The 144179-nt window shown below is 38.7% G+C and overlaps 2 protein-coding genes across 2 annotated transcripts; one reads left to right on the top strand and one right to left on the bottom strand.

Moving 5' to 3' along the window:
- Positions 1–54176: 54176 nt before the first annotated feature.
- On the bottom strand, positions 54177–123797 carry LOC131274890 (constitutive coactivator of peroxisome proliferator-activated receptor gamma-like). The gene is given in 9 exon segments (XM_071210880.1): positions 54177–54716; positions 87755–87847; positions 102836–102984; positions 103704–103707; positions 105059–105078; positions 117369–117549; positions 119115–119798; positions 119892–121034; positions 123783–123797. Coding segments are annotated over 9 exon segments (2829 nt in total).
- A 4986-nt stretch (positions 123798–128783) lies between these two features.
- LOC131274889 (olfactory receptor 14C36-like) lies at positions 128784–129731 on the top strand. The gene has a single exon (XM_058283266.1). It carries the CDS (start codon positions 128784–128786, stop codon positions 129729–129731), a length of 948 nt encoding a protein of 315 aa, XP_058139249.1.
- Positions 129732–144179: the final 14448 nt, after the last annotated feature.

Raw genomic sequence — 144179 nt, 5'->3', positions numbered from 1 at the left:
CTTGTTGGGAATCTTAAACCCATGAAAAAATCACTCAAAAACAGTTATGAAACCTATTCTAGCTAAACTTTATGTGTGTAAACCCATCAAATCATTTAATTTCACTGTCAACCATTAATGCCATTAAAGTTTAATGCTGAATGTATAATCTTATTATTCCATCTCCTCAGACTCCTGAAGGCAATAACCTCACAGCCCATCCTTAATTTCCTGATTAATCCCTATCCTTACCACAATTATAGCTCTCATTCTCCTCCTATCAGCAGGTCCTCACATCGTCCACGTAATAACTCAATTTATCCACACAGCCATCCAAGATGTCACCCATGATCATGTACATGATCTTCTGCTGCAAAAATATAGTGCCAGCTGCCAAACCAGAAGCCAAAATATCTCAACATCAAAAGAGGACCAAACAATTGAATCCTACAATGCCTTCCTGCTCTCCTTCTGCACTCAACCATATCAAAAAGAGATGAAAATTTTAAGTCTCCCCTGCACCAATAACAGATAACCCCAAACCCTCCACCCCTGTCCCTAATCCAGCAGGATGTACTAGGCACTTGTGCAATCATAAATGAAACTTGTTTTTACATTTACAGAACTGGTCAGGTAGAAGAAAATCTTAAAGTCTTGAAAGAAAACAGAAATTGTTCAGAGAGCCCAAAATAATAACTATTGAAATCAATCATGGCTATCTTCATTCCTTTCTTATTTTTCTTCATCCTTAAAATCAATTCTTTCACCCATTATAACACCATTACTAATAGTATTGCTGCTGCTTTTTGGTCCTTGTCTCTTACAGCTTCTTATCCAATTCATACACCGAATCATACAGTCAACAACCCAGGAATACATAAATGGCATCCTTCTGCTGTGTGAACAACAATATCAACCCCTGCAAGATCTGAAACCACAGCCCACTGTACAGGATGGAAGGGAACTTCTTTTCTCCACCCCTTGATAGCAAGAAGTAGCCAGATCAAGTCAACACCTAAAATTCCCTCACCCTCCTATCCTGCCCAGTACCATATTCCCCAATACCCAGGCCCCCCAATATATATACAAATAAAGAGTTAGGAATGTTAGAGGTTTGCAATAATTAACAAGCTATAGCTCAGTTCCCCGATATGCATTGAGGGCATTTCCCCAAAGATTGAACGAAGAAACCACATAGAGATGGAAATAAAGGGAGATAAAGTCCTTTACTAACTGCATGTCAATGGGAGGTAAAAATATTTCCTTCCTGCATATCAAAGGAACACCCACTCCTTCAGCGTTCCAAGAAACCTAACTCCCTAACCCACTACCCTCTAGCCATACAAGGCAAAATTTTCACCTCTAGGGCTTCCTATTGGCCCCCGTACCTCACTCAGACCCTTGACCTCCTCCCACCGACTATCATTTCCCCACCTTGGAAAGTTCTGTATAAATTCAAACCTCCCTTCTGGGCTGAAGTCTGTTCTTCAGACCCCCTCCATTGGGAGGGCTTCTCAATAAATTCTCTGTCTGTGATCATATCAGTCTCTGTGTCCCAGTGAGTATCATTTTTTTTCCCAACAATTATATCTTCCTCTCTATTTAAAAAAAAATTTATATAAGTTTTTGTATAATTTTACAAAATGTTCTAGGCATTACTGTTGCATGTATTTCTATTGATATGCTAAAAATATCACAAATTTAGTGATTTAAGCCAAAACAAATTATCACACTGTTGTCAGGTTTCAGGGTCAAAAGTCAAGGTACAATGACCCTGAATTTTCTGCTCATAATCACAGAAGGACAAAATCAGGGGGTCTTCAGGATTATGTTTCTTGCTGGAAATTCTCTGCAAAAATCTGCTTCCAATGTCATTCAAGTTTTTGTCAGAATTCACCTCCTTTCAGAGATGGTTTTGTCTGTTTTTTTGAAGGTTCTCAATTAGGGCCTCACTTGGCTCTTTGAAGCCACCTGCATTTCTTCTCAAGTGGCCACATATATCTTCAAAGCCAGCATCATTGTGCTGAGTCTTTCTCATATAGCATATATTTCTGACTTCCCCTTTGGCCACCAGCTACAGAAAGCTCTCTACTTTTGAGGGCCCATGCAGTAGATTGCAGCCAGTGGATAATTCCAGATGATATTCCTATTTTAAGGTCAACCGTACATTATGTAGCATAAACATAGGAGTGATCATTCACATTACCATGTTCTGTACATTAGAACATAAAATTTATGGTGTATCCCACAGTGTGGTGCATTGATAGAGGGCTATTTGCGAATTCTGCACATGTGCATGATTGTTTTATAACTTGTCATAAAACTATATTTAAAAAATAATAGGGTGGGTTGGGGAAAATACAACAAATGTAAGATAAGGACTATAATTAGTGGTAAGATTTTGACAATATTCTTTCATAATTTGTAACAAGCATCTCACAACAATGCAAGGTGCCAGCAGAGGGTTAATGTTTGAGACCCTGTATGATGTTAGGCATATTTGCTTTGTAAGTTCACAATTTTTTCTCTACACTTATTGTTTATGTATGTTCATATACAAATGATAAAAAGATAATAGGGTGGGTTGGGGAAAATACTTTGGTTAATAGTAATATTTTGACAATGCTCTTTAATCATTAGTTAAAAATGTTTAACAACAGTGAGTTCTGTATGATGTTATATATGTTTTGTAATTTCACAAGTATTACTGTACACTTATTGTTTATGTATATGTATGAGTGATATACTTCAATGAATTTTTAAAAAAATTTTTAAAAATTATGGTGGATTATTTTAAGATATTTTTCTTACCACAACTATATACTTTAATTTTCATTCATTTTAGAATCAATATTTTACCATTTAAAGTGGAATGTAGAAATTTTTCCAACATATTGATAGCTGCATTCTCATTTTTGGTTTTACTTGTCTTAGGTTTTAAGGTTTATATCCATTATCAACCTGATGAGACAATAGTATATTTTTTTGTGCTTCAACATCCAAAATATATTTAAGGACTCAAGGAAGAATAATATCTATTATACTCAGACAGATGTGGCATTTCTATTGCCTTTCTTTTTTTCAAAGATTTTCCAGTATTCTTTCTGGTATCATTTTCCTTCTGTTTTGATAACTTATTTAGGCATTATGTTACCAGTGTGCTAGCAATGAATTCCTCTGTTTTACTTGATCTGACAGTATCTTGATTTCACTTCATTCCTGTGTTGTAGAATTTGAGAGAGGTTCAATTATTTGCGTATAGAGAGGCCAGGACTCAGGAATGATTTTGAGAAGGAAAAATGGTTTATTGATGGCTGGCCGGACTCGGGAGCTTTCCGTTTGAATCCTGAGCCCTGAACAAGATTTTCAAATGTCTTTTATACAGAGAGGAAAAGGCCAAATGGTCCCTTTGTTTCAGTTCTCAATAGGCTTTAATTAGCATATATATCTTCCACATCTTAGGTAAGCTTTTAGCATGGACTCCAGACATTCTAGATAAGCTTTTAGCATATTTGGTTTGCATGTCCCCTAAATACTTAAAGTTTATAGCCCTTGCATTGTTAAACTGTTTCCTGGGACTGGAGTTGTTGCCATTGTCACTAAGGGCAGGACTGCAGCCTCTTACCGTTCCACACCCACAAGCTAAACAGCTTAGGTTATCTCTGAAGAGACAAAGAGCCTCCCACCCATAGCCCACATCACCTGTATTAGGATACTCCAGAAACAACAGGGAGGTTGGAAAGTCTAACCTCACAGAGCAAAGTCCTATCTGGATTCTCTAAAAAAGGTGATGTTGAAACCCTTAGTCTGAATACCCCAGGGGAAAATGCCTGGCTGGTAATTCCAGCAAAACCTGCATTGCTGTTGAGGCAGGGATAGAACCCACAATTCTCACTTGTAAAACCTCAAACAGATGGATGAGGAGATAACCCCAAATTGCTAAAGGCAATATTTTTTTGTTAATTATGCATGCAATTAACTAATTGTAATGCAAATCCCATCAACAATAAAACTTCAAAGTAACTAAGTAAGCCAGTGTTGGATTAAACAATTGGACACAATATCTTTGGCAACTTAACCCATGAAATTAACCCTCACATTCCTGAAGGATATTTTTGCTTACAAAAATTCTGGATTAACCATTATTTTCTTTCAGCTATTTAAATATTTGTTTCCAGTTCCTTTTGGCCTCCATGGATACTGATGAGAATCACATTCATTTGAAACATTGGTCCTACTTATATGTCATTTATCTTTGGTTGCTTTCAAAAGTTTTCCTTTTTCTTTAGAATATGGAGGATTTATTATGATGTGTTCGGTGTGTATATCTTCAGTTTCATCCTTGGTTAAAACTCCTTTAGCTCCTGGAAAGGATAATTGTTTTTCTTTCTCCTAAACTGGGGACATTAAAGCCATAGATCTTTCAATTTCCCCCTCACTGTACTCTTTCTCCTATCCTTTTGGGCTTCCTGTGATATGAATGTAAGACCTTTTATTATTGCCCCACAGGTCTTTAAGATTCTGTTCACTTAAATATTTTTTGGGTACTTTGCACCTCAGTTGTTAAGATTCAGTAATTTCCATTTATTTGTCTCCAATATTCTGACATTTCCCCTGTAATCTCCATATTATTTTGCAGCCTAATTGTATTTTTTTTAAACTTAGTTAATGTCTTTTTCCAGGTCCAAAATTCCACTTTGATTCCTCCTGTTTCTCCTCAGTTTTTCTAATTTCTATTAATTTAAAAAATGTTTGCCCTTATTTAAGCATTTTTTATAATTGCTGCTTTAAATTCTTAGTCATATAGTTCCAATATTTATGTCCCCTTAGTATCAATATTTTAAAAAATGTTCTTTTCCTTTACATGTTGAAGTTTGCCTTGTTTCTTTATATTTCAAGTAGTTTTGTGTGGTATCCTACATATTTCAAATATTTTATTGTGTGACTCTGGGCCTTTTTAAATACTATGGAGAATACTCAAATTTTTGAAGCCACAAGAAAGTTGTCAGTTCCATTTGGTGCAAGGCTGATCAACCTACATTTCAAGAATCTCAATAGAAAAGTTGGGTGATTTTTTAAGATTTTACTTAGGTATTCATCAGCCAGAGAGGTGTTGATACAAAGTACCAGAAATCTGTTGGCATTTATGAAGGATATTTATTTTGGTAGGATCTTACAGTTACAAGGCCCTAAAAAGTCCAGCTCAAGGTACCATAAGAAGTACTTTCTAACCCATAGTCTGTTGCCAGGTTTTGATGCAAGATGGCAAGCAATGTCTGCAAGGGTTCAGTCTTCCTCTTTCTCTTAAGTTTCTGTGGGCCCAGCTTCTTTTGATCTCAGCTGCAGGCTGGAGGTCTTGTCTCTCTTCCTGGGTCTCATTTCTTTCCCAGGTTCAGCTGCTCTGGTCTTTTCACAAGGTCAGCTGTAAACTGTCAAGTGAATGACTCATCTCTTTCCCAGTCTCCAGCATCAAAACTAAGTTCTCTGTCTTTTTCCCTCCTGTCTTTGTGTTGTCCTGTGAATCTACTTCCATGTGAGAGTCTGTTTTATCAGCTCACCAAGGGGGGTGGGAGTCAATGCTGTTACACTCCAATAACATGGTTAAATCAGAACTCTAATCTTTATTTAATAAAGTAAAAGTGACACTCTAAATTTAATACAAAGTTGAATCACTCCCAGAAGAATAGACTAGTTTAAAAACATGATCAGTATCTCTTCTTGGAATTCATAAATAATATTAAATGGCTACAACTTAATTTTATGTATTTCATTTAACAAATCCCATGAGGATTTCATAAAATTGGAATTTTACTTGATTCATTTCAGGTATAAATACAAATAGCAATATATATGCTTATTACTTTATTTCCTTCTTCAAGTGTGTATGGATTTATCCACTCTACCAAAATTTAAGTAACATTTATTTGAGGAATTATTTCTATGAATAACAATGGAAAGTTTTAGAAGACACATAGTGGGACTTTGCCAATTTTGGAAAATCTACATGAGCCTATATTATGTCATATCAAATTGCTTCTAGCTTCTAGATTTTGAGGAAATCCTCCATATGAAAATGATATTATTTGATAAAGCTTGGAAGATGGCTAAAAGATCAATGTCAATGCAGATGAATAAAGAGCAGTGAGCCTCTTAGCAATATAAGCACACTTACTAGTAATGCGATCACTTCACTTATTCATAAAGAATGGACAGAAGGTGGTTAATAGGAAGAGAGAAGATATTGAATGCTAGAGTATAAATAGTGAAGAAATGCAGAATAGGTATATAATACCTTTTACAGAAGAACACAATTAAATGTGATCACGAGCCTGGGGACATTTTTTGGAAAGTAATTATGCACAGAGTTGGGGTATACTGTGGAAAAGATTAAATATTTTTATTGATTTGAAATTGTGTATAACATATGTAGTGATCCATAGAGAAGATTTTGATTTCTAAGGTGACAGAATGAGAAAATCAGGAGAAAATGGTGAGTAACAAAGTCAGAAGTGACAGGTTCCTATTCATAATGAATGCAAGTGGTAATCTTCATGAAAAAGAAGAGCCTAATTTTGGCAATTTTAAACTGGGTAGCTAGGAAACAATGATAGTATTAAAAATATAGGGTAATCTATAAGAAGTTCTGTGCGTGTTTGCATGTGGTAGAAAATGGTAATTTCTGTGTTGAACATGCTGACATAAAAATAACATTCTCAAATAACTAAGGTTAGAGTTACAAATATGCAAATGATCTAATTAAAGGGACAGATGGAAATGAGAATGCATATGGTCACATGAAAAGGGATGACATGGAGAAATGTAGAGTTAATGGAAATCAAAGTTAAAGAAGAGGAAAAGTGAAATGATAATGTTAACAAGGCATAGGAGGATAAGAAGGGAGGCAATTAAGATAAAGAAGGTAAGAGGAATATCTACAGATGGTTTTATATAGCTATAGACATATTAATAAAAATATGTAGATGTAAAAATATAAAAATAAAAATTATATAGATACATTTAGATAAAGATAGATATAGATAGATGACATAGATATATAGATATAGACATTGACATAGACATAGACACAGACATAGATCAAAATACAGGTTTGCTGATGGCTGCCAATATGGATATAGGTAATGTGACCACAGACACTGTATCTACTTAAGACAGGTCCATTTATACCACTTCTTCCACTGCTATTAACAGTTCTGTTTTACTCTCAGAAATGCTATAAATGGATGATATATACATTTTTTTATATAAAACTTGGTACAAGGTTTACAAACATGCTTTAGGTATAGCAGAAATTTACATATAAGGGCATTGGAGATCTGTGTGTGCATATGCACATTTTTTGAATTCAGACAATTTCTATACATTTATTTAGCTACCCAAACTAATATTTAAAAATAAACTTTGCCTTCCCTAATTAACATTTGGTTGTAACAAGTTCCTTAGGTATGAAAATTTTTGCACCATATTAATTTCATCTAATTATTTCTTTTACTTTAGAAAATCCAGAATTTAGTTAAGTATTTTCTTGCTTTTTCAGTTTCAGAGATTTCATTACCAATATGAGGTTTCAACACAATGAAATAAAATGATCCAGCCAACAATGTTACAGAGTTCATATTGGAATTTGTACTGTAATTTATATCATTTCCACTTTCCCCTTTGGAAAAGCAACTGTTAGGACTCTTGAGGGAATATGCTTCTCTTCATGTATTTCTCATGCTGGGTGGGTCTCCTTGTGGGATGCATTCCTTACACATGGGCACCCCTATATGGAGATGCCCCTGTGTGGCACGGCACACTCCCTGCGTGCAGCAGCACTGTACATGGGCCAGCTCACCACATGGGTCAGGAGGCTCTTGGGGATCAAACCTAGATCCTGCATATGGTAGACAGATGCTCTACTAGCTGAGCAATGTCCACTTCTCAACAATTAAATATATGTTTTAAGAACTCAGAATGTCATCCTAATTCTTCTAATTCCAATAAAACATCAACAAAATACCTCAAAGTACACTTCCATATTTCTCCATTCTATTTTTATAATTCTTATTTCCCATAGTAAAAATCCTGGTTCCCAAAGATTTCACTACATTTAATCATTTTTCATAGGCTATACTAAAAGTTCCTTCATTTTGTATTTACTGCACTGGTGCTACTATCCCTAAGAAAAAAGTTCCAAATTACTTTGCAGCCCATTTTGTATTTATTATATATGTCACTGGATTTAAATCCTTAGCATACCATGTTCATAAGGTATTGAAATCATTATCTTTTTTATGTTCTTGGTTAGATAAATTATAATTTATTCAACTATAAAGGATTAGCAGAACATTAAGCATATTAATCATCATATTTCATAATATGTAGACAGGTATATGATATAGCATAATATGTAGTATTGTATATATGTGTACATGTAATAATTGGAGTATAGTAAGATTAAGGTTGACATTTTCCCTTGACCAAGAGAAGGATGTTATGATTTTGTTGGAGAACATCCTGATCTCATCAGATATGTTCTAATGTATTTAAGGAGGAAGTGTGAGTATTTCTGCAACATAGTTTCAAATGTTTAACTGGTATATTGAGAAAAATGTCTATATTTTAAGAGCATTATACATTTTATATATATATGCATAGAGGTATATATGATGATTGCATTTGAAAAAAGAATGTGCACTGGGAAGCAGATGTGGCTCAAGTGATAGAGCTTCTGCCTACCATATGGGAGGACCTGGGTTCAGTCCCTGGAGCCTCCTGGTGAAAAAGACAAAGAGAAATCATGCCTGCATGGCAAGCCAGTGCCCATGTGAGTGCCCATGTGGTGAGCCAGTGCCCACACGAGAAACATGATGATGCAACAAAAGAGAAATGAGGGGAGAGTCAAGGTGAAGCACAACAGGAACCAGGAACTGAGGTGGTGCAATTGACAGGAACCTGTCTCCACAAAAAAGAAGACAACACAGACAGCAAAAATAGCAGGATAGGAACAGGGGAAGGGGGAAAATAAATAAAATAAATCTTTAAAAAAAAGAATGTGCACTATTTATGAAACAATTGAAATAATCTGTATCTGTAAATTTCAAAAGATATATGTATAGGTAAAATAATGTTAGAAATTAATAAATTCAGTTAAAATATAATTAGATGTTCCTTACAGCATTTCAGTTATTCTATATCTCTGTAAATTTTTCAGTAAAATGTTGGATTAAAAAATGATGATAAAAACAAAGATCCTAGGAAAAACATGTCTCACATTCTATGTGCAAACTCTCATCTCTAGTCAATTTCGCTATTACTATGAAAAGTGTAGAAATGCTTAACCATGCATATTATTCTTTTTGGAAATAGTCTATTCACATTTAACTATAGTAATATGTCTTCATGTCTTTTATATGTTTATGCTTGTCCTTTGTTCTTTTTATTTGTCTGAGCTCCTTACAAGTTTTTTCTTTTCTTGTCCAGGCCTCCTTGACCCTTGTGGAGCTGGCCCATGTGCAGTGCTGATGTGCGCAAGGAGTGCCCTGACATACAGGAGTGTCCCCCACATAGGGGAGCCCCACACAAAAGGAGTGCACCCCATAAGGAGAGCCACCCAGCACGAAAGAAAGTGCAGCCTGCCCAAGAATGGCGCAGTACCCATGGAGAGCTGACACAAGATGATGCAACAAAAAGAAACACAGATTCCTGGTGCTGCTGATAAGGATAGAAGGAATCACAGAAGAACATGCAGTGAATGGACACAGAGAGCAGACAGCTGGGGGCGGGGGAATAAATAAAAAATAAATCTTAAAAAAAATCCTCTTCCTCCTCCTGTAAATTGTTAAGTCACTTTGCTTAAGTATATAAGTAGTTTAGCTCAAGTACTTTGTTCACAATTAAAATGGATATCATAGCATTTAATGGAAGAAATGGCTATAATTTCTCTGAAAAGAATGTCAGCACGACTTGGTATAGAGTTAAGATAATATCTGTTCTGAATATTTTATAATGTGGAAAGATCATTGAAATATTAAGGATTTTTAGTGATAATTGCATTTTCTGAATAAATGAATGATTTTGAATTTTATCTTTAAAAAAAAACTTGGTTGTCCCTGATTTATCCCTTTCTGAGTATTCCCCTCCTTTGTCATTCAAGTCCATCTTTGAAAAAGTAATCTGTAAAGTAAACTAATGAAGACAATGCACCCTGAAAATTTTGCTTTCTGTTGAGTTGTTAGCTATTTTTAATGTCCTAGAACTCCAGGCATCACATTTCCTCATCATACAGCTCACTGAAGAGTTAACTGGACATAGATCAAGGTAATTTTCTTGTTGGGGGGTTGGGGTGAGATTGGGTATTCAATTTTCTAAAGAGCAACATCATAGAAGTTGTTAAATTTTTGCCTTTGTACAGGGACCTTGCATTTAGGTTTCTTATCACTATGTCCAAGGTTATCTATAATCCCGTAGTCTCAGAGGTAGAATTGTTTCTTGACATTTGTTTGGTTTATAGGGGTTGGACACAATTGGTTGGCAGAGAGAGACAGAGCAGATACCAATGTACTCTTCTGGTATATTGTTCATGGAGTTGGTGTCAGAGAGTTGGTATATGCTTTACAATGGAGCATTTACTTTGTCATTAAGGAGATGCATAGTGAGAGGTTAGGCGGAACAATTACTGGATTTCCCCAGGTTTTATTATAACAACTGCCAGTATCTTACAGTTGCAGACTAACTATACAGTTCCACAGGTATGTCAAGCTTTGCACCATGAATGAAAAGCTGTCTTTGAGAATAAAGGTCTTTCCTTAACCATGCTGTATCCCAATACCTCTTCTGTTCACTTTCTTTCCGATGTGCTTGTTAGAAAAATTGCTTTCCCAATCTCACCCCCTTCCTACTGAATTGCACAAGATTTATTCAATATCCTGTGATGACAAAAATCTTCCTTAAAAATTTCCTAAAAGCTAAAGAATCACTGACAACAGGAAACAATAGGTGATAAGTTACAGAACTTCTGTACAGCTGTATATTAAGTGTGGCCAGCTGCCCAATCTGGAAACCTTCACATATTAGAGCATAAAATAACAATGTTAGATCCATAGCTTTTGGCATAACATTTACAGTGTATTTATATTAATAGCAAAAATCTGAATGGGGGACTACAAATAACAATTTCAAGACAGTCAGGAGGGGGAAAAGATTAGACTGATCCAGAGAAACCTGCAAGAGCTTTGGCAAGGAAAACCCAGGTCCTGTGGGGACTAGCACTCAAGTCAGCTTGCTGTTCTCTGCATTTCTCTGCTTATCAGCTACTTTCTTTCTGGGGAAAAGCACTTTCCAACCATAGGGAAAAACACAGGCAGTGATGGATCTGTCATCAGCCCCTTAAAATTGCAGCCAAAAAGAGAAACTAATTTTGATTATACATTCCACTTGGGAAAAGTACAGGGAAAGAACCTAGTAGGTCTTGCTCAGGTGCGCTGTCCTGCTCTGCATAAAATACCTACACCTAGAAAAGGTCCCCACTTAGAATCATATCAGGAAGCAGGTTTAGAGGTAAGGTGGAGACAGGCTTTTTCCGATCTGGGGCACTTCAGATAATGAAAGGGTGCATGGTTAGTTGCTTATCCATGAATAACAGATAAATGATGACTGTGGTTGTTGAAGGGTTTAAGATTTTAGAGCAAAACAGAGTATCCTATGTTTACCTTAATCCCCAAATAGAAAAAAAAAACAAACACTATACCTTAATTTCTCTGTTATTTAAAAGTCTTCCTTTACTCATTATCAATTTCTTCTATTTAAATTGAATTCAGTAAGCTTGCTTTTGTTTTATGATGCTCATTAATGAAATTCCAGGCACTAACATTAAAAATTTTACCTTTTTAACAAAAGGTAAAAAGTTTTCTATGATAACTCTTACTGTTATTCCATCTATGACAGTAGTTTCTGTCTACCCCATCCAATATGGTTCAGTGCCTTCTCTTCCATGTTTTATTCCCTGGTTGATAACCTATTTGAATATCACTTTTCATGGCCCCTTCCCTCTGGTTTCCCATTTGGTTTGGATCAGCAGATACTGACAGAGTAAATGCAATGAGAAGAGAGGGGATTTATTTATTTATTTTGTCTTAATTTTTTTAATATTACATTTAAAAAATGTGAGGTCCCCATATACCCCCTCACCCCACTCCTCCCCCCATAGCAACAATCTCCTCCATCATCTTGACACATTCATTGCATTTGGTGAGTACATCTCTGAGCACCGCTGCACATCATGGTCAATGGTCCACATCATAGCCCACACTATCCCATGTTCCACCCAGTGGGCCATGGGAGGACATACAATGTCCAGTAACTGTCCCTGTAGCATCACCCAGGACAACTCCAACCCCCGATAATGCCCCCACATCACATCTCTTCCTCCCACTCCCTAGTCCAGCAGCCACCATGGCCACTTTCTCCACATCAATGCCACATTTTCTTCAATTACTAATCACAATAGTTCATGAATAGAATATCAGTAAATCCACTCTAATCCATATTCTATTCCTCCATCCTGCAGACCTTGGAATGGTTGTGTCCACTCCACATCTATATCAAGAGGGGGCTTAGATTCCACATGGATGCTGGATGCAATAAGAGAGGGGATTTAGAGCATTATTCCCCCTTGTTCTATTTTTATTAGGGTGAGCTATGGCATTTCTATGCAAATTCTCAAATATCAAGTAGACAAAGTGACCAAAGCAGTGGATATTATCTAACTTCTCTTCACAGAAGCACTAGGCAATGAACCCACTGAAATGTAGCTACAGGATAGCGATAAAAGCCATGCATGTAATCAACAATACTTCATATCCCTAATATCAACTGAGTACTCAACCAGCCCATTGCAAAGACCAATGCTGAGTAACTGAAATGGCTCCATTCTCTGGATACCGGAGCCATCCTTAGAGAAAATTATTTGTCTTTATGGGACAATTAACCTCTATCATATTTTGAAAACTAAGAGGAAAGCATTGAACAAATTACCTTTGATAAAGGTACTAACTTTATAGTAATGAAAACATGTAAATGGGCTAACTTCCATTAAATTTGTAAGTATTGTCATTTCTTTTGGCAGCAATCAGGCTGATAGAATGGTGGAATCGCTAACTGAAGGCTTGACTATAACTCCAGATAGGGTAAATCACTCTGTCATGCTTTGGTGATATATAGGATGCACAAGATATTTTAAACCAGAGGTTAAGGCATGCAACCATTTCCCCAGAATCAGGTTGTATAAATCTAGAAAGCAATGGATGAGAGTGGATGGTGTATTAGTCAGGGTTCTCTAGGAAAACAGAATCAGTAGAGATATCTGTCAACAGTGTGAGATTTTATGAGTCTTTCACAAGTCTGTGGGGATGCACAAGTTCAGGTTCAACTGGTAGGCTGCAAACCAAAGTCTCCAATGAAAGTCCAATGAAAGTCCTTGATGAGTTTCCAGGAGATGTTGGCTGACCAAAGTTGAGCTGGGAAATTCCCTCTGAATTCTGGAATCACTCCACCTTTTAAGGCATTCTACTGACTGCTGAAGACAATCTCCCTGATTGATGTAGATGTAATCAACTATCTATGCAGTGAATTCACTGGTGTCTAAAATCCATAAATGTCCTCGTATTACAGTTAACCCAGTGCTTGCTTGACCAAACAACTGGGCACAAGTACCTGGCTGAGTTGACACATTAGCCTATCACAGATGGCTACTCTAAATATTACACGTACTTATTCACTTATAGAGAACAGGAGACTGTACTGGGCAGGGATCTTTATGCTGATTAATATGGGAAACTGGATGACTTCAATGCAATTAAAGGAAGGGAGAATAGTCTGGAACTAGAAGGTTGCTTGGACAACAACCAAATACTTAGTGTTTACATATATATATATATATATATATATATATATATAACTAGTTTGCTAGGGTGCTGAAAACTATATGGTAGACATTGGTTAACTTCTACAATGGAGATTTATTAGCTTACAAGCTTACAGTTCTGAGGCTGTGAAATATCCAAATCAAGGCATCATCAAAACATTCTTTCTGCAGACTGCTGCCACCAATTCTATACTTCCCTGTCACGTGGCAAAACAAATGGCATCAGCTAGTTTCCCCCTTCTCTTCCAGGTCTAGTTGCCACCAGCTTATTGCTTCTGTGGTTTTCTCACCTTTTGTCTCCTGTAATTTCATTCTCTTATAAAGGACTCCAGTAAGAGTAGCACTCACACTAAGTGAGATGGGTCACTTCTTAACTTAAGAGCCTATTCACAGGAAATGGACTTTGGCCCAGTGGTTAGGGCATCCGTCTACCATATGGGAGGTCTGCGGTTCAAACCCCGGGCCTCCTTGACCCGTGTGGAGCTGGCCATGCGCAGTGCTGATGTGCGCAAGGAGTGCTGTGCCACGCAAGGGCGTCCCCTGTGTGGGGGAGCCCCACACGCAAGGAGTGCGCCCGTGAGGAGAGCCGCCCAGCGTGAAAGGAAGGAGCCTGCCCAGGAATGGCGCCGCCCACACTTCCCGTGCCGCTGATGACAACAGAAGTGGACAAAGAAACAAGACGCAGCAAATAGACACCAAGAACAGACAACCGGGGGAGGGGGGGAAATTACATAAATAAATAAATCTAAAAAAAAAAAAAAAAGAGCCTATTCGCCAAAGATAATTACAACAGGTTCACACACATTAATGGAGTAAATTTTCTAAGGTACATGCAGCTTCAAACCATTGAAGATATCTGATAATGAAATGAACAAAATAAATTAAAGCAGAAAAATAAATAAAGAAACAAGCATAAGAATGAAAATTTGTTATACCATAATAGCCCAGAAACTAATATGATCCTAATGGACAAGGGAATAGGTGGCAAAAGAGTTTTATCTTTCAAGAACTCATATCCTATCTCAGAAGTGGGATTGTACCTGATATAGTGCAGCTTATTTTTTGCTACTTTTCCATCAAGGGTCATATTAAGCAAATGGATGGTAGCTAAAGGTACAGGTAAGCCTCTAGGAGCACATCTGACTAACGTGGTATTATTATTAATTTTTTATCTTTATTTTTTTAATATTACATTAAAAAAATATGAGGTCCCCACATACCCTCCACCCCCCACTCCACTCCTCCCCCCACAAAAACAATCCCCTCCATCATCATGAGACATTCACCACATCCGGTGAACACATCTCTGAGCACCACTGCACACCACAGTCAATGGTCCACATCATAGTCCACATTCTACCACGTTCCACCCATTGCGCCATGGGAAGACATACAATGTCCGGTAACTATATGCCCTATAGCATCACCAAGTCCTGAAAACGCCTCCACATCTCATCTCTTCCTCCCATTCCCCACCACTAACAGCCACCATGGCCACTTTCTTGACACCAAAGCCACATTTTCTTCAATTACTAATCACAATAGTTCATGAATAGATTATCAGTAAGTCCACTCTAATCCATAGTCTATTCCTCCATCCTGTGGACCTTGGAATGGTTGTGTCCATTCCACATCTGTAACAAGAGGGGGCTTAGATTCCACATGGATGCTGGATGCAATCCTCCTGCTTTCAGTTGTAGGCACTCTTGGCTCCATGGTGTGGTGGTTGACCTTCTTCAACTCCATGTTAGCTGAGTGGGGAAAGTCCATTAAACCAGAGTGTAGGAGCTGAAGTCTGTTGAGGCTCAGGGCCTGGCTATCACATGGTCAGTCCAGAGATTCAGGTCCCCTGGGTATATCCTAAACCCCAGCACCAACTACAGTTCTGGTAAAAGTAACAGGAGAGACTTGTGGACAAAGATCACGTATGAGTCCAGCTCCATCACACAGAAACACAAACTCCAAAGTATGGCCAACTGACATGACACTGAACTCTATCTGCCATGACCATAGAACCTGTGGGTCTCTGTAGCCCTCAGAAGAACCAATACCTGGGGTTTTATCTACTTTATCTGTCTCTGGGGCTCTGTTGAGGTGTGCATAAGGGCAACCCCTCTGATAACCTCCTGGCTCTTTTTGGAGACTCACAGCCATATAAACTCCTTTGTCCTTTCCATTTCCCCCTTGATTTAGGTCAAAAAGCATTTTTAACTCCTGGTATTATATGTAGATAGAGATATTCTGGTCTGAGTTGACCGTTTTATTCAAGGTCATTTTTAAGGTCATTTTCTAGTTACATCATCAACTGGTACTTGGTAGTAATCCCTTGGCACCAGGGAGGCTCATCCCTGGGAGTCAGGTCCCATGCTGGGGGGAAGGCAACAAATTTACATGTTGAGTTTGGCTTCGAGACTGGCCATATTTCAGCAACATGGAGGCTCTCAGGAGGGAACTCTTAGGCACCTTGCAGCTCTAGGCCTTGTTCTTATTTCAGGAGCATAGGCTCACAAGCATAGTCACTAGTATCAGGGGCTCATTGTTGGACCTTTCTTCTTTTTTGGTCTTTGCCATTGGACTTGGGTGATTGTTGCTGTTCCTTTAGGGACTGTGATAGAACTCCCCTGGATAGGAACTCAGCACTCCCTCAGTTGTTTTTAATTGTATCCACTATGAAAATATCCAAAATTTTTATGTACCCTGGATATATGCCCTGGAGAATTCCCTGCCAACCATGTGTCCCCTGCCAATAACATTCCACACCAGTATTCCTCCCCTGCCATTGTTGAACCTCTCTGTGATCCAAAACTTCCTGAAAAGTGAAGCCCAATATATTGCCAGGTTCCATTAATAGTAAAATGGAATATAGCAATGAATTTAAAGGTTAGATATAGAATACATATTAATTTGGAAAAATTAAGGCAAGAATAAATTGGGGTATCAAAAAATTTAAAAATGCAAAAGCTTAGTTTTTTATGTTTTGCCTTCCATCACTGCAATAAGTGTTGCCCTGTATGCAAATTGGCAAGGCAACTACTTATGTCTTTTCCTCAGTGTCTACGTCCTATATTTTTCTTCTCTTTTTTCTAATTATTAAGCTTATCTTAACAAGAGTTTAGATCACAGTAGTTTATATATACAATATACAGTACTCCCACATGTCCAACATAAAATGTTTTCCCTTCAACAGCAATAATCTTTTTACATATTCACACTACATTTACTCAAACTGATGTACAGATATTGAGAGAAGAGCTTTCAAACAAGGTAACATTTGGGTTTACATTGTGGTTTATATTTTAGTCTACATGATTTTCTAAATTTTTAGTTATCTTATGTTTTACATTATGATTTACAATTTAGCCTATCAGACCCTATATATTTTTGTTGTAATTTAACATGTCTTATATCCATCCTTGCGTACTCTTGTGAAACACTTCTATTGCCCACACAGTTACATTGGTTCCATCTATTCAATACCTCTTTCCCCCTCCCCTTAGGGCCCACAGTGACTGTCAATCTTCATTGCTTGAAGGGCCATGTTCAGAGATACTTGCAACAGTGTTGAGGGCTTGACATGCTCAACTGCCTAATACCCTGGGAGCCACCATTTCTCTTGAGAGATATATTCCCTCTATTTGAGGGCATCAGTCCTCCCCAGGATGTGGGTATACCTTCACTCTCATTATATGGGTCTCTATCCAATGATACAACCCACTTTGGCAAAATGAGCATTCACATAATCCCTAGGAGCCTGTCTTGCATCAGATTATCCCCTTTAAGCATCTTAAACAGGTAACCTTCCTTATTATATTTTTGAAAAAGTTTTCTCAGCATTATACTCTCAACCAAATACATGACAATCTCCTATGTTCGTATGTTGCCCCACCCTCCTCCCAGTTTCTTGGGCAATATTACCCATCCTCCCATCCCTAGCCCCCCTCAAGCCCACAAAACCCCACCCAAAGGTAACCCTATGCCCCCATTTTGTCCCTTCCTTGTACAAATACTTACCTCCAGTTTATCATAGATTCCACCCATGTAGATGTCAGCTTACATCCTTCCTCTACCCCCCAATTTCCTGTGAGCCTATCATCCAGTCTCTAGCTCTCTGAGGCAGCTTGGTTTACTTATTTCATATCATTGAGGTCATGTAGTATTTGTCCTTCAATGCATGGGTTGCTTCACTCAACATAAAGTTCTCAAGATTCATCCATGTTATCACGTGTGTTTGTAGTGTATTTGTTCTTAAAGCCGAGTAGTATTTCTTCGTATGTATATACCGCATTTTATTTATCCATTCATCTGTTGATGGGCATTTGGGTTGATTCCAACTTTTAGCAAGTGTGAGCAATGCTGCTATGAACATTGGTGTGCATATATCGATATGTATCCTTGTTTTCAGTTCTACTGGGTATATACCCAGCAGTGGAATTACTGGGTCATATGGCAAATCTATGGGTAGTTTTTTGAGAAACTGCCAAACTGTCCTCCAGAATGGCCGGGTCCTTCTGCATTCCCACCAGCAGTGGATGAGTGTTCCCATTTCTCATTTCTCCACATCCTCTCCAGCATTTGTAGTCTTCTATTTTTTTCATAGCTGCCAATCTTATGGGAGTAAGATGGTATCTCATTGTAGTTTTGATTTGCATTTCCCTGATAGCTAGAGATCTGGAGCATTTTTTCATGTGCTTTTTAGCCATTTGTACATCTTCTTTGGAGAAGTGCCTGCTTAAATCTTTTTCCCATTTTTAAAATGTGTTGTCTGATATATGGTTACCAAATATTTTCTCCCATTGTGTAGGCTCCATTTTCACTTTCTTGACAAACTCCTTTGAGGTGCAGAAGGCTTTAATTTTGAGGAAGTCCCATTTTTCTGTTTGTTCTTTTGCTGCTCGTGCTTTTGGTGTGAAGTTCATGAAGCCATTTCGTATTACAAGGTCTTGTAGATGTTTCCCTACACTGCTTTCCAAAGTCTTTATGGTCTTGGGTCTTGTATTTAGGTCTTTGATCCATCTTGAGTTGATCTTTGTATAGGATGTGAAATGGTAATCCTCTTTCATTCTTCTACATATGGCTATCCAGTTCTCCAGGCACCATTTGTTGAATAGGCCATTCTCTCCCAGTTCAGAGGGTTTGGTGGTTTTATCAAATATTATATGGCTATATATATGAGGATCTATATCAGAACTCTCAATTCGGTTCCTTTGGTCTGTGTCTCTCCTTATGCCAATACCATGCTGTTTTTACTACTGTAGCTTTGTAGTATGTTTTGAAGTCAGGTAGTGTGATTCCTCCAGTTTCATTTTTCTTTTTCAATATGTCTTTGGCTATTCAGGGCCTCTTTCCTTTCCAAATAAATTTCATAGCTACTTTTTCTAGTTCCTTAAAGAATGCTGTGTTGATTTTTATTGGGCTTGCATTGAATGTGTAGATCAGTTTTGGAAGGATAGACATCTTAATAATATTTAGTCTTCCTATCCATGAACAGGGAATATTCTTCCATTTATTTAGATTTTCTTTGATTTCTTTGAACAGTGTTGTATAGTTCTCTGTGTATAAGTTTTTTACATATTTAGTTAAATTTATTCCTAGGTATTTGATTTTTTTATTGACTATTGTAAATGATATTTGTTTCTTGATATCCTCCTGATCTTGCTCATTATTGGTGTATAGAAATGCTACTGATTTTTGCTCATTGATCTTATAACCTGCGACTTTACTAGACTCATTTATGAGTTCTAGAAGCTTTGTTGTAGACCTCTCAGGGTTTTCTATGTATAAGATCATGTCATCTGCAAATAATGAAATTTTGACTTCTTCCTTTCCAATTTGCATGCCTTTTATATCTGGTTCTTGCCTCAGTGCTCAAGCCAAGTACTTCTAAGAGAATGTTAAATAGAAGAGATGAGAGTGGGAAGGATTTTAGGATTTCACCATTGTAAATTATCTTGGCTGTGGGTTTTTCATATATACTCTTTATCATATTCAGAAAATTTCCTTGTAATCCGATCTTTTGCAGTGTTTTTATCAAGAAAGGGTGCTGTATTTTGTCAAATGCTTTTTCTGCATGTATAGATATAATCATATCATGTGATTTTTTCCCTTCAATCTGTTTATATGGTGTACTACATTGACTGATTTTCTTATGTTGAAACATTCTTGCATACCCGGAATGAATCCCACTTGGTCATGGTGTATAATTTGCTTAATGTATTGTTGAATATGGTTAGCAAGTATTTTGTTGAGGATTTTTGTGTCTAGGTTCATTAGAGAAATTGGTCTGTAATTTTCCTTTCCTGTGGTGTCTTTGTTTGGCTTTGGTACTAGGGTGATGTTGGCATCATAGAATGAGTTAGGTAATGTTCCTTCTGTTTCAATTTTTTGGAAGACTTTCAGCAGGATTGGTGTTTGTTCTCTCTGGAATGTTTTGTAGAATTCATCTGTAAAGCCATCTGGCCCTGGGCTCTTCTTAGTTGGGAGGTTTTTAATGACTGATTCTAATGACTGGTTTATTGAGATCATCAATTTCTTCTTTCATCAATACAGACTGCTTATGTGTTTCTAGGAATTTGTCCATTTCCTCTGAATTGTCATTTTTGATGGAATATAGTTTTTCAAAGTATCCTCTTATGATAGTCTTTATTTCTGTGGGGTCAGTGTTGATATCTCCTTTCTCATTTCTTATTTTGTGTATTTGCATCTTCTCTCTTTTTTTCTTTGTTAGTCTCACTAAAGGTTTGTCAATTTTATTGATCTTCTCAAAGAACCAGCTCTTGGTTTTGTTTATCTTTTCAAGTGCTTTCTTATTTTCTATTTCATTTAGTTCTGCTCTTATCTTTGTTATTTCTTTCTTTCTTCTTCCTGTGGGGTTACTTTGTTGTTTTTTTACTAATTCCTCCAAATGTGCAGTTAGTTCTTCAATTTTTGCACTTCCTTCTTTTTTGATGTATGAATTTATGGCTATGAATTTATAGCTTTCCCTCTCAGTACTGCTTTTGCTGCATCCCGTAAGTTTTGGTATGTTGTGTAATCATTTTCATTAGTTTCAAGGTAGTTATTAGTTTCTTTTGAGATTTCCTCTTTGACCCACTGTTTTTCTAAGAGTGTGCTGTTTAATTTCCATATCTTGGTGTGAAATCTGTCCCTCTGGCAGTTGCAAATTTCCAGCTTCACTCCACTGTGGTCACAGATGTTATTTTGTATGATTTTGATCTTTCTGAATTCATTGAACCTTTCTTTGTGACCTAACATAAGGTCTATGTTGGAGAATGATCCATGTGAACTTGAGAAAAAAATGTATATCCTGCTGTATTTGGGTGTAATGATCTGCATATGTCTATTAGATCCAGCTCCTCTAAAATACTGTTCAAAGTTTTTGTTTCTTTATTGATTCTCTTTTGAGATGTTCTGTCCAAAATTGATAGTGGTGTATTAAAATCTCCCACTATAATTGTAGAGGCATCTATTCTTTCACTTAGGTTTTCCAGTGTTTGCCTCATGTATTTGGATGTGCCCTTGTTAGGAGCATAAATATTTATGATTGTTCATTCTTCTTTGAAGATTGTCCCTTTCACTAATATGTAGTATCCTTCTTTGTCTCTCACAATTGTTTTGCATTTAAAGTCTATTTTGTCTGATATTAATATAGCTACTCCTGCCTTTTTTAGATTATTGTGTGCTTGTAAGATTGTTTTCCAGTCATTCACTTTCAACCTCCATGAATCCCTGGGTCTAAGTTGTGTTTCTTGTAGACACCATATAGATGGGTCATATTTCCTTATCCAATGTCCCAGTCTTTTGATAGGTGAGTTTAACCCATTGACATTCAGTGTTATTACTTTCAAGGAATTATTTATGTTAGCCATATTTTGTTTGGACTTGTGTTTGTCGTATTTTCTGTTTTTTTTTCCTTCTCTTTTTGTCTTTTTTGTGCTCTTACACTCTCCTCCAACTCTGCCTCTCCTGTTTTTTCCTTTCTTCTTGTGGAACTCCCTTTAGTATTTCTTGAAGGGCAAGGTTCTTGTTGGTATACTCTTTCAATTTCTGTTTATCTGTGAATATTTTGAACTCTCCATCATTTTTGAATGCTAGTTTAGGTGAGTAGAGTATTCTTGGTTGGAAATTTTTTTCTTTTAGTACTTTGGCTATATCATACCACTGCCTTCTTGCCTCCATGGTTTCAGATGAGAAATCAGCACTTAGTCTTATGGAGCCTCCCTTATGTGTGATGGTTTTTTCTCTTGCTGCTTTTAGAATTTTCTCTTTGTCTTGAGTATTGGATAATTTGACAAGTATATGTCTTGGGGTGGGCATGTTGGGATTTATGGTGTTTGGGGTGCGTTGTGCTTCCTGGACATGTACATCCATCTCAGTAGATTTGGGAAGTTTTCAGCCATTGTTTCCTCCAACACACCTTCTGTCCTCTTTCCCTTCTCTTCTTCTTCTGGGATGTCTATAATACATATGTTTGTGCATTTTCCATTGTCATTCAGGTCCCTAAATCCTAGCTGGATTTTTTTCTATCTTTTTATCAATCTGTTCTACTATCTGATTTCAGATGTACTGTCTTCCACATTGCTAATTCTTTCCTCTGCCTCTACTAATCTGCTGCTATTTGCTGAGAGTGTATTTTTGATTTCTTGAACTGTGGTGTTCATCCCCATATCTGTTATCTTTTTGCATATGTCTGCAATTTCCTCTCCAAGTGTTTTCTTCATATTGTTAATCTCTTCCTTTACTTCATTAAGTTGGTCTCTAATATATGTTTTGAGATCTTTAATTACTTGTCTAATGTTCTGCTCCCCTTTCTGGTTTTTAGTTTGTTTACCTGATTACTGGTTTGGTTTGTAATTTTTTGTTGCTGTCTGGTCATCATTTTATCTTGATGGGTTTAATCAGTTCCTTAGCTTCTTTGTCTATTCTTGGGGATTAATTAGTTGTTCATGAGTAAGTGTTATGTCTTCTCTGTCACTTTGTTCTTCTTACTCTATTTTCTTGTTCCTGGCTAATTTCACTTTGAAGGAAAATATTAGGGCCAGGGAAAGCAAAATGAGTAAGAAAAGAAAATGTATAAAGTACTATTGGTAATAAAGTTAACAGAGCAACAATGTGAGATCCGGGAGAATGGGTACTAGACTCATTTAAGTTGTGTAGGGTTATAGCAGTAAGTAGAGTACTTATAATGAGACAGTCAACTGAACACAGGGATGAATATAGTATGAATTAAAAAGCCAGTGTTTTCATGAGAGAGGGAAAGAGAAAAGAAAGACAATAATATCAAGAGTGGATAAAAGACAGAAAACAGAACAAAGGTATTAGAAATTAAAAGTCAGACAATTTGGGGGCCAAAGAAAGGGAGGTGGAATGTAAGAGAAACAGTAGATGACAGATGATGGCAAGATGTGGGGGAAAGGGGATAGTTTAGGTGGCCAAAATCAATTCACACAGAAAAGAGGAAATGGAGGATGAGGAAATATAGCAAGTGTGAAGCTCTCCCTGCAGCAATTTTTTTAAATTACAATTTTAATTCACAGTTTATCTCATGACTTGTAGTATTTTTTTAAAAGATTTATTTATTCATTTATTTCTCTACCCTTCCCCCTCCCACCCCAGTTGTCTGTTCTTTGTGTCTATTTTGCTGTGTCTTCTTTGTCCGCTTCTGTTGTTGTCAGTGGCACAGGACTCTGTGTTTTTCTTTTTGTTGCATCATCTTGTTGTGTCAGCTCTCTGTGTGTGTGGCACCATTCCTGGGCAAGCTGCACTTTCTTTTGCACTGGGCGGCTCTCCTTATGGGGCACACTCCTTGTGCATGGAGCTCCCCTATGCAGGGGCCACCCCTACACAGGGGACACCCCTGCATGGCACGGCACTCCTTGTGCACATCAGCATTGTGCATGGGCCAGCTCCACAGGGCTCAAGGAGGCCTGGGGTTTGAACTGCAGACCTCCCATGTGGTAGACAGACACCCTAACCACTGGGCCAAGTCTGCGACCACGGCAGCTATTATATAAAGAAAATAAAATAAGAAAAAGAGAGAAAAGGAAAAAAAAAGAGAAGAGAAAAAGGGGGTGGGCAAAGAAAAGGGGGAGAAACAAGCAAGAAAAAGAAAGGATAAAAAAATCAAGGACCTTGGGGGATAAAACGGCAGAAAAACCAGGAGACAATGCAATATTAGCAACCAAGACAAGAGGAAAAAAAAGAGAAAAAAAAAAAACCACAAATGCTGAGGGCTACAGTAATCAAGGACCTCAGATGGACCTCACGGCATGGTGGATTCAGGGATGGGAAGTCTGTGATATTGCAGACTGAAGATGTGTGAGTCTCCGGAGTGTGAGCCACCAGGGTTTAGGGGACACAGTCCTGGGAATCACACATCCAGTTAAAAGGGGTCTGGGAGCACTGCAGCTCAACACAGCCTTCAGGGATCCCTGCAGCTGGACGCCAGCCCTAGGGGGAGGGGTCCCACCTACAGCCTCTGACCTCTGTGTCAGAAACCCAAAATTCCACCTCTCACAAGAGTCTCTTCTGTCACTGTCTCACCAAATCGACCTCCCTTGCAAGCCCCCGAAACAACCTGCTGGGGGCGCTGCTGCACTACAAAGATTGCAGGGACCACCATGGATGGGCCACCAGCCCTAGGGGGAGGGGTTCCACCTAGAACTTCTGACCTCTGTGTCAGAAAGTGAGTGTTCCACCTCTTGCAAGAATCTCTTCTGTCACTGTCTCACCAAAGTGACATCCAGACACTTCCTGCCCTGCAAGCCCCTGAAACAGCCCGCTCAGAGTTTGGGAACACCCCACACAACAAAGATCCCAGGGATCGCCATGGCCTGGCCACCAGACCTAGGGTGAGGGGCTCCAGCCAGAACCTCTGACCTCCATGTCAGAAACCCAAAATTCCACCTCTTGCAAGAATCTCCTCTGTCACTGTCTCACCAAATCAACTTCCAGACACCACCTGCTCTGCAAGTCCCCCAAAACAGCCCACTCAGGGTTTGGAACTCCCCACACAACCTAACATGGTATTATTAAGAAGAGTATTTATTTGCCACAGGGCTGATGACGCAAAGTACTATGAATGTATTGGCTTTTATATTGGGAATTTAATAGAGGAAAATCTTACCGTTCTAAGGCCATGAAATGTCAAGACACCATGTCAAGGCACCATCAAAGACACTTTCTCACTAAAGTCAGCTACGGGTGATCCCGGCATCCCTCCATGTGGCCAAAGCAAGATGGCTGGTCTACCGGTTTCTATTTTCTTCTTGAGCTTAGCTGTGACATTCAGGCATCTCTCTGTGTGTCTCATATAATTGAGCCTCTCAAGCCTTCTTTCCCTGATCTCAGCTTGGATGATCAGCCATTGCTCTCTGAACTTCTCTCCTTGAACCACTCATGGCTTCCCTGTCTTCCTGCAGCTGTGGGTTAACCTGGATTCCTCTCTCTCTTTCTGCTTTCTCCTTTCTCTCACATGGTAGGATCAAAACAGCAGCTTCATTTCTCCATGTGTCTTCTTTGTTTCTACTTTCTGTTTTCCGATTATGTAAGATCCAGCAAATGCAACTGGAAAATGACCTTGAAACAAAGGCAGAAAAGTTAAAGACAAATGAGTTTATAAGGCTAAGAGAATTTAAAGTGAGTCAGGAGGTCATCCAAGAGGTAATGCTTATACATGTCTCAGCAGGATCTCATAGACTGCCAAAGTAGATGCTACCCCAAATAGTGGGGCTCCTGAGGGATCTGGAGACATCTAGGTCGTATGGTCAGGGCAGATAGCTCCAGAGTTTGATGCCTTGCCAGCGGATCCCACTTTGGAGTTTGTGCTCTTGAGTGTGACAGAGGTGTACTCAGTTGTGACTTCTCTACACATGCCTGTTCTGTTCCTTCTGTTTGAACCTATAGTTGATGCTGGAGTTGGTAAGTGTACATCCAAGACTTGAAACTTTGTGCTGTCCATGTGCCACCTGGGCCCTGAGCCTCAGTGGAGTTGCAACACCTACTCTCCAGTTCATTGGACTCACCCAGGACAACTAACAAGGAGGTAAGGATGGACAACCACCACATAATAAACCAAGAGAGTCTACAACTGCAAGCAAAAGAGTCCCATCCATCAACCATATGGGATTGAGTCCTCAGGATTGGGGAATAAAATATGGACTAGAGTGGACTTACTGGTATTATAGACTTATTGTGATTCTAGCACTGGAAGAAGTTATATCATTGATATGGAGACACTGGCCACTGGAAGTGCTGAGGTCGAGAAGAGGGAAAAAGAAGTGTAATATGGGGCATTTTTGGGACTTGGAATTGTCCTGAATGACATTGCAATGACAGATACAGGCCATTAGATATCCTGCCATAACCTAAAGAATTGAGTGGGAAAGAGTGTAAACTACAATGTAAACTATAATCCATGCTTAGTGGCAATGCTCCAAATCTGTTCATCAATTGCAATGAATGTACCACACTAATGAAAGAAGTTGTTAATATGGGGACGGTTGGGAGGAGTGGGGAATGAGGTATGTGGGAATCCCCTATATTTTTTTGCATAGGATTTTGTGTAATCTAAGTATATTTAATATAAATATATTTTTAAAAAACCATCAAGAGTATGAAAACCCAACCTGAGTCATACCTGATGGACAGTCTAATCAAAAGTCATCTAATTCCATAGAGGAGAGTATGGGCCATGATGTGAACCAATGTATATGAGGTGCAGAGGTGCCCAAAGATGTACTTACCAAATCCAATGGATGTGTCAGGATGATGGGAACGAGTGTTGTTGGGGGGGGGGGGAGAGGGGGGGTGGGGGGGTGGGGTTGAATGGGACCTCACATATATATTTTTAATGTAATATTATTACAAAGTCAATAAAAAAAAAAAAAATTAAAAAAAAAAAAAAAAAAAGTCATCTAATTCCAAGTAAGCTAATCAAGGCTCCATAACTGAATTTAAACAAAAGGCCCTGTTTACAAGTACAGGAGTGACTTAGTTTAACAACATAATTTGCTGGCATCAACAAAAAAGAGAGTAGAACATGCCCCAAAATGTATGTTCTTTCCATATGCAAATATATTCTCTTCATCACAATATTTCAAAAAGCTTTAAAAACTTCAGTAGCAATGCTAAGTACAAAATCTCATACAAATAAGTTTTAGGTATGAGGTCTCTCTTGGGTCAAAATTCTTCTTTGGCTGTAGACCTATGAAACTTAGAAAACAAGTTATCTGCTTCCAGCATACAAAGGAGGAAAATCATAGGATAAACATTTGTATTAACATAAGGAGAAATTGGAAGGAAAACAGGTGTCATGATTCCAAAACAGTTCCAGAATCTTGCAGGGTATATGCCATTAGATTTCAAAGTCTGAGAATCATCTAAAGAAAGATGGTTTCTTCTCCTCAGGCCTTCTGGGGGCCTACCCCATCCATGACTTTCCCAATGGCTATCTACTCTTTTCTACCCTCATTCAGTACCTGAGTGGGATCTGAGCTTCGGACCTCACTCTCCACAAACATTGGGTTGACAACCACACATTTGTCAATATCTGCGGCACAGTCCCAGCCCCTTTAGTACAGAGGAGTGGTGACCAAATTGTCCCTCATCTCTGGCATACAGGTCCAGCCATCTCAGAACACTGGGGTGTCTATCTAACTGTTTCTAATATTCAGGTACATAGCCTGGGGTGGTCAAACTCTCCTTGAACAATGGAGTTTTGGAAGGTCTACCCTCTTCAAATGCCAGGGCAAATACATTCTTTATGCATACATGGGTGGGGTCCTACTCTTGGCCTGAGAATATGTCTTAGGTCCAGACCCCAGCTTCAGTGATTTCCTCTTAAAGCCATTTTTCCTTTAACCTCTTCTCCCTGTTCCTTTTAGTTCAAGCTGACAGGTGTTTTTTCTTTCATACAGATCTTGAAAATAGCTCATTGGTTTTCCATGAATTTCCACAGGGAAAGACCGTACAAGGTCCAGCAACACCAAAGGCTGAATTGCTGCTCTAAGCTGCCTCCCTTTTGGAATATTGGGCAATTGAGTCAGGGCTCAGCTCCTGTCCTGGGAAAGTCAAGGGGACAATTATGGGAGATGGCAAGAACCCTCCTAAATGAGAGGAGCAGTATGGTGTGGAGCAGTTGTGGAAGGACAGTCATAAAGACTGCTGCCTGGAGACCTGCAGTTAGAGAGTGGAAACAGAAATACTGCAGTAAAATGCACACATATCTGAAATGAGCCCACCCTTCAGCCTACCCTGAAGTGAAATCCATGGAAGAGATCCTCCTGCTATTCCTTTAAACATTTGAAGTGACCTGCCCCCTGGTCTATGGAATGGCTGTGTGGTGGGTGATTGGTGGAGACCCAGGTTCATCAGGAAGAGGGATATTGGGCCACTCTGGCAATAAAGACCTGGGTAAGGGAGTGGGGGAGTATCCAGGTTGGGATACAGGCCTCAAGATGCTCCTCTACTGTTTCAAGACCTCTATTGGCACCTGCTCCCACCTGGAACCAGCATAGGCTCTGGCTGGGGCCATGATGGACCTGCACCTTCTTCAGAGAGATGGTGTAGATGAGACCATCCTCCAGCTCCTTGTTGACCACCTGCAAGGAGCTCTGTGAAGACAGTGCCTGCCAATCAGGGAAGCTGCAACTCACTTGGGCTAGGATTCAGCACCTAGCCCAAAAGGTGAGTGACAGCTAAGTGGAGAGGAGGTGACAGCTAAGGGCTCAGGATTAACACTGGTACACGTGGGTGCCACACCAAGTAGCACCTTCCCACCCTTCCAGCCAAGACTGGGAAGGTGACAAGGAAGGATCTACTGGGTTCCATCCCTGACACCTGCTCCTTTCCAGGTGGTCCCAGTACTCATGACTCCCATTCCCTGGGAGGCAGAGGGGATGTGGGGCTGCCCAGGCAGGAACACAGTAGGGGCAAGTGCTGACTTGGCTGTCCCTGGGCCACCCCACGTTACCTTTGGGTACCTCTTGGTTGAAGACCAGGGGCCTCATGACTGAGGCCTGAGCCAATGTTGAAAGCAATGAAAAGGGAACTCATTCCTGCTTGGTTGAAGCTGGAGCCTCATGAACTAGGAATACAGCAGGAGAACATTATTCCCTCTTGGGTATTCCTGCCAAGTGAACTGGGAAGGGGCTGCCTGTGGAATCTGGGTACTTGGTTACCAGAGTTTCACATTCTGTTGGGGCCTCTCACCAAGGAAGTGAGGTCACATCCTTAGGTCCCCGTACTTGGTTATCCTCAACTGTAAGAACTCCACAAAAGTTCCTCTGCATGTTTGTCTGTCTATTCTCCTCACCTAGATCACTTTATTAATTGGACACAGTTCTGCCAATATGTCCCTCCTCATAGCAACCTGGGAAGGCCTGTGTGCAGCTCAGGCCCCAGCTATGAGGAGACCAAGCCTGGTTCAGACCTGGCTACTCATTCTTTTAAGTTTTGTGACAGTAGCCTAGTCAAGGAGGCCTCCCCTGTCTCCTCACCCACACAGTGGGACACATTTCTAGGGTCTGGTTCCTGGGGATATCATCAAGTCTGTGGGGAGAACACTGCAAATCCCATAGTCTTGTTTCCCATGTAACTAATACACAGACAAGTATAGAATAAACAGGAATGGGATGGAAGTAATATCCAATAAAATTCAAAACAGGGCTAAGTAAGTCTGTGTGATATTAGGAAACTCACTTTCATTTCTGGATTGCTGCCTCAGTCTGTTCCATAATGAGGTTGAAATGAGATGAAATTCAGCCATTGTTGCTGTGCCACAAATCTTTGAGAGGCTTCCCATTGTATTTAGAGTCAGAGGCAAGTGCCTCCTCTCAATCACTGTGGTGGGCTGCCTGTGCCCTGAGTCCCTGCCATCTCTGCTTCTGCTTCCAGGTATGAGCAGGCTCATATAATCCCACTTGGACTGATTCCCAGCTTAGTGACTTGCTGCTAAACAAAATAATATGGCTAAATGTCAGGACTCCCTTCCTAAGACATTCACTAAATGCTTTTCTGTCTTTGCTCTTTCTTGTGGGTGAACTGTCACTCACAAGAGTGAACTGTCTTTCTTGTGAGTGAACTGCAGATCAAAAGAACAGAGCTGGGAAGCAGCTTTCCCCCAGTTGAGCCTCAGTTGAGGCTCTGCACACAGCAGCTGCCTTCCTAGCCTCCTTTCTGGCCAAACTCCCTCTGGCTCTGACTCTCATCCTGCTGTGCTTTTTCCCAGGTTCCCTCTTCCCACACTGTGGACAGGGTTGTCTTCCTCTTGTCATTCTGGTTGCAATGTAAGTGTCACCTCATTATGCTATTCCAGGCCCTCCAAACAGGTGGTCCCATAGCCCTCCTCACAGTACACTGCTTAGCTTTCTCTATAGCTTTCTTGGGATATGGGGGCAAGGTGAATACACTTTTGGGAACATGTCATTTTAGAACCAGGGACAGACAGTCAGAATTGAATCATGTCTCACACATCCAAGTCTTCATCTGTTTTCCTGGAGTGGTGAATCCATTTGGAAATAGTTCTTTTGAAAGTATTATCATTATATAAGGTATGAACTCATTTTTCAATAGGATCTTGTAAAATCACATTTAGAACAGGCTGATTAGTCATGGTGAGACTTAATCCATATCACTGGAGTCCTTATAAGTAGAAAAAAGCCAGTCAAAGTCAACAGAAAGCAGAATTCAGTGAAAAGTCAAAAAGCATACACAAGGAGGGAGAATTCACCACGTGAGAGAAGCAGAGATACAAGACCCTTGATTTTGGTCTTCTAGCTTCCAAAATTTGAGGTGATAAATTATGGTTGTAAGTTAAACAGTGTGTGGAGTTTCTCATAGCAGTCCTGGAAAATGGGGTTCTTATCAATGAAAGCAATTTATGTACTTAAAAATTAAAAATGAAATCTAAAGAAATGATAATCTAAACCAGTGATAGAAAAAAACTAAATTGTAATTCGCTTGAAAGTGAGAAAGAAAAAATAAACATGTTTACAAAAATGAGAACTGAGAAAGTAATAATGGAAACCTACTTATTTGCATGGTAAAGGAATTTTCTATTCCTTGGGAGGAACCATCTTGTAACTCCTTTGACATTTATTGTTATTTTAAAAATTACAGGTTGAATGATCCATTTTGAGAAACTGAAGTCTTGATGCTGGGTAGTTATATTTCTCATTATTTCCTTCTCACACCTGTTATTTCTCACACATTTTTAAGAAATAAATGGTTATGTATGACATGAAGATCTGGTCCTTTAATTATGGGCCTAAATTTCAATCCACATCAATATTTAATTTTATTTTAATATAATATAACTTACATCTGTACATGTGACATAAAGACTTGTATAAATATATTTCCCTGCATTGAATTGAAAAGGTCACTCTTCATAAAATTTTTGTTTTTCAACTTGAATACACTTTTACCTAATTAGTTCATAACAATTTTCATAAAGATATGATCAATATCCAGTTACTATGCTTATGAGTCTTTGTGCCTGAAATTTCAACTAGGCCTAGAGCTGCAGGGTGCCTAAGAGTTACTCCTGAAAGCTTCCTTGTTGCTCAAATGTGGCCAATCAAATGTTGCTCAAATCAGCATGTTAATGAATTACCTGCCCCCAGCATGGGATATGACTCCTGAGGATCTGCCTACCTGGCACCAAGGGATTATTACCAATCATAATCTGGTGATGCAATTAGAAAAAGACCTTGAATAAAAGGGGGAAATTGTAAAGACAAATGAGTTTATATGGCTAAGAGTCTTCAAAAAAGAGTTGGGAGGTCATCAGAGGGGTCACACCTATGCATGCCTCAGCAGGATCCCAGAGACAGCCAAAGTAGATCCAATCCCAGGTACTGGTGCTCCTGAGGGCAACAGAGACAAGCAGATTCTATGGTCATGGCAGATGGCTCTGGAATTCTGTGCCTTGTTAGTGGGCCCACTTTGTAACTTGTGTTCCCAAGTGTGATGGAGTTGGACTTAGTTGTGACTTTTCTACACGTTTCTTCTGTCACTTTTGCTGAACCTATGATTGGTGCTGGGGTTGGTGTATACTCGGGAAACTTGACTCTTTGAATTGGCCATGTGCCAGCTGGGACCTGAGCCTCAGCAGAGTTTCAACATCTACTCTCCGGTTTGTTGGACTTACCCAGGTCAGCTAACAGGGAGGTGAAGATGGTCAACCACCACACCAGGGAACTGAGAGTGCCTACAACTCCAAGCAGGAGAATCACAGCCATCAACCTTGTGGGATCTAAGCCCCATCTTGATATAGAGGTGGAGTGGACATCACCATCCCAGGGTCCACAGGATGGAGGAATAAAATATGGATTAGAGTGGATTTACTGATATTCTACTATAGAACTATTATGACTAGTAACGGAAGAAATTGTAGCATTGATGTGGAGAAAATGGCCATGGTAGTTGCTGAGGGCAGGGAGACAGAAGGAGAGATGTGATATGGGGGCATTTTTGGGACTTGGAGTTGTCCTACATGCAGGGACAGATACTGGGCATTATATATCCTGGCAGTAAACTACAATGTGATCTATAATCCATGTGGTGCAGCAGTGCTCCAAAATGTATTCACCAAATGCAATGAATGTGCCACAATGATGATGAAAGGGGTTGCTGATGTGGGAGGAGTGGGGGGAAGGGGGTGGTGTATATGAGAAACTCATATTTTGTAATGTAACATTTTTTGTGATCTATGTATCTTCATAAAAAAACAAGAAAAAATAAAACAACTTAAGAAGGTTTAAAGAGAGAAGGAAGAAACTCAGACCTTACATTTTCATGCTATTCCATTGCAGATTAATGGAGTACTTTAAATCTCCCTGTCCCACTTTCCATCTATTACACTTTTGCTTTTCTTCTGGTCTTTCCTTCCCTCTTTTCCTCCTGGCTTTCTAGTATAATCTTTTGGTGAAAACCAATTTTCACATCCAATATGGCAGTGCAAATAGGAAGTATGAGGAGAACTCCCCACTCCCAACTGGCTTAAGAACAATATATTCATGTGGGTTTTCATTTCTCTTGAGGAGGACAAAGAACTTGTTCCACCTGGAAAATAATTACTTCCCTCAGCTATGTTGGGGGAGTATAAAATAGAGAATTATGCAACAAGAGAAAGTATTGACAAAACTACGAAGGATTTTAAAACTCTAAGGAAGTTGTAGCATTCCCATTTTCATATCCATTTTTCAGATTTGTTAAGTCAGAACAAATCCTCTTCCTATTATTCTGATCCTTGGTAGGGTAAAAAAATTGGAAAGGGTACAAGTGTTATTTAATTGCTTTTCATCAGGCTAAAAGAACCCAAAGGTTTCTGTGAATCTTAAAAGATTTTTAATGGATTGTACAAAGCGTGGGACTATATAATAATGGGAATTTACTGGTGGAAGATGGGCTGTGGTTAACAGAACAATTATGAGAAATTCTCTCATGAAATATACCAAATATATATTAATACAAGTTGTTAATCATTAGGTAGATTGGGAGAAAAAAATACCAAATGCAAAGTATGGGCTATAGTAAGTATCAATATTTTGACAACAGTCTTTCATAGTTTTTAAAAAATGTGTAAAAACAAATCAAAGTGTTGATGGTAAGGTGGTATATGGGAATCCTGTATGATGATATGCATATTTGTTTAGTAAGCTCACAACATTTAGTATACACTTATTGTTTATGGATGTACAGGTATGAATGATATACATCAATAAAATTTTATTTAAAAATATATATTTCTAGACTTATCAGGCAAGAAAACACTTGCCAGTGGAGAAATTTACTGAATGATGGTTAATGGGAGAAAAATTTCTGAGATATTTGAGTTATATATGGCGATCATGCTAATTAACACCTTCCTTGATAAAATGGATTGATTTCAGAGATTAATCCACAGTGGGTTAAAACATGTCCTATTGCTTTTGTTCAGCAAAGGAGCTTTCAGTTAGGTCTTTCAATGATTTTGGATCCTGGCATTAAACAAATTCTATTTGCTTCTGCTGGTTAGGACTTTTGATAAAAAGTAATGGTCTGATTTTACAATTTTTAGGAAAGTGCTTAAATATATGGATTTTTTTTCTTTTTAAATACTTTCTTGATTTTCCCTTTTCAGGTGGTGACAGGATGAACTCACAGAGGAAATGCAAATTATTAGATATTCAGTCTATACTACCATCTTGGCTTCAAGTGGCATTTTCAAGGGATTCCATTATGCTTTTTTCAAGACTTTCAGTCTGCTTCTGATACATGAACTGCCATCTGGTGGTTGTGCAGAAGCTTTCAAGGTTCTATGAATAGTAAATCTGACAGCAATGATTACAATCAAGCAACCTAACTAATGTTTGTGGATGACTTCTTACCCCATCCATTTCCAATTATCTGAAAGATTCTATGTGCTCTTTTCACAAAATGGGCAATCAATTAGCATTCTCTTTAGACAATTGTATAGGGAACGTAAATAAAAAGAGATGTTACTGCAGCACATTGCTATGCCTCATTTTGTTCATGAATGTCTCAAATTGTATATACAGAGGAGGTTCAAAGTAGAGAACTGTTTTTGATTGGATAATATTGACAACATAATTTGCTGATATTGAAGGACAAAGGAGTCAAATGTTTTGAAATCAGCACTTAAAACCAGTACCCTGAGAATGGAAAGTCTTAATGAGCAAACTCTTTTCTTCATAAAAATGTCTGTTTATTCAGATGAACCTAATGAGTGTACAGATATAATGAGTTATAAGAATTTCCTGAAGCAAACAATGAAGTTATTTATTGGTTTGCAGTCTTAACTTCCTGATCAAGATTTGCAGGAGCACATAGTTTTGCAGAAGACTCAGTTTTCAGTGTAGCCAGCCTCAACTGAAATATAGATACTCTCAGTCTAGGAAAGTGATTAATTCAGATCTGCACCACTGTTTTCTAAGTCTTCATTGAGCATCAAGTTTTCCATTGTGAGTTAAACCACTCTAAGAATCAGGTTTTTATCTGTTTTTTGTTGGATAATTAATTGAATGGGATAGTGGCTATGCAATAACATTGCAAAATTGAGTATCACACTTTAGGCTACAGAGTAAAATTAAATAAGTATTAGTATTATTATTCCATATAACCCATGAGTTAAACATGTTCGTACCAGATTAGGGGGAGGACAGATCCTACTTTCAATGCAAAAAAAACCAGCAGATTTGGATGTGCCGTTATTAGGTAAATTATCTATTTTTATTCTGAAACCTTATTTCTTAGGTTACTTAGCAATATAGATGGAACAAAAGAAATTCTGCAGACTATAATAAGGCAGAAACATATGTACTACTCAACTGAAATATTTTTCCCACAAGTGATCCTGCCCCCTTTCTTCAAAGCAAAAATGTTAACGATACAGATAATGCTAACCCAATTCCCTCTCTGTCTCCACTTCCAGAGGCAACAATTATCTTTTGGTTGGTGTGTCTCATTCCCAAGCAAGGATTTTTTCTCAAATTTTAATTGTGGCATGCTCTGCATGCAGGAAAATATACAAATCTTAATTGTAGATTCTGATGAATTGTAACTTATAAATACACCTGGATGATGAATGTTTTTGTAAATGTATACATCAAAATAAGATACAAATCAAGATATAGAATACATCTAGAGAATAAGAAGTATGTTGGCCTCACAGCATTTTAAAATTAAATTGAATTAACAACACATAAACATTTCAAAATTGAGAAATGTAATATAAATACAAATTTCTGGCTTCCTTTAAAATTCTAAAATCCAAACCACACTAAACTCACAGTAGCTGCTACCCAATGCAGACAAGCTGTAAGCTCCCTGGTTGTCCCACATTGTGCCTGTTGTTATGTGAAGTCCATTTCATTCTTGTCATAACTTGCAACTCATTCCCTAAAGAAGACATCTGTGTAACACTTCAAAAATGTGGCGAATGTAAAAAGGCTGAGAACAATTGCCTAGCCAACTTAGGCAGGCAGAGTTTGAGAAGCAGTGTCCCAATCCCCCACTAGCTAGGTGACTTTGGAGGCTGATGTCAATGCCATGAACCAGAAAAATCAACCAGCTTCTATAGGTATTTGCTGCCCTAAGGGTGGTCCTTGGTCAGAAGCATGGGCATCATCCATGAGCTTATTGGAAATGCAGTCTCATTCCCCATCCAGATTTTCTAAAGCAGCATTTACATCACTTGTTTCTTTTTAAATTTACAATAATAAACTTTCTTTTTAGAGAAGTTTTAGGTTCACAGAAAAATTACACTGAAAATATAGGGGTCCCATATAGCAATCCCCTAACACAAATATATGTTTAACAATATCCCCGTGTCTTCTGAGAACATCAGTGTTGGAGATGCAGTACCCAGTGCCCTGTGCCTTAGTGGAAAAACCACCCAACAGATCTTACTGCTGGGCTGCAGAGTATCTTAGTTCACCAGGGTTGCTATGAAAATACCACTTACTGGTTTGCCATAAATAGCTCATATATTGATTGAGTCACAGTTTTGAAAGCTAGAAGTCTAAAATCAAGGTGTCCACAAGGCCGCATTTTCTCCAAAGTTTGTAGATTTCTGTTGGTGGCAGTCTTCCATCATGTGGAGATTGCTCTCTCTGTAGTTTCCTTTATTTCAGGCCTCTTCTGCTATCTTACTTCCCTGTCTAATTTACTTTGTAAAGAACTTAAGTCAATTTGGATCAAGGACTGTCCTCCTGCAGTTTGGCCACATCTTAAGTGATAATATTTTTCAAATGTCTTATTTATGAATAGGTACATACCCACAGGAAACAGGATTAATTCTTGAACATATCGTTTGTGGAGAACATGATTCACAATTGATTCATATGATTCACATGATTAAATTCCTAAGTTACCATTTTTCTAGATCCTTGACCAACTTGCTATATTCTGTTTTTAAATTAATAAGCCATCCTAGGATGTGTGAAGCAGTATCTGAAGTGGCTTTGATTTGCATTTCAATTTATGACTAGTAATTTTGAAGAAGTTTTCATATGCCATTTGATTATTAGTCATTTGTATATCTTCTTTGAAGAAATTTTTTTCAATATCTTTGCCCATTTTGCAAAAGGATTGTTTTTCTTTTCATTGAGTTTTGCTATTTCTTTGTATATTCTGGCTGTTAAACTCTTATCAGATATAGGTTTTGTAAATATTTTGTCCCATTCTGTAGGTGCTTTTAACTGTCTTGATAATGTCTTTTGCCTTGCAAAAGTTTTTAATTTTGAAGAGGTCCACTTTACCTGTGATTTTCTTTTGTTGCTTGTGCTTTTTCTGTCATATCTAAGTAAGTACTTCTACATCCATGGTCATGAAGATTTCACTCTAAGTTTTAGCATCACTCTTTTTGATCCAGGGAAATAAAAACTTGTAGTGCCCCACACAGCCTAGTATCACCCACAGAATGGGTGCTCAAGACATGCTAAATGATGGAAAATAGACTCATATGGTTATAACATTAAAAGATTAAAAAGGTTGATAAGTAATGCTTATTGTAGAGATTTAACAAAAAGTAAACCACTTTACAAATGTAAAAACTCTATTCAACCTCCAGAAATGTCAAGCATGTTTAAATGAAAATAATTTGAATTTGAAATTAGATATATTCAGATCAATCCTCTTATTTTTCAGGAAGATATTTTAAAATCTTAACTTTCTAAAAAGTGTTGTATACTCTGTTAAAAATTGTTTTCAAGAAAAACCAGCAAGATGGCGGCAGAATAAGGTGCTCCTAGAGTCAGATCTTGCTATAGGGCAGTTATTAAATACCCAGAGATCTCTGGAGCTAGCTGAAGAACCTGCTTGGGAGTTCCAGGAGGCCAGAAGAGCATACTGCAACATCCTGAGGAGAATGGAAGGAGGAGACTGCCTGTCTACAAGAAAACTCATAAGTAGAGTGCTCCACACCAAGGAGGCCAGTGCCCATCCTCCACTGGAGGCACAAGCCACCACAAGAGCTGTTCTGTGGCTGGAATTGAAAGCTCCACTTTCTCAAAACAGGAGAGGAAGAGATGGTTGGGCACCAATTTCAGCTACGATGAGGAAACTCAGTGGGCAACAGTATAATGCTGAAAACAGCTAAAGTTTGAGCCTGTACAGGTCAGAAAGTGGCCAGGAGCTACCATCTTAACTCCATGCCTGGCATGAGGTGAAGCAAGGAGGACTGAGGATCCAGTGCGGGGGGAGGGACAGGCTTCTTCCCATCCAGATCATATTGCAGGTCTAGCCTAGGCCCCAGTGCCACCTCCAGCAGGGAGAAAGATATGGGGACCTGTGCCAGCCTCTCTGGGAAATTACCTGCCAAGCCATGGAAACTGGTGATAATCCTAGTCTGGGGGCATGAGTCGCCCCAGGAGCTGCTCTGTGATGGGAATTGGAAACTCCATTTCCCAGGAACAGGGGAGGAGGAGATGGTTTGCTGCTGCTTTCAGCTATGCATTGGGATGCTTGGCTGGCTAAGAGATAACCCTGGGAACGGCTGAGGTGAGAACCAGTCCAAGTCAGAAAGAAGCCAGTAGCCACCATTCTGACTCTGCCCCCAGCCTGAGGGGAAGCTGGGCTGACTGAAACTCTCAGTATAGGCAGGAACCATTTTCTTTCATGCAGATCAGCCTGCAGCCCTAGCCTAGGCTTCAGCCCCACCTCTGGTGGGGAGGAGGCTGGAGAGCCCTGCACCTGCCTATACAGAAAACTGCAGAGAACTTGGGCTGGTATTTACTGAAAATCAGAAGTCTACTAGGGCAACTGCAGTCATCTTAGGACCCGCACTGCATAGATTGCTGTCCACACTTCCAGCTCCATCCCTGCCCCAGGCAGAGGAGAAAGGGATGTGAAGTCTCTCAGGGCAACTACAGTCTAGGCCTGCATGTGGATTTTTCCACACAGCTGTGATTCTGTCCCTACCCCTTGCAAAGGAGAAAGTTGGAAGAAGCTTCATTGGTCCCTCATGCAATGAGGGCAGCTTGAGCCTCCACAGCTTACAGGACCAACTACCTGCTTGGCTCCTACTGCACAACCAACAAAGGAGAAACTATAGGAAGCCCTAAACTAAAGAGAAAAACTGTACCCAGAATAAATACTCTAGTAAGCCAGATATGAAGACGCCAACAAAAAATTACAATCCACACCAAGAAACAAGAAGCCATGGCCCGGTTAAAGGAACAAGATAAGCCTCCAGATGACATAAAGGAGTTGAGACAACTAATTATAGATGTTCAAACAAATCTCCTTAATAAATTCAATGAGATGGCTAAAGTGATTAAGGATATTAAGAAGACATTGGATGAGCACAAAGAACAACTTGAACACATGCATAGAAAAATAGCTGATCTTATGGGAATGAAATTAAAAAAACATTGGAATCATATAATGGCAGATTTGAGGAGGCAGAAGAAAGGATTGGTGAGCCTGAAGAAATAGCCTCTGAAAGGGAACATACAAAAGAACAGATGAAGAAAAGAATAGAAACATTGAACAAGGTCTCAGAGAAATAAATGACAGCAAAAGGCATGCAAACATATGTGTCATGGGTGTCCCAGAAGGAGAAAAGAAGAGAAATGTCAGTTGTCCATACTTTGGAGTTTGTGTTTCTGTGTGATGGAGCTGGACTTAGATGTGATCTTTGTCCACAAGTCTCTCCTGTTACTTTTACCAGAACTGTAGTTGTTGCTGGAGATTAATGTATACCCAGGGGACCTGAATCTCTGGACTGGCCATGTGATAGCCAGGCCCTGAGCCTCAATAGACTTGCAACTCCTACACTCTGGTTTATCGGACTTACCCCACTCAGCTAACATGGAGGTGAAGAAGGTCAACTACCACACCAGGGAGTCAAGAGTGCCTACAACTGAAAACAGAACGATTGCATCCAGCATCCATGTGGAATTTAGGGCCCCTCTTGATATAGATGTGGAGTGGACACAACCATTCTAAGGTCCACAGGATGGAGGAATAGAGTATGGAAAGAGAAAAGGGGCAGAAGGAATATTTAAAGAAATAATTGTAGAAAATTTCCCAACCCTATTGAGAAACTTAAATTATCCCTATCCAAGAAGCACAATGTTCTCCCATCCAAAAAAATCCAAATAGACCAACTCCAAGGCACATACTCACCAGAATGTCAAATGCCAAAGACAAAAAGAGAATTTTGAAAGCAGTAAGAGAAAAGCCATGCATAGCATATAAAGGATATCCAACAAGATTAAGTGCTGATTTCTCACCAGAAACCATGGAGGCAAGAAGACAGTAGTCTGATATATTTAAAATACTACAAGAGAAAAACTTGCAGCCAAGAGTATGGATTAGAGTGGACTTACTGATATTCTATTCATGAACTATTGTGATTAGTAATCAAAGAAAATGTGGCATTGGTGTGGAGAAAGTGGCCATGGTGACTGCTGGGGGTAGGGAGTGGGAGGAAGAGATGTGATGTGGGGGCATTTTTGGGACTTGGAGTTGTCCTGGGTGGTGCTGCAGGGACAGTTATCGGACATTGTACGTCCTCCCATGGCCCACTGGGTGGACTGTGGGAGAGTGTGGGCTATGATGTGGACCATTGACTATGAAGTGCAGCAGTGCTCAGAGATGTATTCACCAAATGCAATGAATGTCTCATGATGATGGAGGAGGTTGTTGTTATGAGGGGAGGAGTGGGGTGAGGGGTGTGTGGGGTATATGGGGACCTCATATTTTTTTAATGTAACATTAAAAAAATAAAGACAAAAAATTTGGAAAAAAAAAAAATGAAAGGAAGATTATTGGTAAGAATAACTACAAGGATAAAAAGATAAAAAAATAAAATATGACATATATAAGCTAAAAAATGGCTAATATAAGTGCTACCTTTACAATAGTAATATTGAACTTTAATGGATTAAACTCTCCAATCAAAAGACACAATGTTGTCAGAAAGGATAAGGAAATATGACCCATATATGCTGTCAACAAGAAAATCAGGGATAAAAAGAGGTTGCAGGTGAAAGGTTGGAAAATCATTGTACATGCAACATTAACCAAAAATGCAGGATTAGCTATAATAATATGAGGTAAAATACATTAAATGCAGAAATGTTGTAAGAGACAAAGAAGGATAGTATATAAAACAGTTCATCTACCAAGGAGAAAGAACAATCATAAATATGCATCTAACTAGGGAGCCCCAAATTACATGAGGCAACTACTAGCAAAACTGAGAGAAGATATAGACATCTCTACAATTATAGTGGGGGAATTTAGTATACCTTTATCACCATTAGAACAAACAGTTCAACATAGGTTAAATAAAGAAACAGAGATGTTGAATAATAAAGGAAGTAGAACTAATGAACTTTTACAGAAAATTACAACAACAAAAAATCAGGTGGATATACATTCTTCTTGAGTGCTTGATGGATCTTTCTCCCAGATAAATCACATGCTAGGTCATAGAACAAGTTTAATGATTTTAGTAAGATTGAAATTATACAAAGAACTTTCTCTGACCACAACAAAATAAAGCTGGAAGTAAATACAGTACAGAGAACCAGAATAGGCACAAATATATGGAAATTAAACACTCTTAATCAATGAGTCAAGGAGGAAATTGCCAAAGAAATCAGTAACTATTAATACACAGAATTCAACAAATCTCTTAAAAAGATTAATCACTGTGACCAAGAAGAATTTATCCCAGGAATGCATGCTTGTTTTAATAAAGAAATTCCATCAATATATACACCCTATTCATAGAATGAAGAAAACAAACAAATGAATATCTCATTTGACAAGGAAAAAGCATTTGAGGAAATCCTCAACTCTTTCAAGATAAAGACTCAAGCAAAACTAGGAAAAGAGGAGAAATTACTCAACTTGATTAAGGGCATTTATGAAAAATCCATTGTTAACATAAAGATGAAGTAGATATGCTTTCCCTCTTAAACAGAACAGGACAAGGAAGCATGTTTTCACCACTACTCTTCAGTATTGTACTAGGAGTTCTAGTATGAGAATTTCAGCAAGAAGAATAAATAAAATACATCTAAATTTGAAAACGTCAAAATTAACTTAAAAAATATATGTATATATATCTCATATATAAATCATAAAGGTACCACAAAAAAGCTATTCTTTTTAGAAAATATGAGAATACTCATAACTAAAATGGTTGAAAAATTAAAAGAGGAAATAGGGCCAAAGCAACAAAAGAGGTGAAACAGGGATATGGGGGCAGAAAATGTATATGCTATTGCAGCTAATTTGGTATCTATTCAAATTAGTAGGTTACAGAGATAAGTTTTGTAATACAAACCCCGTGGTAACCACAAAGAAAGTATTTTAAAAATATACAGAAACATTCCTGAGGACTATAGAGACACCCAGGTCCTACAGTCATGGCAGATGGCTCTGGAGTTCAGTGCCTTGTCAGAGGGCCCTACTTTGGAATTTGTGCTCCTGAGTGAGATGGAGTTAGACTCAGATGTGACCTCTCTACACATGTCTCTTCTGTCACTTTTATTGAACTTGGGGTTGGTGCTGGGGTAGGTGTATGCTCAGGAGATTTGAGTCTCTGAACTGTCCATGTACCAGCTGGGCCCTGAGTCTCAGCAGAGTTGCAACACCTACTCTCCGGTTCATTGTACCCAGGTCAGCTAACAGGAAGGTGAGGTTGGTCAACCACCACATCAGGGAACCGAGAGAGTCTACAACTGCAAGGGAGGAGAATCACATCCCTCCGCCATGTCTGATCTAAGCCCTCGATCGATTTAGAGGTGGAGTCGACATCACCATCCCAGGATCCACAGGATGGAGGAATAAAGTATGAATTAGAACTATTGTGACTCTAGCAATGGAAGAAATTATATGTGGAGACAGTGGCCATGGTAGTTCCTGAGGGCAAGGAGAGTGAAGAAGAGGTGTGATACAGGGGCATTTTTGGGACTTGGAGTTGTCCTGAATGATATTCCAAGGACAGGTGCAGGACATTATATATCCTGCCATAACCCACTGAATGGACTGGGGGAGAGTGAAGACTGCAATTTAAACTCTAATCCCTGTGTGTAGCAGTGTTCCAAAATGTATTGATCAAATGCAATGAATGTGCCACACTGATGAAAGAGTTGTTGATGTGGGAGGAGTGGGGGGTGTGGGGAGTGGGGTATGTGGGAGGCTTTTATATTTTTTAATGTAATATTTTGTGTGACCTATGTATCTTTTAAAAAAAGACAATAAAAATTTTCATTTTCAAAAAAATTATAGATGGAAACAGAAATCAGAATAGGGGTCATTTAGATACATCACAAAAGATCAAGTATACAGAAGAGTAGGGAGAAATATAGAAAAAGAGTGACAAATAAAAAACAAAGGATGAAATGGCTTAAGTACTGCCTTTGGGAATATATATATAGCTGGATTCTACTGCTAGCATTTTATTAAAGATTCTTGCTTCAATATTCATGTGAGAAATTGGACTGTAATTTTCATGTGTTATCTTTTTTATTAGTTTTTAAATTTTTTTCTTTATTTTTAAAGGAACATTAGATTATATAAATGTTACCTCAAAAATGTATGGATTCTTCTATATTCTACCCCCTCCACCTCCCACACTTTCTCCCATTAACAACATATTTCATTTGTGTAGGCCATTCACTACAATTGGCAAACATATATTGAAGCATTGCTACTAAGCAAGGTCTATAGTTTAGATTATGTTTTACACTTTGCACCATGCAATTTTATTGCTTTTGACAAGATGTATAATGGCTTATATCTGTCATTGCAATCTGGTTTGGTATCAGGTTAATTTTTTCCCCCATTCTAACCACTTCAGGGTAATTTTTGGCATCATAGAATGAAGTGTACCCTCTTATTCAATTTTTAAAATATTTTCATAAGAATTGGAAATTCTTCTCCAAATGGTCAGTACACCACATCAGTGAAACCATCTGGTCCTAGACTTTTCCATTTAGGACAACTTTGATCATTGACTTAATCTCTTTACATGTTTACATGTGTTTAGATTTTCTATTTCTTCTTAGGTTATTTTTATGCATTTAGAAATGTCAGTTTCATCTTGATCATCTCGTTGCTTGGCCTTTAATTCTTTATAGTATTATTTTATAATGCTCTTTATTTCTTTATGATCAGTAATGATGCCCACATTTTTATTTCTCAGATTAGTTATTTGTGTCTTCTCTTTTTTCTTCATAAGTCTAGTTTATTTTGTTAATTTTATTGATCTTTTCAAGGAGCCAATATTTGGTTTCATTTATTTATTTATTTATTTTTAAAGATTTATTTATTTCCCCTCCCCCAACCCCCAACCCGGCTGTCTGTTCTCTGTTCTATTTGCTGCATCTTTTTTTTTTTTGGTCCACTTCTGTTGTTGTCAGTAGCACGGGAATCTGTGTCTCTTTTTGTTGCGTCATCTTGCTTTGTCAGCTCTCTGTGTTCGAGACACCATTCCTGGGCAGGCTGCACTTTCTTTCGCACCGGGCGGCTCTCCTTACTGGGCGCTCTCCTTGCACGTGGGGCTCCCCTCTGCGGGGACACCCCTGCGTGGCAGGGCACTCCTTGCACGCATTAGCACTGTGCATGGGCCAGCTCCACATGGGTCAAGGAGGCCCAGGGTTTGAACCATGGACCTCCCATGTGGTAGATGGATGCCCTAACCACTGGGCCAAGTCTGCCGCCCATATTTGGTTTTATTAATTCAATTACTTTTTTCTCTTTTTTAATCCATTTATGTCCACTTAAATCCTTAGTATTTCCTGCTTTCCAATCACTTTAGTTATTTTTTGGCTCTTCCTTTTCTTTTTCCTCAAAATACAAAATTAGATCTTTAATATCTTTCTTCTTTCCTAATGTAGACTGTTTTTGCTGTTGACATTTTTATCAAAATCAAAATGTGGAAACAACATAAATATCAATCCATTATTTGATAAGAAAAAATGGCATATATATCCACTGGAATATTTTTTGGCCATATAAATACAGAAAGTAGTGATAAATCCTAAAGCACAGATGAACCTTGCAAACAACATGTTGCATGAAATAAGGCAGATATAAAATATAAATATTATTCCATTTATATGATATGGTTTCTGCCTCTGTCTTCACAAGACATTCTCCCTTGTGCGTGTTGTCTCTTCTCAAGTTGGAGAGATTCTCACCCTACCAGATATCAAGTCTTATTACTCAGCAGAAAGGCCTTGAACCAGGGAAAGACAAAAAATCCATTGAAACTATCAAAAACCCCTGCATGAATTGAAACTTGATATATGACTTAATTTTTATTATCAACAATTAAAATGATGGGCTAATAAATAAATGGTCTTGAGAATATTAACTATTCTTGAAGGGAAAATAGTAATAGTCTTACTTTACAATATGCACCAACAAAAACTATATAGAGGATTAAAAGCTTACAAACAAAAAGTGTAACTTCAGAATATTGAAAAATAGCTATTACTTTAGATTTTCAAGGGAGGAGTGGGGGGGTGAGGTGGGGGTATGTGGGAACTTCATATTTTTTAATGTAACATTTTTTGTGATCTATGTATCTTTAAAAAAAGACAATTTAATAAAAAAATAAAAATAATTGAAATATTTTAAAAAAAACTATAAATGTATAAAAGGCCTCATTTGATTTTTTTTTAACCAGTTAGGTAGATATGACAAATTAATTAAAAAGATAAGCTACCGATTTGGGCTATTTTTTTAATGTAACAGGTAAAAGTTTAATTTCTGAACTATATAAGGTGTTTGTAAAAACCAATTAGTTAAAGAACCCTGTCACTACCATGGGCAAAAAAAATATGAACAGGCAATTACAGAAGTAGAAAGTAAAATAACCAACAAAAATTGAAAAAGTTCCTAATTTTCACTTGTTATCAGTTAAAAAATAATGTATACCATTGAACTGGCAGAAAACTTTCAAAGGCTGACAAAACTTTTGATTTTTAAGTGTTGGTGAGGTTGTAGAAGGGCAATTCTCAAACAGTTCTCCATTTAGTCATAAAGTAATCAAGGTTGATAGAGGTTCTAGTGTTTTCTAATATGTCCATTTCAATACTCGGCACCAAGAGTTACCACAGAGAGAGAAGAGAGTACAGATAATTCACTTATTTTTCTATGATAGAGCCAGGAAGTGAGATGTACCATATCTGCTTTCTCCCAATTAGCAGAACTTACCTCATAGTACCAACTGAAAGTGTTTAATTTTGAGGAGGTCCCATTTAACTATTTTTATTTTATTTTATTTTTAAAAAAATATTACATTAAAAAAATATGAGGTCCCCATTCACCCCCGCCGCCGCCACACCACCACTCCCCACACAGTAACACTCTCCCCATCATCATGAAACATCCATTGCATCTGGTGAGTACATCTCTGGGCATCGCTGCACCCCATGGCCTGTGGTCCACACCATAGCCCACACTCTCCCACGTTCCATCCAGTGGGCCATGGGAGGACATACAATGTCCAGCAATTGTCCCTGCAGCACCACCCAGGACAACTCCAAGTCCCGAAAATGCCTCCACATCTCATCTCTTCCTCCCATTCCCCGCACCCAGCAGCCACCATGGCAACTTTTTCCACACCAATGCCACATTTTCTCGATTATTAACCACAATAGTTCATGAACAGAATATCATTAAGTCCACTCTAATCCTTACTGTATTCCTCCTTCCTGTGGACGTTGGATTGATTGTGTTCATTGCACATCTATGTCAAGAGGGGGCTTAGATTCCACATGGATACTGGATGCAATCCTCCTGCTTTCAGTTGTAGGCACTCTAGGCTCCATGGTGTGGTGGTTGACATTCTTCAACTCCATGTTAGCTGAGTGGGGTAAGTCCAACAAATTAGAGTGTAGGAGCTGAAGTCTGTTGAGGCTCAGGGCCTGGCTATCATATTGTCAGTCCAGAGATTCAAATCCCCTAGATATATCTTAAACCCCAGCACCAACTACAATTCCAGTAAAGTAGCATGAAAGTCTTGTGAAAAGAGATCACATCTGAGTCCAACTCCATCATGCAGAAACACCAACTCCAAAGAAGGGCCAACTGACATGGCAGTGTTCTATGGTCATCTGCCATGACCATAGTACCTGTTGGTCTCTTAAGCCCTCAAAAGGACCAATACCTGGGGTTGTATCTACTTTATCTGTCTCTGGGACTCTGCTCAGGTGTGCATAAGGGCAATCCTTCTGACAACCTCCAGACTCTTTTTTAGAGACTCATAGCCATATAAACTCATTTGTCCTTTCCATTTCCCCCTTAATTTAGGTCAAACAGCATTTTTAACTCCTGTTATTATACGTAGACAGGGATATTCTACTGGTCCACATTGAACCTTTACTTCAAGGTCATTTTCTAGTTACGTCATCAGCTGGTACTTGGTAGTGATCCTTCGGTGCAGGGAGGCTCATCCCCGGGTGTCATGTCCCACGCTGAGGGGAAGGCAGTGCATTTACATGCTGAATTTGGCTTCGAGACTGGCCACATTTGAGTAACATGGAGGCTGTCAGGAGGGAACTCCTAGGCACAGTGCTGCTCTAGGCCTTGTTCTTATTTCAGGTGTATATGCTCACAAGCATAGTCATTAATATCAGGGGCTCACTGTTGGACCCTCATTCCTTTCTGGTCCTTGTTGTTGCACCTGGGGGACTGCCGCTGCTCCCCTAGGGACCATGACAGAGCCCCCCAGCCAGGAACCCAGTACCCCCACAGCTGTTGTTTTTAATTGTTTCCACTATGAGTATATCCAAACATTTCCTTGCACCCTGGACACATGCCCTGCATAACTCCCTGTCAACCATCTGTCCCCTGTCAATAACATCCCATACCGGTATTCCTCCGCTGCCATTGTTGAACCACTCTGTGATTCAATTAACTTTTTTTTGTTGTTGCTAATGCCTTGGCTGTAAGGTACAAGAAAGCACCACCTACCACAAGATCTTTAAGAAATTTCCTTTCATTTTCTTCTTGTAATTTTATGGTCCTGGATTTTATATTTAGGTCTTTGATCCATTTTGAGTTTGTTTTTATATAGGGAGTGTGATTCAATTTATTTCTTGCTGGGTCATTACTTCTTGTTTCTTAATATGGCTTATTTTTTTGCTTATGTCTAGGCATCTGATTATCCTGATGAGTTTATTCTGAAGGTCAGCTTCTCTCTCTTATCTAGGGTTTAGTTGCTGGTTGGCTTTGTGTTAGTCTTCTTCTCTGGTACTTGATTCAACTTATTCCAAGCCTTTGGAATTACCCTTGTTTAACTGTTGAGATTTATTCACCTCTTTTACATCTTATTCTTTCTCTGTGTATTCAGTTCGATTTTATTATTGCTCTGTTTGTGCATTTGTTTCAACCTCAGGAGAAATTTTCCTTTACTCTCTTCTTTTTGTGGGTATCTTAATCAGTTCTGTTTTTTTCTCTTTTGCTACTTTAAAAAAACTCCTCTTTCATTGTCTGTAGATGGTTTTGTGTGGAGGGCAAATTCTGTGAAAAGTCCCCCAGAGAGGACTTTCCCTGTCAGTAATTCTCAGCCAAAACAGGGCTAAGACACCAGAAAGAAAGGTACAGAACAGTTCTAATGAGCCCTTGGACAAGGGTCAGGAAAGAAGGCCCAGAACACTATTGCTGGCACACTGAGACTGGATTTTCCAGCATGCTCAGTTGAATGTGCTCTTTGCCAAGTTCTTCCCACAGCTCTAAGAAGGAGTGCCTCTTTAAACTCCTTTGGCTCTGCCCGTTGTCATTGGTGGGCTTGAAGTTGATGCAATGACTGTAGCTCCCACTCCACGGCAGGCTAAAACAGAGGTTCACAGCTGGGACCCAGAAGTTTAAATTTGCCCACTGAGAACCAGGATCAGTCCTCAGCTGTGCCCCACCCCTTCTTGGGGAGGTGTTCTTCCAAATCCCTTTGTCTGCAGCAGTCATCCGGGAACCAGATCTGAGGCTGCTCTACTTGAGGATGGGGGGCCAGCCATGGTAGAGTGAGTTACTTACATTTTTGTTTTACCACAGTTTCTCAGTCTCTTCATCCAGCTCTTCCCTGGATGCTGTAGAGAACACCCCTGGCCCACAGAGCTCCAGGACAGCTGTTTCATACAATTTCTGCCTATGAACTGGCTGTTTTTGGAGGGGGTGTGAGTCCTGTAGCTCCCTACTCTACCATCTTCCCCAGAAGTCTGACTTGAGTTTTCACATTTTATTACATAATTTCTTCTTGTAATAAACAGAGGCATGTAACAAAATTATTGCTCTGGAGCTTTTGAAATTTTTACCCACTGTGGTAGAGGAATTTATTTGCTTTAGGTTTCTGTAAAGAATTATTTCAGTCAATGTTTGTATTTGTTAGAAAATCATCAAGGCAGATATTTGATTAAAGGAATTTTATTTATCCATTTGTAATTATTCTTTGTAATATCTTATCAAAGAAAAACATGGAAATAATAATTTAGCATAGATTACTTTAATTTTTATCATTTTAATGAGGTTTAGATGTGCCTAAGATCAGCTTATGGTTGCAAAAGGAAGCAACTCATCAATACGTTTGGATTTGGTGCAAGTGTCCCTTCCCTGGTATAAGTGGAAGGAGAGTCAGCATCCCCCAGAGACAGTGGAATGACATGTGTAAGGCAGTTTCTCTGTGGATGATGGGTAAATACAGTCAGAGATGGTAGGGCAGCAGAGGTCATGCCATTGAGTTTCATTTTACATGTGGGAAAATAAACCAATGAATTTCTAGCTTCCCTCATTTCATTTTTTAGAATTTTAAATTGACATTTTATTTATTGATAATCTTAACTTTCATTTCAAATAGTAAGGCTGTATAAAGAGAACGACCAGGACCCAAGTCTCCTTCATCCCCTTGCACATCATTCCAGAGGGTATACTTTGATTTTTTCAGTTTTATGATCTTAATTTACAATTCATTTGAGTGAAATAATGAAGTATATGGAGGGTGTGGATTTGGAACTAGGATACTCTTCTGAAGAGTGAAAGGGTGAAAATGCACCCAATTTAGTAGAAAAGGCCTAGAGTTCCATTCTGCCCAGGTCATTTTGCAGGAACACCCTGGCTAAGTTGTTACCTCTTAAAGATTATTGCAATCACAAATGAAATGGGTTCTGGTGGTGTTAGATGAATGACCTAACACCCCTCCAGTCAAGTGAATAGGAATTCTTTTGGCATTGGGAAATCTTAAGAACAAAGCAAGGCCAAGCTGGAGTGAGAATGCCCTTTCCCCTCTCTCTGTGCACCTTCATGTCCTGCTCAGCATTCCGGCCCTGAACTTAACACTTTCCTGTCAAGTCTAGAGTGAGCGACTGAAGAACAATTAACCAAGAAGCTCCCTGGCTACATCAACTGACCTAGGTTCAGGAAGGGGGAGTGATAAAATACTTTTTAATTCAATAAGTATGACAGGTAAAAGCAATTCATTCAAAATGGCAAGTTATATTGTTGCCAGAAAAGTGAGTTCATAGACCAGTGAGTGTGAGAGGCCCATTCCATGACGCTGTTTTTTTTTTCAAAAAGAGAAAGAATTTATGCAAGGTGCCAAGTATGGAGGCAGGTCTGTCTCCCAAATCTAAAGAGTTTAGGACTTTCATGGATTTACACAAAAGGAGGGGGGGGTAGTGTTGCTGGTCAATATTGTTGGGTTATATTAGAGTGCTGGTCAATAGGGAGTGTGTAAGCAACTGCCCCCAGAGCCCCTGAAGACTGACGAAAGCCTGCTGGGAGCAAGCATTTGGCTATGCACCACAACAGTTGTAAATTGCTCAGTTAACATAAGATAACAAGTAAATGAGTGGAAATAAGCTAATATGACATTTACAGTTACAGTATAACTGCTGTAGTCAGCAGCTACAATCTAATAGGAAGTGGAGGCCCTTTGCAAGGACACAAGGGAGGGATCCTAAGAGGTAATGGGTTAACTAGACATATACATCTAGACATATATATTTTATCTAGACACATATATTTGAGTGGAAGGGAATTGTGCCATTTTTATAGATGTAACTACTAATCATTTGTTGATTAATGAAGCAATCAGTGTTTGATTAACCATTAAGGAATTCCACAATATATATGTGTTATAGATTGGTAGATAGATTAGTATATATAAATAGACATAGAGATATATATATTGATATTGCATGCATTTCTTTTTATATGTCAATAAATAGATATTATATGCCTTCAGTTCTAAATTACTAGCAATTGAAAGAAAATTTTTGATTTACTAAAAGCTTTTCAGTAAAAATACAAATGATATATCTATATGATATTTTTCCCTTTTAAAAACATAAAAATGTGACAATTCAGTTAGTGGAAGATGAGCATAATTTTATCATTCTCTAGACAATTGATTAGTGCAGTTAGGTAGAATTTTATATCTACTGCAAGCAAGCTAACCTGGGGTACACTTGCCCTATAGCTAATTTGGCCAGGGAGGGTGTGTGACCTGCTTATAGCTTTAGAGAGGTGTTACAAGCACTGGCTGGTTGGTTGGGATGCTTTGAAATCATATCATGAAAACATGCATTTTACTGCTTATTTTATTATTCTATTAAATAATAAAAAGGCAACATAAAAATTCACTTTGTTTAAACATTTTATAACGAATATCAATGATGTGCAGCAAGCAATAACAGATATTATAAAAACACCTGAATACCTAGGACCTTTTTGTATTAAATCCAAATAATTTAATTACTTTCTAAGATTCTTAATGGTTTTAATAAGTGATAGTGATGTAGGCTATGGGTGGGAGGCTCTTTGTCTCTTCAGAGATAACCTAAACTATCTGTGACTTGTGGGTGTGGGATGATAAAAGGCTGCAGTCCTGCCCTTGGTGAGCAGGAAACAGTTTAACAATGCAAGGTCTATAAACTTTAAGTATTCAGGGGAAATGCAAACCAAATATGCTAAAAGCTTATCGAATGTCTGAGGTCCATGCTAAAAGCTTACCTAAGATGTAGAAATATATGCTAATTCAAGCCTATTGACAACTGAAACAAAAGGACCATTTGGCCTTTCCTCTCTGTATAAAAGGAACTAAAAAATCTTGTTCGGGGCTCGGGATTGAAACAAAAAGTTCCCGAGTCTGGCCGGCCGTCAATAAACCATTTTTCCTTCTCAAAATCATTCCTGAGTCCGGGCCTCTCTATACTTAAACCTCTCTCAAATTCTACAACAATAGGACTTATTGGATACATAAAACCAAAGACTGTTCTTCCTACTGAACATTAAAGGTAATTCAAAAAGTAGGATTCAATTCATAACACACAAACGTATTCCAATATTGTCTTTGACATTCAAGATAGGCAATATTGACAATATTAAAACAAATATGAAATATCATAAGCCCACAGAAATTTAGATAAAATAATTTTTTATAACTAGTATTGAATTTTATCACTTATTTTCCCTTTCCTTGTAAATTTCCTGATAGACATGGTAAGAAATAAATATTTTCTTCTCTGTGCAAAAAAATGCATTTTATGAAATTTACTTTCTGATTCCCTTATTTGATTTGGTCCAAGATTTCTGAACGAATTCCAGGAAGTTCTAAAACACAAATTTTCAGAGCAGTTTATAAACTGCTCTTTCTTTATTAATTTATGTTTTAAGTGAACCCCCTTATAATTCTGAAATTTTGATTTACAGTTTAGCCTACATTAGTCCGGCCCCAAGTGAATTAATTGTGGCCGTCGCTGCAGTACCATGGGTGGGTCGCTGCCGCGCGGGCAGATCGCTGCCGGGAGTCAGGCCGAGCCCACAGCTGGACTGGGGCAGCAGCGGGCGGCTCAAGGCTTGGTGGGGACGCGCGGTTCGATGGAAGAAGAACCACGGAGACGAGGTCTATGAGCAGGTCTGATTTTATTCGGGAAGTACATAGGGTTTTATAGTCTCATGGAGGCGGGGAGGTTGTGGGAGGGCCTGTCCACGGGGCAGCTGGGGATTGGCTGCAGAGGCAAGGGCGGACCTGCGGTTTATGACGTAAGCCATTGATGGCAGAGGGGGTTGTTTCGGAGGTTGTGCCGGGGCGGATACGGGATGAGGGCGGTTGGAATGAGGCGGGGAGAACAGCGATCGGCTGGGAGGGGGAAGATAACAGTGGCTGGGAGGAGGGGCGGAGGGAGGCAGCAGCGTAAGCTGCTGCTGAGAAGGGCCATAATACAGCGAAAAGCAGGGTGGGAGCAGGGGACAATTGCTCCCTCTTTCGAAAATAAGAACCATTGGCGGCTTTGAAGAAAGCGCAGATTTTGCAGGATTGACATTTTTATGGGGAGGAAAGATGAGGGGGGTGAGAGGAGAGGAAATAGGAGAGAAAGGAACGAGGAGGGGTTACCGGCAGGGGGCATGGGGGCACGAGGGGGGCGTGAGCAGAGGGGAGAGCGGCTGAAATGCCCGATTCCCCATGCGGAGGGCAGAGAACCCGTACCCGCAGCTCGAGGTGACCATGATGGGCCCTATCGATGGCCGCCTCCTGCCACCTCCGTGAGCCACACCTGGGCGTGCCAGGCCTCCTCGGGAAGGGGATGGCTTTGGGAGAGGACTAGGACAGCTGTGGCCAAGAGCCTTTGCTGCTCTCGGTGCTGGCGAACAGACTTGCGGATACAGCAGGTGAGGCCTAGGAGGAGGAGGAGAAGGAGGAAAAGGAAGGTGTAGAGGAGGAGGCTGGAGGGTTGGAAAAGGGAGAGGAATTTTTGGAGCACGTCTCTAAGGAGGGAAGCTGAGAGGGTTGGGGGCTTGACGGATTCGAGGGTGAGGATGTGTTGCTGGAGGGAGTGGGTGTAGTTGAGGAAGGAGGTGTTGTAAGAGGAAAACATCCATTGGCGTAGTGCAAGGCGGGCGGTCACCGATGAGTTGATGGGGTGGGGGGTTAAGCAGAAGCTAGAGAGGGGCCAACGGGCATCACAGGTGGTGGTGGCTATGTCGTAGAGGGCGGCAACGTCAGCGGCAAGCAGGTCTATTTGCTGCTGTAGGTTGAATAAGGCTTGGTGGTGAAGGTAGTTGATGTTGCTTTGGTCGCCGAGGGCAAGGGCTGCTGCTGTGGATACACTGATGACGGCGGAGGCAGCGCCAGAAGAGACGGCAAGGGCCGCCGCCGTGGTGGTGGCGGCTGCAAGGGATGTGAGGACGGCAGCAGTAATGGCGGCTGTGATGCCAAAATTTCGGGGGTGGCGAGAAAGGGGGAGATCTACCAGCTGGGGGGCAACCCAGTCGGGGGAGTCAACGGGGAGCCACATAACGCGGGGCTGCATCACCAGGAAGGCGGAAGGGAAGGAAGAGTTCCAGTGGTTTGCGAGGCTGCAGTTGGTGAGGGTGGATTCGGAAGGAGGGGGGCATAAAAGGAAATAGTAAGGGTGTCGAACGAACGGGGTGGAGGTGAAGGTGATGTTGGGGGGAGGGGTTGTAGGCGAGGAGACAGTATGGGTGATAACCGAGACGTTGGCGTGGGAGACAAGGCAATTGGGGTGGCAGGTAAGGGCGCGGAGATCGAAGCAGGTGTGGGGGTAGACTCGCTGTCGCTGAGGGCCGGGTTAGGTTCACGGATGGGCTGGGACAGCGAAGAGGAAGGGAACAGCGCCGGAGAGTCCCTACCTTGAGCGGCGGCATGGGAGGACGGCGATGGGTCCCGTGCGGGAGATCGAGCGGCTGGCCGGCCAAACAGGAACGTGAAGATGTCGCTCCACCGCATACAGAAGGGAGCGGTGGTCCCTGTGCGGGTGTCCCTGTTCAGGCGCCACCTGTGGCCGCCGCTGTGGTACCGCGGGCGGGTCGCTGCCGCGCGGGCAGATCCCTGCCGGGAGTCAGGCCAAGCCCACGGCCGGACTGGGGCGGCAGCGGGCGGCTCAAGGCTTGGTGGGGATGCGCGGTTCGATGGAAGAAGAACCACGGAGACGAGGTCTATGAGCAGGTCTGATTTTATTCGGGAAGTACATAGGGTTTTATAGTCTCATGGAGGCGGGGAGGTTGTGGGAGGGCCATGTCCACGGGGCAGCTGGGGATTGGCTGCAGAGGCAAGGGCGGACCTGCGGTTTATGACTTAAGCCATTGATGGCAGAGGGGGTTGTTTCGGAGGTTGTGCCGGGGCGGATACGGGATGAGGGCGGTTGGAATGAGGCGGGGAGAACAGCGATCGGCTGGGAGGGGGAAGATAACAGTGGCTGGGAGGAGGGGCGGAGGGAGGCAGCAGCGTAAGCTGCTGCCGAGAAGGGCCATAATACAGCGAAAAGCAGGGTGGGAGCAGGGGACAATTAATATCTAGCAAGTGCCTAAGTGATTTTGTCAGTGACTGGGTCATTCATTGTCTGGCTTATCTATGTTGCTCAAATTAACAAGGGGTTGTTTTAAGTGCCATTACATATTTAGTATTTATATTTTAAAACAGAAATAAATTAGGGAAAAAAGTGATAAATTAGGGAAAAGGTGTTTTACACCTTTAGAGTTTGATAATCATTTTAGGAAAACAGGAACCTACCATGAACTGAGATTAGCCAAGAGTTAATTTAAGGTTTAATCAAAATGCCTTTGGTGCACAGGACTATTTTAGAAACTATCCTAAAAAAAAAAACACTCATTCTTGAGAAACAGCAACCACTAAGCAGGCATGCAGGATCGAGCTTATTCTGACTGGAAGGATAGGTTAATTACAAGCATATTTGCTACTCCCCTTTCTCTACAGGAACATCCAGGTAAGGGGCCCTCTATTGCTTGCTATTCCTCACCACAGTACTTACTGATCAATGTCACTGAACATCTTGAGTAACTATGAGGGTGGAAAGAATATTGTTGGACAAAATTTAGAAATATCATTCAATTGTCTTACTACTTCTTTAGAATGGTCAAACATGTTTGCTTTACTAGCTAGCTCCTCATACGGGTCTCTTGTGATTGTGAAAGGATACTACCATGATCTCAAACCCAATCTCTGCATGGTTCTTAGAGTCCTGGTCACCAAGTCAGGCAATCCAAAAAGCTGGAGGAAGTGAATCTGCAGAGTGAGAGGACAGTGTACTCTTCCTCAGGATGAAAGGACTCAGGCCAAGAGGAAGTGGTGAGCAGAGAAGGCAATACTGAGAGGGCGAGGGTATCTAGGGTACCTGCTGGTGGGGGTTTAAAATTACCCCTTAGAAATGGAGATAAAGGAGCTGTCAGATTGCTGAAACTGAGATTCACCTCAAAGCTCCTTTCATTTTTATCCTATGTTAGGTTCTTGGCTGGTTGTGAAGCTGTCCTGTCAAGTCTGTTGATAGTTCCTCAATTTGGATCCTTTTACCCTCTGTCTACACACTATTTCCTGTACTTATCTGAGAAGAATACAATTTCATTTCTAACATTATTAAACAAAACTTCACATTACAGTACACCCAACCAACTTCTATCACTCTTAAAACATACAATTCACTCTGAAATAACAAGATAGTAAGTACTTTGGTGTTAATTCATCTTCACTCTGTTAAATTTACTTGTCTTCAAATCAGTTAAGCCCATGTTTAACAATATTCAAAGCCGATGTACCCAATTACAGGTACACTTTGCTCAACACCCTAGATATAGGCTCCTCAGGCAAGTTGCCCAGATAAGTGGCTCTAGTCACAAAACACTGACTAGAGAGTCAACTTCCTTATTCTCTTTTCTCCACTGAGCCATCCTGGGAAGTGGCTCTCCATCATCGGAGTGTTCCTTACCATGTTATTTACTCTTTGTTGTCATTAGGCATCTATCATTTTACTCTTCACTAAAGCAAGCCCTTGAGCTTCTGCATCTTTGTTATGTGTCATATTGTCTGTCTAGAACTGCATCGTCCCATCTGGCAGCTAGGAGTCACATGAGGGCATTTGAACTGAAATCTTAATCAAAATGGGATAAAATGTAAAATTCAGCTCCTCAGATGCACTAGCTTCTCAGATGCACAAGTGTTCAACAGCCACATGTGGCTAGTGGCCACCAGATGAGCACAGACACAGACCATTCCCATCATTTTGGAGAGTTCTATTCAACAGCTCTAGTCAGCTCCAATGTATCCTACTCCACCCAGCCCCAGCCTCAGCCCACGAGGCCTTCTTCCACCCAGAGGCACCCTCTCTGCAGGGCACCCACAGCACACTGTACATAGCTCATGTACAGCACCACTTCTACAGGCTCCGTGAGGGGTGGCGGTGCCTTGTTTGTATTTGAACCCTAGTCCCCACCTCAGTGCATCATGCAGCAACTGCCCAAAAGATGTCAAAGGGGTTAATGCATAGCTGCTCTGAGCATTGTGGGGTGGGGCAGGGGGCGGCAGATCTCTGACTTGGCAGATTCTTCTGGAATGGAATCAACTTCTGTTCTCCCTTTCCATACTTGTTTAAAATAATTTTTAAGTAAACCATCCCAAAATGCATAAATCAAAAGTGTGCACTTGGATTTTCACAACATGAACCAACACCTACATAAAAAAAAAAAATTATTAGCATCATAGAAGGTTCCCTTGTGCCTTCCCTGTCACTATCCTTTCCCAAAAGTAACCACTACCCTAACTTGTAAAACTATAGTTTTACTTATTTTTGAACCTTATTTAAAAACAAATGGTATAAATACTTTTGTCTCTGGCTTCTTTTGGGAAACACGGTTAGATTTATCCATGTTGTTATGTGAACAAGTTCCTTCACTCTCATTGCTATTATTATATGCCACTGTATGCTGGAACATTGACAGGGATTGCATTGATTCTATTAATCAATCTGGGGAAAACAGACACCTGTAAAATATTGAGTCTTCATACAATCCATGAATATATTTTTTCTCTTCATTTCCTTAGGGCTCCTTTAATTTTTTTTCAGGAAGATCTTGTGGTTGTCAATGTAGAGATTTTGCACATTTTTGTTTTTTCCTAAGTACTTTGTATTTTTTTCTTCAATGTTGGTGTAAATGATACCACTTTTTAAAAATGTGGGTTTTTTTTTGTTACTGCTTTATAGAATACAATTGGTTTTTATATATTGGCCTGGTATCCAGCAACCTGTCAAATCTGCTTATTAATTGTAATTGCTGTCTGTAGATTCTTTTCTGGATTTTCTACATACACATTCATGTCATCTGCCAATAATGATAGTTTTCTTTCTTTCTTTAAAACCTATCTCTTGATTTCTTTCTTTCTGGTGATTATACCAGCTAGGACCTCTAGTTTAACAGAAGTAGTAAATGAAGGCATCCTTCAATCACTCTCCTTGCAGAGCAAAATCTTTCAATATTTCACAATTAAGTTTTCTTGCTATAAATTTTTGTAGGTACTCTTTTTCAGATTAAAGAAGTTCCCTTCTAACCCTAGTTTGTTGAAGGTTTTTACCTTCAACCTTTTACCTCAATTTGTGCTTTTTCTTCTTGCTTAATCTTGTTAGAAGTTTATCAATTTTATTAATCTTTTCAGTCTTTAGATTTGAACAAATATCAAATCTAAACAAATACTTTTCTGCACCTATTGATATATCATTTTTTTTCTCTTTTATGGTGTTAATGAAGTGAATTACACTGGTCTTTGAATGTTAAATCAACTTTGTATTCCAAAAATAAATCCACTTGGCATCAAGGATTATCAGTTTTATATATTGTTGGATTCAATTTTTAAAAGTTTTGTTCAGGAGTTTTGAATTCATTTTCATGAAACAGAATGGCATAATTTCTTGCAATATCTGTTAGATTTTAGTATCAAGGCTTTGCCGGACTCAAAAAAATCCAAAAGCATTCTAAATTCCTCTCTGGAAGAATTAGTATAATATTGATGTTATTTCTTCCTTATTAACTGTTTGGAAAATTCATCAGGGAATCCATTTGGTCTGGAGATTATCTTGTGAGAAGGTTTTTTCTTCATTTCAGATTCAATGTCTTTAGTAAATACAGAAAAAAACTATTCAGATTTCCTGTTTCTTCTTGTTTCAGTTACATTAGGTTGTGTTTTTCAAAGAAGATGGTCATTTTACCTAAATTTTCCAATTTATTGGTATAATATTGTCTCATAATATCCTCTTATTTTTTAAATGTCTATATTCTCTATAATGATGCCCTTTTTATATTTCTTGGGTTAGTAATTTGTGCTTTCTCTTCTTGCTTAATCTTGTTAGAAGTTTATCAATTTTATTAATCTTTTTAAAGAATTACCTTAAAATTTTTTTTCTGTAGTTTATACTTGTTTTCTATTACATTAGTTCTTGCTCTTTCTTTCTTTCCTACCTAGTATACTTTCTGGGTTTGATTTGTTCTTTTTTTAATTTATAGAGATGCATATTTAGATCACTGATTTTCAGGTTTTATTCAAATATATTTATTTAATGCTACAAATTTCCAAGCAGGTTATAGTTTTATCCCACAAATTTTGATATGTAGCAGTTTCACCATCATTCAAAATATTTTATAATGTCTACAGTGATTTCTCCCTTAATCTATAAGTTATTTAGAAGTACACTACCTAATTTTTAAATAATTGGGAATTTTTTATTTTTCTTGCTTTAATTATTGATTTCTAGTTTATCTCTACTGTGGTCAGAAAAAAAGATGAATCAGATTTCAATACTTCAAAACCAAGTAAATATCTAAAATAACTGCAAATTATACTTATAAAAGAACACATTTTTGCCCTGCTATTTCAGTTGTTTTGTATTTCAACTTCAGAATTTCAAGTTACATTTATTTTTTGTGCCTCCTATCACTTTTTAGACTGATTATAGCTTTATCATTCCCTCTTCTTCCCAAAGGGATGATGGCTAGAAGTACTCAGAGTTACATATCCTACTAAGTAAGATATGTAACTTACTTTGTAAGTGAACAAAGATATTTCTGATGGGTTTTCGGAGGTCAAGTCCAAGGCCTTGAGATCTGTGAGGTTTTGAGCATATTGTAATGACTGAAGTCTGAAATTCCCCTTAGAACTAGTTCTGGTGTTAAAGAGTCTTCAAAATTATACTACAACAATTCTAGATATGGCAAAAAAAAAAAAAATCAACTGGGGCAGAACAGTTCTTTAAACATATGGATCATAGTCCTGAGACTTGCATTTGCTTTCCTTATATTAAAATAATCTTTGCTGGAGGAGTCATAGATTGTATTAGCTGAGGATAATTCTACAGACAGACATGGGGCACTTTTCGGAAACTTATGAGGATACTAATCATTGGGCATTAAAAATGAAATCTAAACCCAGAAAAATACATTAAATTAGGAAAAAAGGCATAGTATTGAAGGGCTGGATGTGTTAATAATTTCATTTCTCAACATGTAATCATTTCCTTTTTGATTCTAAATTCCTCACTTAACTGTTTTATGCCAAGGGTTTCTCTGCTATCCAAAGGGGACATCTGGGGATTAGGAAATGCCAGCGGAAACAAGAGCACAAAGATAGCTTGTTACATGCTAAAGCATGACTATTTTTTCTCTTTTTTAGAGGGTCACCCAAACCTCTTGTTTCAAACATCCATATTTACAATCCTTACCAAACAGCCATATCACCACACACCTCCTCAGGTTCCCACCTAACAACTGTCCACTCGTTCACTTAACCTTGTCACTATCTCTACTTCCTTGTTCCCCATTCATGTACCAAACCAGCTTCCATTCATAACACTTTTGGAACTGTTCTCAACAAGGTCAGCAATGACCAAAGTTTCAAATCCAATAAACATTTTTTCAGTATTTTTCTTAAATATTCTTGTTATATTTGATCATTCCTTTCATTTTGGAATTATTTCCTATTCTGACTATGTAGTGGAGAAATCGGGTGTGCGCGGTATCGAAGGCCAGGACACGAGAATACCGAGAAGGAAGTTGGTTTATTTTGACCGGCCGGGCTTGGCAGACTCTTGTCCTAATAAAAACCGAGCCCCGAACAGCCTTTTCCAGACCCTTTTATACAGAGGATATAGGATTAGGAAGACTAACAGTGATGGTAAACAGACCTTTGGTTAGGTTCTTCAGTGTTTGATCTTAGTATCAGATAGGTTATTTCCTCCAGGTGAGTTACATATTCTCCACATCCAAGCCAGTTTGGATTAGCATATCTTCCACAGGCAGCCCTGAATACACACTCAGTCTCACATCCCTTCTGAACATTCAAAGACTGTAGGGCCTATATTACTTATTTGGCCATCTTGGAGACTAGGTACTCTTGGAAATAATTTTGATTTAATGCACAGGCTATATCAACTATAATCTGTCTTCAAAACTCTGTGACCTTAGACACTCTGTGCTCTTCATAAGCTCTTCTCTCTCTGTTGGTTCTTAAATGATAGTGTGTTCTCAGGATCCCATCCTTGGCTTACGCTCCTTACCACCATATAGGTGGTTCGTCTTCTTATTGTTTTGACAGATACATTTGTGCTTACACTTTCCAAATCTATCCTTTGTGCTAATCTCTCCTCCAAGTTTCCAACTGGTACATCCAACTCTTTGGATATACCTACCTCAAATGTGACATTCCCCAGAAGGAATTCATTGTCATTTCCTCTACTTGCTTGTTCACCTACCTCAAACACCCTGATCAGAAAAAATGTCCTTCCTGCAATCTCTCTCTACTCCACACCATCTTCTTTCACTAACCTTTGCCAATTTAACCCCCTAATTATTTCTTGCCCTCCATTTCTTCAAATCAACCTTCATTCAGCCCCCCTGCCCTAGTGCCCCACTTGCCACAGCAACCCTGCATCGCTGCACCCTCTTTGAGCTGACCCACTACCCAGCCCTCTGGCCTAAATACATACCTCTTCTACAGGCACCAGAGTGGTCTCATGTCATGGTGCTGCCCCCGACCCCTCAGTGGCTCCCCGCCAGCTGGGATAATCTAAGCTCCTTTATATAATCTACACTGCCCTGTATGCCTTGGACTCATCTCTTCACACTACTAATTTTATAATTTACTCTTCGGGATCATCCCGTGGAGTTTCTTAGCTCAGCTCCTTTGCAAATAATTTTCCCTCTTCTGAAATGCTTCCACTTCTTTTTCCAGCACTTTCCTCTGACTCATTAAGTCTGCCCACCCTTTGAAAGCTCCCATCTAGGAGGTGCCTCCTCCTTAGATTTTCTAAGACACAGATACCCTTCTTGCTCAGGATAAGTGTCAGACCTCTGCTCCGTGATCTCATAATCACCTTTTCATATCTACCATTGTAATTATCTTCCAGAGGTGACTACAAGTTCTTTGAAGGCCTTATTGCCTTATCTTCTTAACACTCCCAATACCAGTATGGCACATAGCTGGCATTCAAATTTCTAGTGAATGATTCAGTTTGCTGAATAAGTATCAGAACCTCATATATATTCATATTTATTCTCTATCAATTGAGGCTTCTCAGTAAATATATTAATTCCATCTTATAATGCAGTGTTGATTTACAAGGACACAATTACTATACAAGTCTGTCACCGGGTTCTTGCTTAACACAGGCCAAAACTTTTGACTCAACATAACACCAGAGACCTCTCTCTGTAAGCAAAAGCAGGCAACGATAGTGTTTGACTTAAGTGGCTTGCTGTAAAAAACAATAAATAATACTGATAGTTCAATGTATTGCCAACAGTAGCCTTCCATTCCAGAAGGAATGGAATTCATAAAACCTTGGATTCCTGAGCCCATTGGCCTATAGGCTGTATATGCTGTAAACATTCTGAAGTGAGTTCCGATTTGGTATGATGCTGGAACTGTAGAATTCTCTGCACTGCAACATTGATGAAAGTAACAACCTACTTCACATTAGTGCTTCCTCACTCAAGCAGAGTCAGCACGCTACTGCGGAAGGAGTCCCACCTCTTCCTCCACCTAGCCAGCTGACTGTGAGCAAGTCATTTAACTTCTTTGGGTCTTGGGTATTTAACCCATCTGTAAAATGAGGGACTGGATTTGAGTCAATTCAGTTACCAATACTTAATAAGTTCTAACTATCCATCTGACAAGACATTGTGCCAAGTGCTAAGGGATAATTTTCTATCCTCAAGAAACTAAAATATAATGGGAAATAAAGATAGGCATGAAACTATAATCTACTGATGTCCTCTAAAGTCCCAGTGAATACAAAGTTCTTGGATTGAAATCCCATGTTGTTACATGCTACACGAGGTGAGGGTAAAATTCTTTAGGAAAGGTAAAATGATAATGATGTATCCAGAGGTCATCTGATAATATCCTGGGTTAAAAACTAGACCAACAATATCCTTTTCTACATACTTTTATGTTACTAAGTACTGAGGGGAAAGGGAAAGGAAAGACTACTAATTTTTAAACTGGAAAGCTGGCTCTTGAAAAATAACTAAACCTAAATGATAAAGCATGCGTTCTTGGTGATTAGAATATGCTCTGAACTGAGAGCTACTTAATAATTTTTTAGTGAAAGAAAATCCTTCACAATCCAACAAACATTACACTAAGTGGTTCTGTTACAAAGCAGAACTTGTCAACCCCTCACGATTTAATCAAAGTAAGAGCAGTAATGAAAAGAAAAGCAATCTTATCTAGGGCGAGTAAATGGCTGGAACTGAAGCAGCGACCACACTCAGTTTACCCCTGCCCTTCCTAAAGAAACTGCTTCCTTACAGGTTACTTTGAGCTAAAAGTAAACTGAACTTATCATGCTCCCCTTCCACAATTTATAAATCATTTTATATGACATTTGATTCTACCTCTTGATCTCTCCACCCCAGAGAATTAAGCATGTAGCATATCCAAAATAGGTAAAAACAACAAATGCAGGGATCTGAACCTGTCTTAAGGGCCAACCATTTGAGGGAGGTGGGGGGGGCAGTACAACTCAACTATGCTCTCTTTAGGGGTAATAAGACTTAGGGACTAAAAATGGAGCTAACGGATACTTACGTGAAATTGTTAACTTAAGAAATTTTTATAAACACCTACCTACTTTCCTAAACAGGATTTTATTTCCCCCACTACTCTAGATATAAGTTAGGACAAAAGCACAGATTTAGCTGAGAGGGAAACTGGCATGCTAAAGACATGCATGTTAGTGGTGGCACTAGACTTGGAGACACTTGGCTTTAGCAATTTAGCAATTGCCACAAATAATTCTCAGAGATGTATTTTATATTTAGAAGCAACTAGGGTATCTTTTTCTTGTGTGTCTTGAGGTCAGGGAGATAGAATATATTAGTTGTAAAGCATCATGGCTACAAAATTTTCATTTCTCAGAGTATGTTTTAGAAGTGATTCTCAGACATGTTTTCCTCACGATTTAATTTTTCTAATTATAATGTAAGGTTTTAGAATATAAATTATACTTTTCCTCTGTTAAGGAATAAGGTCATACTAAATGGGCTGCAGAAATATTAAAAATAGCGTTGAGAGAATCAGAGGCTTATGAAAAGTTTGGCAACCAAGACTGATTTCTAAATTACTCATCAAACAGAGAACACTAATTTATTTAACTGAAGTTATATGGAAAACAGAACATTTTCATAGGCTACAGGAGGAAAATCTGAAGATTTCAGTTATATTTTCAGCAAGAGAGGACATCACAGAGCAACTCTTCTCCTTTCCCCTCTAAACTTCTGGAATTTAAGGGAAAACTTGGGAACCCAAGTCAGCATGACAGAGGGGGTCCCCCTCCCCACCCAGATCTAAGGTTCAGGATCACAAGTGAGCATCAGGCAATCTGATGTGGCTAAAAGGTATGGCCTTTTGCTTGTCTGGCTCAACAAATAAAATTAATAAATAAGAGCAGGCAATATTTTGGAAACAGGATTTAAGGTGCTTTGGAATAAAAGACAAGGTAAAGCTGTGCTCTTCCTGCAGAGGTAATGGAGCGGACAGCAAAGAGGTGGCCTAATGGTGGTCTGCTGGGAACATGGAAACTAGAAGAACCAGTTCTTAATGTTCCTAATGCCTCACAGTAAATATTTAACAGTAAACAGCTCAACTGTTTGGTGCTTATATGCTAAGGAAGGTTCATTTACTGAGATTTGTTGGTAGATATGTAAAATGATACTGGCGAGGAAGAAAATGGCTATTCTCCACAAGCCTAAACATCTAAGCCAACCCAAACAAAGCTTCAAATATTGCTTCACCAGATAGTTGTCTAACTAGATGGAAATGCAAACAGAGGAGAACACTATAAACACATCACTATTTATTGGTAAACAAAACAATAAAAGTAAGATTTGAGGTTTTTTGGTCTCAAAAGGACTAGTTTGATTCTAGAGGTTCTTCACTACAATTCTTCCTCTGCATAAGAAGTCTGATTAAAAGTTTGGCATAAACAAAATAGCCATAAAGGAAACTTTTTTAAACATTGGTGGTGGGAGGGGCAGGTGTTCTGATGATAGAGAATACTGGAAACAGTTAACATTATGTAGGCTGAGGCAGATGTAAAATGAAATAAGATGTAACTTTTATTTACATCCAAGCTGTTATTCAACCCTTACTAAGCCAGGATGAAAGGAGTCCAAAGTTTTACATGAAACTTCATTTAAAAAATGATTCATGAGGGCAGAGACCATTTTACCTTAGGCTAACCATCTGCTTACTTGCACTAAACTGTTGTAGAATTTGAGAGAAGTTCAATTATTTGAGTATAGAGAGGAAAGGCCAAATGGTCCTTTTGTTTCAGTTCTCAATAGGCTTGAATTAGCATATATTTCCACATCTTAGGTAAGCTTTTAGCATGGACCTCAGGCATTCGATAAGCTTTTAGCATATTTGGTTTGCATTTCTCCTGAATACTTAAAGTTTATAGACCTTGCATTGTTAAACAGTTTCCTGCTCACCAAGGGCAGGACTGCAGCCTTTTATCAAAACAACTGAACCATTTGAAATTTTTCATTTTGTATTTAATATCTCACTTATGATTTTTCTTGATCATCTCCATGGTTTTCATATTTTTCGCTCTAAAAAAACTTACATTTGGTAAAGAGCTTGGCTAGTAAATGACTACCTACATGAGTTATCCTTCGGACCCTCCCAGAACTCTCACTGACTTCAGCAGGGGGAGCAATGTACCAAGACCTAGAAAAAAGCCATGGATTTGAAACAAAATGCCAATATTATTCCATAGCCTAACAGCACTCTCCAACTTTAAACTTCTAAACTTTCCATTTTACTTACTTTACACATCTAAGAACTTGTCCAATGGTTTATCCTTGGGAGGAAATGTGATGTGATAGTTCAGCATCTAGAAGACAGAATTCTGCTTATCCTAAGGTAGAACTTTGTCATACTGATGTGGGCTATGGGTGGAAGGCTCTTTGTCTCTTCAGAGATTACCTAAGCTGAAGGCTGTGGGTGTGGAACGGTAAGAGGCTGCAGTCCTGCCCTTAGGGACAATGGCAACAGGCTCCAGTCCCAGGAAACAGTTTAACAATGCAAAGGCTATAAACTTTAAGTATTTAGGGGAAATGCAAAAAGTAAATATGCAAAAAGCTTATCTAGAATATCTGGAGTCCATGCTAAAAGCTTACCTAAGATGTGGAAGATATATATGCTAATTGAAGCCTATTGAGAACTGAAACAAAGGAACCATTTGGCCTTTCCTCTCTGTATAAAAGACGTTTGAAAATCTTATTCCAGGCTCGGGATTCAAACAGAAAGTTCCCTAGCCGGCCGGCCGTCAATAAACCATTTTTCCTTCTCAAAATCATTCCTGAGTCCTGGCCTCTCTATACTCAAATAATTGAACTTCTCTCAAATTCTACAACAATAGAACTGTCCAAAGAGAAAGGGCTCCCTGGGGGAGAGGGGGTGACAAAAGATGTCAAACATCAAGTGCATGACCACAGACAAGATATTTTAAGTCAGTTCAAAGACTTGAGAAGGGGGATAGAAATGACCAAACAGGCAGGAGTGTGAAAATGCAGTATGTGTTGAGGAAAGAGGGAGTAAATCTTAAACTTTTGACACAATGTGTGGAGGGGAGAGAGGGGAGCCTCGGGGCAGAGGGCTTTGCAGACCACAGCATCAGGACTCTGGAAGTTATCTGGTGGGCCCTGGAAAACCATTTAATATTTTTAAGCAGAACTATGACACGACAGATTTGTCTGACACTCAGGTAAGCCTCTGAAAACACTGTGGAAGCAGAAATGCAGGAAAAGTACAATTAGACTTTAAATATAAGGCAAGTCGCTGAGGGCCGGTGATCCCTAACACCTTGCCCAATGCCTTGAACAGAGTGGGTGCTTTAAATATGTGTGTTGTATTTATAAGTAAGTAAATGACTATACTTGAAGGGTGCATGGGGGAACCTACTATTTTCTGGTCTTCTCTTCAAGGGACAATAATTATATGGGGGGTATGGGTTAACAAGGAACCAGCCACCTTGTGTTCTGAAGTCTTGTCTTTCTCTTATAATGCAAAGGGGGCAGGGGTGGGTACTGGCCAGAGAGTAAAGATACCTGGCTCCTAGGAAAGGCAGCAGATGCTGTAACCACAGAACACCAAGGCCTCCATCGAAGCAACACTCAACCCTTAGATTAGTCCCATCTTCAGCAAGCTAAACAAAAACTCCATTTCTTTTGTACATGTTCTTATCCAATGCTGTTTCTTTTTACTTCACGTCATTAAACCAGGGATAAAGTGAATTGTGCTGAAATGCCTTCCTAGGATCTGAGTTGACCCTTCCAAAGAACAGATGGGTAGGAGGTGGAAGGGAATAATTGATAAACGAGTGAGTGTTGCTTGGAGTACAACAGGAACTCCTGTACAACAGACTTAGGGTGGGCTGTGGCACCTTATTATCCATCAGTGAAATATGCGTGATATCAAGTGGAAGCAACAGCAAGTTTTCTAAACCTAATGTGCAAAGAAATAAGATCTCCACCTGGCTAAAGTCAGTGTGTTGTCTCAGGCATCCTAGATAGGTCTAACAATTAGGTCTAACAATTAGCTCTATCTGGCATCCCCACAAGGTGTAACCTTCTTTATTTGCAACCCATGGTACTGAAAAAGAGGAAGGGTCCCAAGGAGGCAAATGAGGCAGTCTTTCTACTCTCTGAAAACAATAATTTCCAGTCTTAATAAGTATCAATAAAATTGATTTGTTAAAAAAAAAATTCAAAGGCCTTACTACTGCCTAAAAAAATATATTTTTTTCAAACTGATCCTTGCTACCTAATGTCTAGTGGGAATGGCTCTAAGAGTCTATGGTTTTATTAAATTTACTGGGAAACTAAAGTTCAGACTTGAAGACCACAGACAATAACCAGGAAAAACAAATTCTCTTCTACTTTTTTTTCAGATGGCTTATAGGAAGGAACCAAGAATGGGGGAAGGAAAAATGAAGTTTAGTATAAAGACATGAAAATGTAGAAAGATTTTATGGGAAAAGAGGCAATAACTATGAAAGCAGAACATACAAAGTAGATGCACTGTAGAGTGTAGACAGTTTTACCCCAGACAGAGAATATGTGGGGATTGAGGGAGATAATGGAGATAAAGTTATGAAATCATCAATACAAAGGCTAACCCCCTTCCACTCCAGGGCCACCTCTAGCTTCTGACAAAGGCATCTTTGTTATTCAGAGCCAAGCTTCCTGAAAGAACTGCCTCACCTGATGTCTACTTCCTCACTTTTCTATTCTTCACCATATAGCACCAAGCAGACTGCTCCTGCCACAGCTGCAAAACTATTCTGGAAAAAGGTGCCAATGAACTTGAGAGCTCCAGAGGCCAAGTGTCAGCCCTCATTATCTTAATCCCTTGATGGAAGGAATTTTTTTTTTTTTTTTTTTGCTTACGGGACACCAGATTCTCTCAGTTCTCTCCCTTCTCTGAGTAATGCTTTTCAGTCTTCCTTTCTGCCTGTTGCTTCCCCACTCTAAGTCCACTGGGCGACATCACCACGTCTCACAGCGTCAACTAACACCCATATGCTAATGGCTCCAGATCTGGATCTTTATTTCAGACTTCTCTCTAGATGCATATACCATATATTTCTACCTGGACATCCCATATATTCTACAGCTCCAAAAAAGAGCTCATTCAAGTTTCCACCTGTTCCTCCCTTAGACGCTCTCATGTAATGGCGGTGCTACCCTCCTTCTAGGGCTGTCTTAGCTCAAGATCTTATCTCTTACCTGGTCTACAGCAGAGACCTCTTAATTGGCATTTCTATGACATAAAGAAAACATCATCTACTTTGATTTTAGAAAGTCAAGGACTGGAATCCTGGCTCTAGCATTTCTAGCTTCAGGCAAATTACTTCTGAACCGCAGTTTCCTGTTGAGCTGTGTTTTATTAAGAACTGGTTGAGATACCTACAAAAAAGCTTGACTGGGAACAGATTCTTAATAATATATACTACATACCCACATTGTGTATGTTTGGGTTTTTTTTGCCTAGCACTTTATCCTTTATTATTTTTAACTCTATTATATGCCTGGTACAAGTGCATTATTATAAAACAGAAAATGCAAACAAGCAACAGAAAGAAAACAAAATTCATCCATAATTCTATTTAGACACGGACAAATTAGCTACTATTACTGATCAAATATCTTCTTAGGAAAGCCTAGGTAGATCTCCCAGCACTTCCTAACATCTCATATATAAATTTTTTTTCCTATAGTAATGGTAAGGGACATTATTTCTTCCTGCCAGTCATTTCTTTGGGAAATCATTCAACCCCTAATGGATTGTAATCCTGTTCAACTCACATAGGGGCCTATCTTCTACCCCTTCCACTAGAGCTGGTCAGAGTACTATTCGGTCCAGGAATGGACATGCAACTTAGTCTTGGCAAATAAGCACTTTTCTTGAAAACTTTGCCAGAGCCATCAAAGAGTTCCAAGCTCTTTTTCTCTGGAGTTGCCAAAGAAGGAGCTGCACAAGACTGACATAGGTCTGGGGCTGTGCTTGGAGAGAGCCTATCCAAGAATGAGGGGAGTAGAACAGAGAGAAGAGAAGGGTGGGAGGAGGAGAGGGAGAGAGAGACACACATCCGTCTGCACCCCTGGACTGGGCCCTCGGCCCTCACTTCCACCTACTCCCCCACATGCAGCCAGAGCTTCAGGCCATCTCCCTGTAACTGCCAACCTCTGCCGTTACCTGGGGCTGTGAACATGCTCTTCCTTCTAACTAGAAAGCACTACCCCCACCCACCTGCCCCATCCTCACTGCCTTTAAAACTACAATTTCCTTTTTAAGATTCAACTAAAGGATACAGGCCTGTAATAATCCTTATCTGACTTCTCCCTGGCATCAATATGCTGGTTATAAAAAGCAAGCCAAGTGAGAACAAAAATTAGACTTGCAAAAAGCAGCACCATGCAGTTGTTAAGGAGGAGTACTTCAGACTGCGTGTGTGCCACAACTAAAAGCGGCCTAAACCATAAAGCTATTGGCTATTTACCTAATAAGGATAACCAGCGGCAGGCAGTCTCACAGTTAGGTCAGCCGCTCACCAGGATCATCTAGACCCAAGCTCTTTCTAGCTTTCTTTAGAGTGTTAGAATTTTCTCCTCATGGTAATAAAATGGCTGCTATAGCTTGAGACGTCATGTCTACATTCAAGGCAAGAAGGAAGATCTTTCCCAAATGTTCCCAACCTCTCTTCATGTCTTATTGGCTAGGATTGGGCCACATGGTCAACCCAGCTTCTAGAGGGATGGAAAAGGGAATCTGAGGCTCTAGTCTCTACAGAGAAAGGCAACAAGGGAAAAGATGGATTGGGAATGGCATGTCTCTTTCTCCACACACATGCACACACACAATTTATATAGATAAGTTGGGAAGAAAGTTCAAAATATTATTCTGAGTTATAATTATCAGTTAATATAATTACACCATTTCCCCTTCTAAGAACTCTTATAATTCAAGGAATCACAGAACTGGGAAGACATTTTGGCAGACACTTCCAGGCAAAGCTGAATTTAAATACCCTGCCCCGCCACTACTACTTTTGAAAATAAAATAGTCAAATTGCTTTTACTGGGTGACTGTGAGATACTATTCTCACTCTAGTAAAGGTTTCATTATTTTTTTTGTAATATTAAAGTAATTAAATAATTTGTAAAAGCAGTATCTGAATTGAGGCTTTCTTAGCATTTTTGACAAATCTGGTACAAAGAAATTCCAATCTTAAAAAAAAAAATCATAGGAGAGCAGATGTGACTCAGTGGTTAAGTGCCTGCTTTCCCTGTAGGATGTCCTGGGTTCAATCCCCAGTACCTCCTTAAAAAAAAAAAAAGTTTAGTTAATCTGAGGACAAACAATAAATTACAAAGAGCTCATTGCTATATTTTTACCAAGTGGCAGGAATATAAATTCTTGTTATGTCTAAACAAAAAATAAACTATCGGTATTTCTAATAAAAACCTTATTTCACTTGCTTCAAGTAGAGCAAACTCCTAAATAATTATTGAATAAATCTGAGAAATAATTATCTAATTTAATGTTAATTTTCTCTACTTTTAAAAAATTTCTTGGCTCACTTAACATGGGAAAAAGCATGAAAAGCTGAATTTCTTCAAGTGAACACCTGAAAACCAGAAATGTCTTGAAGAAAGATAGCAAAGTTTATACGTAGCTCATCTTGCTTTGGTTTTCCCTCTTCCATGCTTCAACTCCCCCCCCAAGTAATCTTTCTCCTTTTTCAAACATTTTGTAGAGTTTCAGCATCCTGTACTGCTCCTACAAAAGTCACAGTAGGCACCAGCTTCAATTTTTATCTTAACCTTTTAAGTAGCTAGCAGCATCTTGTACTCCCCAATATTCCATATTCTTTGGCCACAGTCTTTTGAAGGCCTGATGTGTAAAGAGTTTTGATCTATATAGGGGGTTCAAACCTATAATTTATTCCAGAAAGTTCTTGTCACTGAGATCCATTTGATGAATGCTATCAAATGATTCTTTTCATTCCTCATTTTTTATTTCTGGAGAATTGCCCCTATTTCCTTATGCATCTTGAGGTAGAGATTTTTCTTCAAAATATTTTAAGGAATTCTTGAAACTTCTGAGGAGAGATGGTTCTGATTGTGGAAAAGGTACTTTTTAAAAAGGAGAAAGCCTTCAGTTACTCAACACTTGAGAGCTGACTTCTATTACATTCATATATTAAGGAAATTCCTTCAGCATGTCGACACAAAAACATGCACATGAATGTTCATAGAAGTGTTCTTCATATTTGCCAAAAAGTGGAAACAACCCATATGTCCATCAACTGATAAAAAGATGGACATAAATATGGTATATGCCTATGATGACACACTATTTAGCTGTAAAAAGCAATGAAGAACTGATGCTACAACATGGATGAAGCTCAGAAACATGCTAAGTGAAAGAAGCCAGTCACAAATGACCAGCTATTGTAGAGTTCAATGCAATGGGGCCCTCTGGTGCATTTGGAGTGACTGTTAATGGGTTTGGAAGTCTTTCTGGGGTCATGAAAATGTTCTAATATTAACTGTGGTGATGGCTGTACAACCCTGTGACTATGCTAAAACACACTGACTTGTCCACTTCCAGTGGTGAACTGTATGGTCTATGTAAGTTATTTCTCAGTAACAAATGAAAAAAATGTATGTTAAAAAAAAAAGTATACCACTTTTCTTGATTGACTACATAACCCAGAATTCTGGAGGCTCTGTGGTAGTAGTTCAGTGCTCTAATCCCAAGAAGGAAAAACCTCACCATGACATTCTGGTGTGGGCTTTTTCACCATTTAGTGGACCATAGTAATTCTGTGATGATATAATTTAATAAGGATAAAGATACAGGAAGAATCCTAGTCAAAAAGTATATTAAGGAAAACAAATCCTTCAAAGAGCTTAAAGGCTAATCATTAAAGGAAATGTAGTGAGATCATAATCTGGATTATTAACCAGAATTCCACTCTTCTTCCCCCTTATCTCCCGCCTCTAACCCCTTTACTCATCTAAGATATTTCACAATCTGTTGGTGAGCTTGCTGGCAAACAACATGTAGCCAAAATGGCCACTAAGCATACACAATGGCTATCACAAAAGGCACTTCCCTTCTTCCTAGCCAGCTTCCCGCCAGAGAAGCCCGCCCATGCCAACTTCAAAACTACCTCATCCAATCAAGTAGCTGCTTCATATTATCCCAATCCCCTTAGCCTATCTATAATTAACACGTCACCTCAAGCCCCCACCCCTGCCTATATAAGCTGTAACACTTCCCCAGTAAACCAGACCTGCGCCACGAGCCTGCGTCTCCGGTGTGGTTACTGTGTGTTTAACCTGGCTGTGTGATACCGGGGCCCCGTCGTCACTCACAAGCCCTTCGAGAAGTTCGCCTCACTGAGGCAAAAGCCGTCTAGCTAACCGCCAGGCCAGCAGTATAGCTAACGGCCCCAGGGGCACGCCCACAACAATCAATCTATAGGTGTAGTATAAATGAGCAAACCAGAAGAGGAGAATATTATCAATTTTTGGCTTCTGGGTTTCAAAAGCCAAACCTTAGCTGGAGAACTTTAAAGAACTCAGCATAGATGATTGATCTACAATAACATATCATGACTCAGAGCAAGAATCCTCATTCTCAAGACTAGATGCAGATTCTCTGGCTAGAAAGAGGATGAGGGAAATCCAGGTGTGCAGGAAAAGTGCAAGACCTACAGAAAATGGGGTCCTCGGTCTTGTCCCTCCTGGAAGAGATGGAACCCTCGGACATAGGTGGGGGGTGTGGGGAGTGGGCATGGATCTGAGAGCAGAAAGGAGCTGCAACCACCTTCCCAGGTAAAGCCCCACAAGGTGGCCAAATCCCCGAGAAGAGATGGTTACAGGGGCTGTCTCGGCAGACAGGGTCTCCCAAAGGCTCACTGGCCCAGTCTGTGTGGGAGCAGCATAATGACTCTGGGCGGCTGAGAGGGGCAGAAGTTGCTGGCAGAGCTGGATCTGAAGAGACCTTAGATTAGGATATTTAAAAATCCTCAATAGTAAAACCATTGAAGCACTGAAAAAAGGAATATGAACTTTTTCAGTAAAGAGCCAGAAAATAAGTAATCTTAGGCTTTGCGGGCCACATGGTTTATATTGCAGCTATTCAATCTGGTTGTAGTGTAAAAGCAGTTGTAGAAAATAAATGAATGTGGTTGTGTTTCAAAAATACTTTATTTACAAAAACAGGCAGTAGGTGGGCTTTGGTCCACAGGCTGTTGTTGGCTAATCCCTGCTTTAAATCTCTTACTTTGTGTGTTATTTAAACTGCACATTAGTTGTCTGGAGAGATTGAATATTGTTGTAAATGAGCCTATCAATATATCAATTTTTGGTCTCTCCCTCCAATTAGTATGGATCATTAGAACAGTTCCACTACAAATTAGGCTTTGGATAATTAGGTGAGTCCCTGGAAAAAAACCCTGATTAAGGAAATAGATGATTTATACAGTATCTCTTCAAAGGATTTGCCTCTAGTGATGGTTGGCTTTCTAATAATAAATTATGATAGAGGGTTTATGTTTGGGATGATGGAAAATTAGTGGTAATGGATGGTGGTAAGAAGAGCACAACACTGTGACTATGATTAATCTCACTGAATGGTGTGCTTGGGAGTGGTTGAGATGGGAAAGTTTATATTGTATATATGTTTCCACAGTTTTAAAAAAAGAGCAACTAAAGAGGCAATGACAATTAAATGCAATGCATGATCTTAGACCATATCTAATTGTTGAGGATAAAAGTCCCAAAAGGATACTATTGACATGTATGGAAAAACTGTAATATAGACTGTAGACTTTATATTAATGTTAAATTTCTTGAACTTGATAAATCTACTTACTATGGTTACATAAGTCAATACCCTTGCCCTTAGGAAATGTACAAGGAAGCACCGTGTTCAAGGAACCTGACATATACAACCTACTCTCAAATGTTAGAAAACAGACAAATAGATGGGCTGGATAGAAAGACGGAAGGATGGATAGACAGATACAGTGAATGTGGCAAAATGTTAAGAGTAGTAGATCTCGGTATCCAGGTAGACTTTTCTGTATGGGTTTTGTGTTATTTTGTAACTGTTCTGTAAGTTTGAAATATTTCAAAATGAAAAGATTAAAGAAGAAATTAAATGATAAAAACTTCAATTACATAAGTTGTACTTTAAAAAGATAAACATTCAAAGTTTAAAAAAAAAAGGAACAAGTTATGGAACGGGTAAGGTTTTGAGCGTTTGGAAACGGCAGCTAATGGATCTCTCCTCAGGAACTCTTCAGTGAAGTTTCTCACGTACTTCCCTCCTTCAAAGACTCACTGACAAAGGCAGTGCCAGCCCACTCCTAAGACGATGTGCCAAAACAAATTTCCTGAGTCTCAGCTACCGGCGCCTGCCCCAGCTCTCTTCTGATTACCAAAAACATCTATTTTTCTTAAGGCTCACTGGGCCAAGAGAAAGTTCATATTTAACAACTAGATATGGAAGCAGGAAGTAGAAGAGCACAGTAATTAGGTTGGAGCAAAGGTTATTTAAGCAATACCCACACGGCTAAGGTTCTGAGAAGAGAGGCTGGAGCTCAGCCCATTAGCTGTTCAGGTCTCCCTGACACTGCTGTCCTCAAAATCTGACTTATCTTTATCACTACAGCTCTTTACAGTTTACCTCTTTATTCTCTTCGAACTATAATCTAAATTTTCTACTTTTTCATTATGTCCCTTCATGTACTTTCTTGCCTACCCCAAAAGATCATATTTTCTGAATCAAATATTAGGATTATGGGGCATCAGGCAAAATCCAAACCCAGAAGGTGTGCAGTTGGTTCCAATGTGGCATGGGGCCTCAAATAAAGTCCTTTTCTAGGATAAAATGTTGCCACAAATTTGTTTTCATGAAGGCAAATCAATGATACTCTACCTGTGGAGCTTTTTGATAAATATTTGAAAGTCATATGTGCACAGAAGAAAAAAATGAGGAAAATATGAAAGACAGTTTCCTTATTTTTCTTCTTTGCCATAGTGATTATCTAACTTAAGCTGTCTAGAAGTCATTCTGTTTTTACATATCAATTTTTAAAGTCCAGAAAAACTTTTAAAAGCTTCTATTTCTACTGTCCATTCATTTCTCACGTATTTATTGACAGCATTTTTCTAGGATGCAATTGTAAATATTCCCCTGAATATTTATATAATCCTGTATTGTTGTGGTTGTTTTAGGGATTTAAACAAATCAATAAAGCACCAATCTAAGGACTTGATTTTGATATATTACAAAAATGTGATTTCCATATATCCTCAGCATTTTGATGTTTATCTATGGAATTTAAACTTTTGATTTGGAAAGTGAGGATTCAACAGCAAGGGTGATACCTGGATAATGGAAGATTTGCTTTTTACACATGGCACATTTGCTCATAACTTTAAAGGAGCTTAGTTGTTTGTTTGGGAAGATGATACGAAATAATGAGAATGCTTGACTAGAACTTGGCAACCTGGGCTCTCAGTCTGGCTCTGACCCTTGCAAGTACCTTAACCTTGGGCAGATCATTGTACTAAAGACACTAATAATCTCTAAAAACAAGAAGTTTGACTAACTTGTTGCTCAGGCTCCATTCTGCTCTGGTTCTAATGAGCAATAGTAGACTTCATTTTGAAAAACCTGCTACGTACTTGGTATTTGTAAAGCCTCTCATCAGGTGACACAGAGGGCCCAAAGATGAATATGCGACAATCCTTGACCCCGAGAGTCTCCCAAACCCTGGATGCAGGTTTTATGATAGGGCTGGTAGACTCAAGGGTCAAGAAATACACATCCTCCTTTCAGCTCCTTCATGGTGACCTCTGCCAAGAACCTACCCCTTCATGTTTGCATTTTTCTTACAGTAAAACAGATGATATGATTTTTACTTATCTCAAAGAGATATGAAAACTATACAATATTTCTGAAGCCCTCAAAATTTCTATAAAACTGCAATATCTATGTAAGAATTCTTACTGTCGCACTGCCCGTGAGCTCTAGGTCAGGCACGGTGCTGAGGGCAGCATAAAGACCAGTGAAAGGGTCCCTGCTGAGGGGGCTCATCCTCCAGTGATTATCTTGTTGGCCTAGGAGCCGTTGACTTGAAGTCAGGGGCTGGCAAACTTTTTCAGTCAGTCAGTGTTTTTGGTTTTGTAGGCCATACTAGTTTCTATCACAACCACTTGACTGCCTTGTAGTGCAAAAGTGGCCATAGACAAGAGGTAAATGAATGCATATGGTTGTGTTCAAAATACATAGATAAATAAATAACCTTATTTGGAATTGTAATTTCAAATAATTTTCACATGTCATGAAATATTATTTGACTCCCCCGCCAACTATTTAAAAACGTAAAAACCATTCTTAACTTGAAGACCCTAGAAAAATAGGTACAAGCAGTACCGATTTGGCCTATGGGCTGTCACTTGCCAATGACAATGTGAGACTATCATTTAAAGTTTCACTAACTTTAATTTGCAGCAAGATAAAGATATAATCTGGAGATTCAATGTCCTAGAATTATTTCCTTTAAAATTTCTATTGATGAGTTTTACAGCTTTCCTACAATGCAAAAAGAAAAACATTTGTTTGAAGTCAGAATTGCCAAAATTTATAATAAGTTTAAAAGTAACTCAATCCAGCATTATGGAATTGTTTCTGGATACTGTTCTAAGAAAGTCAAGAAGGATAATGTAGTACAGGCACAACAGGAAGACAACAGGAAGAAACATCTAGTATCTTGTTTGTTTGTCAAAGTCCTGAATATAAATATGGTAAAAAGAAGAAGGAAAAACAATTTAAAAACCCAATTACCTCAAGCTTACCCTCATCAAATGGGGAAGCAGGAAAATGATCTGTATGAAACTCCACATTCTGATATATCAATAGTCACAAAACTAAGAGAAGCAATACTATTCATTTCATGTACTCATTTCAGCAAAATACCCTATATGTGACAACACATTTTTTCAAAAGCTTGCAACTAGAGGCTATCCCTTGCCAGGGTCTTTTATTGTTCAGCAAGATCTACAACTTCACCAAGTCATTGTGATTGCGAGGGTATGGCGGAACCATCAGTGCTCCCTTCAGTCCCACTCCGGAGGACCACTCTGTGTGGGAGGCTCCTAGAGCACTCCGACTTTCTTTGGGCTTCAGCTCGCCCCACCATCTGCCTCATCTGGTGAAAGCTTAGTCAGATGTGAAACTCATGCTCCTGTCAGGGTAACAAGGGGCTCACTGACAGGTGCAGGCGGCCAGCAGAGCACATGATGGGCAGGTACGCGTGCCACTGTTTACTGCTGTCTCCTCTCCAGGCCCGCCTTGCCCCACCCTCTGGGCAGCACCTGCTACGTAGGAACACAGGTCAACCCTAAACACTTGATGAAGTGAAGCCCCACCCCAGCCAAGCAAACTCTATTTCCTAACCTTGCCCATTTTTCATTCCTGTTCACAATCATCCCTTTCAAGTCCATATAAAAAAGCTCTTTTATGTATGGGCAAGTAGAAACTATGGGAAGACAACTGGGAGGTGACTAATCAATCCATTAGAAATTATGGTCCCTTTTCTGTCAGAATGGAACCAACTTCTACATATCCATAGCCAAGCTTATCTCTTAACTGCTCTTCCATACCTGGTCTTACCCTACTCTACCCCAAGGTCTTATTTCATCAGTTTATTTTAAAGAAATCTTTGCTGACCTTTTAGCCCTCAGACAATAAGAATCTAATTCCCAGTAAGTAACCTGCACCACTTCCTAAGAGTTGCAGAGAGGTTCTTATGTATGCTGAAAATCTGGGCTCTCAACATATGACATATATCACCAAATCTGTTTTGCTTATTTATTTAATTTACTCAATGGATTTAGGTTCTAAGCATTTTCCTCCAGAGATCAAGAAGCACATCAGTGCTGCCATCATAGCAAGGAGCTTACTTTTTTTCCTCTGCTATTTTATGTTTATGTTATTTTATTCAGTAGGCACCCATTTTATTTCTAATCATGTAGTTAATTGCCAACAAATGTTAGAATCTGTCATGGGATATATTTTCAAGTACCAAACAATCACAGGACTTTGCAGTTCTGGTAGGCTCCAAACGGCCTGCATGATTTCTTTCCACAATTCTAGCTGGAGAGAAAATGGGAAATTCTGGCCAAGAATAAAGCATCCTGTATCCAGAGGTTGCTCTAGAAGATATTTTAAGGCATGCCCTAGTCTTATACCATTCTGGTACCAGTTTTTTCTTAACAATTCTTTGATTTGAATTCTCTCCTGAAGTGGGATATATTTAATGAATGGAAAATATCTGGAGCCTTTTTCCTTGACAATTCATTCCTCCATGGTTTCATGGTCTAGCACTTGTTATCATTTAAAGCATTGTTTGTGACCTACTTTTTTCCAATGGACATATTTGAAAACAATTCACAAAATCAAAGGGTCAAGTCCAAACCCAACCTTAAATCATAAAACTAACCATATGGTAAAATGCCTCATGTCTTTAGCCATATTCTACTGGTATAACATCAGACAGTGCTCTAGCAGGACAATTTAGCCCTATATTAAATAAAGACAGCAACGCTGGTAAAACTAAATGTTGTAGATTCATTCCATAAAAATCTTAAATGACTGTTACTATGCACTTCGACAAGCATTTATTGAGTATCTATTTTATGCTAGGTACTGAGTACTTACAAAAAAAGATAAGATATAGTGCCAGCCCTTAGGAGCTTACCATTTAGTTGTAGAAACAAGTCTTTCACATGATTATAAAACAGTATTTAAAATTTTCTAAATAAAACCAATCTAAATAAACCAATAAAAAATGCATGATATAGACCATAAATACTATCTCTGATAAGGCAAGAAAGGCTGTCTAGAAGACCAAAAAGAAAATGGACACGGATATTTCCTCTGTCTGCTATCCTAAACCATTTAGATATAAGTTTCCCATTAGCTTTAGTTTACACTATTTTGGTCTCAGAAAATCCAAATGGCTGCAAAAGTGTGAATAGCTTCACAAAAACAAATCCATGTTTCCAATTTAACACACATAAGGGCATTGGGCTGGGAGCTGCTAGAGACAGGGTAGGACTCTAGTTTCTGACCTAACCAACAGAAATATAATGCCACAGATGCAGTAGATTCTATACTATTCCCTCCTTCTCCCTGCCACTTCTGCTTCCATCTTCTGCCCTCCCTTATTCTGTACTGCCAACTTTAGAGCCCTAGCTTTGCTTTGCAACCCAGGAGGTCAGTCAAGTGAATCCCCAAATCATTCTTCAGCCACCTGAGTCCACGTTTACAAAGGGGATTTTGCCTTCACCAGTTGTAGATTTGAACATTGTAACAGAGTCTACAAGCCAGTAGCATTTTTGCAGGGCACAGTGGTAACACATAAAGTGTTGTCAGTTATCTGGAGAAGAAAGAAGAATGTATCAATGGGTGGTTTCCACATTTCTGTTTCTGCAGTACCAGCCAGAAACCCCTGAGCCTTTGGAGGATCCACTGGCATTTCCTAATCCCCAGAATCAACTCCAAGTTGCACAATCAACTCTTCAGGCAGCTGAAGTCCTCACCGATTCTATAGAACTGGTATAGCTGGGTACTCCATGTAGAAGCATCAGTGAGGCAAAGGGAACTTTGCAAAAGTAGAATTTCTTCCAGATGTTTAGCTTTATATTCATATGGTACATATTTTTTTCTTTTTTTAAAAAACATTTATATTTTTATTTCTCTCCCCTTCCCCCCCTCTCCCCCCCAGCTGTCTGTTCTCTGTGTCCATTCGCTGTGTGTTCTTCTGTGTCTGCTTGTATTCTTGTCAGTCTCATCTGGAATCTGTGTGTCTCTTTTGTTGCATCATCTTGCTGTGTCATCTCTCCGTCTGTGCGGCACGAGTTCTGGCAGGCTGCACTTTTTTTGTGCTGGGCAGCTCTCCTTACAGGGTGCACTCCTTGTGCATGGGGTTCCCTATGCGGGGGACACCCCTGTGTGGCACAGCACTCCTTGCGTGCATCAGCACTGTGCATGGGCCAGCTCATCACACGGGTCAGGAGGCCCTGCGTTTGAACCTTGGACCTCCCATGTGGTAGGCGGATGCCCTATCCATTGGGCCAAATCCGCTTCCCCATATGATGCATATTAATACCATCCATCTCAGAGCATGATGTTTACAGTTAATTTTAGGCACTAGAAAAAGATACGTGAAAACACTGCCCTTTCTCCTAGTCTAGTAGAGGAAGGGAACCATGGAAACACATAAATGGAATACCAAAGGTTTCTTAAACAAAGGTACAGATCAAAACAACATGCCCTGGACGCTGCTTCAGACCTACCAACCCAGGACTCTGCAGGGCGAGGCTTCAACATGTGTATTTAGAAAAAGGTCTAAAATGTGAAAGGTATCATTTAACAAAGATAAACAAAAGATACACTGCAGGCTCAAAGGAGCGAGAGGTTAGAGAAAGTTATAGAAGGCTGGATTATAACCTTTGCTTCAGCAGTTTCATGCTGTGAACTCCCGTTGTAATGGGCTGAATGAGAGGAAATGAAGTAGAGACAGTAAATGTCCAGTTATGTCCTCAAGCTTGGCTCTGAAAAGGAAAGAAGGGCAAGAGCTTGAATGTAAAACATTGCTACAGGAGAATTATTTTTTTTCCAGTTGGGAGACTCTTGAGTTTTTCAACAAGTGACCAGAGTCAGGAGAAAAGATGAAATTAAAGATAAAGAGAAGGGGATACTTTATACTGCAAACTCCCCATGGAGGTATGGGAAATGGGCAGTAGAGTCAAGGTAGAGAGACCAGCTTCGATCAGAGGCCCTGGGAGTCACAAGCAGTGCATCGTAAATTGTAGTGAACAGGAAAATTGACCCATTTTAAGTGAACTGCTGAATTATTTCCGTGATTTTTAAAACAAATTATTAAAGAGTGAAAGCTTAAAAGGTACATGCTATACAAGGGGTTCTTGAAGACTTACAAACTATTAAGAATCGTGAAGTTAAAACTAACTCACCTAAATAGATAACCCAGCAAGAAAAGTATTTAAAAAATTCAAGTTTAATAAATGCTTTTTTGACATAATCTCATGGTGGGAAGGCAGCGTTCAGTTAGTGTGCACAACTGTGACAGTTTTAAATAAAATGAAAAGTAAATTTGTTGCTTGGGCAATTGAGGACCCAGAATAAATAGGATCATAATAAAGTAAAAACTGGGGCATAAGGCTTTGCCTGAGTCTGCCATAAAATATTTTAACCAAAATCTGCTGCTAGAATGGACAATAACCATCAATTATAATGACTGTAACAAAAATAGTGCACACACAGTTTGTCCCTTTCTGAAGTCCTACTGTGTTCCTTCTCATGTGATGTTGCTGCTGTGAGTAGAATTTAGTATGCAGTCCTATTAACATCAAGAGTCCTTTCCAATGTTAAGGCCATGTGCTCCACCAAAAATTTAAAAAAGTCCTCTCAGCAGCAATAAAATAGAAGGCTAATTACAACAGATTACTTTCTAATGTGGGATGACTTGAATTTTATAACAGAATTTTTCCTTTCATTAACTATTTCTTTTCTTTTTTATTCCCAAACCAAAAGAAAAAAAAAAAGACAAAGAACTTTCGAATGAGGTTATGAGGGACAAGAAAAATGTGACTGGAATTTCCTCAAAGCCCAGTGTCTGGAATAGAGGAGGCACATTCTTTAGGACCTTGGTTTGGAAGATATGACCCCCTCCGTGCTCTTTCTGAACCCTGACTCTTAAAACAGTCAAGGGCTGTTCACCTGGAAGGAGGCTGGAGACCAGGCCAGCAGGAGGAGGGGTGGATTGTTTTGTTGGTTTCAGGGACCCACAGCAGCAGAGATAAAGTGATGGGCAAAAAAAGCAAGAGCAGTTGTTTTGGCTCCCCCCACCAAAAAAAAAAAAAAAAAAAAAGAGAGCAAGAGCAAATTTAAAAGTCCCATTGTGCAGTAGGAGAGGAACAAACAGACTTTTGAGAGTATATTACACGCAGAATCCAGGTTCTGGTCCCATATGAATACACAGAGTATACACTATATTTGGCTCGGTGGTAAGAATAATGACAATCATAGTATGTTTTAAAGAGGACTTTATGGTTGACAAAATACTCTCAGCATGTATATGATTCTTAAGAAATATTTTAAGATAAGTGAGGTAGATATTTCGACCTCTTTTACATACTTGACAGGTAAACCGTCTGCCCTTGTTAGCAGCTACTAAGCATAGGACCTTGAACAAGGATGCTCAACTCCAAGTTCAGGGTCTATCATATCGCAGCTGGTACCAGCTGTGAAAGAGCTGGGTAATAATTGGGAAAGGGATAAAGAGTTACGAGTATCTATAGGAGGACACATATCATGGCATAAATAAAAGAGGTACTAGCCAGAGCAGCAGAGTTCAAGGTCAGAGCTCAGAGAGATTATTCTTCTGCCCTAGGCAAACTTATTTTAAATCATCCAGAGATAAGCATCTGTGTCCGGCCCTTTAAAGTTATTTAAAGGAGAGCTCTCAGTTATTTATTTGCTAACTAATTCAGTGGATTAATTTACTTTACTTCACTTTAACAAACTCTAACTTAAATCCCATATGGGTGTGTATATAAGTGTGTGTGTGTGTATATATATTTTAATATGGGCTCTAGAAGTAGTTATTAAAGAATCATGTATACTGTTAAAAGTACGATAAATAGACCATGATCTCTGAAAGTACAGAGAAGACAAATCCATAACTTTAAAAACTATAGCAATTTAATTTTAACATACGTATACGCAGTTTCTCATATCCTCAGTATCAATAAAAGGTGTAGCCTATTATCATCTTCTCTGTGTTAAGCTTTTATACAATATCAAAGATAGCTCTTTCCTTTTGTTTTTTATATAATTATTGCAGATTGAGTTTGTATATTCCCTTATTTCATAGAGATTTTATGTCTGTTAACAAATGTGCAATATATATATACATATATAAATACATATCTTTATGTATGTAAGTCAATCATCTGAGTTTTTAATAAAGAAATATATAAATACATGCATAGCTGTAAAGAATGTATTTGAGCTGTTGGGACAAGAAAAATAATGATGGGCAAAGATCTAACAGGGCATTTAAACAATTTTGCAGAGAGCAGCAGGCACTGACGACAGGCCCACTAGACATTAAGTGGCTCAGTTATCTCCTTATCAAGATAGGGGGTTTTGAAACCAATGCCAAGGCTAACTCAACCTACAATGTGTTCCTCAGCAACCAGAATCAAGTCAAAACGTGAAATGAGACTCTGCCCGTACCTGATACTCCTTTCCCCTCTCCAGCCTCCATTTTCATCTTTTACTCTATTTCCACAAAGTCAATCTGGGGAGCCAAAAAGGGAGGGCTAATGATAAGCATTCATTGTATGTCTATAACAGCAAATCTTAGGCTCAAGAATGAGGAACTAAAAGTCATACTTGGGAAACGGACTTTGGCCCAGTGGTTAGGGCGTCCGTCTACCATATGGGAGGTTCGCGGTTCAAACCCCGGGCCTCCTTGACCCGTGTGGAGCTGGCCATGCGCAGTGCTGATGCGCACAAGGAGTGCCACGCCACGCAAGGGTGTCCCCCGCGTAGGGGAGCCCCACGTGCAAGGAGTGCACCCGTGAGGAAAAGCCGCCCAGCGTGAAAAGAAAGAGCAGCCTGCCCAGGAATGGCGCCGCCCACACTTCCCGCACCGCTGACGACAACAGAAGCGGACAAAGAAACAAGACGCAGCAAATAGACACCAAGAACAGACAACCAGGGGAGGGGGGGAAATTAAATAAATAAATAAATCTTTAAAAAAAAAAAAAAAAGTCATACTCTGTTGTTAGTACCATGGCTTGGTCAAACCGCCATCCTCTTTAAAACACTTTCCTGAATGGCTCTGACGATCACTGGGAGCATTACTTTAAACTCAAAGGACACATTCTACCCATTTACGGTACCAGAATAAACCAATGATGATACGAGTTGGCCTAGGTCCATATTTTGAAGGAAAAAAAATTAGAACCATGAAAAGAAGCCCTGTTGTTTGTGTATATCAAAAGTCAGCAAATGAAGATCTAAGAGTAATGGAATTCTGCATTATGGGGGGATAAACTTGTAAGAGTCTGTTTCTAAAGTGGATTTTTTCTATTATATCTTTACTCTTATAATCTTTCTCATGGAAAATGGTGAGGTGGCAAGAACACTGGATTGCATGTCAAAAGACCAGGATTTTACCTCAGCTCTACCAATAATGAGCTGGTAAACATAGTCAGGTCACAAACCAGTGTAGGACTGGGAATAACATTTAATAAATGCCTAGGAAGACAAAGAACATTACATATTTTATTGCAGGTAGGCTTGGCCACAAGTACATGAGGTTATTACCTTCATTTTAGAAGAGGAAACTGAGGCTCAGAGCAGTAGAGCAGTTTGGTATCATTTATGAATTCCAAAAAAAGATATTTGGTTATGTTTGCAAACTGGTCTGTTCCTCTGGGCATCATACCTTTTGATTTTAATAAATTTTAATAAATTTAATGTTTATTTGATTAAATCAAGATGAGGGCTTTGATTTGCCCACATTATTAGGGTGACTCAGGGTTGAATCCCTGCCCCCTCGGTGGGCAATATAACTTGGCAATCAATCAAGAAGACACACAGAGGACCCAAGGAAGAAAGAGAGAGCTCCACAGACACCCAGAGGAGAGAACCTTGATCCAGGGGCTCCAAAGAGAACTGAGCCATTTGCAGCTGAAGAGAACAGAGCCCTGAGCAGCTGAGAAGAGCCTGGAGAGAAATGAGCTCTCCAGCCTTGAGCCAATGAATTGGAAGAAGCTGGGCCTATGAAACCTTAAGAGGAAGGAGAGACCAGGAGAGACCACCTGCCATCTTGCGTCAACACATGCCAATTGAGTTTGGTGAGGAAGTAACCTTGAGTTGGACTCCTTAGGGCCTTGTAACTTTAAGCTTCTACCCCAAATAAACACCTTCTATCAGATTTCTGGTACTTTGCCTCAGCACCCCTTTGGCTGACTAATACAGAGCAGTTGCTAGATTCAAGTTTTTAAGAATTTGTTCAACATCACACAGCTAGTAAGGGACATAATCCAGGATTAACCCTTATCTGTATGGTTCCAAATCTCCAGCTTTTTCTGCTACCTATGTGCCTTAGGAGCTTGTGTCTCCTCATTTATAACACAAAGGATTAGACTAAATGATCTCATAGTTCATTTCTACTTTCATTGAGTTGTTTGATTTTATTGACGGGGACCAGGACAGGCAGTGAGAGGGCCTCAGGTTATAATGGAAGAGCTTAACAGGTTTCAGGAATTAATGGGCTGGTGGTAGGTAGGAAATGTTCTGAAAGGGAGGTCTTGAGCATTAGAACTACAATCTAGTATCAAAAAGACCTCATATGAACTCAGAATTCACATTTTAAAATTTTGTTTTGCCTGAGGAAAAAAGCACTTTAAAATAGCTTTTTTGAAAGTGATGTGATAAAATGGCTAACACAAAAGAAAAAAAATCTGGCAGTTAAAAAAAAAAATTGGACTGCTATGAGAATTAGTTTATGAGTTAAACCCAGTATGCAAATCTCAAAGTTAGATTAAAAAGTAATTTATAAATGGTATTAGTTTTTTTTCCATTAGAAAGACATGAAAAACTAATTCAGTAAAATAGAAGCTATAGATAAAACTAATAATCAAATGGCATTTACAAAGCAAAGTTTTAAGATTCCAACTACCTGGCCTTGGAATTTCCCATCAGTAAATATCAGTCAGATCAAAAAGGATGAAGCTCTGGAGAAGAGCTACCAAGTTTATCCTGGGATTGGACCATTTTGTGAATGAAATGAAACTTGAATAAAAACAATGGCGGGTATGAATCCCCGAAATGAAGTGCCTTATTTCCTCTATGTAAACATGATTTACTTAACCCCTAGTGTCTAAGCACAACACTGGGAGAGGATATAAGAGAGATGTGATATGGATCCAAGACTCCTGTATTAAACAGTGTAGTCTGGAGGCAAGACTCACAGACAAAATAGGCAGAACAACTCATTTATGGCCAGAATTACCAAAACCAGAGCAAAGTATCATATTATGCTAAGGTCAGTAAAGCTTATAAAGGATCTAAGTAAACTATTCCCTCCCAATTATTGGAATATCAAGGTAGTATTGAGAACTACAAGCTTCTCAAAAATAGAATTTGGCCAGTACTTGTAAGCATTTGATTTCAGTTGCTCATGAAGAAATCTCAAATGGCCTCATTCTAGAGGGATGCAGAAGTTTTATATATATATAGTTACTTTGACTAATCTTACAGGAATCTCAGCTTAGTTATTACAAAATTACTGTTTAAGAAATGAAGCTAATCATTGCACTATGGAAAGATCTTGACCAGGAATCAGATATGGCTCAACTGATAAGAGCGTATGCCTATCATATGGGAGGGTCCAGGGTTCAAAACCCAGGGACTCATGACCTGTGTGGTAAGGTGGCCCACGTGCAGAACTGCTGCAAGCAAGGAGTGCTGTGCCACGCAGGGGTGCCCTGTGTAGGGGTGCCCCACACACAAGGAGTGTGCCCTTGCAAGGAGAGTCACCCTGCATGAAAAAAAGAGCAGCCCACCCAGGAGTGGCGCCACACACACAGCTGATGCAGCAAGATGACGTAACACAAAAGAGATGCAGTTTCCTGGTGCCACCAAGGGTGCAAGCGGACAGAGAAGAACACAGAGCAAGTGGACACAGAAAGCAGACAAGGGGGTGGGGGGGAAGAGGAGAGAAAGAAATAAATCTTAAAAAAAGAAAAAAAGATAAAAAGACCTTGACTTAAAGATCTTGAGCTTTTCTGTGAAATACCAACTATAATGAAGGAAAAAACTACTTAGAACATTGAATGAACCTTCGATCTGGGGTTATCACTGGAAATGTGGTAATTAATCAGTCATGTCTGTACCTGAATGCCTGCAAGTTGACTAGTTGATTTTCCTTGGAGACAAACAGCCTGAGCAATGAAAGCATGTAAATCCTCCAGGCAAAGAGAGTCCACCTGAAAGGCGAGAGAGAAAAAAACAAGACAAGTGAGAAAAATGCAGATAAAAGGGAGTACAATCTCTTCTTTCACAGTCCAAAATCAGTGGTTGTAAAATCAAATCTTCTCCACTGTGCCCAAGGCCTTCTACCTAACTCACAGGGGCAAAAGCTCTCGTTCTTGGAATTCTAATATCCCTTCTCTCTAGCAATACAGAAAGCCCCAGAATGTCTAGAAGTAATCATGAGGTACTGACCAAATCTAATTCATAGAGTAGTACAGCTGATCACTTTTTTTTCTGGGGGGGTGGGGGGGAACAAATTGCCAGAGTTGACCTAAAATGAAAAAAAGTGTTTCTGAGGTTTCCAGACAGAGGCCACTGTCTTAGTTTCCATGCTGATCTGACAAACACCAACAATGGGTTGGTCTGGGAGGCTTGAGGTGTGCTTCCTCCAGGATTAGGAGTGTTCTGACTAGCTGGCAATCCTTGGGCTCCTTGGCTTTCCTATCCCAGAGCAATGTCCTCTCCTTCCTCTTGCGGGTTCCTCCTGACTCCTGGCTTCTCCCTGAGGCCTCCTCCAACTGTGCTGCAATTTTTTTCTGCTAAAAAAGGACTCCAGTCATTCAGTGGAGCCACACCTTAAGCATGGCTCTTCAAGAGGTCCTCTTGACAGTTGGGTCATACCCACACGAATGCACACTGAGAACATGCATTTTTTTGGGGGAAGCACACAATTCAACTTACTACTATCATCCACAGTGAGGCTGAGCTGGGAGGTGAACAGAGCTTCACCAATCCCTGATGAAACATATGTCCTTGGATCCCGGTTGAAAATGAACCAGGGACCTAAAACATGAGGGCCCTCAAATCCTCTGTGAAATCAAAAGGCATAACAAAAGTGAGAAACCAGGAGAGACAGAGAAATGCACAGAAAGAAAGAGACCTTGTGGCAATAGCTGGGTCTCAAATAATGAATGGTCACAACAGAGAGGACCTGAGGAGCAGAGACGATGGGGCAGGGGCAGCACAGCCATCTGTCTAATGCACTTTCTCCTCTCTCATATGGTGATGAGGCTGCACCTTTTCTAGCATAGCAATCAAATATTGCTAACCACATAAAAACAATATGGTGGAGCTGATGTGGCTCAGTGATTGAGGACCTGCTTCCCATATACAAGGTCCCACGTTTGTTCACTGGTACCTCCTAAAAATAAACAACCGAGAAAACCAACTCTCACTGGGGAGTGGATGTAGCTCAGTGGTTGAGCACCTGCTTACCATGCATGAGGTCTTGGGTTCAATCCCTGGCACCTCCTAAAAAACAAAAAACAAACAAAAGAACCCACCAAAAAACCCAACAAGAAACAAAAAACACTATGGTGCCCTCTCCCTAAATAATTCTGTTATCCTATATGAACATGAGAATTACTCTTGAGAATTTTATAGAGGCGCACACTCTGTAGCAAGTATGGGCTGGAGGGAAAACAAAGATGGAAAACAACAAATCTTCTGCTAACAATTTCATTGATTCTTCCTGGATAAGAAAAATGGCTAAGGTGCCTCTCAAGGATCAAAATGATCCCACCATAAATAAGAAATATCAGAAATACTTTTCTTTAGGGGCTCCTGCTGCTTCTCACCATGAAACTTCTCCTCCCTTTTGAGAGATGTGCTAAATCTCTCATGAAGAAGATGGGGGGATGCTGATTAAGAGGAGTGTAAGGCTGGACGGTATGTTTGCCACTCACCATCTCCACCCGAGCGGAAGGTATTGACTGGCTGCTAAGACCTAAGAATGTTCTTACTGAACCTACCCCCCACCATCCTATTCCATTTTATTTGAAAGCAGGTGTCACCTTTGTATAAATGATAGCAATTGCAATTATTTTAGGGAAAGCCAGAGTTATCTGTAAATGTACAGTACATTAGACGGATCCCCATCTAGAGAAGCGAGATCAAACACAGGAGTTATTTTTTTAAATCCATCAACTCCCATCTCTTTCTGCTTAGGCTGAGGTTTGCTGGAATTTAATTTACTTCTTGCCATTAGTAACTTTTAAAGAAGGCTGATTTAAAAATATCAATCTATAAGAAAAGAACACCTATCTGCTATGTCATGATTTATAGTTAAGCAATTTCACACTCTGCCATCATCTTTACAGCTAACAAATCTAAAACATGTCACAGGTCCAAAGTTTCTTAATAATATATTTTATTAGAATTTCACATAATGGGGATCATTATTTTAAAGTGCTTGCTGTACTATAGATTTCATACTTTCTATGATATAAACTTCCCTTTCCAGAAGACTTTCTCAGGCAAGTCATTGAAAAATTACTTATTTTTTGTTTTTTATAATTTTTTTTTAATGTGGAGGTTGGACCAAATGAGTATTTAGCTTCTCTGTAGGTTTTCTACACTGATAAGAAAGCAATTTTATCCCACATTGCAAATCAATCTTCTAATTTAGGCTTAACTACATAAAATTAGAATATGTTAATAAATTTATCATTTTAGTCTCATTTATTGTAAGAGAAAGTTATCCCTGTGTATAATAATAGAGTACCTCTTAATCTAACAGACTACAGCTTTATTGATTTACCAAGTATGGTTTTGATGTTTTCTAATTTTTTAAAGTTATAATTTAAATATGTCCTTTAAAGCCAAATCATCAAGTCTATTTTATGCTGAATTACACATTTTTATTTAAAAGCAAATTGTAGAGAGGAAAAAGGCGCAAGGAAAACTTTTCCTTCTGTTGTTTTTCTTGCTTCAGGCTTATATAAATACAGATATAAAACTATCGTTCTGGGATTTTGGGTCTTTTCTCCTTGAAGTGAACTGTAATATCTGTAGATCAACTGCCTAACTGGACAGAAAACAGAGCTAGGTGGAATTAGTGAGAATGGGTTCACATAACCCACTTCTACTGCTGGAAAAAATCATTCAAAATGTATGTCTTATAAGTGCTAATACAAAGGCATTCTTATCTATCTCTATATATACCAATCCTGTACAGAGAACAGCATATTTACTTTTATGGGTGAGATAACTCAGCTTATTGGTTTTCCTCCACTTTCCAGTTCTATTTTGACTCAATTTCAACCATAGCCACCTGTGGATTAATAAACAATGGATATAAAATATTAATCCATATAGTCATGTATATTTAATATAGAATAAAAAAAGAAATGTGTGCTTACATTTAAATACAAAACAATTCCTGTCATCCTCTATGGTTTTATACTTTGCTAAGTTTTATACAAATAAACAAAATGTAAAAAAAAATAAAAGTTTCTATTGGTGCATGTGAAACCAATAATAAAGCAATAACATTTCTAAGAGTTGTTTAGGGGAAGCAGATGTGGCTCAGGCAGTTGGGCACTTGCTTACCACATGGGAGGTCCCAGGTTCAGTTCCAAGTACCTCCTAAAGAAGACAAGCAAGAGAGCAAGCTGGCGCGGGGAGCTAATACAATGAGCTGACACAATGAAATGATGCAACAAAGAATAACCATGAGCAAACACAATGAGAGACACCAAAAGAAGAGAGCAGAGGTGGCTCAAGCCATTGGGTGCTTCCTTCCCACATGGGAGGTCCCAGGTTGGTTCCCAGTGCCTCCTGAAAAGAAGATGAGCATACACTGAACAGACACAGAGAAGATAGCAATCACAAAACAAATGAGTAGGAATGGTGGAGGAAAAAAGAATCTTAAAAAAAAAAAAGTTGTTTAATCCATACCGCATTTGTCTGATATTTAAAATGAAGAGGGAGCAGGTATAGCTCAGTGGTTGAATGCCTGCTTTGCATGGTTCAATCCCCCACACCTCCATAAACAAACAAATAAAGAGACTAAGTTTGGGGAACAGGTGCAGCTCAGTGGTTGAGCACCTGCTTCACATATATGACGTCCTGGGTTCAGTCCCCAGTACCTCCTAAAAAATAAAAAAATGAAAATAAAAAATAAAATAAAGAGCTAGCTATAGAATGGCCAGGGACAAGAGGACAATTAGGATGAAAAAATCAGGATAGTATTCTCTTGGGATATAATTCTAAAATAAGCTTCTTAATTACAATTAGTAAACTGTAGAGTGAATTCAGGTTTGAAAACACAATTACCTAACTTTCTATTTTAGGCAAATGATAATTTAATGGTTGTGCCAGAGTAGACTCATACAGAGATCAGAGGACTTGACAAGATAGCTTGAAGGGGTCAAGAGAGTTTATAAGACTATTTAGATGGGCTAAAGAAATGACACTCAATTTTAAAGGGCTTTTTGTTGTTGTTATGACAACAGTGGGACAAAAATCATTTAAAATGACAGCACTGTAGAAGGGAGGTGGAGAAAGATATGGAAAGAGGGACTAGAAGAAGGGAGGTATTTTCAATCCTTCTTTCATTAAGATGTACAAAAATTATCATGTATGAGGAAAACTATTAAAAGGCAAATCTTTTAATTGACTGCTTCTATTGTCATACATAGTGCAGCAATGCTCCAAAATGTACTCATCAAATGCAATGAATGTACAACATTAATGGAAGAAGCTGTCAATGTGGGAGGAGTGGGGGGTGTGGGGAGTGGGGTATATGGGAACCTCATATTTTTTAATGTAACATTTTGTGTGATCCATGTATCTTAAGGAAAAAAAGGGAAGCGGACTTTGTCCAATGGATAGGGCGTCTGCCTACCACATGGGAGGTGCGCGGTTCAAACCCTGGGCCTCCTTGACCCGTGTGGAGCTGGCCCATGTGCAGTACTGATGCGGGCAAGGAGTGCCATACCACGCAGGGGTGTCCCTGCGTAGGGGAGCCCCACGCGCAAGGAGTGCACCCCGTAAGGAGAGCCGCCCAGTGCGAAAGAAAGTGCAGCCTGCCCAGAAATGGCGCCGCACACACGGAGAGTTGACACAACAGTATGCAACAAAAAGAAACAGATTGCTGGTACCGCTGATAAGGATAGAAGTGGTCACAGAAGAACACGCAGCGAAAGGACACAGAGAACAGACAACTAGGGGGGGAGGGGAGAAAAAAAATTAATCTTAAAAAAAAAAAGAATAGAAATATTTTTAAAAATTAAGTTAAAAAATATGTGAAATATGAATATGGGAAGAACTGCAAAAAAAAAAAGAATAAAACTAATAAAAAAGGACTCATCCAAAGTATATAGTTTTTGGCATACTAGTTTAGTAGGACAAAGAGGACACTGATGATGATGATGATGATAGTGGGGAATTTATTGGGCATGGTGCAAAAACACTGTGTGTATCATATAATATGATCCCTTGAAATCTGAGGAAGAACTATTATCTCATCTTCAGATTAGAAAACTAAGGGTAGTGCTCAATAAGCATCCAATGGATGATGAATGAATGTGACTTAGGTAAACTGAAAATGATCTGTCCAGAGTCACACAGCTACTGAGTGGAAAAGCCAGGTCTGCCTGACTACGGGGCTGAATCTTCTAACTGTTACACTAAAAGAAACCCAGTAACAATAACCACCACCACTGAAACAACGACTAAGTGGGTGAGTACAGGTAAATCCATGGCCAAAGAAGTTTGGGAATGTTGGCTTAAAGTTGAAACAGATTTCTTTACCGGCAATACTGTATTTCATATACATTAAAAATCTCAAGAGTCAGATATAACAGGCATGTTTCTCAAACTTATTTCACCCAGAAGCTGTTTTTGTTTTTTTTTTTTCTTTTTTCTTTAAGAGCATTTCAAAGGTCTAAAGTTCTGTGGAAGGTATAATGGAAAAAGATGACCCAGAGGCACTGCTCCGTGGAAATATCTCATAACACTGTATCTCGTGAAAGATGAGGGCCAGAAGTAAACAGCAGATTGCAGCTACTAGAACAAATCACTTCGACTTTACCTGCACAAAGAGGTAAATCAAGAGGCAGCATAAAGCTTTAAATGGGTTTTCTAAAGTCTGCAGCTCTTCTTTTGCACAGGAAAGATTGAAACAGGCCAGGAGCGTGTCAAAGCACAGACATTGTATTCCTGGCTCTTGGTTCAGCCACAGCTTTTCAAATTAGGTGTTTCCCCTGATTAAAAAAAAAAAAAGGAAAAGTCATTTACCATTATTCTTTGCAGTAGCAAGTTATAACATACTGCTTCTAGAAACACAATAAAAGGAAACAAATCTCTTCCCTTCCTGATATACTTGGGGCTTTAAAGCTTGAAGGAACTAGAAAATAAACATGAACAGAGCTTTCTGGTTAAAAATCCAACCACCCCTAAAGAGCTAGCTTTTATAATAAATATATTCAAAAGCATTCTTTTTCAAAGTTTTGGGGAAATAAGGGGTTTTGTTCCTACTCAAGTTGCATATTATGTTGTTAAGAATGCTTTTCAGAATATATTCCAAATGCACTGCCTTAAGGATATAACAAAGTACTGCTGCAGTGAGATAAAATAACTATGATGAGAGTTCTTCGCTGAAATACCATCAATTTACCCCTTTAGTTTGCTTTCATTTCCCTAAACCAATGCTACAGACTTTGGTGTGCATAAAAATCAGCTGTAGAGATTGTATTGGGGGGAAAAAAAGCATTTTCCTGAGTTCTCTATCCAGAGATTCTGTTTCATGAGGTTTGTGACAGTTTCTGCAAGGGTGTACTTTAAATAACAACCCAGAAGTCTATGGAGTCCACAGTTTGGAAAGCACTTCTCTGAAACTATAAACAAATTAGAAGTTTTAAAATACCATTTCTATCTATGTCTAAATTACTACAATCAAAAGAAAAACCCCTTCCTCATTTACTTAAATCACTGACAAAACAAATACTGTGCCAAGACACTTGAGTCTTAATGAAGATATACAGAGCTGCAGCCACAGGAGAGCAATTTTGCTTTTGCTTATTGAATAAACAGAAAGGTGCCAGTTTTAAGATTGGGCAGATTAATCTATAATGGGTAACACATCTCCCTTTATTAATAGCAGCTGTGAGTTTCTATTAGTACACTTGGCTATAATAGACAACTAAAGTGCAAGGATGGTTGGGGTCTAAATATTCCACAGGTTTATTAAAGAAACAAAACCCACTAACTAAATGGTAACAGAATTTAATGACTCAAAAAAAAAAAAAAAAGAAATTCTCCTATTTTTTTTTGCCTTTCTCGCAGTGTTATTTATTTAATATTCTCAGAGGTGTATTTCCTATCCACCATTAGAAGTGAAACAACTCAGTAAAAGTCATTTGCATTTCTGAAGTGGCTAAAGTGTTCTCTTCACCAAAAACAAACAACAAAACACAACTTTTTCATTATTTATTTCAGGGAGAAAAACAAAAACCAAAACAAAACCTTCATTTTTCTCTTGGGAGAAAGAATATAGTGAAGATAACATGGGGGGAAAAAAACCTGTGGTAACAGTACTTAAGATAGAGATATTTTCCCAGGAAAATGACAAGTTATCAGCTGGTCTTCTTAGAAGCATGCTTTTAGGAAAAGCATCATCTAAGATAGAAAATAGAAACTACAGCCCATGGGCCAAATCTGGTTCACTGCCTGCTTCTGTACAGTCTGTGAACTAAGAATGGTTTTCACATTTTTAAATGGTTGGGGAAAAAATCAAAAGAAAAATAATATTTCATCACATGTGAAAATTATATGAAAGTCCAATTTCAATGTCCATCAACAAAATTTTACTGGAACACTGCCATGCTCATGTATTATTATCTATGGCTACTTCTATGCTGTAAAAGAAGAGTTGAATAATTGCAACAGGAACTGCACGGCTAGCAAAGCCTGAAATATTTACTCTGTGACCCTTTATAGAAAAAGTTTGCCAACCTCTGATTTAAGGTAAACAATGAATATGAATCTAAGTTATTTCAAATACACTAAAGTCTTAGAAAAACATTTATTTTGATGAAAAAACTCTGCTGCATTGTAGAAAGTTTAGAAAAATAGAGAAGCATAAAGAAAAAAAGAAAAATAATCTATATTCTCACTATCTAGATAAAACCATATTATCAAATACAATTTCTAGCCCTTTCCTCAATGCATATAAACCATTTACAAACATATCTAAAAGGTCAAGTGTCTATCATAGAGTGCACAGAGATTAACAGATTTTGTGTTTCATTTGCTCTTAATAAAACTTTAGTACAAAAAAATGGAGATTCACAAAATATATTTAGAACCAAGAGTAGCAGAATGCTAAAAGAAGGATTTCCTGAATGAAGAGTTACTGCCACGACTTCACCAATGAAACCACCAACAAAATGATGGTGCTAGTGGACACCTGCTATTCATTTCCAACAGGAACAAAACTGGGTGAAATATTCAGGTGAGGTGTGTCCTAGTATCTTGTCTAATAAAGGATATGAGAGAGAAAAGCAAAACCAGTGAGTTCCATAAGTTGTTTTTACCATCTCTTTTTTCTTTTTCATGAACTTGATACAAAGTTTCTCTGAAGGTTGAGATTGGAAAAAGTTAATGGGTTGCCCCATATGATATATGCGCAGTCCCTGCCTTGGAAGAACTTGCAGAAAAAAGTCCTGCAAACAAATTATAATACAAGAGGCACAGAAGTTTTATTAGAGGAATACTGAAGTTCAAAGAGAGTAACCAATTGGGGCGGGAAGTACGGAGAGAGTTTCCACCGAAGAGACGGGTGAAACATTTGGGCTGGGCTTGGCTGAATACAGGATATTTCTTCTAGGATTGTGAGGAGGCAGCAATGGGTATATTATAAAACCTTTGCTGTTTTGTGTGATCTATGTATCTTTAGAAAAAAAAAAGAACATTAAAAAAATTTGCTACAAAAAATAAAATAAAACGTTTGCTGTTTTCTCTCCTCCTACCATGTATATAAACATCAAGCAACTATGCATTCAACATATATTTCTGAGTAACTACCATCTGCCAGGCATCCTGGTAGGTGCTGGAGATACATGAGGGAATGGAATGAAACAGACACAGTGCCTTCCTATAGGGCCTTTACAACCTAGTAGAGAAGGGAGATGTTAACCAAACAATCACATGCCTATATAATTGCTAACTGTACAATACAAGAGAAATACAGAGTACTTTGAGAGCATATTCTGGAAGACCTGAACTATCTGGGGAGTAACATGGTAGAAAAACATATTTGAACTGAGATCTGAAGGAAGAATAGCAATTAAATCAGATGAAGGAGAGAGAGGTTCCAGGAAAAGGTCTTTATCCTATGAGCAATGGGAAGAAAATGAAGGGTTAAACCAAAGGAATGCCATAACTGAGTCTGCATTTTGGAAAGGTCAATTTGGCTGCAGTGGAAAATGGATTGGTGGAACATAAAATGGGACATGAGCAAAAAGTACAAGAAGGTATGACAGCAGGCTGGAAGGAAGACAAAGGAGCTGGAGCTGGAGCTGGAAAGAAGTAGATGGAGCTAAGAGACGATTAGGAGGAAAATAGGTAGGACATGGTGAAAAACCAGATATATTAAGTAAGACTCCCAGATTTATGCTTTCTGTACTAGACGGATGGTGGAGAGATTCATAGAAAACAACACTATTTCAAAGTGTGGCCTCTTTGTAATGGGGATGCTTAGTAATGAGCACAGCACTTAGAATTGAAGGCACTAAATAAATATGAATTGAATGGTTTCTCTAACCCTCAACCTTCAGGGGAACTCTGAACCTTCAGGGGAACAACATAAATGAAAAAGAAAAATCTTGTAACACATGATTGATGGATTTTAGTTTTCTTTTCAGCATATCTTTTATCTGACTAGGATCATTAGGAATATCTGTGAACTTGTTAGAAATGTGAATTTCTAGGGCACTCCCCGACTCCAAACTCCCTGAATCAGAAATTCTAGGGATGGGGCTCAGCAATCTGTGTTTTTCTGTTTTTTTTAAAGATTTATTTTTAATTTATTGCCTCCTCCCCCCCCCCATCTGCTCTTTGTGTCCATTTGCTGTTTGTTCTACATCCGCTTACATTATCCGGCAGCACTGGGAAACTGCGTCTTTTTTGTTGCATCATCTTGCTGCATCAGCTCTCCGTGTGTGTGGCACCACTCCTGGGTGGACTGTGCTTTTTTCACGGAGGGCAGGTCTCCCTGGAGGGTACACTCCTTGCACGTGGGGCACCTCTATGCGGAGGCGCCCCTGCATGGTACAGCACTCCTTGTGCTTGGCAGCACTGCATGTGGGCCTGCTCCACATGGGTCAGGAGGCCCTGGGGATCGAACCCTGGACCCTCCATATTGTAGAAGGACATACTATCAGTTGAGCCACATTCACTTACTAAGCAATCTGTGTTTTAACAAACCTCATAGGCAGAGTTTAAATAACACTTCTTAAAGAATATTCTCTAACAAAAAGGCTAAGAAATCATTTACACCCAGATAAAAACAAAGAATAATTTTTTTAAAGATTTACTTTTTATTTATTTCTCTCCCCTTCCCCCCCCCCCCAAGTTGTCTGCTCTCTGTGTCCATTTGCTGTGTGTTCTTCTGTGTCTGCTTGCATTCTTGTGAGGTGGTACTAGGAATCTCTTTTTTGTTGTATCATCTTGCTGTGTCAGCTCTCCATGTTTGCGGTGCCACTCCTGGGCAGGCTGCACTTTTTTCACGTAGGGCAGCTCTCCTTGTGAGTTGCTCTCCTTGCACATGGGGCTCCCCTACGCGGCAGACACCCCTGTGTGGCACAGCACTCCTTGCACGCATCAGCACTGTGCGTGGGCCAGCTCACCACACGGGCAGGAGGCCCTGGGTTTGAACCCTGGACCTCCCATGTGGTAGGCAGATGCTCTCTCCATTGAGCCAAATACACTTCCCAAGATGTGCATCTTAGTTGATAGATTTCCAATCATCTTAATCAAGAAAGGATATGAATTACTTTGAAGGACCATTTAGGTTCTCTTTAATTGATAAACTTACTCTAAGAAAAATGGTTTTTAACTCTAAGAGGCCTGAAACTATAAGAGGAAGAGAAGCTCAAACTTCCAAACCATCTGGCAAGTCCCCCCTGCCCCAACACATACCTCTCCAGATCATGAGAAAAGCAGGTTCTTCCAATAAAGATCAAGGTGCCCTCACATTTCACCCAGGTTCCATGGGCATACGAAATATTTCAAAGAATAATCTAGAGTGCTGAACAGGCACTTTGGTCTCTAGGTCACTCACTAGCATTGCATCTAAAATGCACCAACTTCAAAACCTAATTATATAAATTGGTCAAAGTTTTTGTGAGAATAGGTGGACAAGGCAGCCAAGGGATTTTTCAGGCTGGACAGACCCCAGAGGATCAAGCAGAGGGCAGGAGGAAGGTCATTTCTATGACTGACAGCTTTGAGGACTGTCTTGAGAGATGCAGGGGAGGACTCAAACCCTGGGGGAGGGTTGCTGGACTTGCCTCATTAGTAACAAAGCAAGTGTCCCATTCGTATTTTTACAGCTATGAACACAAGTGAATGAATACAGACTCCTAGACCCTAAGCTTTGGTATTTCTATGTGCTTTTTATAGGGAAAGAAGTATTCTAATAACTGGATTTTAGAGTTAGCATATGGTTATTTTTCTTGCATATTCTTAGGGTGAGAAAAACGATAAAACTGTCTGGCTTGAGTCCACTCTCAGAATGTGAGAGGTGAAACTTCTGGAATTACCCTGCAGAGATTCTTACATCTCAAGTTCATCAGTGATGGTTTTAATTCATACGTTCAATTCAAATAGCTATTTATTTAACAATCTCTGTTGGTAGCACATTCTTGGCCAAAATGAAACAACAACCAAAAAAACCCTGACTACTCACATGCAAACTAAATCTTTCCTTTTCAATGAAGTGATAAATTTCAACAGCCTATTTACAATAAACAAACAATTGAGATTAACATCTCAAGACATTGAACTCTACATTTACATGGGTAAGCTGTATAATTTCATGTCTGCAAAATGATATTGTTACACTACTTCTATCTAATGCATTCAAAATATAATTAATGTGGCTATAAAAATATTCAATGCAAAACTGAATTCTTGGCTTGTCACTCTGTGTATTTGTATTACATTTATTTGACAAATTTTCAAACTATATTTTACAAGTGGAAGAAAGGTCACTATTGAGCTTTTAAATTCATTTAGCTTGATTTATGATGGTCAGGCTAGGTAATTTTCGAGACTGGCAGCAATGTTAGCATCTGTTGGAATACACATCCTGCAGTGCCAATTGCATATACATGTGTACATCTAACAGTTGGTGACTTTAAGTCTTCTATTCACCAGCCATAGAAACCTCTAAGATTTGACAAGACTTTGTTGACTTGTATACAACAAGTGTCAGGATGAAAACCTTCAACAGTATATGTAAAAGTGAACCGAGAAAACTTCACTAAAATTGTGTAATAGCAAATGACAGAATGAATGTACCAAATGCAGAAACTTTTTTCTCATGAAATATAACACTTCACCCCATTCTGTTTTCGGAAAGTCTTCTAAGATGCTCTGCAAGCTTCTGGTGAGTCAAATATTAAGGTTACTTATTGTTTCTTGAACCAAACAACACTTCAAAAATCATTCAGGATGGATAATTATCAATTAGATGTGTGAAATGAGCTTTTCTAGATTTCTAAAATAAAGATGTCTTAAGACAACCAAAAAAATGACACTGAGAAGAGAAAAAAATCCCTGTACTTTGTTTAAAGAAGCAGTTCTAATTTCTGTAGAAAAAGCTATTTCAAATATTTGCCTTTTGTTTGGCCTAAGATTCATTCCCACACAATGCATGCTACTAGTAAACTGGGGAAGAAAAATGAGAGTAGGGGTAACGTGTGTTGAAAGTGAATAAACAAACACATATGCAACACAAGGAGTTTTTAAGAGTTGTGTTTGGATTAAGGAAGCTAAAATTCAAAATGTATACCCTTCTTGTGTTATCAGAAACATCTTTCATGATATATTGTAGATAAGTGAAATGTAATATACATATGATGGGTGTATATATCATACATACACATACTTTATGAACAGAGATGGAAATATATGCATGTAAATAAGCTATCTAAAATTTAAAGAGAAAACTTTCATTTCTACCATTTAAGAAAGCAAGCACTAAATCATATGTGCTGCTAAAGGAAAGGGTCTTTAAAAAAAAAAAGAAAGAAAGAAAGAGAACATTTCCAGCCACAATATTAGGAAACTCCTTGAAAAATGTAGCATTTATGAGATCAACTTAACTGAAATGATCTCAGAAGAACAAGTAAAATCTGAAATGAGTACTCTTATGGTGATGCTCAACTCTTTGATGACCTTGTTGCTTCTTTTACTTGGAAACAACTGACTATTCATGTAACAGTATTTAGCACCTATGGGAAAGGTGAATTGCCAATTTCAGATTTTCCTGACAGAGGTGGAAGCAGAGGATCAATCAGTAGGATTCTGTTGTTCTTAATAATAATTGCTTTTGTAAGTAATGGAGAATACCTGTAACAGAAAAGCTTCTATTTTAGTTTTAAAACCATTTGGCGTTATTCCTCATGGATACAGGAAAGTTTTAAATTTTAAAATGTTACTTTATCATTATTAACATAAGCATACACAATGAGATTCATTCAGTTAAATTATCTGCAATAAAAATTCAAAATCACATCACTAGTTTATTAGATATGAAATATGAATAGGCTTTCAAAGGTCCTTCCAGAAGCAAAATTCTGTGATGTAGTACTATATGCATAAGCTTTGCAGTTCTTTTAGGGCCAAAGAGAATGTTTTAATAAACTCTAGGAGCAGTAGCTCTGATTATTACACTATTTCTAGAGTTTATTAAAATATTATATAGAGTAACTTTTAAAATTAATTGAAAATATAATGATGGATAGTCAAATATTCCCTTTAACTCAAACCATGAAGAGAACTATAATAATTCTTTTATTCTTTTTGGAAAGAGATTATAGGGTAGTAATTATATACATTAGTTTTAAAAAATTATTTTTGCTATTATTTAAAAATACTTCTTGCAGTAAAAATAAATTTCAGTGTATCTCCTTTCAAGACAAGTACTTTTTTAGCTTGAGTCTATCACTGATTGATAGAATAGGGAACATTTCCCTAGAATAAAGTTTTTCAACTTCTCTCCAAATTCAATTCCATTTTATAAAAACATTTTGCTGTAATCAAATTCTTATTTGGTAACTTACAGGCTCATGTGATGGAAAATAATAGTGGGATGAGAGAACTTAATGCACACAAAAATGGAATATCAAAGTTTTAGAAAAATATTTGTTTCTCTGAAAGAATGAAAAGGGCCACTAAAAATAAACTCTAAAATCCACTCTGTTTTTTTAACTATCTGTATGTAGAATATTATCCCTTATAGTATAAATTCTTGGCATTTTTCAGATACTAAGAACTCTTAGGAAGAAAAGCTGCCAAGTTTTAAGTGAACTTTGTTTTTCTTCCTCTCTCTTGACATGTTTTAATGAAAATAAAACTTGTTTCTTCAGTTTAAGTTGTTCTTTTTATCTCTCCCTTCAATTCTAGAACTCATTAAAATACACTTTCTTATTTTAGGAGGTACTGGGGATTGAACCTGGTAGCTCATATGTGGGAAGCAGGAGCTTAACCACTGAGCCACATCCACTCCCCAAAGTAAACTTTCAGTAGTGGGAGACGACCAGAGTTGACTGAAACAGAACACCAAGAATCCAGTTTTGCTTATTTGGTGTCTCTTTACTGGGAGCCCACTATGCTTCAGACACTGGGTGTACAGGAGCAAAGAGCTCTAAACCACAACAACACTGACCTTTGGGGCGTGGGGTTTTCTCAAGGGTTCTCTTCTCTTCCCATTGGTGTGGACCTTGAGCAGGGGTGGAGGCAGAAGATAGGAGCAAAGCAATATGGCAGATTGTCCAGGAGAGGCAGAATTGCAGCAGGTCTAGGATGAGTCTGCTACAATGTCCTTGCCTCTGTCTTTTCAAAACAATACTAGATAAATATATTCATCTTGGGCTAAGGTTTGAAACGAAAATGAGTGTATATGTAGATCTGGAAAAAGTACATATCCTTGCCTGATCCTTTTGGGGACTTAGAAGATATAATACACAGATCTGTGTTTTAATGTAGTCCAGTTTGCCTGTACCTGCGATGTTCATCTGTAGAGGCTTCACCAGATCCGGGCGCTTCAGCGGGTTCCCAGAGTACACAAACCACTCCTTCACTGTGGAGGAGCTACCACCACCTAAACAAAGACAGCTGGGTCAAGGAATGCACACCAATGCCAACTTCTGCTACCAGGTTAAGAGTGTAACAAACCCAAATTTGCCTGCATTTAACCAACTCAAAATCCATCAGCGCAAGTGTGTTCTCATGGCCAAGGGTGATTAAAGTGATTTCAGTGATCCAACAGTTGGTTTCCTACCCTCATCAGCTCTGGGGCTCATTCATTCATTCCAGAAAGGACAATAATCTCTGGCTCTGACTAAAATCTAGGTGCCTGAGGAAACAAGGTACTCTTGGAAGCAAAAGTCTAAAAAGCAAAGGGGGTATAATCTAGGTCTGAAGGAGAGCAGAGAGCTGATCAACGATTACTAAAATGGCCTTCCTGCCTTCCCTCCCACGTGCTCCATAAAACACTGAGGACAACTTGCTGAAATAAGACAAGGCTGTTCTGTCTTACACTATTTTAAACAACTGTCAAAACTAATATTTCGTGCGACTATTCCAAAAGTGAGGGAAATAATCTAGAACAAATGTACTTCTATATGCTTTCCATTTCAATTCTCTTCGCTTACGCGACACAGTTAAAGTGAAATCAAAGCTCTCCGACTCCGTGTTCTCAACTAGCCTATCTTAAAGTTAGAACACAGGGGCCATCGGGTAAGGGCAGCCTTGGAGCTCTATTACAGCTTCCACGCCACCCCCTCGTGCCCCTAACACCCGCCTCGCTCCATCTGGGCTCTGGATCCCACCCTCTTGGCGTTTCTCTACTCACTAGGCCCGCCTTTCCTCTTGGAAGCCTCTTCCCTGGACGGCAAGGCCCCCCTCGGCTGCTGCCTCCCTTCACAGCCAACCTGGCTGGAAGCGCGGCCTCACTCCCAGCGCGCTCGTCGCGCTTCCCGCTTCCGTCCACACTCCGCCCCGGACCCGGCCTTGCCAAGGCCAGCCGGCAAGGGCCTCTCGTCGCCGACTCCAGTGGCTGTGCTGAGTCCCTGTCATAGTTAGATCTCACTTCTGTCTTACACCGCTAGCCACACAGCCTTCTCATCAGCATTTCCACTTCCTTAGGATTCTGTTGCATCCCCTTCCCCTGGTTTCTTTCCCACCCCTCAGGTCTCCTCCTTAATTCCTTTGTAAGGCTGCAGTTTTCTGGCCCATCCCTTCCCTGCTCAGGGCTCTCCTCTCCTGCTGTGCTCCACGCTACTCCTCTCCTCCCAAGGCTTCCACACTTACACTGACACTTTCACCTGAGTGTCCGCCTGGCTCTCTCCTAAGCCCCAGGCACCTGTACTAGGGATGACAGCAGCAGCTAACGCTTTTGTTTACTATGTGCTAGGCATTTACCATGCATTTTCTCATTTCATCCTTGTAACAACTCTAAAGATACAGAAAAGGAAACCAAAGCTCTGAGGGGCCTGAGCCCAGGACCTCTGTTGCCACCCGTCATGCTATACCCTCCCATGGGTACCTCCAGCTCAACACGCCCGCGGCTAAAGTGACCATCTTCCAGCCCAAACTTCTTTTTCCTGTCATATTCCCTATCTTAGTGAATGACACTTTGAACTTCCTGGGCACCCAAACTAAAATGCTTTTGACTACCCTTGCCCGTGCCCTTCACAGCCAATAAAATCAAGTCCTATAAACGGAACTATCTCGGCAATGGACCCAGTCCCTTTATCCCCACCACTCCCACCCTAGTTCTGGCCATGACTATCTTTCGCCTGGATTAGTTATAACAGTCTCCTGGTTATAACTCTTTCAGACTTCAGTCTCATCCCTCTCTAATCCAATGCTTGGAATGAAAATTTCATCAGGTTGCTCCCTAATTAAAATCTCCCCAATGCCCCCAGGGTAAAAGTCTGAACACAGGAGGGCAGACGGCCTAAGGCCCTCACGATCTGGCGGCTGCTTCCTCCCTAGCCCACTGCTCACTGTCCTCTTCCCCAGTAGTTCTCATGCTCGACCGACCGAGCATCAGAACCCCCGGAGGTCGTGTTGAAGCAGTTTCCTGGCCCCCCTCCCTTAGCAGATGCAGGTGGGACTCTCAAAGTCACATTTCTAATGAGTTCTCAGACAGCGCAGGTGCTGCTGGCCTCTGGGAACCAAGCCTCTGGCTCACACTTCGGGGTCCAGCTGTGCTGATCTACCTCCAGCTCCTCCAACTCATACCTTCTCATACATCAGGGTTTGGATGTGGTGTTTCTTTGGTGTGGGACCCCCTGGTCCCCCAACCCTTCTCCTCTGTGGTTCACCTCCCTTGCTTTTCACTCAGTCATTTCTACTTTTCTGTTAAGCTTCAATGTCAGCTCCTCAAAGATGGGATCTAATGCCCTTCCCGTGAATTCCTGAAGCATCCTACATCCATCACGGTACTTTGGCTAATGGAATGTAAATGCGAACCAACCCCTCCTAACTGTGAGCTCCTTGAGGACAAGAACTATGTCTTCTTCATATGGTATCTCCATTTTCCAGCACAGAACAATGCTCGTTAAAATAAGTTGAATGAACAAATTCAACTCAGCCTAAATTCACACATACGGAGAAAGTCTGAGAAAGTATTCTTATAGTTGAAAAACAAAACAAAACAAAACAAACCATTTCCTATGTAATCGTCCTGGCCTAAGGTTTCACTATGTTAAAAAATAGTCAACTCGGGAAAATTTTAGGTTGTATATAAATTACCTCACACACACACACACAAACCATAGAACTGTACAACACAAAGAGTGAACGCTAATGTAAACAGTGGGCTTAAATTAATAGCACGGTCATGATATTGTTTTATTCATTGTAACAAAAGTACCATGTAGGGAGAATAGGCCGTGTTGTGGGCCTGGGTGCCATCACAGTGCTGAGTCATAGGTGCTGAGTCATGATGAGTCAGGAGTGCTGAGTCATGGTGAGTCAGGAGTGCTGAGTCATGATGAGTCAGGAATGCTGAGTCATGGGGCAAGGCCAAGGCCCATGCGCCTCCCCTAAATTACCATATCCCTATATATTCCCCCTTCTCCTCCTCTTCCCCTAACCGTCTGCAGATTGCGCATGAGCCCACACGTGCGCATGAGCCCACATGTGCTGGCCCTCCTAATAAAGTCTCCTGTTTCTTCCGACCGGTGTTCGTGTGAGTTCGTAGCCTGGTCCTCTTCGCTGCAGCTGGTTTGTGGCCCCGGCGGCGGTTCCCTGAGCGAGGCAAGAGAGGTCGCCCCGACAACCCGTATCTCACACTGGCAGTGTGAGGAAGGCCCTCTCCCCCCGCGGAGCAGGTCCACGAGCTGCAGCCGACTGGCCGCCTTCAGTACCACACTAACGCAAAATGGTAATAGGGAAAACTGCATGTGAGTGGGAGGTATAAGGGAATGTTCTGAACAATTTTTCTGTAAACTTAAAGCTGCTCTAATAAAAACAAAATTGGTCAACTCAGTGAACTGTATCCTAAATTGCTATTTCAGAAAGAATTTAGTCTCTCATGCCAAAAGATATTACTAGGCTTTAGTAACTCACTGGGTAAGAACGTTCCACAACTGTCAATGCTCAGTTTGCCAAATGTCCTTCTTGGGAAATTACTAAAATATATACAAAGCCATAATTATATCACCGATGCAGAAAGTGATGCTTCATCCTAAACTGTTCACAACACAGAGGTTTAGAGTTGACTTCCCAAATAGTTTTAAGTCTAAATAACTTATACAGAGAGAGTGAAGAATTTTGTGTTAGGCACTGGTATTCTTTATTAAAAAAAAAAAAAAAGCAGATTTTCTATTACTTCCTTTCTTGTTAAAACCTAAGTAAGTCAGTTTTATGAACAAAAATTCCAAGAGAAATGCCACACAACTGAGTCAGTAATTCAGCTACAGTCCAGAATGAAACAGTTGGTCATCTAGAGCAGTTGAACCATAAAATCTATAAAACCATGATTCTGTACAAGACTCAGCAAGCAAAACAAGACTTGAGGGAAGCACAAAGACCAGATTCCCTCTTTCCTCAATAATCGGTATTAGGTGAACTAGGGTTAATGTCCATATTTAATTATAAAGTACACTCCCCACTGTACGGGATTCCATATTTGCGAATTTGTCTACTCACTAAAACTTATTTGTAACCCCAGAATCAATCCTTGTGGTACTTTTATAGTCATTCAAGACATGTGCAAGCAGTGAAAATTTTGAATCATCTGATGTGCACATTCCCAGCTGTGGTTGAACAAGGTGATGCTCTGCCCTTTATTTTTTATTTTTTCATTTTAAAAAGAATTTATTGAAGTATATCACTCATACATGAACCTAATAAACAATAAGTATATAGTAAAAGTTGTGAACTTATGAAACAAACATGCATATCATCATACTGGGCTCCTATGCATCACCCCACCACAAACACCTTGCATTGCTGTGAAACATTTGCAACAAATTATGAAAGAGCATCGTCAAATTATTACTAGTAACAATAGTGCCCTGACTCTTTTGTTTCCGTTTTCACAGAGTAAACAAGTGTCTTTTTTGTGGTATATTTAGTGCCACATTTTTCACATTTTTGTACTTTTGTGTGTGTGTGTGATTTCACTGTTTAAAATAATCCCCAAGTGTAGTGCTGAAGGGCTGTCCAGTGGTCCTAAATGCAAGAAGACTGGGATGTGTCTTATAGGGTAAATATAGATGTTTACATAAGCTTCACTGAGGCACAATTACAGTGCTATTGGCCATGAGTTAAATGCTAATGAATCAAACACATATGTTAAATAAGGTGTTGTTACAGAAAAGCACATAAAACAAGATAATTTATTAACTGGTTGATGAAATTTTGTGACCAGAGGTTCAAAGGAACCTAACACTATGTATCTCCTTTGGTTCAGTATTTGCTAATTCAGCATTTGCAGCAACTCTAGAGACTATAACTACAGCAAAAAGCAAGAATACACTGCATTCTTAAACGAAGAGATTAACTAAAGCTTTTATTTTTTTAACTGATTTACTTCTGATGACTTTTACTGACCAAGCAAGATGGTCACAGAACAAAAGTAAACTATGCTTCGTAAAACTCAGTACTCAAAGCTATTTACTAGATGGAGAATTAACGTGAAAAACTATTCATTCACATATAAAATTAATTTACCCAAGAATAAAAGTTAAACTCAACTCTGTTGATGCCTTGTTTCATTGTCTAAATGAAATTTCATCTGAAATTTTGGTAAATTATGGGGTAGAATACCAGAAAGGAATTGGGTAGCTAAAAGAAAGGGAGATCAAAATTCAGTATTTTCTCTGAGGTAGCAGTAGCCTAATTAAAGCACAATAGTGAAACAATAGAGCAGTGTTGTCAGGTTCTACATTCTAGCCTTAATTTTGTGACTAATTCTTCAACAGTGGACATGTAAATTATGAGACCTATATGCTTTAGTTTCATTCTTTTATCAAAAAAGGATAAAATGCTAGCATGTAGTGGCTAGAAAATATAACTGATGTTAATAAAGGATAATGTTGGAAGTCTGGATAATGTCTATTCAAATCTAAATCTTCAGCGGAGAATTGTTTTTCATTTTTAATTCAGATTATCATTCTTATAGTTAGACTTACAATTGCCGGTGTTACTTTAAAAAACTTGAAGTGGATGCAAAGCAATATCAGAGACTACATCTTGAAATAAAAAATAAACATGATGTATAGGAAAATCCTAAAGTTTAGCAAATACTCTTGTATGTCTTATCATTTCAGATTTTAATCTTACACTCATTTTTAAAACCATAGCAGCAACATTTGCAACAATTTGATTTGTCTGAATTAAAAATGAAATACTCATTTTAAATGTCTGATATATCAAGAAAAAAGAAGAGGAAATTAAGTCTGGGAAATCCTAAAAGGAAAGACTGGTTTTTCTCATCGGAGCTTTCACTTTGCTGGGCTCTGAGTTCAAGAGAACAAATAAAGTTATACCAACATAGCAAGCACTGCAGATTCAAAGAAACGAAATAAGAAATAAAATAAAATAAAACTAGGTGAAGTTTAATTCAAGGGCTCTAAAAAAGTAGAGAAGAATCAAATTCTGACAGCACTATTCAAAAAATTGAAATTAAGTAGCAGTTTGAAAACTATATTAAGCATAGTTTATACTTTTTGATTTATTTATTTCAATACTAGAAGAAATAGAAAGGTGTTTGTTTGAACTGAAACTAAGTCCTTAACTAAATAAAAATCCTTTGTTAGTTTTACTCTACTTCTTGCCTATGACATTTCACAAGGAAAATGGAAAAATAATCAAATTGCTCTATTGGTATCCCCAAAGGACATGTTATTCAACTTTGTAAAAGCTTCTATATATAACTAAGATATTTCCCCCTGGGAGCAAAACTGTGGAACTGTCTATACTTCCCAACTCTGTCCCCAAAAAACTCTGACTAGATTAGGCAAATACACAAGGTCTCGAAAGGGTTGAACAGACTCAAAGCAGCTTGAGAGGAGGCCGATTTTGCTCAAGTATGAGGAGTATGTGAGGATGTACGGGGGTGGGAGGGTTGGCACTGGGCAGGGAGAAAGAGGATGAGGAGAAGCAATGTTGAGTTTAACCTTTTAATTACTGGGATTTAAAAATTTGATAACAGTTCTCCAGACTTATAAAAAATGTATATCTTGTCCTTACGGTTCTGTAGTATTTTTATACTGTTGGTTTATTCTAAATTGTGTGTGGCCTTAGTCCTTAAAAAAAAAAACATAACAGAAAAGCACCCCAGAATTCTTTTTTGTATACACATGTGGGGGGGGAAAAGTCAACTTTTAAGTAAATATTTAGGATTTTAATGGATTGATAGCCTTGTGGCAGCTCTGTAAAGTGTTAAACCAACTGGGCAGTGACTGTTTACTCAGAAGGCTAATGTGTATCTCCATAACAATGCTACCTGATTTCTCCAAATTATCTATGGATTTTTTAGAAGTTCAGCTAGGTGAGAAGGAGAAAATGACAAGGACCCTTGCCTTAAAGGAACTGGAGCCATTGTTAAAGGCTGCCCACAACTGTGTGAGTGGTAAGAGAGAAGAGAATAGATTCTGCTTCTTATACCTTCCTGAATCTCTTCTATTTCCTCAAATTTGTAAAGTTTTATGAAGTGCTTTAAGCTAAGAATATCATTCAGAGAGAATACAAAAAGAGTTAAAAGCCAGATTCAGGGCTGTGGATGTGTATGCCATTTCAAGTTTTCTTTTCCCCTTTTTGACCACTAAGCCATCTAGTAAAGCTAAACATTGTGTACTCAACTATATTAAAAATGTAGGAAGTGATACTATAATATAATTAGATGAACTGGTGTGTCCAATAGGTCAGTTATCCAAATTGCACCCATAATTAGGAATTTTGATGTATTAACGTATCAATTCAATGTCTGTGACTTAAAACCTTTTGGTTCAGAGCTCGTTGTGCATATTTAAAAGACTGGCTCTAGTGCTTACAGCCCATACGATATAGTTTAAAGGGACTTTTGATTTTAAATCTCACTTTCTAGTAGTGAGCTCCCACCTGCTAGCTTCACTTGGAGACAGCTGCTTACCTAATGGGATATGAGAGTCACAAATTTCTCCCACATGTGTCTGAAATTCAGTTGTTAGTCATTCTTTTCTAAGGAATGGCTCCTTAAATGCAAATATTCCTGAAAAGGTCATATTTTAAACCTATATTCTACAAACACATATTGATTACCTAATTCACACCAAGAAATCTGCCAAGTGCAGCAAATAACACTATAAACACTCCCTGAACCTGGGACCTTGTACGTGGGAAGCAGGTGCTCAACCACTGAGCTACAAACGCTCCCTGAACTACTCTCTTTTGAAGGCCCACAGTACACCTAGAGGCAGGTTCATCATTAAGGCTAAAGGATGTAAAACCATATTCCAAAAACAAACAAACAAACAAAAAACATCCCCTAGCAATTCAGCTTGCAGCCCAGAGGGGAAGGGATATATTAGACCAACAGCTGCACAAATAAATATGTAATTACAAACTTTTATAAGTCTGAGAATGAAAAGCATAAGGTGCTTTGAGAGAGGAACTTACTTTTGACTCGGGAATATGGGAAGAACTGGAGAAAGTTAACTTTAAGGTGGGACTTGGGGGATTGAAGAGCGTTAATCAGGTACATGCCTGGAGTTCAGAAGAATGGCCTGAGCCAGAAATATAAATGTGGCTTCTGCCAACATGGATAAAGTTTAAGCAACGTGAGTGAATGGGCATAAGAGGACCCCAAAGACCCAGCTCCTAGAAACTACAACATGTAGAAGTCAATCAAGGAAATGTAGGTGCCAGACAAAGACGCAGAAGCCAAGGAAGGAAAGGAAGATAACCAGGAGAAGGTGGTGTCACACAGAAGTCAAAAAATTTCAGCAGAGCTGCTTTAACAGAGAAAAGCAAAAAGCAGTACATTCAGTTGAGGGCACTGGGAAAAGCAGGTCTAGCTGGAAAGAGGGGTATTTTTCCTCAACTGAAAAGTGAGGTTGACAAATTGTCCCATAATGTAGAACAAAAAGGCAAAAACTGGAATTAAAATATGAAGAATCATAGACTATCAATCTAGGAAGTCCAACATCCATCTAACTGCAAGTCTAGTAACAGAAAACAGGGGTAGTATAGAAGAGGAAAATTTCTAAACATAAAGGATAAAGATAATAGCTCAAAATTTTCCAAGAGAAAAATGTCACCAAAAAAGGGACATTAATCAATCTAGCACTAGACTTCATTAGCCACACTTGATGCCAAATGACAATGGAACAATGACTGAAAATCCTATAGATAGACTCTGCTTTTGGCCATGAGGGAGTAGTGCTATCAGATTGGTCTTCCTATCATAACTATAAAGCTGGACAAACTTTTGAAGTAACCGCATTAAAAAGTTGGACAATGGGCAAGGATTATGATCCTGGGAGAAGAAAAACAATGCAAAATCCACAATCACTCCAGTTTTCCAACCAAAGGCACTTTCCAGACTGCAGCTTAAAGAAAGTGATGCCTAGTAGACCAAGACAGTCTCTCCAGGATGAAGGAACAGAGATGGAGATCAAGGCTATTGAGATAGCTGGGACTTGCAGGGTAGAGTATGGTGGGGGGGGAAGGGGAAGAGGAGGGAAAGGGAAGAGAGGGGAGGGCGAGCTAGACAGAGAGTGAGCAAGCTAGGCAGAAACAGTATTCCAGAAATCTTCCTAGAAGTGCCTTTGAGATGTTGGATGAATAATAAGTTATACATGCATAGGGCAAGACTCAGTGAGGTCAGGCAAAGAATAACTTCTGGAAGCCATGAGCTGAACAACTAATGGTGCTTGCACAGGGCTTGAAGACATTGGATTTCCCACCAGCCAAAGTAAGAAACCTTGTCAAACACCCTGAGCACTCAGTTGATAGCTCATGTATTAGAAGTAGGGTCTCTTGGGAAGCAGGTGTGGCTCAAATGACTGGGCTCCTGTCTACCATATGGGAAACCCTGGGTTCACTTCCCAGGGCCTCCTTGTGAAGGCAAGCTAGCCTGCGCCTGTGGAGAGCTGATGGGCTGCACCTGAGGAGAGCTAGTGCAGCAAGATGATACAACAAAGGGAGACAAGCAAACACGGAAGAATGCACAGTGAAAGGATACAGAGTGCAGACAGCAAGCAAATGGCAAGGGGTGGTGGTGGGATAAATAAATAAAATAAATCTTAAAAAAAAAAATAGGGCCTCTCTAGGTCTAAGGTAATGGTTACTATAGACTGGCCCTACTAATGCTGTAAAACAAACCCCAAAAGGATAAGGTAAATTAACTGCTTTACAGAACAAATCCCAATGCTCTTTATTGCATCCAAAATGTTTTAGTATATAACACAAAAATATTACACATAAGAATAACCAAAAATGTCTGGATACATTAGAGGAGAGAAGTCAATAAACAGACATAGACCCAAAAATGACAGAGATGATAGAATTAGGAGATAAGGACTTTACAGAGCTATTATGTTTTGAATATACTTAAGGATTTAAAGAAAAACATGAAGACAGGAAAGAGACATGAAAGAAAAAAACTGGTGAAAAATACAATATCTGAAATGACAACTTCACTGGACAGGGTTAATAGCAGATTAGACATTGTGGAAGAAGAAATTGGTAAACTTGAAATCAAGGCAATAAAACCTATTCATATCAAAGCACAGAGAAAAAAAGAGTCTTAACAGGAAAGCCTCTATGACCTGAGGGACATTAAGAAGTCACATACCATGTCTTTGATTGCCAGGCTACCATGACAAATACCACACAATGGGTTTGCTTAAACCATGGGAATGTATTGTCTCACGGTTTCAGAGGCTTAAAGGCTTGCTTCCTCCCAGGGTTGGTAGTGTTGGGGCTGGTGAGCAATTCTTGGGTTCCTTGGATTCCCTGTCATGTGGCGATGTCCTCTCTTTCCTCTTAAGGGTTCCTGCTGACTGGCTTCTCCCTGGGGCCTTCTCTTATAAGACCACCAGTAATGTGGTTGAAGACCCACCCTGGTTTAGCTGGATACAGCTTACCTAAAAATAATATCTTCAAAAGGTCCTATTTACAATGGGTTCACAACCACAGGGATGTGGATTAATATTAAGGACATGTCTAAATTAGGGTATATAATTCAATCTAACACATAACATATATAAGTAATTAGAGGCCCAGACAGAGATATGAAAGAGGTTGAAGCAGAAGCAAATATTTGATGAAATAATGCCTCCTTTTTTTTCAAATTTGACAGGAAATATAAACCACAGATCCAAGACTCTCAAGAACCCCAAGCAGGATAAATACAACATACACCACTCCAAAGTATATCTTAATCAAATTGCTAAAAAAAAACGTGATTAAGAAAATAAAATCTTGAAAACAGAGAAAAAAAAGAAACATTACATAAAGGCAACAACAATAAGAATGACTGCTGCCATCTTATAATTAACAATAAAAGCCAGGAGACAATATAATGACATCTTTAAAGCACTGGGAAGAAAAAACCCCCCACAAAACTATCATATCCATACGGAACTTCTGAAATAAATGTGAAATAAGACTTTCATTAGGAAAAAACTCAAAATTAACACCCACACCACATTTCTTAAAAAGATAATTGTTTAAAGCAGGGGTTGGCAAACTATAGTCCATAGGCCAAATTCAGCTTGCCTCTTGTTTTAGTAGAGCTTGTAAGCTAAAAATGGTTTTCACATTTTTAAATGGTTGAAAAAAAATCAAAATCATAATATTTTGTGATGCAGGAAGATTATATAAAACTCCAATTTCATGGTATGGGAAAATTACATAAAGTTTTATTGGAATACAGCCACACTGATTTATCTTTGTATTGTCTATGGCCACTTTTGCACTAAAGGAGCAGATTGAGTAGTAGCAACAGAGACTATCATCTGGCCCTTCACAGAAAGTTTATGTAAAGTAACATTAAAAACAATGTTTTATGGAGCTTAAAACATGTGTTACAAATGATATGCTTCCATTTATATAACAACCTTGAAATTGCGAAAGTATAAATATGGAAAACAGGTTAGTGGTTGCCAGGGAATAGGGATGGCAGGGAGAGGGAGGCAAGTACAAAAGGGTAGTATGAGGAATTTCCTCTGTGATAACCAAAGAGTTCTGTATTGTGATTGCAGTGGTGGTACGTGAATCCATACATACAATAAAATTGCAAAGAACTACACACACACACATGCACATGTACACACACAAATGCATATAAAAATGGTGAAAAGTGAATAAGGTCTGTAGTCTACTTAACAGTATTGTACCAATATCAGTGTCCTGATTTTGATATAATATTGCAGTTATATAAGATGCCACCTTTGGGGCAAGCTAGGTAAAGTGTACATAGGACTCCATGCACTATTTTTGCAACCCCCTGGGAGTCTAATTGTTTCACAATAAATAGTTTTTAAAAATACAGGAAACATAGACAACAGCAAAAGTGAGGAGAGAATCAAAGTACACTGTTGTAAGGTTTTTTTATATTACCATTATATGTGGCAATATTATTTGAAAGCAAATTTCAGTAAGTTAAAAATGCACATTGTAAATGCTGCAAGCATTAAAAATAAATAGCTAATTGAAATCACCTAGTAAGGGAGATAAAACAAAATATTTTTAAAAAATATTCAACTAATTCAAAATAAAGTCAGAAAAGGGGAAAATAAGGAAAAATATAAGAAAAAAAAAAAGACCAAAACCCAACCATGTCAATAATTATATTAAATGTAAATGATATAGACAGTCCAATCAAAAGAAAGATTGACAATCAAAAGGGTTGATTGTCCAATCAAAAGAAGAGATATGCTGTTTAAAAGAGATGAACTTATAAAGAAACAGTTTAAAGTAAAAGGATAGGAAATAGATACACCATGCAAACATTAATCTTGAGAAAAGTAGAATGCATGCATTAATATCAGACATAACCAACTTTGGAACACAGAGTATTACCAGATAAAAAGAGGGAAATTGTATAAGGTTACAAAGGTCAGTTCATTCAGAAACATAACAATCCTCAATGTATATGCACCTAATAACAGAGCTTCAAAATACCTGAAGCAAAAACTGATAGAATTGAAGGAAGAAATAGACAAATCCACAATAACATCTGGAGATTTCAACACTCTTCTCTCAGGAACTAAGGAAAGTAGACAGAAAATCAGTAAGGACATAAGACTTGAATAACTCTATTAACACTTGATATTTATCGAACACTACAATTAACAACTGTTTAATGCACATGGAATAAACTAGGCCAAGCAAGTAATACAGAATAAGTTTCATTACTAACATTGTAAATAAAACAGTAAAAGCAGCATTTTATTTTCATAATAAAATTTACATACTAATATTGTAAAACTTCAAAATATTAAGAATGAAGGAAAACAAAGATCAACTGTGAAGGTGAGCTCAATTTGAATAGTTTTTACTGTTTATGTAGTGATGTAATAAAGGTATCTATATGGCTAGAAATGAATGAACAAAATATGAAATTGAAAAATAAACTATAAAAATTTATATATCTTTATCTCATTTAATGACATACTCTAAAACAATTCCAGGTCAATACGATTGTATAATGTGAAAAAAATTTTCATGTTGAAGATATATATTTTTAATTCATTAGTGTAAATTTGCCACCATTCAAGTTAACAAATAAGGAATGGGCACAGAGCCACAAAAGAAAAAGAAAAAAAATTTACACAATATTTGGCCTCAAAGTTTATTACATAGGTTCTTTTGCTTCTGTTTTTGTTGGTTTTTAAAAATCATCTTAAACATATTTCTTATGTTGTCCATTGATCACATAAGTGTTTGACCTCTTGCAGTACATATGGGAGAAAGTACTACATGATAGTTAGTGCTGAAGCTAATGAAAACTGGAATTCAGTGAATACTCTACGCCCCACACCCCAAAAAAGAAATAATTACAACATTTTATTCTGATGATTCTATTATCACCTCTAGATTATTTAAATATTTACTTTCTAGAATAATATTAATATTGATATGTTTGGAAATAATGGTGTTTACACAAACAGGTCACAGATGTTCTTTCACCAGGATTTGAATGTTTCTCCCTCTGGTACTGATAATAGTTTGTTAGACCACATTTCTTATCAAAGCATTCTCCGATCAGACTATAAAGTACCAGTCAGTCTGTGACATGAGCTAGGCCTTACCCAAGAGGTAAGTAAATGCATTAAGCATCCCTGCATTCTAATTATGCAGTGTTCTTCTATATTCCTTATCCCCCTAAACTATTCTAGTAGAAGGTTATAGAGCGCTGATTAACTTTATACTTGGTGTTGAAGGTCTTCTCCTTTTTCACTGCTCTGGTCATGGAGGATTCTTCCTCTACTCTTACTGCTAGCGCACAATGGAAATACAGATGGGTAAAAAAACAAACTTAATTTCAAAGACATAAAGCAGTATTTTCTTTTCCACAAAACATTTTTTGTTTATGTTTAAAAATATGATATACTAGATTCTGCAAAATTATTTTATGAAAATCACATTTTGAGGGGAGACTAAGTACACATTGTCTTCTAATAATAAACATACCCTACACTCCTATAGCAGGAAAGAATCCTTACTTTTTTAAAAACACAAATTCTTTTAAAGCCTAAAAATATGACATTTTATAGAAACAATGCACTCTCCATTTAATGAATACTGATCAACTGCTTGCTAATTATATATAAACGTCCCATGGCATTTATCCTTAATTTTTTACAGATGTGAATGGTATTCTCAATTATAGATTTGATGGAGAACCAAATCCCCTTTAATTGTCTTGGGGTCCTGGAAGAATGCACTGTTTCATCTGGCCAGCTTCTCTGGCTTCGACTCCATGTAGAACCATTACCGAGAGAGACTAATTCGTACCTCTACATTCTCCCAAAATGAGTGAGTAAACACGCTGTCGAACAGGACGGTAAATGAAGGCCTGGCTCGGTAGAGCTTGATCGAGCTCATCTTCCAAGGTGTTGCTGCACTCAATCTCTCCATTGCACATAATATTGTACACCAGATAGCTTTCAGCTTGGACATGATGTGCTTTAGCAATCTGTTCAAAATTTAAATACAGTTCAACTGAGGTTTCCTTGAAAACAAACTAGTAACCTTCAAATAAAAAATACCCACCCCCGTATCCTATGCGTTTTTTCTTAAGGCACTCAGAAATGGAATAATTGCCATTTGAACTCATGATGGCAAGCTGGTATTTGTTTCCTTTTCTCTGGGCTTCCAGCCTCCAAACTTCATCTCTATGACTCTCGCTCCTCCTTGCTCCAATCATCTATCAGTCTTACCAGATTTACCTCTGCAGTAGCTCATCAGTTTGTCTACTTCAGGGGTTCTTAACAAGGGGTAAAGGAGCTTGAATAAAAAAAAATTCTTGTGGGGACATGTTGGTGCTGATATGGCATATTTATTAAATAATACACAGCATAGGGTGGACTTAGTAAGGAGTCTGTGCTTTTCACCTGACTGGCAAAGGAGTCCGTGCAACAAGAAAAGGTTAAGAACCCCTGGTCTACTTGATACTCTCATACTAATCAAGTGTTCATTGCTTTTCTCCTATACTATTAAACGCTATTAACTGAAACCTCTGCCTCCTTTTCTCCCTGACTCCAACCTATCCTTTGCACTAGTGTCATATTATTTTCTTGGAAAGAGAGGGCCAGTCACCATCCTCCTTGAAACATTTGAATGGCTCCTCAAATTCTTCACCATAACTTTCAAGGCCTCCCGTTCTAAGGCTTCTGTTTACTTTTCTAGCATTATACATCATTTTTATCCTTATAAAACCACTGTGATTCAGCCAGAATCCAAAGGGTCCAGAATGATTGCCTTACACGCCGGTAGGGAATTATGGCTCATGTGTAACTAAGCATGCACTGGGTTTGCTCACGGATACCAAGTCAAGGCAGGTACTATCTCTATGCCTCAGGCATACTCTCTTATCTCCAGATTTTTGCTGTTAGCTCTGTTTGGCATCCTTTCCCCACCCTGTCCTTTTGGCAAACTGCTACCTAGTTTGCAAGTTCAATATCTAATGTTACTTCTGAAGCTCTGTTGAGAGTCTATATTACTTGCAGATAAATTCGAATTCCCAATCTGTAATTAAAGGTAAGCTGCAAAGCTTACCTTTTCAAATTTTTCTCCCCTTAAACCCCATGCCCCAGCCTGACTATTGTTATGTTCCTCAAAGAGATAAAAAGATTCCCAACTTTACACCCTTAGTGCTCTCCCATACCCTAAGACTCTGCCTTTTCAAAGCAACTTTTGGTCCCATTAAGGTCTGGCTCCAGTTCTGCCTCTTTCGATAACTTCCCTAATTATCTTAACCCACAGTGATCTCTTTCCTAATTCCTAGAACTCTTACCTGTAATATTCATGTTAACAATATCAAATAGAGTTTCTATTTTGAATTTTCACATGCAATTATGCCATACCCCCTAATTAGTCTCATAGATTCCCATTCTTGTGGTCCTTAGCCACTGCAGAGATAAATATTCACTGAATATATTCAATATTCACTGAATATGTTCAATAAATATTCACTGACAAACCCATCATTTGACACATTCTCAATCATGACATTAAATTTGGGTGAGCATATCTAAATACATTTAAGATTTCAGGGTCTGAAATCATGGTTACTTCTTGCTTGATTTCAGGGGCTAAATAAATAACTACTTGTTGCTGGATTTCAGGGTCTGAACTCTTGGTTACTCTTTGGTTAGTTTCAGGCTCCACATTCATGGATTCACCTTGTTTAATTTCAGGGTGTATATGCATGAGTGCTTCTAGCTTAGATTCAGGATCTGAATCTATGGGTAATTTTTGTTTAACTTCAGGGTCTGATCTCATGGTTACTTCTTGCTTGGATTCAGGGTCTGTGCACATGGGAACTTCTTGTTTGGAGTCAGGATCTGTACACATGGATACTTCTTGCTTGGATTCAGGCTCTGTGCACATGGGAACTTCTTGCTCAGATTCAGGGTCTACACACCTGGAATCTTCTTGCTTGGTTTCAGGATCTGTATGCATGGGAACTTCATGCTTGTATTCAGTGTCTGTACATATGGGAACAACTTGCTTGTATTCAGGGTCTGTACACACGTGAACTTCATGCTTGGATGCAGGGTCTGTATATGTGAGAACGTCTTGCTTAGATTCAGGTTCTGTATGCATGGGCACATCTTGCTTGGATTCAGGGTCTGTACGCACAGGAACTTCGCGCTTGGACGCGGGGTCCAAATGCATGGGAACTTCATGCTTGGATTTAGAGTCCATACGTATGGGAACTATCTTGGATTTAATGTTAGGACGCATTGGAAGTCCTAGTCTGGATTTAGGGTCAGTACGCATGAGAGCTATCTTGGATTTAATGTTAGGACGCACAGGAAGTTCTAGCTTAGATTTAGGGAAAGTGCGTGTGGGAATTTCATGCTTGGATTTAGGATCAGTATGCATGGGAACTTCTTGCTTCGAATTAGGGTCTGTACACATGGGAACTTGCTTGGATTCAGGGTCTGAACTCATGGATGCTACTTGCTTGTCCAAAGTTATTGTACCTCTGAGTTTCTGGAAAAACCATGGAGATTTCTGTCCTGGCTAAAGATATGATGCCACTCCTTTATAAAAAAGAGCTTTGTTTGGTCCCAAAGGTAACATCTCCTCTAATTTTTTCTCACCTTGATGCAAGTGAAGAACTTTAGATATATGATCTGCTACAGCTAGGATAAGGCTACCTTTTTTGTCAAGGCTGTCTCTTATAGAGGTATAGCATTTGTACCGAAAACTTTCAAACATGCCTTCTGGGATTATATCATTGCCAAGTAGGCAAGCCAAAAGAGGAAGATCTGTTATATTGAGATTCACATTCTCGCAAAATTTCTCTCTATGGAACATAACAGTATATAGACTTTCCAAGCAGAGCTCACTAATTGAAAAATAGGGACAAGTGTCATAAATTAAATAATCAGTATCTTCTCCAAGAATTCCAAGACGGTTATTTTGGAGCCCATAAGAAGCCACCTCATAGTCTACTTCCTGTAATGTACACAAAGTTTTCTGACCCAGTGTCTTTAAAGCAAATCGTGTAAATATGGCCAGCCCCGAGGGAATGAAAAACATATTTCTGCCTGGCTGCTCCCTGTGTGACTTGATATAATGAAAAATCCTGGATATCTCCCTGCTGTTCTTGAGTCTTCGTTTCACCCATTCATCTCTCTTGTCCTGCTCCACCAAGCCATCAAAAAAGAATATCAACTTGATGCCAACTGCTGTGAAAGTTTTAACAAAATCTCTCAAAGCAGAATAGTATTCTTGCCATTGGCCACCACAGATCCAAGATTCTGGAGTATACCAGTATCTGAGACAACACATGGCATCAACCACTATGGTCGGAGTACATCCAGGATACTTGCTTCGGTGTTGTTCTGCCAATTCTTTGAAATTTACTACTGTGCATATATGCGGACAGGTACTTCCCACAAATCCCTGGAAGCGTCTCACACCCATAACTGAACTCCTGGAAAGGATCTGAAAAGAAAAATAAATCTGGAATTAGTAATGATGGTATTAGCACGAGACATATGGCAACTTTTTCAAAGTAAACACATGACAATATTTAAATGCACTCTCTATTTCCCAAGAAACTCTTGCCAACAAGGTAACATGATATGCCGGTTAAATGCCTAAAAAGTTTTCAATTAAAATACATGAGGAAGTTAATCTAAATATAAGGTGAGTGAGACTTGCACAAGGACAATATAGAGTAGCAATCTTAAGATTTTCACTAAGACTAAGATTCAAATGATTCCTGAACCAAATTAAAAATCTAGGTAACAGTTTTCAAAGAATTAATATTTCCCATCTAGGAACTCAAATAGAAGTGAAATTTAAAATCCTAAGACATAAATTGATACATGCAACATGGACGATTCTCAAAATAATTTGCTGAAAGAAGCCAGATCAAATCTAATAGTCTATATTATATAATTTCATTTTTATAAAACTCTAGTTAATCTAAAATTAAGCTAATCTGTAGCAGATGAATGGTTGTCTGGGGTGAGAGGGGTGAATGGAAGGGGGGACTTATAAAAGGGAAACTTTGGGGGGTCATGGATATGTGCACTACCTTGATTGTGGTGATAGTTTCACAGGTGTAGATGTATGTTATGTTTATCAAACTGCACACTTTAAATCTGTATAGTTTACTTTATGTCGTGTATACCTCAAAGATATCCCAAAAAGCATACATAAAAATTCACTATGCCAGATATTTCTAACATTGGAGACAGTGGCTGACTGGAAAACAGCCCATTTTCCAATTTAAACAGATCAAAGTAGTTCAAAGAGCTGGATTTTGAAATTTGGGGAAAACCTAAGCTAAGTATTTATTCTGTGGCCATTCTTCAAGTAGATAACAACATCCATCAACGATCAGAAAAAATCCCACTCCCTTACAGTGATGACACCCTTTATGTTAGTGGTCTGTTCATTTCACTCTTATCTTCAGGGTTTTAAAAAAGGATGTCTTTTTGAGAAAATAAAACAAACAAAAAAATCCTTACTATCCGAGAGGAACACAAGAACAAATGATACCTCTCCCAGAATTAGCACTGATAACAGTAGTCATCAGTTAGGAAAATCATAAAATTAAAAACAGCTATTACATTAAGAGTGAACTGACTACCTACCAGGCAGAACTAGGCACTTTAAAGACATCATCTATTTGTCTTAAAAACAAGGCTGACACTGTGGAGCTGCTGTAGCTCGGGAGCTGAGTGCCTGCTCTGCAGGAACGAGGTCCTGGATTCAGTCCCTGGTACTGCCAAAAAACCCTACAACCCTGACAAGTAAGTATCGTTCGCTCTATTTTGACAAATGAAAAAAACTGTAAATAAGTTACCAGATTGAGAAAAGGCACCCTCACAGGATTATCTTTAAGAATTCACTGAATTGTTAATGGGCACCTAATAGATATAATCTGTTTAATAGCCATTGATAAGGAAAAGATAGGAAAGTTGTATGGATATAAATAGCACACATTTTATGTTGAAATTTGGAGAAGTCTTGTTATTAAGTACAATTAAATACATGAACACACACACCCCAAATTATACAGAGTTATTGTTACATACCATTTAACTTGGAAACATAGCCAAGGTGTTTCAGTTTTTGAAACAGAAACCAGACCTCATAACACGGTTATTTCAACAATGTTCTACGTGGTTCTACAGTTTGGTCCCCTGGGCAGGCATCCCCCAGGAAGCACACTCTCTTGTATCTACCCCTTTCCTTTGCAGGGACCACTTCTTCCTAGTGCTGCAAATCTTCACATAACTTCAAGTGTTTGGATAAGCAACTTCACATTTATGATGCTGTGCCAGAGATTTACTCATAGAGAGATCCTGTCTTATTTTGTGTTTTTTATTTTAAACTAGGCCGCGCGGGCCAGAGAGCAGCTGCCGGCAGCTCGTCCCGGGTTTAAGCGCAGTGCGGGGCCCCGCCGGGGGCGGCAGTAGTGAGCGCCGCGCTGCGCTCCGGCCCCCTTTCCCGCCGAGGTTTCTCTGGGCTCCCGGGAGTTCTTGGATCCCAGGCTCTGCCCGCCCGCCCGCCGCTGCCGCCTGCCGCTCAGGTCCCCGCGTCAGCAGCCTTGGCAGTCTGCGGCAGTGACCCCCCAGCTATATCCAAAGCATCTGGCCATTTTATTTTACTTAATTATGATCCCAATTTGAACCTTGTTCCAATGATCTCAATGGAAAGTTGACCGAAAACACTTCCATCACCTCATTAATTTCTTGTTTTATCAGTTGATTAGGCCTTGTCATTTACTTGATCCTTTTTTTTTTTCGGGGGGGACTGATGGAGGTTCCTTTCTTGATTAAAGTGAGATTCTGTAGGTGGCTGTTATATCTCATTTAAGACTCTTGGAGTGAGGATGCAACAATAAAGGAGAAAATTTATGTAACTTTCACATTAACTGTAGATAAAACAATAAATGCCGAAGCTTATTCAGGCTGAAAACTTTCATCGAATTAAAAGTGAATGGATGGAGTGGATGTGGCTCAGGCAGTTGGGTGCTGACCTCCCACACGGAAGGGCCCAGTTCCATTCCTGGTGCTTCCTAAGAAAGAAGACGAGGGGACACGGGGAGCAGACAGACCAGGAAGCCACCTCGGGGGAAATAAGTGAAGGGGATTCTTCAATATGATAGGAAGCATCTACTAAAACACACAAACAAAACCATTCTATTTCTGGATGCTGAGTATATTACTACAGGACCAACTCTCTAATCATTATAAACTCTAGAAAATATGAATGCCTAACTGAAGGCACTATAGAGCAATGATCAAATAAATATATTGTTGAAGATGTTGATGTTTGGAGGGATGAGATGTCAGTGATTGATTTTCCGAATTTTAAATCTTGCATCCTGATGACAACATTGAACCTACACCATATGAAGAAACTTAAAGTAACTGCACTTAGGGTATAAATATCATCTTCATATTATTATTTACCTATATAAGATCTGAAGTATATACAAGACCTTTCTGTGGATAAGAAAGATTATTTGAAATATATGTAAATTATATACATTGATAGTAAATTTAAAACAATATAGATAAAGATCTATAGATAGATGATATAGATATAGCACAAACCAAAAGCTGCTGTGGCTCTACTGCTGCATTTTAGCTTGCTAAGCTGCTCAGGCAGACACCGTAAAATGGGGTTGGCCGTTAACAATAGAACATTATTAGTTCACAAGCTTGTAGTTCTGAGGCTGAGAAAAATGTCCAAATCAAGGCATCATGGAGAGATGTTTCTCTGGGAAGCTTGACTGCCAGCCAGCTTGGACTAGGCCGTGTGACACGGCACATGTCAGTATCTGCTGGTGTCTCCCTTCTTTTCCAGGTGTAATTCCTTCCAGTTTCTTGATTCTGTGTTTTTTCTCCTTTGACTTCATATTCATCCTGAATCATATTCGTACTTTATGAAGGACTCCATTAAAAGGATTAAAACTCACATTGGACCAAGCCTGAACTGAAGCAACCTAATCAAAATACGCTATTTACAATAGGTTTACATGCAGAGGAATGGGCTAGCTATAAGAACATGATTTTCGGGGGTGCATATAAGTTGAAAACATCAAAGGCTACCTTCTTATCAAACAGTGTACACCTGAAGGCAAGATGTATGGCTCAAGATTAAGATTATTTTGCATCATGGTAGACGAACAATGCTAAATTTATATTCATCTATTATCATGGCTTCCAAATACATAATGCCCAACACATTGTATCACAAAGGACAACTTAAAATATCCCATATTGTACCTGGATATGTAAAAACAATTCAGACAGTGTAATCACCATGAGACAGCCATCAGGAAAGGTATAAAAGTCTTGAAAAGTGTAGTTGACTAACTCCTAATGGTGTAGAAAGTGCATTCAAGTGTATGTTAAGTAGTTTGAAATTAAAAAGTGTATATTGTTTACTTACATTTGAATTATACTGGAAATCAATGACAGAAAGGTTCATAGCACTTCTAAGAAACATATTGAGACTTTCTACTTCCCTAACACGATAAAAACGACCCACTTATTTCATGATTGTGAAGACTGAACAGTTACTGTAGTGCTTCCTAATATGTTTGCACTTTGTGCTGGGCACTAGTCTAAGTGGTTACATGCTCCATTTAGTCCTACCCTCCAATGGCACATGAGGGTGGACACCGTTGTTAATATGCTCACCTGTTGAGCTACTGAGTCATCAGAGATAAAGCAACGTGATGAGGATCATCCAGCTCACAGGCCGCTGTGCTGGGCTTTGGCACCAGGCTCCTATGTGCTTTGGACAATTTCAGAAACACTGTTTTGTCATCCTTAACAATACCATGGGTTTGTTTGGACTAGAGAAAATCACTCTGTTCCTAAGAGGAAAACCCTCAGGAGGAGCAGGAAACCTCGGTGTCCTGGGACTGGGCCGGGGCCAGGCTCTGGGTCTTCCCTGCTCCTTGGTCCCTCAGATCCGCAGGCATTTCACCCTAAGAGCACTGAGAATATTAGGAGACCTGTGGTTTTCTTTATGATTAGCCATTTAATCTACACCATTTTCTACATTCAAATACACTAATATGTCTTCTACACAAGTGCTGTTCATGGACAGATTTTACTTGGGTCCTATTCCCTAACCTTTACAACCAATTATCTCTTGGAAATTACCCGTGGGCACTGGCTATTATTGGTGCCAAAGCCTGGGCTCCTGGGGGTTTCTATGATGCCATTGGAGACCCCTGTTTGGATATAAAACTTTACACAAAAGCTCTTATTACAAAAGAAAGTTTCCAGACAGGATGTCAGTGACCTCTACCAAATATGCCCATTCAGTCTTGTCCCCAGGTGGACCCTTATCAGAAGTCTTGACATGGCTATCCAGTGTAAGTAATAAACAAAATCAATATTTGAGACTTTGATGTTAACTCTTTTCTTTCTCTCTTCCTTCTGTTCCCTCCAAAAATCGCCTGCATTTCTTTCCCGCACTGCTTAGTTGATTTTTTAAGAGAAGCTGTCAAGGGGTCTATGAAAGGTACTCACACAGTGAAATGAACCACTTCTTTTTTATTCAATGAAATAAACTCACAGTTCAAGCAGTTTTAGCAGAATTGATAGCTGTTCATGGAAGCAAAGAGTGAGCTGGTTGCAGCACCAGAGGAGCAGGGGCAGGAGCTGCTCGGCACACTGACCACAGCTTCAGTACGCAGAATGCTAATTTAAGTTTATACTTAAACAGATCTAATTCTGATTGACGTGTTTTATCTTAAAAGAATATAAACTTTGATTTATGTGTATTATTGCAAATCAATTAATTTCAATGATTATTTTCACATTACTTTCTTTTTCCCCAGCACTCTGTTATATTCATTTGGTAGTATATAATGAGTAAGTCAGTCCTTGTCATAAAAATAAATAGTGCACATGACTCCTTATACTTCACGTGTAATTCTGGGAGTTTCTAATAACATGTTTTGAAAACCATGTAAGCATTGTTCATAGTTGAGTTCCACAGCTTCCAGACAAATGCCTGCACATAATTCACCCCAAAATATGTTTAAAGGTAGATATTGTAAACGAACATTACAAGGATTGTCTAAATCAATAAATACACAAATTAATATATTAATTACCAAAATATGTCATCTAAATTTTTTAGGTCTTTGCAGAAAAGGCAAGAAATCATTTGCTTTTACAATTTATGTATAGGAACATCTCTTCAATAGCTTAGTTATCCCAGGAGATATTACTTTGTGAGTAATCTTCCTGTAGTCTGTATACTACTTAAGAATAGTCATGGTTGAAAATCTGTATTTACATGTGCATAACCTTTATGATGTTATACTTCTTTTAAAAGAAAATTGCTTTATCAAATTCAGAGTGCTAGCATTCCTTTGCTTCTTTGTTTGCTTCTGAAAAAAATAAGAGTAATATGAATTTGAGATGGAAGAAATGTAGTGCTTAAACCCCCTTTTAGAAATTTTAATTCATATTCATTCATTTTTCATTAACATTGCTACCATTATGAGAATCTTTAATTACTTTTAAAAATATTAAATTCATGAACTTGGCATTTTTACAAATTTTATCAAAAAAGAAACTGAAAATCAAAGATATATATGAAGATCTACATACATAGAAATAAATGGCAGAGTCAAGATATAAAATATATCTTCTGTAATCTGCAAAAATTCACCTCTGTCCTGCTGACATGTTATAAATTTAAGCTAGAAATGTATAATTGGTGATTGTAAAATAATAAAATATGTTCACTTTATGTTTCAACTGTGAGATCCCATTGTATTTTTGTAATAAAGTAGAAGTCTGATACGGAATTTAGTGAGGAAAAAATTAAGCAATTATTTTTAATAATCTCAATTCTGCATGAGGCTAGTTTAAATAGGTTAGAACTACTTATAAATAGTTGAAGTTAGCAATTTTCAATCAGGGTCATCATACAATACTATCGTAAGTTTTCAGTAAACTTGTTGGTATAAAACAAGAACAACTACTTATTGAAGTAGTTTTTTGAAGAATTCTGAAATAAAGAGGAGCAGAGATAGAAAGCTTTTACTCTTGAGCTCAGAAGGTCAGTCTGAAAGTGACAGGTGTCCTGTCTTCTTACAGTGAGCAGAGTTTCTCTAGAAGTAGTTACATTTGTCAGGAGAAAAAGGGACACAGAGCAGGAAGGTGAAGTGCATTAGCCCTGAGGATTAGAGAGGCTGGATAAGCAAGTCGGAAAGGTACATTCTGCGGTTTCAAGGCAACAAGGAAAGCCATTCCCATTTCGATGGCATGAGTTAAAATATGACTCAAAGCTGAAGGAACTTCAGAAGAAATCATTCTGCACTTGAGGGTTGAGTAAGGATTGCTGAGTGCTGAGAGTGACTATAAAAAGAGCTTTATGAAGGAATCATGTGTGAGTACAACAACAAGTAATGACTCACACTCAAGCAATGTCTTTCCATATTAGCTTCTTCAAGTTCTGAAGTATGTTCAGGTTTTATTGAAAAAAACATAACAGTATTTGACAAAAAACAGAAGAATAAACATTCTAAATTTAGAGACCCTGATAGTATCAATATATAAATAGTTTTCACCACAGGTAATATCTACATATCAAGAGTTGTAAGTGATTCTTTTGAACAGAGAAAACTAAGCACCTATGTACATTCAGGGAGTACATGGAGAAGAATGAGAAATGTATGGTGGCATTTAATGGGAATGATTTAGTGGTCATGGGATGGATTATAATTGATTATAATATATTGATAAGCTCTGAATAAATAGTACCCTCCAATCTCTACTCAGATTCTACAAAGTTATCACATTGTCATAAATATTAACATACACAAAACCTGACTAATGAGATGGGGAAGAATAGAAATTACTTATATTAAATCTTTTAATCTTCTGGGCAAATATATAACTTCCAGTAGATACATTTTATAACTAGTAAATGATAGAAATCGATGCAAACATATGGACAAGCTAGTAAATATTACATTTTACTGCTAGCTCAATTCTGAAGACAAGTGTAAAAAGCAGGGAGCCCAAAGGAGAATGGGAAGTATGTTATAACCTTGACAAAACATTTTAATAGAATATAAATGTATTAATGTGAGGCAATATATGAGCTTAGATTAATTCCTTCCACATGTGAATCTTTCATGTTTCTTAGGGATTATTTGCCTGACTCTTCATGGCCAAGGGAAATTTTCCTAAGATGCCCAACTCCACCACAGTGACCGAATTCCTGCTTACAAGGTTTTCTGATGTGTGGGAGCTCAGAGTCTTACATGCCTTGCTGTTATTACTGATGTACTTGGCAACCCTGGTGGGGAATCTTCTCATTGTCATAGTAATCACCTTTGATTGGAAACTTCACACCCCCATGTATTTCCTCATTAGGAATCTGTCTGTTTTAGACATGTGCTACATTTCTGTCACAGTCCCCAAGGCATGTGTCATCTTCCTGCTTGACAGCACGGCAATCTCCATGGCTGGATGTGCAGCTCAGATCTTCCTTGTGGTCGCATTTGTGACAGTAGAGCTGCTGTTCGTTACAATCATGGCTCGTGACCGCTATGTGGCCATCTGCCAGCCCCTGCACTACTCTGTGATCATGAACCCTCGGGTCTGTGTCCAGATGACTCTGGCCTCTGTACTCAGTGGTCTGGTCCACTCTGGATTCCAAACTGGCAACACATTCAGGCTGTCCTTCTGTCAGTCCAATGTGGTCCATCAGTTCTTCTGTGACCTGTCCTCTCTTCTGAAGCTCTCCTGCACTGATACTTTAAACAATGAAATTTTAATTTTAATTTCTTCAGTGGTGATTGCTGGTGGCTGCTTTGCCTTCATCATCATGTCTTATATTCACATATTTTCTACTGTGCTCAAGTTTCCAACCAGGGGTGAGCGAGGAAAAGCTTTTTCCACCTGTGTCCCTCACATCGTTGTGTTAACAATTTTTGTCAGCTCAGGTACTGCTGTGTATGTGAAGCCAGTCTCCAGCTCACCCACATTTCAGGATACACTCTCTTCTGTGTTCTATTCTCTAGTCCCTCCTTTCTTGAATCCAATCATCTATAGTCTTAGAAACAAGCAGATAAAGGAAGCTGTAAAGAGAGTTATGAGGAGAAAGCGTTACTCAGGAAAAAGCATAATTGTTTGAAGCTGAATTTTTCAATCAAAAAAAAAATCAATTCTCAAACTAGCATTTCAGGGAATTTCTGTTTACCTGGGATTCATTAGTGCTCCCCCTTGATCACAAAGAAGGTCTTTCCCTCCCAGTGTTTATGTCTGTTTATCTTTGATCTTTTTAAAAACACTTTTTGTAAAGCAATCTGAACTCTACCTGTTGATGAATTATCACAAAGGGACTTAATAGATAGTCAGTAGCCAGGTAAAGAAAGTTGTGTTATTTTTTTAAGTCTTTTCTTTTGTGTGATGTTTTGAAATGGAATCAGTCACTGAAGAGCTGTGTGACAACCAGAGGAACAAAACACATATAGTGGATGACCTAGGAGACACTTATCTCCAGATGTTGCTTTGCATATACATTTTCACATTTGTTGTCTGGGTTGGATGCATACTGGGCTTCAGTATGAGGCTTTAAATAAGTATCATAAATCAAAAATATTGTCAATGAGGTTGAAGCATGTGAGACTTGGCAAGTGTGTGCAAATCAAGTCTGCTTGAATTTCATCTTCTTCTTTCAATGCAACTTTTATATGAAATAAAATAACACAGTTCTCAATAAAAACCTTCTTCTTAAGTTTCAAAGTTTCAAGAATAATTTCAATATTATTGTACCTGAATTTTTGTTCACATATGAAAATGTTTCTAAAATAAATAATTTGATAAAAACTGAAAATAGATTTTACATATTTGTAAATATCACCAATCAGCTTTATCAAAATAATGGCAAATTTATACTTCTGCCAACAAAATTCTATTCACATACCTACTTACCTGTATATGATATGGTTATTTACTAATTCTTATTAAAATTATGGACAAACCATCTCATTGTTGATGCAATTTATAGGTCCATTATTTCTAGAGATATAGAGAATTAGTTCACCACATATGGAATTGAAATATATTTGACAATATCAGGATGTAGGAGCGAAACTGCATTAGAATTTAAAAATGGCAATAAATGGAAACAAAAATTCACAGGAACAAATGCAGGTAATCAGAAATGTTAAATAAGAAGGCTAATAAAATAAACACCACAAATATATATCCCTCTCTTTTTGGAGTAATGGAAACATTATCTGAAAGGATGATAGCACAAGTCTGTGATGAAACTGAGAGCCACTGAGTATATATATATATATAGTTTGCTTGAATCATACATTTTTCTTTACAAAGAAGTATGAAAAGATCTGGTTAATATCATAGTAGGCAGGACTATGCGCTTTTCTACAGAAACTTTATGTCTGCCCTAAGGAGCTTGATAAGTTACACTTACAATTATTCTACTCATGCTACAAATTTCCCCTGATTATACATTTATTTCTTTTTTTCTCCTTTATTTTCTTTTAAATGTTACATTAAAAAAATATGAGGACCCATATATTGCCCCCACTCCCCCACCCCACTCCTCCCATATCAACAACCTCTTCCATCATCGTGGCACATTCACTGCACCTGGTGAATACATTTTGGAGCTCTGCTGCACCACATGGACAGTGGTCCACATTGTAGTCTACACTCTCCCCCAGTCCACCCAGTGGGCCATGGTAGGACACACAATGTCCAGCATCTGTCTCTGCAGCTCCACCCAGGGCAACTCCAAATCCTGGAAATGCATCCATATCATATCTCTTCTTCCCTCTTCCTACCCTCAGCAGCTACCGTGGCCACTTTCTCCACATGATATTACAATTTCTTCCCTTATGAATCACAATAGTTCCCCAGCAGAACACCAGTAAGTCCACTCTAATCTATATTCTATTCCTCCATCCTGCGGACCCTGGGATGGTTATGTCCAGTCCCCCTCTACATCAAGAGGGGGCTTAGATTCCACATGGATGATGGATGCAATTCTCCTGCTTGCGGTTGTAGGCACTCTTGGCTTCCTGGTGTGGTGGCTGATCTTCTTCACCTCCTTGTTATCTGGCCAGGGTAAGTCCAATAAAACAGAGGGTAGGAGTTGCAAGTCTGCTGAGACTCAGAGCCTGGCTGTCACATGGACAGTCCAGAAATTCAGTTCTCCTGAGTATACACCAACCCAAACACCAACCACAGGTCTGGTAAAAGTAACAGAAAAGGCATGTGTAGAAAGGTCATATGTGAGTCCAACTCCATCACACTCAGGAACACAAATTCCACTGAGTATATATTTCTGATGAATTGTACAAGGCATGGAACTGTATCACAGAGTGAACCGTGTGGTCAGTGACAGACTACAGTTACTAGCACAAATATGAGAGAGTTCTCTCCTGAAATACAACAAATTATAATACTAATAACATGATGTTAATAATAGGGAAGTTTATGGAAAAAATACACCAAATGTAACCTGTGGACCATAGTTAGAAGTAATATTTTGATGATGTTATTTCAAAATCTGCAACAAATTTTCCAGAACATTGTAAGGTGAAGGTGAAGGGGTGATGTATGGGAGTGCTGCACAATATGCATGATTGTTTTGTGAGCTCACAACTTCTTTAATAAAAAAAATTAAAAATCCCTACAATTCCACACAAAAGAACAAAGTACCACATTAAAATGTGGGCAAAGGACTTTAACAGACATTTCTCCAGAGAACATATACAAATGGTCTTTACTAAGACATGAAAATATGCTCAATATAATTAGCCATATAAGAACTGCAGATCAAAATCACAGTGAGATACCCCTTTCCAATGACTCAGATGGCTATTACTTTCAAAATGCAAAATGACAAGTCTTGATGATGATGCTGAGAAACTGAAATACATTACATTGTTGGCTGAAAGGTGAAATGATAGAACAACTGAGGAAAATGGTTCAGCATTTTCTCAACAAGCTAAACAAAGAATTACCACATTACCTGTCCCTTCCACTCCTAGATATATATCCCTAAATTTGAAAACAAAAATCATATACTTGGGTATCAAAGTTTATAGAAGCATTACTTGCAATAACCAAAAGTTAAAAATAACTCATATCATCAACAAATAAATGGATAAACAATGGAATATTATTCCTCAGTAAAAGGAGTAAAATTTGATAAATGGTTAGCATGAATGGAACTTGAAAACTGTTCACTAAGCAAAATAATGCAGACAAAAAGCACAATTAGTGTATTATTCTATTTATATAAATATATAGAGTAAAATCATTCATAGAGACAGAAAGTAGATTTGAGATAAGCTGGGCATGGCAGGAGGGGGACAATGGATATTTTTGCTTAAAGGGGAAAGGTATCTATTTAAAATGATGGAAACATTTTGTTAATATATGCTGGAGATGGTAGCACACAATGATGATGTAATGTCCTTAACATAATGCAAAAATGTATAAATAACAAATAAAAAATAAGTTAAAATAATGAGTTCCCTTTATAATAGCATTAAAAACAATTGATAGTGCAGAAATAGTTCCATTAATTAACACAATTATTCTCCACAAGACAAATCAATTGGTAAAATAATAGTCTTTTCAACAAATGGTGCTGGAAAAAATGGGTATCTAAAGGCAAGCAAAATAATTTGGTCCCTGTTATCATATCCAACACAAAAATTAACTGAAAATGGATCATAACACTGAATATGGGATACAACTAGAAATACTAGAAATGTTGTAAGAGTGATATCTAATGACCACATATTAACCATGGGATTCTTAGATATAACACCATAAGCAGAAGAAACAAAAACAAAAATAGAACTTTTAAAATCAAACCAAAATAAAACTTTCATGGTCAAATGACATTACCAAGAATGTGACAAAGGATGTTATTGACAGGTGATATATGGTTGACAGGGAGTTATACAGGGCATATGTCCAGGGTGCATGGTAATGTTTGGATATACTCATAGTGGAAACAATTCAAAACAACAGCTGGGGGGGGTGCTGGGTTCCTGGCCTGGGGTGCTCTGTCGTGGTCCCTAGGGGAGCAGTGGCAGTCCCCCAGGTGCAACCATAAGGACCAGGAAGGAATGAGGGTCCAACAGTGAGCCCCTGATACTAATGACTGTGCTTGTGAGCCTATATGCCTGAAATAAGAACAAGGCCTAGAGCAGCACTGTGCCTAGGAGTTTCCTCCTGACAGCCTTCATGTTACTCAAATGTGGCCAGTCTAGAAGCCAAACTCAGCATGTAAATGCAGTGCATTCCCTCCAGTGTGGGACATGACACCCAGGGATGAGCCTCCCTGGCACCGAGGGATCTCTACCAAATACCAGCTGATGATGCAACTAGAAAATGATCTTGAATTAAAGGTTCAACGTGGACCAGCAGAGTATCCCTGTCTACATATAATAACAGGAGTTTAAAATGCTGTTTGACCTAATGTAAGGGGGAATTGGAAAGGAGAAATGAGTTTATATGGCTATGAGTCTCTAAAAAAGAGTCTGGAGGTTGTCAGAAGGATTGCCCTTATGCACACCTGAGCAGAGTCTCAGAGACAGATAAAGTAGATACAACCCCAGGTATTGGTTCTTTTGAGGGATAAAGAGACCCACGGGTTCTATGGTCATGGCAGATGGGGTTCACTGCCATGTCAGTTGGCCCTTCTTTGGAGCTGGTGTTTCTGCGTGATGGAACTGGACTCAGATGGGATCTCTTTTCACAAGACTTTCATGCTACTTTACTGGTATTGTAGTTGGTGCTGGGGTTTAAGATATATCTAGGGGATTTGAATCTCTGGACTGACAATATGATAGCCAGGCCCTGAGCCTCAACAGACTTCAACTCCTACACTCTGATTTATTGGACTTACCCCACTCAGCTAACATGGAGTTGAAGAATGTCAACCACCACATCATGGAGCCTAGAGTGCCTACAACTGAAAGCAGGAGGATTGCATCCAGTATCCATGTGGAATCTAAGCCCCCTCTTGACACAGATGTGCAATGGACACAACCAATCCAATGTCCACAGAGAAAATGTGGCATTGGTGTGGGAAGGGTGGCCATGGTGGCTGCTGGGAGCGGGGAATGGGAGGAAGAGATGAGATGTGGAGGCGTTTTCGGGATTTGGAGTTGTCCTGGGTGGTGCTTCAGGGACAATTACCAGACATTGTAGATCCTCCCAGGGCCCACTGGATGGAACATGGGAGAGTATGGGCTATGATGTGGACCATTGACCATGAGGTGCAGCGATGCCCAGAGATGTACTTACCAAATACAATGGATGTGTCATGATGATGGGAGAGAGTGTTGCTGTGGGGGTAGTGGTGGGGTGGGGGCGGTGGGGTTGAATGGGACCTCATATTTTTTGAATGTAATACTTTTAAAAAATGAATAATAAAAAAATAAATAAATAAAATAAAAGATAGAACATATTGCAGGTCATATCTAGAATACAGTTCAATCTAAAATACACAAATACACTGGCATTGACTTACTGATGTAATATATAAAATTCTCTTACAGCTCAATGATCATCTTTTAACATAGCTGATATTGTTTTCTTCTCTCTAGCTTATACACATAATTGTAAAAATCTTATATATGCAATATCACCCACATTCATATTTTACATGAGTTTTCACAGTGTTATACAATCCCAAGTTACATTTTTTAGCTTTCCTTCTAGTAATACATATGTACTTAAGCTTTCCCTTTCAACCACTCTAATAACCATACAATATCTCTGCTAGTCACAAACAACATGATATGCTCTCGCCATTTCCATGCATTTTCAAAGATTTGCAAACTACCTTTAAACCAGTTCTGCACAGATTAACCATTAGCTTCCATTCTCTAACCTCATTCAATTTACTGGTGACCTATATTCTAATTATTAACTCCATGAGTTTGCATAATATATTTATTCCATAATAGTGCAATCATATGGTATCTGCCCTTTCATGTCTGGCTTGCTTCATTCAACATATTGACCTTCAAGTTAGTCCGTGTTGTCAAATGCTTCATGATGTCATTTCTTCTGACAGCTAAATAATATTCCATCATGTGTATACACCACAATTTATTTACCCATTCATCAGTTGATGGACAATCTGGGTTGTTTCCAACTTTTGGCTATTGTAAATAACACCACTATGAACATTGTTGTGCAGATGTCTATTCATGTCACTGCTCTCAGTTCTCTGAATATATACCTAGTTATGGTATTTCTGGGTCATATGATAAGTCTATATTTAACTTCTTTAGGAACTGTCAAACAGTTTTCCACAGTGGCTGTACCATTTTACATTCCCAACAGCAATGAATAAACATTTCCACCTTTCCTATCCTCTCCAACATTTACAGTTTTGCAACTTTTTAATAGTGGTCAGCCTAATAGATGTGAAATGATATCTTATTGTAGTTTTGATTTGCATTTCCCTAATTGCTAGTGATGTTGCATATTTTTTTCATGTGTTTCTTTGCCATTTGTTCTTCTTCCGTGGGCAACCATCTTTTCAAGTCTTTGGCCCATTTTTTAATTAGGTATTTTGTCTTTTTATTGTTGAATTGTATGATCTCCTTATATCAATACTAATCCCATATGGGATATGTGATTCCCAAATATTTTCTACAATTGAGTCAGCAGCCTTTTAATCCTTTTGACAAAGTCCTTTGAGGTACAAAAGAGTTTAATTTTCAGAAGGTCCAATTTACCTTTTTTTTTTTTTTTTTTTTACTTTGTTGTTCATGCTTTTAGTGCAAGGTTTTAGAACATCTTGAAGATGTTTTCCAACATTTTCTTCCAGGAGTTTTATGTCACTTGTATATTTAGGTCTTTATCCATTTTGAGTTATTTTAAAAATAATGTGTGAGATATTGGTCCTCTTCCTTGTAGATATGGCTACCCATTACTCCCAGCACCATTTGTTGACTAGACTTTTCTGACCCTCTTGGGAGGGCTTGACAGCCTTGTCAAAAATCCCTTGACTTTGATGTTAGGATCTATTTCTGAGTTCTCAGTTTGGTTCCATTGGTCAATGTGTCTGTCTTTATGCCAGTACCAAGCTGCTTTTAACACTGTAGGTGAGTAATATGCTTTAAAGTCTGGAAATGAGAATCTTCCACCTTTGTTCCTTTTTAAGGGCTTTTTGGCTATTCATGGCCCTTACCCTTCAAAAGAAGTTTGATAATTGGTTTTTCCATTTCTGCAAAAATGCCGTTAGGATTTTTTATTGGGATTGTGTTGAATCTGTAAATCAGTTTAGATAGAATTGATGTCTTAAATATATTTAATTTTCCAATCCATGAACACAGAACATCCCTTCCTTTATTTATGTTTTCTTTTGTTTCTTTTAGCCATGGTTTGTAGTTTTCTAATACAAGGCCTTTATGCCTTGGGTAAGTTTATTCCTAAATATTTAATTTTTTTAGTTGCTATTATAAATGGAATTATTTTTCTTATCCATTCTCAGAAAGCACATCAGTGCTACCAAATGTTATCAACTTTTGGGTATTAATCTTGTGTCCTGTCACATTGCTGAATTCATCTATTAGTTCCAGTGGTTTTTTTGTGGATTTTTCAGGATTTCCTAGATAGACGATCATATCATCAGCAAATAGTGCAAGTTTTTTTCTTCCTTTCCTACTTGGGTGCCTTTTTGATTTTTATCTGGTCTAATTGCTCTAGCTAGAATTTCTAGCACAATATTAATTAACAGTGTGGACAGTGGGCATTCTGGTCTTGTTCCTGATCTCAGCAGGAAAGTTTTCATTATTTCACCATTGAGTACAATGCTAGCTGTAGTTTTTTCATATTTGTACTTTACCATGTTGAGAAAACCTCCTTCTATACCTATCTTTTGAAATTTTTTTATTTAAGGCAGGGTGCTGTATTTTGTCAAATGCTTTTTCTGCATCAGTCAAGAGGATAATGTGATTTTTCTTCTTCAATTTATCATTGTGGTTTATTATACTAATTGATTTCCTTGTGTTGACCTATCCTTGCATACCCAGGTAAAATCCACTTGAACATGGCGTTTAATTCTTTGAATGTTCTTTTGGATCCAGTTTGCAAGTATTTCATTGAGGATTTTTGCATCTATATTCATTAGGGATATAGTCTGTAATTTTCTTCTTTTGTAGTATCTATATCTGGTTTTGATATTGGGGTGATGTTGGCTACATAGAATGAGTTTGGTACCATAGTTTCCTGTTCATTGTTTTGGAAGAGCTTGGGCAATGATCTCTGAATGATGAGTAGAATTCACTTGTGAAGCCATCTGGTCCCAGATTTTTTAACTGTAGGAGGTTTTTGATGACTATTTTAATCTCTTCACTTGTGATTGTTTTGTTGAGGACTTCGTCAGTGGTTCCTGTGTTGCCAGGAATTTGTCTATCTCATCTACATAGTCTGTTCTTTCAGCTTAGAGTTATTCATAGTGTCTTTCTTATTTCTGCTGGGTCTGTGGTAATGTCCCCCTCTCATTTCTGATTTTATTTATTTATATCTTCTCTCTTTTTTTCTTTGTCAGTATAGCAAAGTGCTTGTAGAATTTGATGATGTTCTCAAAGTGCCAACTTTTGGTTTGTTGATTCACTCTATTTCTTGTTTGTCCTACATTTCATTTATTTCTATTCTGATCTTTACTATTTCTTTCCTTCATCTTTATTTGTAATTAGCTTGCTGTTCTTTTTCTAGTACCTCCAGGTGTGCAATCAGATCTTCAAATTTAGCTCTTTCTCCTTTTATATTGTAAAAAGAGAGGTCTATAATTTTCCATCTCAGCAATGCCTTTATGGTGTCCCATAGGATTTGATATGTAGTGTTGTCATTTTCATTCATCTCAAAATACTTCCTGAATTCACTTGGAATTTCTTCTTTGACCTACTGATTAAGAGTGTGTGGTTTATAATTATCAGTTCATCAATTTTCTCTTTTTCTGTTCATTATTGATCAGGGAAAGATTTTTGTATAATTTTAATCTTTTTATATTTATTGAAATTTGCCTTGTGACCCAAATATGCTATATCTCAGAGAAGTATCCATAAGAACTTGAAAAGAATATATATCCTGCTGTTTTGGGAGGCAACACTCTATAGATAACATTCAGGTCTAGTTCACTTATATTATTTAAGCTTTCAGTGTCTTTATTTATCTTCTGTCCAGATGCTCCATCCAATAGAAGGCATGGTGTATTGAAGACTCCAACTATTATTGTACAGACATCTATTTCTCCCTTCAGCTTTATCAGTGTGTGCCTCATATATTTTGAGGCACACAGGTTGGGTGCATAAATATTTAGTATAATTATTCCTTCTTGGTGAATTGCCTCTTTTATTAATATATAATGGCCTTCTTCATCCCTTATAACAGTTTTGTATTTAAAAACTATTTTGTCTGATAGTAGTATCATTACTCCAGCTCTTTTTTGGTTATTATTTCATGGAATATCTTTTTCTAGTCTTTCACTTTTAATCTGGTTGTGTCGGTACATCTGAGGTGAGTCTCTTATAGACAACATAGAGATGGTTCATCTTTTCTCATCCATTCTGTTAGTCTATGTCTTTTGATTGGAGAGTTTAAGTCATTAACATTCAGTGTTTTTATTTAGGTTTGTGCAAAAGGAATTGTGGTTTTGCATGTTAAAATTTGCCATTTGATTTTGGAATATATTTTTAGGTAAATGTGGTTATGTTAAATATAATTTTAATGTGCATTTCTTGCTTTATGTTTTTTTGTTAATGATTTTTGTTACTTGCTGTTTATTTTATATTTATTTTAGACTATGGAAATGATGATAGACAAAAAGCAAATTTAAGTGATTTTCTTATTTTAGTTCAAAATGGGTCATAAAGCAGCAGAGACAACTCATAACATCATTTGGCCCAGGAACTGCTAATGAATGTACAGTGCAGGGGTTGTTCAATAAGTTTTCCAAAGGAGACGAGACCTCGAAGATGAGGAGCATAGAGGCTGGCCATTGGAAGTTGACAACAACTAATTGACAGCAATCATTGAAGCTGATACTCCTGTAAATATATGAGAAGTTGCTGAAAAGCTCAACATTGACCATTCTATGGTCATCCCACATTTGAAGCAAATTGGAAAGGTGAAAAAGCTCAAGAAGTGGGTGTCTTATGTGCTGACTGAAAATTTTAAAAATCATCGTTTGAAAGTGTTGTCTTCTCCTCTACACAGCAACAATGAACCATTTCTTGATCAGATTGTGATGGGACATGAAAAGTGGATTTTGTACAACTGGTGACAACCAGCTCAGTGGATGGACAGAGTGGGAGCTCTAAAGCACTTTCCAAAGCCAAACTTGCACTCACAAAAAGTTCATGGACACTGTTTGGTAGTCTGCTGCCATTCTGATCTACTATAACTTTCTGAATCCTGGTGTAACTATTACATCTGAGAATTACGCTCAGCAAACCAATGAGATACACTGAAAACAGCAACACCGGCAGCCAGCATTGGTCAAAAGAAAGGGCCCAATTCCTCTCCATGACAATGCCTGACTGCACATAACATGTCCAATGCTTCAAAAGATTAATGAATTGGGCTTAAAAGGTTTGCCTGACCCACCATATTCACCTGACCTCTTGTCAACTGACTACCACTTCTTCAAGCATCTCAACAACTATTTTTTCTGTTTTTACTACTCATTTTTTATTGTCTTTTTTGCTTAAAGTTACATAGATTACAAAAAATGTTACATTAAAAAATATAAGATGTTCCCATATACCCCACACCCCATCTCCCCATTCCTCCCACATCAAGAACTTCTTTCATCATTGTGGCATATTAATTGCACTTGGTGAATACATTTTGGAGCATTGCGGCACCATATGGATTGTAGTTTACATTGAAGTTTACACTCTTCCCCAGTCCATTCAGTGTGTTATGGCAGGATATATAATGCCCAAGACCTGTCCCAGCAATATCATTTAGGACTACTTCAAGTCTCAAAAATGCCCCCACATCACATCTTTTCTTCCCTCTCCCTGCCCTCAGCAACTACTGTGGCCAGTCTCCTCACCAATGATAGTTTCTTCCATTGCTACAGTCACTATATTTCTATAGTAGAACACCAGTAAGTTCGCTCTAATTCATATTTTATTCCTCCATTCTGTGGACCCTGGGATGGCTATGTCCACTGCACCTCTAAATCAGAGGGGGCTTAGATCCCACATGGCTTATGGATGTGATTTTCCTGCTTGAAGTTGTAGGCACTCTTGGTAATCTGGTGTGGTGGTTGACCATCTTCCCCTCCATATTACCTGACTTGGGTAAGTCTAATGAACCAGAGAGTAGGATCTGGAATTCTGCTGAGGCTCTGAGCCCAGCTGGCACATGCCTAGTCCAGAGATTCAAGTCTCCTGAGTATACAACAACCCCAGCACCAACCACAGATTCAATAAAAGTGACAGAAGAGGCATGTTCAGAAAGGTTACATCTGAGGTTACATCAACCCAATCACACTCAGGAGCACAAATTCCAAAGTAGGGCCCACTGACAAGGCAGTGAACTCCAGAGCCATCTGCCATGACCATAGAACCTGTGTGTCTCCTTAGTGCTCAGGAATACCAGTACCTGGGATTGGATCTACTTTGGCTGTCTCTGGGATCCTGCTGAGATGTTTGTAAGCATGACCCCTCCAGTGACCTCCTGACTAATTTTGAAGTCTCTTAGCCATATATACTCATTTGTATTTACCATTTTCCCCTTTCATTCAATGTCTTTTTCTAAGTTGATCATCAGCTGGTGATTGGTAGTAATCCCTCGGCACCAGGGAAACTCATCCCAGGAATCAAGTCCCATGCTGGGGGAAGGTAACGCATTTACATGCTGAGTTTGGCTTAGAAATTGGCTACATTTGAGCAACATGGAGTCTCTCAGGAGGTAACTCTTAGGCATCCTGCAGCTCTAGGCCTAGTTGAAATTTCAGGCACACAGGCTTATAAGCATAGTCATCAGTATCAAGGGCTCATCATTGGACCCTCCTTCTTCATTGGTCTTTGCCCTTGCACTTAGGGGATTGTTGCTGTTCCTTTGGGGAGCATGACAGAGCCCCCCCTGGCTAGGAACTCAGCACCTGAGTAGTCATTTGTAACTCTAACTGCTATGAAAATACCCAACATATATCCAAACATTTTTATGTACCCTATATGCATACCCTGGAGAACTCCCTCCCAACCATGTGTTCCCCCATCAATAACACCCCACACAAGCATTCCACCCCTACCATAGATGAACCCCTATGTGGTCCAAAACTTCTTCAAAAATGAAGCCTAATATATTGCTAAATTCAATTATTAGGAAAATGAAATATTAATGATAGCTTTAAAGATTAGAAATATAATGCATACTAATTTAGAAAAACTAAAATAAGTAAAAAATAAATTGGGGTATTAAAATGAAAAAATATCACAAAACTTTGATTTTGATGTTTTGTTTTTTAATTACTCTAATAGGTGTTGCCTTGTATGTACAGTGGCAAGCCAATTTCTTTCATTCCTTCCTCAGTGTCTACATCCTTTATTTTTAATTTTTAATTTTGCCTTCAAAAAAGTTTTAGATCACATTAAAGTCACCTATACAATAGAGAGACTCCCATATATCCAACATCAAACCCTTTTCCTCCTTCTCCAGCAATGATCTTTACATGTTCATGTTATATTTGCTGCAGCTGATGAACAGATATTGAAACATAGCTACTAATAATGGTTTCATTTTGGTTTGCATTATGGTTTATATTTTAGACAGTTCACTTTTGTAAATTTTAGTTGCATTATGGTTTACATTATCATTTACATTTTAGACTATAAATTTTTATAAATTTTTGGTGAAATTTAACATGTTCTATATCTATCATTGCATGATCTTGTGGAACACTTCCATTGCCCCCCAGTTACCCCTGCTTTCATCTGTTCTATTCCTCTCTCCCCCTCCCCTCTGGGCCCACAGTGAAAACCAAGCTTCACTGCTTGAAGGACCAGATTCACAGATACTTGCAGCAATGCTGAGGGCTTGACATACTAGACTGTCCTCCCCCATTGAGAACCGCAAATTCTCTCTTGAGACACCCTTCCCTATTTTTGAGAATATCAGGCCTCTCCAGGAAGGGGGTACACTTTCCCACTCATTGTATGGGTCTCCATCCAATGATATAACACACTATGACAAGATGAGCACTCACACACTCCCTGGAAGCCTGCCCCTGTGCCAGATGCCCCACATTAAGCACCTTAAAAAAGTCACTCTTCCTTATTATATTTTCTAAAGAATTTTCTCAATATTATAGTTTCAATCACATAATGACATTCTCCCATGTTCATCTGCTTCCCCCCACCCTCCCCCCAATTCCTTGGCCAATCTGACCCATCCTCCCAACTCTAGCTCCCATCAAGCAAAGCCCCACCCAATAGTATCCCTATGCCCAATGTCTTGCCCTTCCCTGTACAACTGCTTATCTCCATTTTATCATAGATTTCACCCATTTAGGCATCAGCTCACAACCTTCCTCTCCCCGCCCCCCCCCCAATTTCCTATAAGCCTAGATCCAGTCTCTAGCTCTCTGAGACAGCTTGGTTTGCTTATTTCATATCAAAGAAGTCACAGTGTATTTTTCTTTCAATGCCTGGCTTGCTTCACTCAGCATAACGTTCTCAAGATTCATCCATGTAATTCTATGTGTTTGTACTATATATATTCCTTCTCTCAGCTGAGTAGCAGTGCATTGTATGCTTCCACAACCAATAGGATGCAGAAAATGCTTTTCAAGTGTTTGTCAAACCCCAAAGCATGGATTTTGACCTATAGGAATAAAAAAACTTATCTCTTGTTGGCAAAAATGTGTTGATTGTAATGGTTCCTATTTTGGTTAATAAAGATGTGCTTGAGCCTATTTAAAATGATTTAAAATTCATTGCCTGAAACTGCAGTTCCTTTTACACCAACCTAATACTATAAAGGCATTACATACATCATCCATTTTTTCCTTTGGCTTTCTGTTTACATATCATACTATTGTCTGTTGTTTTTTTTTTAACATTTAATTTATCCTTCCTAATAATCTTCATTTCTACACACTTCTCCAACTCCCTCACCCTTGTTTTTCCTTTCAGACTGTAGCACTCCCTTTTATATTTCTTGTATATCTGTATTTTGAAAACCTCCTCTCAATTTTTGTTTGTTGGTGAAGACTTTGAACTCACCTCATTTTTGAAGTACAGATTTACTGGATACAGAAATCTTGGCTGGCAGTTTTTCTCTTTCATTATCTTAAATACATCAGTTTTCTTCTCTTCTCCATGGTTTCTGATGAGAGGCTGGCACTTCATCTTGTTGAGTTTTCCCTTCATGTGATTCTTTGATTTTCTCTTGCTCCTTTCAGCATGCTATCTTTATCTATGATATTTGTAATACTTAATAGAAGGTGTCTTGGGGCAGTTTTGTTTGGATTTATTCTGTTTGAGGTGAGATGCCCTTCTTGGATTTAATATTTATGTTCTTCATAGGGACTGGGAAGTTCTCAGTCATTATTTCC

This window comes from Dasypus novemcinctus, chromosome 21 (assembly GCF_030445035.2).
Source record: "Dasypus novemcinctus isolate mDasNov1 chromosome 21, mDasNov1.1.hap2, whole genome shotgun sequence".
NCBI classification, from domain to species: Eukaryota; Metazoa; Chordata; class Mammalia; order Cingulata; family Dasypodidae; genus Dasypus; species Dasypus novemcinctus.
This window is presented reverse-complemented; position numbering and strand designations above follow the sequence as displayed.

Bases quoted from the DNA above. Each gene is read 5' to 3' on its own strand.
- LOC131274889 (XM_058283266.1), top strand. From the start codon at position 128,784: ATGCCCAACTCCACCACAGTGACCGAATTCCTGCTTACAAGGTTTTCT.